This window comes from Crocodylus siamensis, chromosome 3 (genome assembly GCF_052110815.1).
Source record: "Crocodylus siamensis isolate JL-2025a chromosome 3, ASM5211081v1, whole genome shotgun sequence".
Classification (NCBI taxonomy): Eukaryota; Metazoa; Chordata; order Crocodylia; family Crocodylidae; genus Crocodylus; species Crocodylus siamensis.
This window is the reverse complement of record NC_143397.1, coordinates 86,340,491-86,467,198: the sequence shown is the minus strand read 5'-3', so window position 1 is coordinate 86,467,198 and position 126,708 is coordinate 86,340,491. Positions and strand designations below refer to the sequence as shown.

Genomic DNA, 126,708 nt, shown 5'->3' with positions numbered 1-126,708 from the left:
GGCTATTGGCTGGCCTGGCTTAGCCACCCCTAGTGACTCCACTAGACCAAAGGGGAACAGCAGAGCTTCAGGGCACCCTCCAAAAGGCAGCTGATGAGCTGTATGCTCTGTTATAGGAGAATTTCTCTTCTTTCCTTCACTCACTTGCATAGATATGGGACCAGGGAAAGGAAGAAGAGATCAAGCTAGCTCCTTTCTTTGATTCACCTCCAGATTCTCCATTGTTAAATCATCATCCATATGTCAGTCTGTGACATCATATGCCATAGCGACTGACAGGTCTTCAGAGCAACAAAAAAGTCAAGCTCCATTTCTAACACATAACATCAGTATAGCAGGGCTTCATACATCAAGAATTTACATACTGAATGTGGCCGGTGGTATCAGGAAGAATTTGTCCCCTGATTTGTAGTTACTGATTATCAATTATGGATGTTAAAGAGGTTTGCAGAGAAACCTGGGATGTGGTTAGTGGGCTGTGGTGTCACAAACGGGAGAAACGGTAATTCTGAATTTCACACAGAGTGTAAGAATGTCGATCCAGGAAGAGGAGTCTGGTGTTCTGTGAAGGCAGCTGATTGCTCTGTCCAGACAATGCCTGCGCACAGTCCCTTCTGCACATGGATTGCGGAGCATGATGGGGCACAAAATTAATACTGGAACACATCCTCCACAAGCAGGGGACTTGTAAGCAGCAAGAATCATGAGAGTCATAGTGCAAACTTCTCTTTTCCATGTGCTCTCCATAAGAGAGCATCAGCTGCTACTGCACATGGCAGGGTTTTAGCATGCTGATTTAATATTTACAGAGTGCCAATAAAAATTTTATGATGACAGCTGGTGGCTCCTGTGGTAATTTAGAAACAACAACAACACAACACAGACATTAGGAAACTCCAAGAAGTGTTCTACACTGTTATGCACTGTTCAGGAGCCAAAGGAATAGAGCTGTTTCTGCTTTGCAGGCTTTCCGTTTATATTGCAAAATACTTTGATGGCCTAATTCATGCTGTATGTTGCATACTTCCAAATGAGCAGGGAACATATTTAAGTAAGGCCAATATTATTTTTAGGTATGCTAATCTAAAGAGGGACTTAGTAAGAAATGGTGTTGTGAGGTTCTAGATCTTTCTGTTTTCTCTCAGTGGCTCCATGTCAAATCCACTTATTTTTTAAGTCCAAACCTTGACGGTTTCCTAACTCTGATCCCTGAAAACTCAGTTTTGAAATGGAAAGTCAAGCAGGCTCATGCATTACCACCAAATATTACACAATGAGAACCAAGGGTGCAAATACAATAATTCTACTGGAAGATAAACTGACCTTACTGGCCATGTCTACAGGAGATGCCTACTCTGCAGTAGCTCATTACTACTGTGCAATAGTGTCACATGGAACAAACCATGATGCAACACTACTGTGCATTAGTAATAAGCTGCTGCACAGTGTCACCAGGAAGCCATGTGCGGACACTACCACGCAGTGACTGGCATAGTCATTTAGTACTTGGGTATACAAGTACTAAATGACAAGTACTAACAACTGCACAATCAGTGTCTCATGTAGACACAGCCACTATGTATTAAAAGTGGAGCAGATACATGATGCATGGGGCCTACTACATAGTCAATTACTCAAATACGAGGTGAAGTTGTTCCTTGAAAAAATGAGAAACTGACCAGGTGGAAGGTGGTGTTTGCCTACTCCCCTAGTCAGTTTTATCCCAGGGTAGCTGTTTGCTTAATGCAAACTATCTCTTCTTTCATGTAGTGGCTAGGCACAGTTATAGGACCTGTTGCAGGCAGCTAACTTGTGCCAACCCTTTGGAGTAAATTTGCCTTGGAGTATAATCTGGGGTAAATTACTCTGTACCGATTGTATTCTGTGTCCACACCTTTAGCTGCAGTTCTGCTAATATGTAAGCTTGAACAGACTAGATCTGCAGAACAAGGAAGTTTGGGAGAGTGAGCAGTAAAGTGAGCAAGCCGTTTTATGTAGAGATTTTTAGAGTAAAACAATAGTTCAACAGGCAGTTCAACGCCAGCTAAAGAAAAGGCATTAGTATAAGTGTCCGTGTGCATGCATGTGTGTGCATATTCTCACTAACTTTGGATGGCCTTTTCCTTGGCAGGGCAACCTTCTTCTGTTTGCCTAACACTCCCTCTGTTTAATGTGTTTTTCCTTTTTATTTCCCAAGTTCTCTCTTTTTTTAAACTTTTTTATCCTTGAGTCATTTTGCATGTTCGTTTTTCTCTTCATGTCAATAAATTGTTCCTGCACACCTTCAGCCATGCCTCGTCCACACAAAAAGAGACTTACATATTAGGCCCTTGTTACGGGGGTATTTTTATGCCCATTTTCACACTTGTATCCAGAAGCTATTCAGCCAGTGTTGTTCAGTAAATCAGATCCTTTTCACTGCTGCCTACTCTCCAGGAAATGCATAGGTTGCTCTTTTTGGTATAGATCTAGTCTACTGTTATTGAGACCTGTTACATTCACTCATCTGAACTCTCCCAAATGCCAAGTAGGAATACTGTCAGCCTATAGTGGGTTAACCGTGAGCACTATAAAAATCCCAAATAATATGACAGATGAACCTCAATAAATCAAGATGAATGGTCATCTATATCCTTCAATTAAGTTTGGGTGAAAGCTTAAAATCTCTCTGAATTCTGTCACCATTATCTCTCAGATATTCTTTTTGGCACGTACATGGCAACAATCATGATAAAGTATTAGGAGGTGTTTTAGTAATGTTAAGGAGGAAATTGCTGTAGAAGAGATGAACATTTCATTCCTCTTCAGGCTGCCCATTTTACCCATTATTATGTGGGAAGAAAGCCGGAGGGCAAAAGTCAGACCAATTTAGAATCATGCCACTCAAACAGATGGGATGATTCTAGATAGCCAAAAGATCATGTATATGCATCAGCGAAGGGTGCCCAAGGCATGATTCCCAGCTGGGAATCTGAAACTGCTGTCCTTTATCAAGCTGCCTGTGGCAATTAGCCATTGCTAATCCCCAAACAACTTTTAAAAATAAAAATTGTTCCCACAGATATACAATAGAATTCTTTGAGCCTGGTGAATCAAACATGCTGGCCTAGAACTGAGAGTGGGGCACTTGCTGCACCTTCAGAGCTACCATCTCACTGTTAAATTACCAAAGGGGACATTACCAGGAGAGAGATGGACATGGCTTACTGTCCGGTGGACGTGTACAAATTTTCAGCATTATCACTGAATATTGGGCCAAAAGAAGCTTCAGTTTAGGATTTTAATTAGGATGTATTAAGCACAGGGGATTAAGCAGTAGAATCCGAAAGAAAGATGTCTCCCTAGTTTTTCTGCTTCTCTCGTTGCCTCCCATTTCTGTGAATAAGGCTCATTTCAAAGTGATCACAGAGGTGACAATATAGAGCTGGCTCACTCATATATTCCCAATGTGCATGAAACATTGATTTTATTGTTTACGTAACATTATTTTACTCCTGTTTGCAGTCCAGGACTGATACAGCTGTGGAAGAACAAGCTCCATTCTAGCTCCGTTCTATTCCACCTCAGCACCAGGAAATTGTCAGCTCAGTCTGTATTACCACACTATTCTTATTATGAACAGGTCTAGATACCTTCTGGACTTCTGCATCAGCTTCAAACCACTGACTTCAGTTAAGCTGGCAGTCTCTGATTGTAAGCTTCTGAGGGAAGGATGCATTTACTACCTGTTTGTAATAAGACCTGTGCATATACTGATTATGTTACACTAGTAACAACCACTCACAATAATCACAAGCTTGTTTTCCAGATCAATTGTGCAGCTGTAGTAGTTGAAGAATTCATCTTTTGGTCTGTAAACTGAACAAACAATGTGGAAACTAGGGAGAGGATGTGGGTAGAAACAACAATTCACCAGTGTGTGAACTAAGGTTGAAATAGATGGTAGCACTTCTAGAGTAAGCTGTCTCACACAAAAGCACACAACATCCTAGCTCCTAGCTCACTGTGCAATATCTTTTGTGTTGAAAGGCCAAAGCTGGTAATTATTCAGCTGTTTGTTCAGATTTTTTTTTCACCTTAAGCCCTGATTTTATCTGCCTATAACCTCTGTAAAGTCTCTATCACTGACAGATGGAGGTGTACAGCTTAAGAACTAAATAACTCAATTAACGATTGTCTGTGGACAAACTAGTTTTTCTTCTTTAAGGAGAAACAGGGTAATTGTAGGCAGGGGCATCCAGGAAAGAGGACATTTCCTGACAGCATGTAGGTGGCGTATACCAATTTAGCATGCTTTGTTGAGTCCCGTGTAGGAGTGGTGATGTCTCCTGTGATTTAAAAAAAAATCGCACTGCATTTGGTGTTTTCCTTAAGCCCCTAGCTCCTGGCAGTTACCAGTAATTCCATCAGATTTAATTAAGAAGCTTTTAGCTCTTGCAAGGGCCCATAAAACCTTGACATGTCCACAGGACTCTGCTAGAACAGGTCTGGGGCCAATGAAAGTTTTTAAAAAAGCACCCAAGGCATGTTATTTGCAAAATCTGTCTCAGGATGTTTTGAGAGAGGGGGGAACTTGACTACTTAGGTTGGCAAGGTTGTGACTAGCAGTGCCGTTAGCAGCATGGGAGATTTGGAGATTGTCATAGGCAGGAGGAATCTGTGGGCATTCACTAGTGCACTTCTATCCCACTTTGATTCCTGCTCCAGCTGAAGTTTAAAACCAACTGCCTGGCGGCAGCACTTCTAATCACACAGTGCTGAGGAAGCCAATTGACTTTGTGGCTCATTATCGTCTACCTGACCTCTTCTAAACCCTCTGTTCCACAGGTGTTAACAATCTTCTCTCCTTTTTAATGGTCTTGATGTTCCACAAGTCAAGCTAGCCTTTGTTCTGCCATTCTGCTGCTTCTGGTAACGAAGCTCCTATTTCAGAGTCCTGCAGATGGTTTGTCACTCATTCCACTGAAGTTCTATTTGCTTTTCGCTTCAATCTTAAACTAATACAGCCCCAGGCCCCAAGAGTACTAGCAAAGCTGCTAGCTTAGTTTTAACGGGAGAAAAATGTGTGTCATGTTGCAGGTGATGATGGCGCCTGACCCCCTGCGCCCTTGCTTTTCAAAGGGTCAAAGGTTCTCCACCTTTTTGGACTTGAGCGGTATGCTACACGTTTCCCTACGATGCTACAGCGCTGTATAGTGTGCTATGGTAATGTAGAGCTACACCTGATTGGCAGCTACATCGCCACAGTGGCATACTCCCATTTTAATATGCTGCTATGGCTATGTAGCTGCCACATATAACCATACGCTATGTGCATGGCACAGTACAGGCCACTACTGCATAGTATTTTAGTACTTCCAAAAGGAAATACTAAAGCATGGCACCATATGGTCATGCCTAAATGCACCTGAGGTGCCCAAATGAGACTGAAGGTCCCTCCAAACCAGCCAGTACTCCACTTCAGCTAATTTTTTGACTGCGGAAAAAACACGGAGCCATACAGCTGGAGCAGGCAACACAGGGCGCCCGTGGCGGGCAGCGGGGCTTTAGTGCGATGGGGAGCGCTAGTGGAAATCCCTGACTTTCTGCTGTAAAGGGCATGGAGGGGCGCACCTAACAGCACCGTCTTGAAAGACGCTTGGTGCAGCCCAGCTAAGTGACACCCTCCCAGGGGCTAACCCAAATGCTCCCCGCAAGTGGCCCGCAGCACGTCACCGCCCCGCGCCCCACCCCGCTGGCGGGCGGGGGAGGCCGGAACGCGCCTGGCGTGCGCCCCCCCACGCAGGCGCAGCAGCACTGCGGAAGCGGAAGGCGGCCCCCTTTGGCTGCGGCACGTCAGACGAGCTAGAGCGCGCGCGGCTCTGGAGGGGGTTCGCGCCGCCCAACGGTCAGTCCGGGACGGGGCGAGCGGAGGGAAGGGGGAGGCGGAGCGAGGGGTGGGGAGGCGTGATTCCAACCTCCCCCCGGGCTGCGTGGTGGTTCCGTCCTGCGCGAGGCTGGAATCGGCGCAGCCTTTGCTGGGGGAGGGGGGCATCCTGCAGTGCCCCCCCCCCCCCGCAGGACGGGACCGCGCGGGGCGGGGCGGGGCGGGGCTAGGCTCACTGGCCCCGCCCTGGGCCAGGGCAGAGGGGATGTTGGTACCAGGGGCGTGAAGCAGGCTGCCCCCTGCGGGGGCGGAGACCTGCGCCTGCTCCGCGGTGGGTCCCGCAGCGCGTCTCCGGGTTCAGCTGCGAGCGGACCCGCTTGGGTACAGTGCGGCCTCGTCGCCCCTCTCGCCTGTTTGCTCAGCCCACGGGTCTGTCCTGGTCTGTCCGGGGCCTGATCCAGCCCCCGGGGCACAGCTTGGCCCTGGCCTGGCCTGGCCTGGCAGCGTGGGGGAGGGGGTGTGGCCCAGCTCCAATCCGGCCCCCTGAGGTTTGGGAATTTGGCAGTGGGGGAGGGGCGCCATTGATAATTGCCTCTTCTCCCTCGCCAGCAAGTTTCCCAAGACAGGGGCAGCCCTGGAGGTGGGGGCGCGGTGGCGTTGTGGATTCATGTGGCCCATGGACCAGGAGTTGCCCACCGCTGTTGAGAATGTAGCCTCTTGGAAACAGCACATTTTTCTCTGAGCGTGTGTAGCGTGGGACTGAATAGCACACTGGCTTCATGCGAGCTGGGAAGCACTGCTGTAAACTGGTGCGGAAGAACAGGATGGTTTTTATTGTTATAATTGTGTATTTGCTTTAAATCTTTCCCTGCACTTTGTAAAGCATTGGTCCCCTTGTGTGGCAACACACTCCTATTCAAACTCACACACTGAAGCACACTCAAACTCGTACTTAATTTGGCCCCTTGACCTCCATGCTATTGACATCAGTGAGGACTGTTCACACTGTGAAGATGAAGCTTGACAGGATCTCAGGCAGTGTCAAACTGGTGACATATTGGTGCGCCAGCCATACTTGTGTAGTTTGCCAATAGCCTGGGAAGTTACCTCTTCGAAGGGGGATCAGGAAGCTTTTGCACTAGGGATCATGTCTGACTTCCTTCAGGATATTTCATAGGAATTCAGTTATTCACTTGTAAAGTCAAGTGTTTATTTTTTAATAAGTCCACATCAATATTTCTGATTTACAATCTGTAAAGAGCTTCTTTTTTTTTTTAAGCAACTTTCTTCTTGCCTGCTTGGGGCATCCAGTAATCCTGTAATCCAGTGTTCATCACACCACAATTCATCATGTTGACTATAATTATAAAGGACAGATACTAGATTTATGGCATCATTAGTTGAAGTGGGCAGGACAGGGTGGGTTGGAATGATTTTCTCCATGTGCGTGTAAACCTTAGTCATGCAGCCTGCTAAAGAGAGGAACGTTTCTGACAGAGGTAAAAGGCATTAAGTCAGCTCTTCCTGGCAGGTTTGCAGTGGTGCAGTGGTTGCAGCTAATGATTTCCTCAGTAAAAATTCCAACTGCTTCCTTTCAAACTTTTTGTGTTCAGGGTGGTTATTTGGAGAAATGTTACTGATTCTTTTGCAAAAATGCAAAAAAAATTAGAATGTAATATAAAACATCTAATACCAATTTTAGGAAGGTGTACATTTTGTCCAGTTGAGTGCTTCTTTGCAGCTTACTGATTTAGAAAGTCAGCTTCCAACTTTTTGTGGTCATTTTGCTTGAAACTAATTTCTGATGTTTTCTGTAGGGACCATTGTGATGATCCACATATATCTGCACATCATCCATATACATTTTCCTCAAACTACATGTAAAATGAGTTTTTAATTGCAAGATGTGTATGTTTTCCTTGGTCTGGGTTTTTTTTGCATTCATGGATCATCATTGGTGTATTAAAAAAAGCTGTTTTTCTGTTCAGATTAATTCTCTTAATGATACACAAGCTGAAAACAATCCTGCTTGCTCCCTTGTCTTGGTTATGCAGTATTGCTAACAGGAATAAGAGGGGGAAAATATAGAATTACTTTATCATTAAAATTAGCATGTTATTGAATAAGTGTCTTAAAATTCAAATTGACACAAATATGTAAGTATAGCACCCTTTTTGTGAAGCAACTAATTTGTGTAAGTGCCTTTATAAGGAAATTGTGCAAAAATAAGTCCCTTTAACTAGAAAGGATGCTATGCTTTTTAGTTTTGTTACATTGTAATAACTATAATTTCCTGTTTGTCTTCACCAACATTTGCAAATTGAACACCGCTGGCCTCAGTGATATCATCGACCATCTAGCCTGGTGGGCCAGATGAGTGGCATGGGGCCAGTCTGTGAGTTGTATCATGTGGGAAGTTTTGGTTCTTGGGCCAGATCCAGCATTGGGGTCAGCATGCTGGGTCTGCCTGCAGAGCGACCAGGTGCATGCTTGGTCCATGCATGCTTGCTTGGTGTGCTAGATCGTATTATCTGTCTTGTATGGCTCCCAGTTGGTCCACTAATTTAACAGCCAAGGAATGGTATCAGTATTAATTGCCACAGCTTCCAGTTTCAAATTTGGCCTGCAGGTTGAGCACCACTGATTTAGATGATTTATGTCCAGTGTAACAAAGTACATGAATTGCTCTTTCACACACACACACACACACACACACACACACACACACACACACACACACACACACACACACACACACACTACAGTTACAAAGCACTACACCTTAAATGAAATAATTTAAACAAATATTGATTTCTGATGTCTTAAGTAACTATTACTGCTGAAGGAAAAAGTCTGGATATTATTGTAAATAGCTTCATGAATACTTCTGGTCAATGTGAAGTTGTGGTTAAAAACTCAAAAAGTTAGGGTATGTGAAAAATAGGGTAGATAAAACACTGGCTGTTTTAGGGTCATGGTAACGTTCTTATTGCATCTGCTTCTGTGTCTTAGCTCAGAAAATATATAGCAAACAAAAAGGGTTTAAAGGGAGGTGGAGAATATTTGACACTTGAAGAGAGTTTCATATGAAATAAAGCTGAAAACATAGGAATGAATTTTGTTTAGCTACAGATCAATACAAAGGAATCTGGGTCAGACTGAATTTTATTAGTTGATGTTTAGGATTGTGAATCCAAAAAGATGACAAAGCCAGTAAGTAGGGAAATGCAAATCCCCCAAATGAGGGACTAACATTAGAGGGATAGGGGTGAGGAGGGGAACACAACTAGGTTACATAAAATACAATGTTAGCCAACTAAGCCTGGGGGTCAGTGGAGGAGGGGGTTTGTGATACTGAGACAAAAATGTGATAGATGCACATAAACCCGTACAATGGTCGCAATGGTGGAGGAAGTAGGTTGACAAAAGTTTCTCAGTCCATATAGAGTCTTATCGTGGGGGTCCTCTGGGTGGAGTGGGGTGGTCCATTGCTGAAGATTCCTCTTGAAGCGGAGTCCATCAGGTGCAGTGGGGGGTTCAGGTGGTCCACTCTGGCTTCGGTCCGGCGGTGGTCAGTCTGGTGGGTAAGAGTACTGGCAGCGGCCCGTGATGTGCTCCATGTAGATGTCACGGGACCAGCGGATTGTGTTGGACACCATGAGGCAGTGTAGTGGCGGGAGACATGGCAGGCATGCAGGACGCTCTCATTGCTGGAGTCCCAGGCTCCGAGCGTTCCCATGATGAATGTGTTGATCATCGTGTTGTAGCCACGGCCCGTCAGGCTGTCGGCAGGTGGGGCGTACTTCTCCAGCTTGTGAGCCCGAGCGTTGGTGAAGGTTTGGCACTGGTTCTCAAAGGGAATGGTCACATCCGCGATCACAGTATTCTTGGCCTCTTCATTCATGATTGTGATGTCAGGGTGCATCTGGCTCTCACAGCCTGGGACGGTGCAGTTCATGGAGATTTCCCCCACCGTGGCTGGGATGGCCCTCACCATGCAGTCCCGGACAGCATTGTGGCAGAGCTGCCAGGCTCTGGCATGCGGCCTGCAGCTGCACACTGCGTGGGGGAGGGTCTCTGTCACATAGCTGCACTGTCGGCACTTCTTGTCCCGGTGGCTGAAGCTGTTGGCTCTGTTCAGAGGCAGGCAGTTGAGGAGGGCGTGGTGGGGAAGTGCCAGTCCGTGAAGTGCCCGCTAGGCATGAAGTGGTTGCTGAGGTCTCACTTCTAGGTGATGTTGAAGACCTTGCCCTGGCTGGGTTTGGCCCTCAGGTCTCCAGCGTACTTGTTTCAGACGGCGTCCTCCAGGAACCTCTCCAGGAAGGTCCTGAGCCTTCAGTAGGCTGGGAAGCGATAATAATGTATGAAGCAAAGAAGGAAAATCAAGCTCATATTGGAAAAAAAAAATAAAAGAGCAAATGAAAGCATTACATATTGTCTTTCAATTTTGGGAAATACTTTTTACACAGTTCCTAACTAAATGTGGTGTTTGCTGCCCCCAAATATCATTTTCTCCAAAAAACTCAGCAGGCTTTTATTAATTCTGGATAAATGACAGTTATACTTTTACCCTACATAACATAAAAAGTGTTGGCATGCATATGGTTTCACATACACATGTATATTGCAGAGCATAATTAAATTGTGACTGGATTTAGAGCATTGATAGAGGGTTTGAAAGAAATTTTCCATGATGGGAATTCATGCTGTTTTCTCCAAAGTATCTCTGACTTGTCGTGCACTGTACTAGATGGGCCACTTAGGCACAGCTTTTCCATCTCTGTTATCTTTCTGTATCTTGTTTGTTGGGCTGCATCCATTCTGGGGATACTCTCCTTAGTGACAGAGCCTCTGTTGTTCTCTTATGGTGTGAATGAAAACTTAAATGGGTTCCCTAAGGATCAGTGATTTTTTTTTTTTTTTTTTTTTTGCAGTCTTACTCGTATGTGCACAAAAGCTGGTAACTAGTATGTTATCATCTCTGCACATGAGCTCGGAAGACAGTTTCTCTGCAAAGAAGAGGAGGAAACAAATAAGTAGCAAGGAGTATGACTAAAAGGAAGGCAGTAAAAAAGGTCTATGCAACTATCCCCCTGTCCTCCCCCTTTCTATACCAGAAGTAAAAAAAAAGGAGAGTAAAATTAATCAAGAATTCTTGGCTGTTCTTGATTTAGACATGGGCTGTCCAACTGGTTGCCTGGTGCCAGTGAGAGGTTGGCATGCAGTCCTTGGGCTCCTACCCAGCTGCTTCTCCCCTTATTGCTCTGGCTGCTTTGTGGGTGCATCTCTAGATTCCCCAGCCCTCCCTCACTTTCACTTCCTGTTCTTGCTCCAGGGGACAGGGCAGCATAGCCCACAGCACCTGGAGACCCCACACAGCAGTGCAGCAAGAAAGCTGAGGTCGGGCTGTGTGCTTACATGACACAGGGTAGTGAGGTGGAGCAGGACACCACCCATGCATGCGGTACAGTGGCCACCCATGTGTGGTGCAGTGAGAAGGATGTGGCCTGGGGGTCCAGGACTCTCACTAGTGTGAACTTGCTGGTGCAGTCCTTGTGGCTGCTGGCCACTAAGAATTTGGATGTCCCTGATTTATACAGTAACAGGAGTGCATTGATTTTTTGCCTTTTAAAGGTAAAAATCTCATCATAGCTTTGTGTTTTCTTTAAATTGGAAATACTTCAAATGAAGTTGATAAACATGAAGTATGAGCTTTAAAGTAATATGAAAGAGAGGGAGGTCACTTATAGGAATGCTCATTGTATGGATCCTCATAGAAAAAGATGCAGAGATGGAGAGGGAGGAGGGAAGAACATAGGGGAGAAATTTGGGAGATGTGAAGTAAGCAAGAGTGGGAGTAATGAGAATGCAATGGGAGGAGGAAGAGAACAAGATCTGTGCATTGCCTTGATAGTGAGAAGCCAGAGCTTGAATTGATGTCTTAACAGTGAATATATTTGATTAGGAAAGTGATGGGAAAAGAAAGCCAGTTGGGGCCACTGAATTGAGGAAGGAAGGGAAGGGAAGTTGGGAATTAGAGGAACAGAAAAGACAATGATAGGAGTTGAAGTGAGGTGACTTCAGCTTGGCCAAGATTCTAGGGTTTGTCTACAATAAGCAAATTCAGTTCAATTAATATTTAATAGCTGAGATGGTGGCAACCGTGGGAGTGCTAATGTAATGATTGGATGTGCTTTTTCTACCCTTAATCTGCCAGTGTTGCACAGAATATTTCTATGGTAGCTAGCATTGATGAGGGAGAATTCTTGGTGTGAATTTTGCTGGTGTAAGTGCAGTTTTACAGTGAGATAGGAGTGAAGAGTGTTGTCTTTGGAAATGCTATAGAACCGAGAGGATGTTACAGAAACTGGGCTGACAAAAGACCAAAAAGAATCATGTCATATCAGTAGTGCAAGCTTGGATGTATTAACACTAATGATAGAACAAGAAAGTGGGAGCATTCAGCTGGAAAGTAAGTTTGGGTATTGCAACCCCAGAGTTGCAGGAAAAGATATGACTGCTCCCCCCACATTATCTTTATGGGATCAAAGAAAATAAGGTATTTTATAACATGGGCTTGACAGATTTATTGCCCTCTTCTCCCTCAGTGACAGGAGAAATAAATCTTCTACCTACAAGTGAAGAGCTGTGGGACAGGGAGAGTCTTATCCTCTCTTTAGTATAGCTAGTGTTCCATGTTTCGGTTTTTATTTTAAAAAAAATAATCCGAAAATTTTTCAGGGTTTATTTTCCAAACACAAAACCCATGTTGAAATTGGGATTAAAAAAAGAGATAATTGGTTTAAATTGGGGAAAATAATAGTATGTTCCTATGGCAGTGAGGGAGGGAGGAAGCGAGTAAGGTTGGGACTAGGGAAGGGGCAGGAGGAGGGGCACAGTGCAGACTGTCTGCTGCTCCTGGGGCTGCAGCAAGGAGCAAAGCGGAGGGAACTGTCAATGTGGGCGTGTTGGCGGGGGGCGCAGCTCTTGCTGGGGTGGGGGGGAATGCTGCAGGTTGTGGGGCTGCGCTGGGCTATTCCTTGGGGGGCATGTCCCTGGATCTGCACACAGGACAAGATCAGGCTGCTGTTGCAGGCTGGGGCTGGTGGTGGCACCGAGCTCTTCCCAGTGCTTGGGGCAGGTGGCAGCCTGCTTTCATCTGGTATGCAGATCCAGAGGCATGCGCTTCCCATTATAGCTCCCTCCACAGCTGGCATTGGTTGTTCCCAGGACCACTGCAGCAGGTGCTGGGGTGAGTGGGAATAAGCGGAGCCCTGGGGGGCATGGGGTACGGTGCAGCTTGTTCCCGCTCACGCTAGCCCCTGCTGCAGCAGCACCAGGAAGGTCTTATGCCAGCTGTCTGCAGCTGTGCAGTGCTGCACCCCGAACCTCCTGGGGCTTTGCTTGTCCACACTCACTCCAATACCTGCTGCAGTGGCCCTGGGAACAGCTGACATCACCTGCCTGCACCACAGCTCAGCACATCCAGGGGCTGGGGGGAGTGGTGCACGGCCCGCAGGCTAGTATGGAGTGGTCGGGTGCAATGCCAGCCGCAGGGTGCAGAGCTGGGCCCTCCCACCTGCCTCCCCAGCAGGGCTCACAACTCCCAGTGTCTGGGGCAGGGCCGCAGCTGGAGCTGCCTAGGTGCAGCTGGGACCCGTCTGCCCCAGGAGCAATTCTTGTGGTCCCTCCCACCCTGCCCGAGGTCAGAGCTGGGAGCCCTGTACCCCCAAGCAACAGCTCCAACCTCCTCCCCCAGCCCCTGTGCGGCCACTGCTCCCCTTTCTGCAGTCAGGCACCTGCTGGCAGTTTGGCTCAGGCCCTTAAAGTTGCAGGCACCTACAGTGCCCTGCCACAGGGGGCTGTGGGTCAGGAGTGAGGGGCAGTGAAATAGTTGTGCACCAGCATAGCATGGATGCTCAGAACCACAAAGCAGTGGGGAGGAGCATGGAACAGCTGCAGCTGGACCCACATCCTGGTAAATGAAGGGAGCAGGGGGAGCTCTGATTTTCCATGATAAGCCCAAAATCAAACACCAAAATGTATAGGTGTTTAGAATGTGTTTTATTATAGTGACTGAGGCACTAGTAGGTTTCCAAATCACTTTATACTTGTAAATGTATCAATAAACATTCAGCTGATACATACATACATATATATAGTGGTGTTTTATTTCAGTAATGGAAAAATGTGGATTTGGGGAGTTGTAAATAGAGAATTTGGGGAGGGGGAGGGGTTCTTTTGTAAATCAGAGAATTTGCTATTTTTAAACACAGAAAACCAGGATCCCTGGTAATTATTGACTTGTTCTATGTATAATAATTTTGACTTGCTGCACTTAGCATGGCAAGTGGAAGATGTTATGAAATTGTAGTTCCTTTCTCTTTCAGCTTTAATGGTTATGAAAGAGTAAATGTGTGAATAATGTAGAGTACTGCAGATTTCTAGAGAAGTGTGCAGAGATCCAGATTTTAAGGATTGGGTAAAATTTGTCTGAAGAAATAGGGTGGGTTGAATAGGCAAAAACAAAGGAAAAGAAAAAGAAACTAAATGTGCATATCTCAGGTCTGTGTATGAGCTCTGTGTGTGTGACTGAGAAGGTTTTCAGTTTTAATAAAGTTTCCAAAATTATGTATGTGAAATGATTAACAATTATACTACTGAATATATAGGAAATCTTTTATCAATATTAAGTAACACTTAGATAACCATAATGATGATTTTATATTAACATTTTCACTTTTTTTTCTCTTTAAGGTTGTCTTTTTGTCTCTCTGTGAGACCGATTGTCTTCAATTTATATGCAATGGGGCTGCAGATTCACTTTGTGGTTGACCCTCAGGGTTGGTGCTGCATGGGCATTATTATCTTTGTCTGGCTTTACAACACAGTCTTCATTCCCAAAGTCATCCTCTTTCCTCACTATGAAGAGGGACATATTTCAGCTGTGGCAATTTTGTGTAAGTCATTTTTATTCAATTTCTCTTTTCCACCTAGTAAAAACTGGACCTCTGGACAATAATATCTTTTCTAACTTTTGTAGTATCAAATCAGGAAGCATGAGAGCAGTCTACCAAAAATGTTGTTGAAGCAGGCTCTCAAAAATAAGAAAGAACTTCCATTCTTAAGTCAAATTATGCAATTTTAGCACGGTTTTCTTGTAGAACCTGCTTTGGCATAGTTCTCTTCCCACTGTGGATGAGACAATACAACTGTATTTGTAAATTGTTTATTTTCTTGTTACTTAAGATTCTGGACCTGTCTGCATTTTAGGTAGAATCATGCAAAATGAAGCTGAGTTCTGACGTGTCACTTGGTACGGTTCAGTATCTCTGTATAACTATGTCTTCTTCTAGTGCAGCCATATGTGAATCATGTCATCTGTCTTTGCTTCCTAACCTGTAAATGATTAGCTGCTCCCAAACAATAACAAATAAATATCTATTCATCATCTGTTCCTTGATAAGACTGTATCAGATGGAGTATCATAAAGAAGCTGGTGCTGGGGCAAAGGATTATAGGTGTGTTTGGAATATAAGTTCGTTGCAGAGTTCACTCAGGTTGTCTATACTTGGGTTATTTCTTTTAGGACAGACTATCTCACTGCACTACTAGATTAGTGGTTGGCACTAAGACTTCTGAGAATACAATCCTATGGCTCTTTTTTGCTGCAGGGAAATGAGTCAGCATATTAATTATTTCCGAGCTGTGTGTGAGAGAACTTGTCAGTCTTTGTTTGGCATCTGGGGAAGAACTATGGGAAAACATTGAATGGCTAGTAGCAATTAAGTAGCCTTAGTCTGTGTTTGTATTCCTAATCTAAGAATTCAGCTGCTGACATATGGTCCTTACTTGGCTCTTGAAGGCCAGCATTTTGAGTTAAGAGCATCAGTACCTTCAAGTTAAAGATGTTTTATATGTTGATGTGCCTCAAGTTAGGGCAGCACTCAAGATAGTTTTTCAGTGAAGATGAGACTTTTGGGATGCCTTGTCCTACAGAACGTTGAGAGGTGGGACAACTAGCTTGCTGGCCAGCTTCTGAGTTACAAAGATGATGTAGGTGTACAAAGGGGAGCTTTGAAATTGCAGTAGCTACCCAGCGATATGGTCCTAAAGCAAGCATTTTCTATAACTGTTGTTCTTTTTAGGGCAGAGGTTGTTGCCATCTTGTTATCCTGTGCAGCACGGACTATATGGATAGAGTTAAATAAAAAGGCTAAAATTTCCAACTTGAAATTTGGGTACCTAAACACTGATTTCAGCGGGAAGCATCTGTACCTATGAAAATTAAGCTGCATTGTATCTGACTCCAACCACCCAGGGTCAATACATTTTGCTTTTTGAATGAATTTAATAAGCCTGGTTCCACCCAATGTTTGTTTCCATACCTAACATAGTCAATGTGTAGCTCACAATATGCAAATGTTGTTGGTTTGTCAAACAGTCAAATTTTAGCACACTTTTCTTGTAGAACCTGCCTTGGCATAGTACTCTTCCCACTGTGGATGAGACAACCCAACTGTATTTGTAATTGGTTTGTCTGTCCTATTTCCTAGTTATTTGTGTGTGAGCATATAGTAACCAGAGTATGGAAATACATAATAGCCTGTTATGCGCTATTAAAAGCTGAATTGCACCTTTTCTTTAGACATGTGAACACAGGTTCATGTTTTAGCATTTTTAAATTCAAATGAAGAACACCCTGACAGTAAGTTTGGAAGTTACATAAGATCTTAGAATTACTTTTGTTCAGCTGCTTATTGTTAACCAGGGAGCATTACTGTTGATTTCTCTGAAGCAGAGAATGCTGTTATAAGTTTTGCTTTTATACCATATTAAAAATTACTAGCATTCTTAAATTTTACATTAAATCAGAGCTGTCTGACGTCCAGGGTCAATGGTCCCTGCTGGTGCAACATTTGCTAATGTGGCCTGAGGGGCATGTGGGCACTGGCCACTTAGAAATTGGACAGCCCTGCATTAAATGAGTCTTGGGACTAAACCCAAGCATAAAGGAGAACAAGCCTGTTGAAAACATTTGAACCAATATGCTGAATACATAATTTAAAGATGTAAAAAGATAGCTTGGCCTTAGTCAACATATAACACAAAATATTTGTAAGAAAATTGGTTGAAAGTATTGTAATATTCACAGTGCAGCAATGGGGAGTAAGTAGTTTGGCAATTGGTGTTTGACGGTAACGTAATAATAGGTGGGAAAGCAGGGCATGAGCCCCAGGCACCCTCCTGTCCGTGCCCCCCCAAACATACTCTTGCATCCTGCGGCTTCCCTACAGTGGCTCTGTGGCTCTGGCAGCAGGGAGAGCAGAGAAGCAATGGTGGTGGTGCCCCATGCAGATGCAGTAGACACAGGTTTGCTGCAGCAGGGGAAGATGTCACCTGCTTTTTCCTGTTAAAATTGGTGTTTAAATGGATGCTCAGCATATATGTTGATGGCCAAAATTTGCTAGCACAAAGGTGATATTTCGATGTCAATTAAATGCCATGTGGTGAGATTTGGGGTGAGGGGGGGAGTTAGTTAGGTTTATTTCATTAATAACCTGTGAAATTAGATACAAAGCTACCTGGGAAATGAGAACCCTCTATTCTCTCCATTCAGTGAGACGTGGATCTTCTAGAAACAATTGTGCATGATTATGTAATTAAAAACTAGATCATAATCTATATGCACAATGGGCCTGAATTAAGGTTGCAGTGACCACCTCAATTTTGGCATTTTTTACCTTTCAGTGCTTGATTTTAATAATATTTCTCTGTGTGTGTGTGTATACAGTTTGAATAAACAGGATAGGATCCTGTTTTTCTTTTGTTAAATAAATTAAAAGTTTAATTCTGATTTACTTTTCAGTATGCTAATTATTTTGTCAGTTTTCATTTTTTTTCATTAATTGCATGCTTTCTTGCCTTATTCTTATAAAGTGATCATTTGCTTTGCTTGAACCGATTAATGTATGACACACTAATGCATATCTTTAGCTTGAGTCATTCTGAATGATTTTGGATTTATTTTTCAGGCTACTACTTATGCTCACTGTTTTGTATAGTTTCATTATTGAGATCTTCGGTAGCTGATCCAGGAAAACTACCGGAAAACCCAAAGATACCACTAACAGGTATGAAAGATGTTTTTAAATAGCATGGAACTGGCTGCTTTTGTTGTACTTTCATCTGTATCATATTTTCAGTGTTATAACTTCCAACTACGAAGGAGTTCAGATTACTTTAAATTTGTTTAAAAAATCCACAGTGCTCTTGGGGGTGATGGAAGGCATCAACATCTTTCATTAGTTGAAATGATGATAAAATTTAAACAAAAAAAATGACCAGAAATGCTAGGTATTTTTTTTAAAGTCACTGTTTCTAATCTGTATAATGTTTACTATAATTCCTTACGTCAGGGTGTCAAAGAATTGGTTGCAAGCTGAAGATGGCCAACAGATTTGTCTGTGGGTCTCAGATTGGCCCAGTGTGGCATGTGTTTGGGGCACAGGCTAGGTTGGCTCTGCCTGTTAGGTTGGCCCAGACTGGGCCCACACATGGGTCCATTCTGGCACAGGCACAACCTGCAGGGCTGTCACATGCTGTATGCAGCATCTTGGGCCAGTCCAGGGGACACACTGGCTCCAGCACATGGGAATGGTCTGGGTGGGGACCATCCTAGCATCCCTTATCTGGCCTATGGGGGTCTTACGTACGTACAAACATTCTTTTATCAAACTTGCATAACAAATCATGTTGAATTGCTAGAGCTTCGGCCAGGTAGTTTTCCCAAGTAGGTAGTATTTGTGTTATAGTCAAACCATTTACTCAAGGGAAATATGGGCATCTGTACTTTCAGACCAGGCCTATAACCGTGTAATGGTGGTACCAGATAGGAGAAAAGACATTTTACTACATGTCTGGTGATCTTATTCAAACTATTGTAGTGCCACAAGACCAGGGTGACAGTCCCACAACATAGAAAAGAGAGGTAGGCATCTGATGGAAGCTGGTTATCCTTAACTGGTTCTTAAGATGCTAATAGCAATTGAAGTCAGTGAATCTAAGGTTGAAGCTTTTGTGATAAAGACATGCAAGGCCGTAGAATGTGTGCTTCAAAGACAGTATGCCCAATCATTCAGAAAAATCAGGCAACTTATCAGCTTTTTAAACAACCCATATGTTTGTTCTTTATTATTTCTGTTCTTTATGTTACTATGCAAACTGCATAGTTCTTTAGAAGAAAGAAGTATGTTTGGTCAGACAGGCCTTGGTGGATCACCATAGGACAGCAGTTCCCAAACTCTGACGGCTTGTGCACCACCAATTTAAAACGATACAACCTTAAGTACCATCAGCACATTTTTGTCGTATAAAGTAATAATAATAAATCTGTTAATGCGTACCACTGACAGGTTGTCTGAGTATCACTGGTGGTACCTGTACTACAGATCGGGAACTGCTGCCATAGGATATTCCTGAATGGTTACATCAGTGGGTTTGGAACAATGCATGATGCAAGGGTTTTTTTTTAAAAAAAAAATTCTTTTTTTTCTGATGCCAATGTGCAACTCTTCCTCTCAGTAAAGCTGACATTAACAGTGCCTTTTCCTTTATTTTCTCTTTTCCTGTATATTATTTGTGTGTATCGTGGTAGCCCACGAGACCCCAGACATTAACAATCTGGGAAAGGGATAAGGAGGCAGAGGAAGATTTACCTGCAGTAAATACAGAATATCAATTATGTATGGAGCTGTTACAAATGAAGCTGCTAACAAAAGGGGCTGCACAGATCTACAGCGATTTTGAACCAACTTCAGAGACTTCCTCAGCCTGACGAAGGATTTTTTAAACCTGAAAGTTTGCTAAAAAATTTTTTCCAACTATTTAAGTTGGTCAAACAAAAGATACCAGATTTACCCAAAGAACCTTGTCTGCCTATCTTGTTTAAAAGGTTCAACTTTCTAAGAGTAGGCCTCTTGCAGAGTTAGCATATCACCTGGGGTCTCTTCTAGAATGTGCTAGCAAATGTTTGCGGAGATACTACCTTAGGCTAAACGTAGATATTGAATTTCTCCAAAATAGGCAAAGCCCTTTATTCTGGGACCCGACAAATTTATAAGCCCATTGTCCCACTTTAAGTACCCATGAAGAACTGAGGTACATTTTTCCCCTGGGGCAATCTGTGCTGGTTCTAGTTAATTGGCATTCAAGCTTCCTGTGTAAATGGCTGTCTTGCACCTACTTCAGTGGGGGACCAAAGGCTGAAGGAATCCAAAGTAATATCTCTGCTTTTATCCTTAGTGTTCTGTTCCTAGCTACTGGGGCTCCTCAAGTACCACAGAGTACTGGACTTGCAGGTTGTCTGTAGTGTCCTATTTTATTTGCTCTAAGACACGGGTGTAAAATATCTGGCCTGTGGAGCTGCTCATGGGTCTTGGAGTGGACCCACATGCTACATTCAGTGTGTGTTGGATTGATGTCATGCTGCAAGTGTAGTGTGTGGTCAGTCCAGGGCACTTGTTGCATGTGGTACCTGCACTGGGTGTCACAGGCTGGCTAGGTGCCATGAGTGTATCAGCTGTGAGGCTGCTGGGTTTGGGATCGAGGAGGCGAGTTGGGAGTGAAGTAAAGTCAAATTTACTTATAGCTTAGCATACAGCAGTTAACAGAAAGGTTAATGCGACAAACAGAAAGTACAGTAATAAAGAGCTAATAATGAATGATAACGACAGATAGACAGAATGACAAAGAGTTCCCACATGGGGTTGGCAACTTATCAGCAGTCCCTCTGTGCCAGGTGTGTACCAAGTTGTTCCAGCAAAGTCAGACATCCCCAGTCAACGCTGTCTGAGGGGTCACGGGGAAGGTCCCTTGGTCAGGATCTGGTCCTCACTCACACTGTGATGGTCCTTCTGTCCCATCTTTCTAACTGGTCACTTGACCTGCAGTTCCTTTATGCCTTATCTTATGCTAATCTGTTGGCTTTAGAGCCACTCACAATCTTGCCCTATAGCTGTTACCCTATGGGATCAAAAGGTGTTAGAAATGATCATGAAGGGTTACCGCCCGAACTCAGGTTCACCCAATAAGCAAATTACAGCACATTATTTTGAGGTTTGAAATTAGCATTACTCTTCTCTTAGTTTCTTATTCATGGATTCCTTGGAATGTGCTAATTATATTAGTGGGTCAGCTCTTGTTATGGCTTGACCTTTAAAAAAAACCTGTTAGATCAGCTAATCTTGTAGCTCTGCTTATTTTGGGGGCTCAGCGGTCCCATGATCAGCGCAGACAGATTCAACACTTTGGTTAAATTGTGACAGACAAATTCTACTTGCAGGTTGCAAACTTACAAGCTTTTCATTAGCTAATTTTAACTGCATAGACAATTGCCAAATGCCTCCAAGAGCATATATTTATTGCTCATGATAGTAACCCCTCTGGTTCTGGCTACCACAACTGGGTCCAGCATGCAGGGCCATTCTGCAGGTCCAGTCCAGTCTGCGCACCTATCCCATGCCATTTACTAGGTCCCCAAGGTCTGATGAGTTTAATACTCCTGCACAAAATCTGCCTTTCTTCTGGCATTGGGCTTTAGATTTGTAATTGCCTCGTCTAGCTACCTAAACAGACAAGACGTGGGCTCCTGACTGAGGCTAACACCAAGCAGTTCCTTCAGTGAGAGCATAGTTCAGTTATTTTTAGCTTAGGCCAGGGGCGGGCAATAATTTGGGCAGAGAGCCGCTTACTGAGTTTTGGCAAGCCATCGAGGGCTGCATGACAGGCAGCCCAGGGCAGATAAATATTAATTTTCTAAATTTTTTAGGGGCCCCTTGGGCTGGATAGAATGGCCTGGCAGGCCACATCGGCCCCCAGGCCGCATATTGCCCACCTCTGGCTTAGGCATTATAGTGGGACATTTTAGACAAGTTCATCAACAGAGATGGGAAAATTCCAGCCAGTTAAATTATAGAAAAAGTATTTTACTATATCCACAATAGTGTCCATTTCCTTCTGCCAGATTTTTGTATAAGTATTGCACCCACCGACATTCCAGACCAATTTAGAACAATACAACCTTAAGTACCACCAGCACATTTTTGTCATATAAATTAATTATAATAAATCCACTGTCTACCACAGACAGGTTGTCTGCATACCACTGGTGGGAACCTCTGCTCTACCTGTGACCAGTTCTGTTTGATCATTTGTTTGTTCTCTAGATCAGTGGTCTCCAAACTTTTTTGATCGTGCACCCTTATCAGTAAGAAATTTTTGAGCATGCACCCCCAATATATGTATATTTATTTATTTATAAATTATATACATGTAGTTTCATAGTTTCATAGTAGCTAGAGTCGGAAGGGACCTAGGTAGATCATCTAGTCCGACCCCCTGCCTTGGCAGGAAAGAGCACCGGGGTCAGATGACCCCGGCAAGGTGCTCATGCAAGGTGCTCATCTAACTAGCGTACTGTACGTGACATGTGACCATCTGACATAGGGACCAAGTGAGGGCGCCATTGTCAATCCGTATATTAAATATTAGTAAAGCTTAATTTCTTTCTTATGTTTTTAGATAAAAAATAAATATTTGCATGCACCCCACTTTGGAGACCACTACTCTAGATACTCACTGTCCTGGGTGTCTTGTTTTGAAGAGAAAAGCATGGGTGTTTGTCTGCTTACCAACCAGTAAGCAAGAGTTAGGCCATCTAGAATACAAGGAGACATGGAAGTTGATTTTAATTTCCTCTTGCTTTGACCTTTGGATATGTGGGTGAAATTTTGCTTGTGGTGTGTTTCCAAATACAAATGTTGTCTTCTGTGCCCCTAATAACTATGCCTTTCACTCCAGTCCAAGAAAATATGGTGATATTTCAGATTTAAAAACTTGAAAATAATCTTAAGTGCTGATGCACTTAAACAACTTATTTCAGCTTCTACACAGAGCAGCAGTATTTTTGACTTACTACCCAGGAGTCGCACGTTTTGTCTTATTGTTATATTATAAATGGAACAGTTTATAGTGCAGGAGAAGAAGGGCTTCATTCATTTCCATGCAAAAAAAGCACTGCAGATTTCTCCCCATTGTTTGTCTCTTGCTGATAGGTTTTCTTCCCTTCCTTGGTGAACTTATTAGGTTAGGGGATGGGTCAGTCCCCCAGGCTTCATTAATTTTATTGCCTCTTTGGAAGAGGGTGCAATTAGGGTCAATTGTGATAATGCTTTTGTGACTTGTCCTATTTTGTGGTCTCAGTTCTTATTTAGGTATTACTTCAGATCTGTGCTATTTTGTGGGTTGATGTGGTGAGATACGTTTTTGCATAGTATAAATTGTATTTGAAAACTAGCTTTGGGTATTTGAGCCTCTTGTTAATGGTAGCTATCTTATTAAAGAGTGACACCTTTGTGACACTGGTTTTATGGGAACAGATTGTAAATCAGTTTCCATCTGGCATTATTACTAGTTTAATGATCTCAGATATTTGGTCTTCTGTATTGCCAGTGTGCAAATGTCATTTTTCAGCAAGATGGGAAGGATGGGGGCTGCCAGCAGGAGGCTCAGAAGTGCCAATTTTAATTTAAATTTTTTTCCATACATAGTGAAAATTACTTTCCTATATAAACTTTCAGAAAATTCCCTGATTAAAACTGCAAAGCTTTTTTTGGTTTATAAAGCATATTTGACTTCCTTGAATTAAAAAAAAAAATAAGGAAAACATTATGGCATTTAATTATATTTCAAGATCTGACAATCAGTGCTTTTTGGTCTTCTTCTATAGCATACATCTTTACTTAAACTAAGACAAAAGGAAGAAGAAGTAAAGTATATTTTACATGGCTAGCAGCATCATGGTGTCAGTAATATGATCTTGGCCAAGTCACTGTGGCTGTGGGTTTCACAAGTGTCTGCTGATTTTGAGTACTGGACTAGTGGCAAATAACATCTGGTTTTTGGAGATGTTGAGCATTGAAAGACCACAGTGACTTCAGCTAGAATTGTAGGTGTTAATATCTCTAAAAATCCCCCCCCCAGGTGTCTCAGGCTGGGAACCCAAATTTAGTATATGCCTTTGAAACATGAGCCTTATCTTCTATGTCTTTCTGTTGTTTTGTCTAGAAAATTCCTAATTTGTGGCATGTTACAGTAGATGTTTAAAGTTTACTGTGCCTCAGATGACAGACAGGTCAGAAATGTTTGCTTTGTCTTTTGTTTAACTAGTCAGTTTTGTGTCATAGGAGATTTTCTTGGTGATTCATTTAAAGAATATCCAAGTGGAAGTAAAATGAGACTAATTGCAGAAACAGAAATGCTTACTTCCTAGTTTTTCCCTCATTCTGAGCCAGAGGTTTCATGCTGTCTTAGTGACTGTGAAGGGAAGTAGGATGAGTTATTTATTAAGATCTTTTATTGTGCTAACTGTATGGCTGAAAGAGATGTTGGATGTCTAATAAGAGATATCATTAAAATACATTTACTTCTTGCATATTTTGTGGTCCAATCCTACTACAAAGAGAGTAGGATAAAAAATAGGACCAGAAATAAGCCCAAAGTAGTAGGATGGGTAACAAAATTATACTAACCCTGTTATACCAGAGATAAAATATGGTAAGAGATGCTTGCTTGTTGATTTCCTAGTGCCATCCTCACTGGTACTAATAGCAGGAAAAATATTTTTTCCACAGAAAATCAAGTATATAAAGATATTATAAAAATAATAAAATGTGCCCAGAAGCTTACAAAGAACAAGTTTTTCAGCTGTTCAGTTGGTCTAATAAAAGAGATCACAGTTACTTAAATAACCTTGTTTGCATTTTAGCAACTGTTCATTTAACCTGTTTTTATTTTCCTTTCTAGAACGAGAATTTTGGGAGTTATGTAACAAATGCAATATGATGAGACCAAAACGTTCACATCACTGTAGTAGATGTGGACACTGTGTTCGGAGAATGGATCACCACTGTCCATGGTAAGGCCTCAGGATTTCTTCATACTATCTGAGGATGCTGAAATTCTTATTTGTTGACTTCAATTTACAATTTTTTTTTATTAGGCTATCTTATCTTCAGACCTCTTATTGCAGCAGTCTTATTCTCTCAGTAACATTTCCTCATAAAAGTGCTTTAGAATAAAGTTGTGTAGGTAGCCAGCTCTGAGATGTACCTATGCCTGTAAAGAAAAATACTGATAAATAAGAAGAAATTACTAAGTAAAATTGATGCTTACTCTGTTTCTCTGGTCATTGTATGCTGATACTGTATACATATGGAATGCTTATAGATTTTGTCTACAAATGTTAGAAAATGCCACAGGAAAAAATAGTTGAGCTCTATTTTCATTAAAAAGTTAAGGTTTTACTATCTAAACACTTAATTGTAGCAATAATTTGTTGTCAAATAAACTAGAACAAAGAAGTCTGTTTTAGCATTTTCCTTTTGTTGTGGTTCCTCTTTAAAATGCAAAAAGTCTGTGAATTGTCATATCTAGCCACATGTTATAAATAAATTAAGTTGTCTTGTCTTTGTTACTTGTGTGGAAACCCTCATCATTTTAAAAGCCTAGATATTGCAGTTGACACATATATAAAAGGGAGGGACTTGTTTTTTTTTATTTTCTGACCTTTATAATAAAGAGTAAAAAATTTTTAAAAGAAAAAAAAAAGCAGCTAGTTAAAAGCGACCAGTTAAAAGCTTAGAATCCCACATAGAGCTAGGTATGAAAACAAAAGACTGAAGAACATTTTAATAAAAATTACCATGAAGAAAACATTTGCACTTCCCCCTGTTCTCACATGTTCATGATCATACTTTGAGAGACAGAGGAACTGGAAGATCAAGGCTTCACACTCACTCACTCCACTCACTCGCTCACTATGGCTTTGTGTGTGCGCGTGTATGTATATACATATGTATGTTATACATAATAGCCTTTCTTTCTCTGCAGGATTAACAACTGTGTTGGGGAGGACAATCATTGGCTGTTTCTGCAGTTGTGTTTCTACACTCAGCTTCTTAGCTCCTATACATTGATACTTGATTTCTGCCACTACTATTACTTTCTGCCATTGAAAAAAACTAACTGGGTAAGAAACTTATTGTTAAACAGTAGGGTAAATATTCCATACTGTTATTCTAATGTAACATAGTTTGAATCCTAGTGATTAAAATCTTACGTATCTGTCTTTCTGTCTATCTGTCTATCTATAGACCTACTCAATTTGTGATTTTGCAGAAACTGTGAAATCAGGCAGTGTCCATGAAATCCACAAAATAGTAATTTTTTTAAAAAAGCTTACTTGTAGTCACCTAGGGAAGGAGAGCAGCCAAGAAAACATGTCCATCTGTTGTCGTCATTCCACCCTCCTCCTCCTCCTCCCCCCCCCAACCACCCTGGTGCTGATTGATTCACAGGGCTGCCCATCACATGCCCCACCGAACAATCAGCAATGAAGGGCAGGGTTGCACAATGGACAGCTGTTTTGGCCAATCAGTGGTGAAGGGCGGGGCCACACAATGAACAATCCTTAGCGAATCAGCAGTGAGGGGTGGAACCACCAGGCCTCAGCCAACCAGAGGTGTTTGTGGGGGGGAGAAAGCCCATGAAAATGGTGCCCAGCCTCACAATCAGTCCGCAAAGTTGACCTCCTGCCTCCTTGATTTTGGTAGGTCCCCATATATAATCTTGATTATAGATTTTAAATGGAATTTAATATAAACTTGTATTAAAAAGTGAGTAAATAGAACTCTGGCAAGTGAGGGAATACCTGTTACATAAAGGAACACGATTTCTCTTTGATGGACGCAAGTCTTAACTTCTAATGGAATTGCTGTAAAGCAAACACGAACAAAAACAATTACATTTCTTTTAAAAGTGATTTGCAAATACTTGGGAGTTGGGAGAAAGGAGTGGAAATCTAACACTTCCAGGGTTCATTGAAATGTTTCTCCTGTCCTCACTGTCTGGGACAGTCAGCACATAAGATAATTTACCTTTTCCATTCAGACCCCATCACAAAAGGTGATTATTGTCATGTAGCCATTACAATTGGAGAAAAATGTCCCTTTTATTAAACAATATTTTATATATATTATTTAATAAATAGAACTGTTTAATAGGCAACTAGTGTGGGGGGGTTATTAAGGTGAGGAATTGCAATTTGATCCAAGCTGAGATCTTGCTGCCTGGTGCAATGGGTTTCAACAGTGAATTGGAACCTGTGTAACTGGATTTCAGGTTCTGGAGTAGAAGCATAAGGAATGCTCCATGATATTTATACTAAGTACTATTTATATTAAGTGGAATATTTTGCTATAATTTAATTTGCTGCATCTTTTCAAAGTGTCTGAGAGACCTAACACCATCTCTTGAGAGAGATTCCATAGGGCCTTGTTTATAAAACAACGTATACAAGGCTCTCCCCAAAACCTGGAATTAATTTTGAACTTGTGCCAATAAGTGACAGATAAACACACAGTAAACAGGATAATCTAGAAAACTGATTTAAAGATTCTTGACTGTTGAATATGAATTAAGTTACCTCCTTAAAAGTGTGTGTTGGATGTCCCAAATGAAGAGAGCAGTGGTGTTTTAGCAATCAGTAATGTGTACTTAATTTTTGTGTTTTTTTTCAAGTCCTGGAGTGCTGCATCCTTTTTGCTCCATCTTGATGTGACATCCTAGCAAATCCTCTGTTGTTGATATCACACCCACCTTTCAGGAGTGCTGGAGACTGGCACTTGATAATGGGGTAAGGTAAGTCCCGTTTTTTCCCCCCTTTATTGATCATTTGTAAAGTTTATTATTTTATTTTATATCTAAAAAGGTATAAAATAAGAATATTAAACTTTCTGAAAATTTCTAGTACTGGAAAAGAATGGGACTTACTCTTATAAGCATCTGGTTTTGCTCCCATATTAAGCTACAGTGGGTGTGATGTCCCCAGTGAAGTATATGCAAGAGACCCACCTTTGAACATGCAAGAAGGGGTAAAGGATGCAAGTTTAACTTATGAAGGTATTGAAGTGCTCTTCTCAGTTCATGTGGGACATTTCAGTACCTGCTGCTAAAGCTTCTTTCTAGATTCTGCAGATCACTTTTAAAATACTCTGTATTATTTATAATACAATTATACTCTATTATTTTAATAATATACAATATTATATTATAATCCACTTGTATTCTCTCAATGGTTTTTTAATCTTTTTAAAGATTACAAATATTTTAATCTTTTTAATTTAACTTTTAAAGTTAAATTAATCAAACTGGACTTTTTGGTAATTACCATGAATCTACATATTTATTCCCGGTTCAAATGCCCTATAAAGTCTTCGTATTTTCATGGAATTTAACTGTATACCTCCTGACCCATATTTTCTTATTCCTACAATAATACAAATGAGCAAATTATGCAAAATGGCAGATGCTTTAAGGATGCTGTCATAATTACTGGCTTTGTATTCAGTTTATCTATAAAATGAGTTAAATGCTTGCCTCTATCTAACATGACCTATAGGGCCTGATTCTCAGCTGATATAAACTGCCAGTGTGACTCTGAAGCAGAAGTGTGATAATTCTGATCATTTACACCCACCCCTGTAAAGTACTAAAGTTCTTTGGACTCCTAGGATGAAATGTTACTCATAAGTAAAGCTGTCCGTAGGTATAGTACATTGTAGTTTTAAAAATGTTCCCTTGATCAAAAGGTAATTAGATGCATCTGCCATCTGTTTTCTTTAACAAAGGCAAATGCAATAGTAGTTGGTAAACTAACCTGCTGTTCTCATTAAAGGTATGACCGTTCGAGGTTTGCTTTTGCAAGCTTTAGACATGAAGAATTCTTATTGATTTAAGCAGTGATGTTTGTGCATTAGACTTCAGGACTGACCTACATAATACTTACCATATGAATATATTTTTTTAGGATAAAAATTTTGAACTGTGCAGGCAGGCATTTTTCTACCAATGTGTATTCTGATGGTTGTTTTAATGGCTTTGAAAATTTTCTCTATATTTAAAAAAGTGCTTTGGATGCTTCAAATAAAATATTTTCTTAAGTCTTAGGGTGTCAGCTTTGATTTTTACAGGGAAAAACAACATTGAAATATTTGAGGTGGAAAAAGGCTGAAAATAATATAATTGTTGTCCAGCCCGAGACCCGATGTTGTTGGACTACCTTTTAAATATGATGTGTGTCAAAATAAAAGAGTTTTTAAACTCTGCCATCCTAAGAATTATATTATGTGCACATGGTTCCTCAGTGTGTTAGCTAAGTTAATTTCTGGTCCCTTTTCTATTAATTTCTAGTCCCTTTCCTTCTCCTCCCCATTGCAGAAATGGAGAAGTGTTTGTCTTTAATATGTATGTATCTGCTTAGGACAGGGGTGTCAAACTTATCCAGACCAATTGGCTGGACGATTGGTGTGGGGCCAGTTCGAGGCCCAGATTGGACCCACGGACCCCCTCCGTAGCCCCGAGCATACCAGATCCAGTGGCTGCTCTAGCCAGTTTAGGACCCATGCATGCTGTGTGCAGCGTGGATCCTGGAGCCAGACTGCGTGCCACATAAGGTGCCGTCCAGCCAGTGTGGCAGCCATGCTGCGTAAGCCAGCTGCCTCAGCCAGACTGTGGCTAGCCTGGCAGCTTGTTTGACTGCTGCATGCATCACCTGCTCCAGTACACATGCTGCATGTGGTGCTTACGAACACTGCATGCAGCACAAATCCCAGACCAGTTGGGGGAAATGCTGCTTGCAGCATGCATCCCAGAGTGGGAACTGTGTTGGGTAAAGTCCAGCCAGGGCAGCCACGACGTGCAGCATGGCTGCTGCTCTGGCTGAATTGTGCCACATGCAGCACATGGTCCAGCTGCTCCAGAATTCACATTGCATGCGGTGTGGGTCTCAGTCCAGCTGGAGCAGCCACCAGAGTATGCAGCAGTAGTAGGGGGAATGGGAGAGGATCCTCATGTCTGATCTGGCCCCCCAGGTCTTATGTTTGACATCCCTGGTTTAGAAGATGGTGGTGATTAGAAGCATCTCTCTGCTGTGTACAGACCTAACATACAACAATTAAAAACCCTGTTTGACATGATTTTGTAGATTGCACCTCATTTTAATATGTGGATGCATAAGTTGAGTGCAAAACCATGTAAAAGCATATTAGTGCCCTTTACATGCCTATTGCATAAGAGTACAAATTCATGTAACTGTATACTATGAAGCATTTTCCAATTTTTTGTCTATTAACCTATGAGTAGTATTGGTTATCTTCATGTTGGTTAATGGTTAAAATCACTTGAGTACATAGCAGCTTTCAAACCTTACTCTATTTTGTAATGTAATTGTGTTCTGTTTGCATATTGACTTGAGAAAGCTGTAGAGGAGAATCAATTGTCAAAGGGCTGCTATTTGAAACCTTGAAAACTGGAGCCTGTCAGGGTTGCTAATAGCACACAACTAACAACGATTGAGGTTGGTTATTCTGTACTTAATGCACATTGTTACATTAAGTTCAGGTCAGCGTATAGCCTTTTTTTAGTCCTAGAAGTGTGCACTTGCATGGAGTACATTGTATACCTGCTTAAAAAGGGACAGCAGGCATAGCCTGCTACTAATTGTTTCAGATTTACTTTAATAAAACTAGTGTTGAGCTGCTGCCTTTTTTCAGTTTTTCAACTGCAGGATTGGGGGTTGAGATTAAAGGACAGAAAATTAAATATAATTTGTTTGGGATTTCAGCCAGCATTTTGGCTTGGAAGATGACATCAGAGTCCCATTTGGCTGATTTGATAGTGTTGCTAAGGATTTGATGTCACAGAATTGTGTGCTACAAAATCATTTGTCCAGCCCTTTTGGCACCAAAACTACAGGAACAACAAGAGGATTTGGTCATAATTAGTTAGGAATTTAGGCAAACCTCCTGCAAAATTCATTTAATCTTCTCACACAAATTAAGCTTGAAATGCCACAGCATTTCAGGGACTCCAGTGCATTTGACCATCCATGCAAGTGCTATTCTTTATGGAAATGCTGGCATTAATCAGGAGCTTGCATATTCTTAATCGGCAGTGGCTGTGTTTACCATGAAACCCAAAAACTGGGTAAATTAAAAAAAAATGGCCATCTGGAATTAGGTTTTCTTTTTGCTCATTAAGAATACTTGTGAAAGTTTTGGCCTCATGCCTTCATCTTTGTTTTATTTTTATTCGTTAGTATACACAGTGTAGAAGCTATGAGATCAGAATAGAATTTAAATTATTTCAAATACTGGTATAAAACCACCAGTTTAGATTATGCCAATTAATCTTTTGTTAATTAATACAAAGATATGTTCACTGTGCATACCATAGTATTTCTTCCCTCTTATGTGTATTTTTATTTAAATTTTCATCTGTCCAGCGCATGACCTTCCTTTGTCTTTTAGAAGTTAAGAAAACAAAACAGACTACGTTTATGTTTCTTAAGATAGGCAGTAGTCTGAAAGAAAGGAAGTGACATACTTGCATGGAAATATGAAATATGGCAGTTTCAAATTTGTCACCACCTTAGACAGTGTTTGATTACATAGTCAGTCTGTTTTGGTGTGCATTTAGTCTGTCATTTTAGCGTTGTCTAAATCAGTGGTCTCCAAAGTGGGAAGAAAATAGTAGAACTTCTATTTATATAGGTAGGGGTGTGTGATCAAAAAAGGTTGGAGACCACTGGTCTAAATGATGGATTGCAGTCATTGCTTCTGTTTGTCCAGTAGGAGGAGTACTATTACTACTAGAACTGAAGAACTACTGGATTTAGCAATGAAAATCGTGTTGACTTGCAAACAGGATGCTGGCAGGAAATGTCCTATAATTCAAGTAAGGTGGTGATTGAATTTCTTACCTAGCTCTGTTTGATTTTTTTTCTGAAAGTTACCAGTCTTGGGAGTTTCTTAGTTTCTATACAGTATATCATTCAAACTTACAGCTCCAAGGTCTTTGGGAAAATTTGCAACCTCAAATATAGCTTGTACAGAAGATTAAAAACCATCTTCCTCATTCTTGGTTTATATTTTATAGCTATTCCATAAAAACCCTTGCATTGACACTAGGAAAAAATGTACTTTTAGTGTTAAATCCTATTCCATTTGAGGAACTGGTTTAAAGAACACCAGTCAAAAAAGTTTTGGACTAGTATATGTTGTATCTCAAGTAGGCAGGCTGCTGGTAAACCCTCTTACGCATAGATAAATCCTCTAGTAAAGTCTTTCAAACATTAATTTTGCTAAAGGAAAAGGTTTGTATCTTAAAAGGCCCTGCCTTTACTACTTTTTGTCTCTTTTCTCCTTTGTCTCTTGTAGTGTTTAGTGGTTCTAAAGAGGATTATTTTAGTGGCGTAGTAGAATCTGTCTAACATCTCAGTATACAGTATATATTTTGGGAACAGTGAAAGACATCATTCCACATAATACCTTCCTTTTTACAGTGAGCAGGAAAAGTTTTAGTGAATTGCATGTATTGAACTAGAGCACAGTTTTTGGTAAAATGTAGTTGCTTGGGTTTTGTTTTCTGGTATGCAACTTAAGTTAGCATTCACTTTGCAGCAGGGGGGCACTGGACTAGGAGTCAGAAGATAGAAGTTTCATTTCTAGGTCTGGTCGACTGTTGACCTGCTGAGTGGCTTCAGACAAATTACTCTTTTGTGTCTCAGTTTCCCTGTCTGTAAAATGGAGATAGTGATACAGAACTCTTGTAAAGTGCTCTGAGATCTACTGATGAAAACGCACTGTAAGAGCTTGTTGATTTTTTTTTATCTAACCACTTAAGCCTTAGTTTTCCTTATGAACAAAAAGGATATTAAATTACTTCCCAGCAGGTAAAGCATGGTGGGAGAAGGGTGGTGAAACAGTTTATAAATCATGGTGAGATCAGGCTGTATAAGACTGAAAAACAGGAGGTATATATCATGACTAAATCTCCCAAAGTTTTTTTTGGGGGGGGGGGGGGTTGTTTTTTTTAAAAATTCCTAGTCTTTTTGATATGGTAGGTTTTCTACTTCTGCTAATTCTTCAATATTACTTATGCATGGTTATTTTGGAAAAAAGAGGTATTAATCTGCAGCCAAATGTTTAATGAAAGTATTTTTTAGTGTCATCATAGAAATCTACAGGGTGTAAGACTATGCCATATAATTGAATGTGCACTATATGTTCCACCAAGCAAGATGACCTTTTGCAGGACAATTTCGCTCTACTTGCCACTTCTGATCTCTCTCCTACTACTTCACAGCCTAAGCAAGAGAAGGAAAATGAGTCAGCTGAACATCAGGTTCTGCCCCTGCTCTGCGCAGCCAGAACTCTAGAATTGGCCTGTCCGACTTCCAAGCTCCCAAGACGACATGTTTGAGGGGATACTCTGCATGTTCCCTGTCCTCCTCCCCACAACTGCTGGACTATACACTCCTCTCCACATTGCTGCATTATGCTGCAGCACACATAATCTTGGGCAAACCCCTCTCCCCTACCCCCTTCAGTTCACAGCCCATACTCATCCTCAGTTCTCTGTGCTGAGCCACAGTATCTCATCCCCTGGGCCAATGGCAGGAAGCAGTAGCTAGATAATGGAGGGGGAGGCCAGAGACTTTGGCTCCTGGAGCAATGGAAGGGTGCAGCAGCCAGGAGAGAGCTCAACTTAATGTCTCATGGTCTGCATGCAGCCTGCAGATCTCCAATTAGACAGCACTGCTTAGACAATTTTTTTTCTTCATTCTACTTTTCAAAAAATAAGGCACATTTATATTCTGGGGCTTGTTGTATGTGAGAAAATATGATGACTCCATGTATGGAATTCTTCCCCAGAGTAAGAGTGACTTACTCCTATTTACTGTAATCTTTTGAAACAAGTACTGCACATTGTGGCCTTTCTTAGGTCTAGCAAACATTTTGTAAGATCTGTTTAGATTAAAGTAAGTGGGAACAAAACACTTGGAGCAAGTGTGTCCTTAAATGGAATTATTCATAGATTTCATAGACATTAGGGCTGGAAGGGACCTCAGAAGATCATTGAGTCCAGCCCCCTGCCCGAAGGGCAGGAAGTCAGCTGGGGTCATAGGATCCCAGCAAGATAAGCATCCAATTTACTCTTGAAGGTGTTCAATGTAGGTGCTTGAACCACCTCCAATGGCAGGCTGTTCCAGACCTTGAGGGCTCAGACAGCAAAGAAATTCTTCCTTATGTCCAGCCTGAAACGGTCTTGCAGTAGTTTATAACCGTTCAACCTTGTTATCCCTTGGCGTGCTCTGGTGAACAAATGTTCCCCCAGATACTGATGGTCACCCCTGATAAACTTATAGGTGGCCATCAGATCACCCCTGAGCCTGTGCTTTCCCAGGTTAAAGAGCTTCATAGCTCTCAGCCTGTTGTTGTAAGGTCTGTTTTCCTGACCTCTGATCATGCGCGTGGATCTTCTCTGGACTCTCTCGAGCTTCTCCACATGCTTTTTGAATTATGGGGCCCAAAACTGGACACAGTACTCCAGCTGCGGCCTCACCAAGGCCGAGTACAAAGGGAGAATGATGTCCCGGGATTTGCTCGAGAAGCATCTATGGATGCAAGCCAGCATTTTGCTTGCTTTATTAGCCGCAGCATCGCATTGCAGGCTCATGTTCATCTTGTGGTCAATGATGACCCCCAAGTCTGTTTCTTCCGTAGTGCTAGCCAGTGTAGCACTGCCGAGCCTATAAGGATGCTGCAGGTTTTTCTTCCCACGGTGGAGAACCTTGCATTTTTCGGTGTTAAACACCATCAGGTTCTCATCTGCCCATTTGCTGAGCCTGTCCAGGTCAGCCTGGATCACCCTCCTGTCTTTTGGCGTGGATGCTTTGCCCCAAATTTTAGTGTCATCAGCGAACTTGGCCAGTCCGCTTCTGACTCCAGTGTCCACATCATTAATGAAGATGTTGAACAGGATGGGTCCCAGGACAGAGCCTTGAGGGACCCCACTGGTCACAGGGCACCATGATGAGTGACTTCCATCAATTACTACCCTTTGGGTCCGACCACGGAGCCAATTTCCCAGCCAGCGGATTGTGGTGGAGCCAAAGCCACAATTGACAGTTTTGCCAAGAGGTGATCATGGGATACCAGATTGAAGTCTTTTTTGAAGTCAAGATATATGGCACCTTATTCAGGGTAAGATACTGTGTTGTACATTTTCCCTTAATCTGAGTGCTTTTTTTCAAGCGTAGACAAGCCTCATGTTCCGTTCTAGTTGGAGAGATTTTTTAATCTTACTATATCTCTGATTTTGTTCTGTATTTTGTCCAATCCTCTTCTATGTAGGGCATCCTATCAGAGGCAAAATCTATTATCTGAGTGTCTTTAGAACTAAAAATGAATGAGAAAATAAGCATTTGAGATGTCCTCTTAATCTCTTGTTCAGGGGGAAAAAGTCAGTGTGCATATTTTACTTTTGGTTGGCATATTATTAATTTTTTGTATGCCTTATATATTGACAGGAAAGCAAAGCTGTAGAGATGAGCATTATGTTTTGGCGATAAATTGTTGAGGTTTGATTTTTTTTTTTGTCATAAGTAGCCTCAGAATGAATCCCACAGTCCTTAGCCAGCACCTGAAAAGGCCTTGTTTTTCCCACAGGTTGCAGAATGTCCATTGTTCCTAAATCTGAAGTAGTTGAGGGTAATCAAGTTTGAAAAGCCCTGAATGAATTTTTGGGCAAGTGGCAATAATTTTATTAAGACTTTGGAATAAAAAGTGGTGGGTTTTTTTTCCTTTTTAAAGTCAGCCTGTCCTGGCAATAATGTCAAGAGAGACCACAGCTGCTCCTTGCTGTTGCCAGCTTTCCTTCTTTTGTTGTTCAAGCCATTGCCTCTCTTAGGTCTACAAAGCATGTATGTTTTCAAGGCAACCACGTGGTCTTGTATGAGTCCAACCTTCAAATCCAGCTCTTTCTATTGAAATTGGGTGGATGCCCACTTTGCAGAAAAGAAATATCACGGTAGCTCCTGGAGGTTGGGGAACATAAAGAATCCCTTCTAATGCTTACCAATTTTTATCTTGGTTAAGGTGAATCCAAGCCATGCTGTCAGAACTAACCATTGTCTGGTAGGGGTTTACAGGAGGTCTATCTAACGGTGGCAGCCCTTGAACAGTTAACGTGAAGCCCCTGGCTCTCACCTTGTTCCCACTGCACCTTCCTCTGGCTACAGCAGCAGCTAGGGGCTTGGTGCTCCCTCTCCTTCCCCTGGCTTCTGCTGCCTGATACAGCCCCAAAGGATGGAGGGGGCATGGCAGTGCAGTACAGCCTGAAGTGCCAGGTGAGCTGGTAGCCTAGAGTAGTGTTTCTCAACCCGTGGGTTATGACCCAAAAGTGGGTCGTGAGAATATTTGAAAGGGTTGTGAACTTTAAATTTAAAAAAATGGATCAACAAACTTTAAAAATGGATTCTCCTTTAAGGAGAAAAATGTGGGAAACCGTGGCTTTTCCCTTGCAGGCTGGCAGAGTTCCCCTCGTGCCTCACACACATACCCTGCTGCCCCACACACTGGGGGCCTGGGATCTGGGAGTGTGCTGTCCTGTCCAGATGGTAGGATAACTTCAAGGTACTGAAGTTACTGTAGGTGTGAATAATAGAATTATTTCCACTGTATGTTTTTACCAATTAGTTCCATGAAATCTTACTATTTCTTTAAATAGGTGCTGGTAAATATCAATGAGGATGGAAGAGACAGATAACTCTCTGGTACTCCACAGGGTGAGAGGACAGTAGTGCATTTATCAATGCTACCATGTCGAGGAGGAGGAAGATTCAGGTTCTTCTCGTAGATCTCTGCCACCATCCAGACATCTTGGCCTGTAATACAGCCTTGGCATAGAAATGTGTTATATTTCAAGCAAATTTTTATGTTGCTAGTGCTCAAGTTTTCTTTTTTTGTCAAGGCATCAAAAATACAGACGTCTGCATGGGTAATGACAGGTAGAAACGGCTTTTTGGGAGTTGTGACAGTGTTAGCTTGTGTGTAGTTACGACTTGCAAGCTGAGTTATTGTTAAGTTGTTTTACTTCAGCATGTTTTGGAATTTTATGAATTATGTAAGCCTTTGAGGTTAAGTTGTGCTGGCATAGCACTTATGATACATAGAAGCTGAGAGACTCCAGACCACTATTTGAATGACATGAGGATCTGTCCAAAATATTTTGCAGTAAATTGACTAATTTTGTTGAGACGCAACTTTCAGATGGTGACTTGATGTTGGCTAGTAAATATTGTTATTTCACAGTTACCACAAAGGAATAATAAACTATAAACTGGAGAAGTTTGCATGTTAAAGTTCTAACTACAATATTACTACCTTAAACTGTTTAAGCTGAATTTTCAAATAAAGGTTTTCTTTTTTCCCCTTATGCAGTTAACTTTCTGTTTCAAGTTGGGGCAAAGAACGTAAACTCTTGCAATTCTGACTGTAACAGTAGAACCAAAAGATTCCCTGGTGGATCTTGTGCGTGCATGCACATGTGTACACATTCATACACTTACACAGTTTTGCACAAGAACATTTGTCTGCCTATGTTGATCCCTTTTGTCAAGGTCAAGGCCCCAATCAGTTTCCAGTCAGTCCTATCTTCAAGATAGTTTGTCTCTCCTGTATGTACAACATCTAGCACAATGCTTATGATTTGGGTTCCTTACAGATGAGATGTGGCTGGTGAGAGAATAATAGTATTAAACCCATCTCCTTTTGCCTCTCATTAAGTAAAAAAAACCTGAGGGGACAGATGCCTTTCTTCTTTTCAGTAACATAATAGAAAGACCAGCAGAAAAGGTGTGTTCTTGTCTCATATTAGGTAACAAATGGGAACTAACTACAAGTATGAAAGATGAGGCAATTTGTAATTTTAACACATTAAAGTTGGGGGGGCTAACATGAAAACTGCAAGTTGGTTGTCTTTGTTTGGATTTTACCTTGTGCTAGTTGCCACATGTCACATAAGACCTTATTTTTTTCCTACCCAAGACAAGACCCAAGAGAGCTACTGTTCCTGTTGAGAGTATAGAAGAGCCCTGAGTACATAATGTTCTCATGGATTGCCTTCAGCCCTTTGAAGCAGAATAAGGATAGAAGTGAGTGCAGGCTTACTGCAAGACCCAAATGAGTTAGCCCAGGGAAAGTCAAGCTGTGCCTGTTTAAAAAAAAAAAAAAATGAAAAAAAAGTAGCCACATGACACAACTTTCAGAGGTGATATAACTGTATTTTGACATGGTTAAATTCACCCCTGCATATATCAGTACAATTTGTTAAATGCTTTTAGATGTCCTAGTTTAGCTTTTGTTTGTATGGAGTCCTTCCCATTTTAGCCACAAACCCCTCTTATGCTGCTTTGTCCCCCCTCATGCAGGCTGTTCTGTCTTCTATTCTGACCTCTACTGCTATAGGATCACAGGGAGTGGATGTCAAGTCCCGTTTTAAATTTGGGTGGGTGGCTGGCCATCTGCCTTTTATACTCATATGCTTCATTGGTCAGAATGATGGAGTCTGCCTGTGCTGTCCTCCCCTCTATGACCATGATGTCGTCAAAGATGCCTGCTGCTTTGCAAGGTGGGCAGAAAGAGTTTCTGGCATCTATAAATGAGGCGCAGCACTTGGCTGTTGCCTGTCCAGTCAGTATCTCCCAGCCAGTACCACCTGACCCTAACAGAGGATCACTCAGTGTTTATACAGCATCTGCGCAAGAATACTTTGTATTCAGGACAGCAGTATGTAAGCAGCAGGAGCCACAACCACAGCTACTCTCAGAATGACAGAACAGCACTATCTGGGAGCCAACTTCCTTTGATCTTTCTAACCCTAGCTGTGGCGTGAGGTCCCACAAGTCACCAAGGGACTCCAGCTGCACATACAGAAATGTGGATTCTCTTTTCCTTGTCTCTGTGCCCAGCCCAGAACCAAGGTCAAAGGGCCCTTTGACACAGTAGTGAATTTTCCTATGTTTGTGCATTTTGTCCTCTCTAGTATGTATTTGACCTCTGTTGATTTGCATTCATTTAAACTCTATCCATTTGGTTTTGCTCTTATTTTCTAATCAAATATTTGTTTGCACTTTGGAAATGTGTAGGTCTGGGTATATAATATGCTAAAGAAAAAAGGGATGATGGGATCCCATATAACACACTTACTTTCATTGACCCCTGGAACAAAAAGAATGTAAGTGGTTTGCTTGAATAGCTACCACCAAAGAGCCCCAGGTGCGTACAGACACATTCATGAACTTTCTTCAAAATAGGCACTGGGTGCCTCCTAAAGAAATGGACCCTGGCAATTGTAATTTTCAAATTGGCTGTTTGCTGCTTGAACTACTGTGTCAATCTGTACTGTGATAACCTCTGTTGTCTTATACATTGCTGTCATGGATATTGTACAGGAAGCAGCAAATGATTAAAAGCTTGGGCAAGTACAGCTTGGTTGTCTACAGCCTAGCACTGGGCACACACCACCTAGTCCTCAGCCCACTTAAAAATACATTCAGCTATTACCCTGCAGTTACTCAGTTGTTAATTTAGTAGTTACCCTCTGGTATCCAAGGGCCCTCTGTAGGGCTTCATGATGCAGGAGGAGCAGGTAGACATAGAAAGTGATGTGAACACAGTTGGTTGCTCTCTGCTGGCAAGCCTCCCTTTTGCCTTTCAAAACCTCCTCATTGCTTTCCTTAAAATGTTACTGTTGTACACTGTTAATCGCCATGTTGCATTAATATGGGTGAATCTTTCATGATGCTTCATCTAGCTCAGGTGTTCAAAGCAATTGATAACCTCATAAGGGTAGCAAGCCTTATGGAAGAAGGGATCGTGCTTTATTGGTGTGTGTTTTTTTTTTTTAATGGTGATGCATACTTTGTGTGATAGAATGAACAGCAAATTTATCTGCACCAAACTGGTTTGCAGTTAGGGAGACTGGTCATAATTGAGGGATTCCCATCTTTTCTAGATGACTATTGCCATACATTCTTCCATAGAGGAGGGATCTTTCTCTGCATTTACAGCTACTTCTACTTACGTTTCCAGGAATGTAATCTTCTTTATCCTGAAGTTCTCCTATCCCTCCTGATCATTTCATGTGTGCTGCACAGTCCCTTTTTCACCTGCCCATACTTGTTTCCTGCATCTAGAACAGTCAGTCCATGGACTGGAGGTGAAATCAGAGCAGGCTACCATATTTACGTGCATGCCACGTGCTCCTTTTTTCCAAAAACATCTCCCCAATACTGGGGTGTATGTCTTAATCAGGGAAGTTGATTTTTGTGCCAAGCATACAAGCACCCCATTTTGTGCCAGACAGCAGCAGTGCCATTTATGTTCAGGTAGCTGAGGTAGTCAGTTGACTTAATAGTTCATTGTTCATAGTCCACAGATGTTAAGAACCATCTCTCCTTTTTTTTAGTAGTTTTGATATTCCGCTAATGAAGCTAATTTTCCTTTTACAATTTTTGTTGCTCTTCTCCTATTTTACAGCCCAATAAACGGTTTTCAGGTCTCTTCAAAATCGTAGTCCTACCCATTAAGACTAGTCTTCAGCTGCAACTAGGTTTACAGCATTTGTCCGACTCTGTCCCTGTCTCTGCTCTGTCCAGCCATAACTCTGGAAAAATCTTTGTTTCTTCATTCTAGCTTCCTGAAAACAAGGTGAATGTCTTACTTGGTGGCATGTGGTATGTGAGGAAGTATGGTAATCTTCTGGGTTGTAGCAATCTTAAGTACAGGTTGCACTGGTCTTTGTTGTGTAAGAGAATCATCTATCTCAACATTTTGATGCCATTCCTCTTGCAACAGAACTTGGGTCAGGACTTGCTGTTGAATATGTACTTGGTGGCAAGAAGCCAAATACTGTATAGTGATCTGGCGGATGGTCAGCATGTTCGAGATTAAGGGTACCAAGGTAGGGAGCATCTCTGTTGCCACCCTTGGGTTTTGAAAATGACATTGGTTTTTTTTTTCCAAGAAAGGAAGAAAATCTTACAAGGTGAATCTTGGGTTTTAATTTTTGTTGTTGACACGTAAGTTGAACTTGGATACTTTCAGATACACTCTCTCTTCTTTTTTTTTTTTAAATGTCCCACTGTGCACTACCATAGATATCCTGCATTGCAATAACAAGGAAGGGTACAGCACTCTTTGTTCTTAACACAACTTGTGACAAGCTTACCTCCTATTCACAACAAGTGAGCAAAAAATCAGCATTTGGCAATACATTTTGAAATTGAAGTTTAGCTTCAGAATGGATTGATCACTATTTAAATTGGCAAGCAAAAAATCACAATTTAGAAGATCATTCTTTGTATTTTTATGTTTGATATTTCCTATAGAAATAAAGAGTATCATTGGTTAGTACAACTATCAAACCATGTTCCTTTTACAAGTAAATACAGCATTCACGCTAAATTTGGTGCTATGTTGCTATTTAAGAAATTATATTATTAATTTATTCAGATGATTTTTTTTATATATATTATTCTGGTAGAGAATAGGGAGTAATACAGTTCTTATTTATTAGATTATTTCTTTAAAAAAACTTTTGGTTTGGGCTAAGTTCTGTTGGGATAGAAATTGCTTTAATTGTCCGATTTAAAAAAGAATGCACCTAGGATTAAAAAAAAAAGTAAATCAAAATACATTTCACATTTTAAATTGTCATTACATCAACAAAATCTGTAGTTAGTGAATTGCACTGATTTGTTCTGTTCATTAATTTTCTGTTCAGAATTTTAAAACAAGAAGATATCAACTTCTTGGTTCATTTTTATCCATAGTTTAGAAGAGGAAAATAAAGTTTTATCCTTGAACTAATCATTGAACTGAAGTAGCTGTGTTAACTGAAATGAAGAAGATATTTTCTGCACCTGTACAAGCAGCTACTATTATCAAAAACTAGTTTAACATTTCATTAAACTATGATTCTAGTTGCTTAGCCATTGACTCCCAGCAATTTAGAGTTTAAATTTTCTTCAAAACTTCGGCAGTATGACTTAAATAATATTTTTCATTTAGTTTAAATGATAAATAGATCATAGTATGTTTAGGCTACCCCAGTGCTGCTCAAACTTTTGGTCCCATGGGCCAATGAGTGGAACAGGTCCTGTCCCTCTTGTGCTGGGATTGGGCCTTGGGGCCTGTTGCTGCCCCCATCTGGTCCTGTACTTTGGGATCGGATACCAGATCCAGCGCGCAGAACCCAGGGCTCCCCATGGGTTCAGAGATTTGCCAGCAACAGAGCAGTGCCACCACTCTCCTGCTGCCAAATTTCCAGACCCGTGGGGAGTCCCTTGAGCTGGATGATGTGGCACTGTGGACTGGAGGTTGAGCATATTTGGGTTTACGCCATAGATTATAATAATTCCCACTTTAATTTTCAATCAATATTCTTATATTAAAATCAGAACAAAAATATTTACATTGGATTTATTTTTTTAATTAGCTCATATTGTTTATTATTGTGTACCCAATGCCCCTCACTTCTGAAAAAACACAGATATTTAGATCTAAAGCAGGGGCGTGTAAAATATAGCCCGTGGGCTGGATCCAACCTGCCAGGATACTCTATCCAGCCTGTGGGGCACCTACAAAGGTTAGAAAATTAGTATTTATCTCCTCCAGGCTCCTTGTCAAAGATGACAGGAGCCAGGGGAGTAGTAGGACCTTGGGGAAGCTGGCAGAAGTGAGGAGAAAGGCCAGCCTGGCCCAACTCTGCCCCCTACCCCCACCCAGGAAGTGTCTGCCTGCGGCAGCTTTCCCTACACACAGCTGTTCCAGCACCATATGGCCCCTGGCTGCAACCCTGGACTGTGAGAGCAGGGGCATGCCGGTACCCCGGGCTGGGGTTGGGTTTTGGCGGGGGGGAGGGGTGTGCCCATGCAATGAATGAGAGGGGGGAGAGAGAGAGAGAGAGAGAGCAATGAGGCAAGCACACACAGAGTGGCCCTCCTCCCGAAATAACTGCCTGCCCTGATCTAAAGCCACAACACAGAAGTTCCTAAGATTTAGTTCAGGCCACAATAGATTGTTGCACTAGAGTTCACTTTTGTGGCCTGATGGTACTGTTCTTCTAAAATTTACTTAAATTTTTTGATAATTACAGTTTCAGTCTGAATAGGAAACTTTAGATCATGTATATGCATTTGTGATGCACAGCTTTGAGAATACCTAATAAACTGTACGTGTCATATACTGCCAGGTTAAGTTGTTATATGTCAGTTTATGTAAAGATTTAGGTAGTCTAAGATTAGGCCAGAGTGGATGCTAGGCAGTATTTTAATTAACTGAACAATTGTTTTACTTCCAGTTTATAGCAGTGCTGTTTTTAAGTGTCACGCTGTAATTTTATATTTTTAAAAGGAGATTATGTTAAAAAACTGTAATGCACTGTGGCTAAGAGGCAAGATCTAGAAGCCTTATAATGGACAGCATTTTATCTGGTGTATTTGCAAGAACCCATTGTGTGTAGCGTAACCTGTGGCCTGCTTTGACCTTAGATCAGGGTTAAGCTAGCTTAGTTTATGGTACTCCCAAACTTTAAATACTGGATTGAGTTCTTTGGCAATGTAGCCCACCTTTTAAAGTGACTTCATGTATAGAATATGTTTAGTTTATAATACCCTCAAGTTTTTAGTTTTTTAAGCATCCGTTTAGTACAACCACGCATAGAAGTACAAAATACTGCTTTTATCATGCATGTAATGGATCAGTTTCTACTGTTCCTGTTTGTTTCAGGGTTCTTCGCTTACTTTTTGAAAAGTAAACAGTTTTGTCTCTCTTCCCCTTTTATTCATAGGATTTCTTTGTATTCAGGCATGAACTTGCCCTGATAAGAATATCTACCTTCATGGGCCTCGTCATTTTAGGTGGAATAAGCGGGCTCTTTTACACTCAACTAATGGGAATTTTCACTGTAAGTATGTGAGTCTTTGACTTTCAGATATTTTTCCATATACTGTACTCAAGTATATATTTCTTTTTTCTATTAACATACTGCCTGGGTAGCTTACTGAATTACTTGGATTATCTGTCTCCCTAGTATAAAATATGAGGGTATGGCTAAAGGAAGTGCTCTGTACCCATAACGCTTTTAAAGTTATGTTTAGTCTAGCAATGCTCTGTACCAGAGGAACATGGAGTGAAACATTTTGGAAGTAACCTTCGTATAGGAGATTTTTTTTCCCCTAATGTCAGTGAATATTTTTACTGGTCCTGGAATATGAAGGATTACTACTTATTGTATTTACTGACATATGAGATGACCCCCCCAGTCATTAGATTCTATATATGGAAAATTTTCCAGGGGGTGTCAGGTGGTCCCCTTGCCCTTTGCTCTGCCCACTTCACCCTGCAGCCTTCCTGCCCTCCCCCCCCCCCGCCACCTGCATCTTCCCCACCCTCAGCTTCTCCCAGTCTCTGCCACTCCCCGCACTCCCCTCCAGTCTCTGCCTCCTCCCCCAAACTACCCGTCTCTGCCTCTTTTCCCCTACGCTCCCCCAGTCTCTGCTTCTTCTCCCCACCCCACCAGCAGTCACTCTCCAGTTTCTGCCTCTTCTACCTGCTCCACCCCCTGTCCCATCATCAGATACTGTTTGGGCTGTTGCATCCCAGAGCATAGCACATGGAAGCTCAGCCCTTGTCTGGCCATGCAGTAGTGTTGGCACTGCTGATTGGCCAGGCAGAGGAAGGAGTTCCTGGGTGCTCTGTGCCTGGGAGAGACCAATCCCAAGCCAGAGCTGAGCTGCACCTGACAGGGGAAGAAGGGCGGGGGTAGAAGCTGCAGAGGAGAAGCAGAGTGAGGGCAGGAGGCTGCTGTGGGGCTGATTCTGGCCCCAACCTGGGCTCAGAGCCAGAGTCAGACCTGCAGCAGCCACCTGCTCCTGCCTCTGCTTCACATGCAAATATAAGATGAGGGAGCTTGTATTCGAGTAAATGCAGTAATTTCTTTTCTTTTAATAAAACTTTTGATCCACAGTGAGATACCAGCTATGTAAATGCCTTTTACTCTTTTGAATTTTACTATATTCTTTACTTCAGTTACACTGTACGGCAGTTAAGAAAATATAAAAATTAGCCCATAGGACTTAAGTGTTTAATGAAAGTATTTATTCTAATTGTTTCATCAGTTACTAAACTTGCAGAGGCTCAGTAATGTTAATCTCAAAGTAAATATGTTTAAAGGTTCAGAAAAACATTTAAAACCCCCTATAAGGGAACTCTTTGAAATGAAAGGGAATGAACATTGAATTGTATACTTCATAAGCACCTAAGTTTTATTGCTGTGACATAGTACATCTTATTTTAGAAATGAATGGTTGTAGATGGACTTTAAAATTTACTTTGGGAGCTCTTTTAGTTTTCTAAAGTATTCCAATATTTAGATTATGTGCATGTTAATTAAGCTACATATTAAACTTACTGCACAGTTTTGTCTGTAGAACATTTATTACTGGAACAAGATGAGAAGATGGAAAGAATTCAAAGTGCCATTCACATCCCAGAATGAGTGGCAGGGGCTGTACTTAGATTTTGGATCATGGGTGGGGTTTCCTAATACTAAATTTGTTGTGTACTCAAAAGATCTGTGTCCAAATGATATAATTACTTAATGTGTCATAACTGGTAGGGTATTGTGTAGTTTGTGATCCTGTTTGAAATGGAGGCACATTTCACCTTAATGTTATTGCATGCAAGTGGTTGTGCCACTGTGTCTATGCTGCATATTATTTTGTCCCTTCTCCAGCTGTCCTCCAACACTGGTTCGTTCCCTGTCTGGACTGGCTAGTCTTGTTTTTGTGTGTGCCCTCTACTGATCGGGGGTTGTGCTGACCTGACACCTGTCACTTTCCGCTTAACTACCAGCATGCAACCGTGTTTGATATACTTGTGTTCGTGCACTCCTAGAATCAGTATAGCTGACATTTATTTTAGGTCTGTTCAGTACTTTGTAATGTGTCCAGATGGAAATGTGGAGAGGTCCTCGATCTTCCTCTGGGGAGAAGTAAAAGTTCAGGAAGTCTAGACATTACAGCCTGGACATATTTGAAGCTGTCACTAAAGGGATGGAGAAGCAGGTTCACAATTAGGAAGCCAAGCTGTGCCACATTAAAGCAAAGGATATGAAATTTTCATACAAGAAATCAGAGGAGAGAAACTGGACCTCCAACAGTGCTCAAGCCACCTGTCCATTTTATGAGGAGCTGGACAGGATTTTGGCATGGGTTGGAAGTGTTGACTTGCATTTTGTCTCAGCTGCTGCTTATGCACATGAAGGAGGTGAGAATTCTGTGACTGATGGTGACTTTATGAGTGACAATATATATGAAAGCTGTGAGCTCTTTGACTTGCAAGATGCCAACTAAGACCTCTTAGATGCAGAAATGGACACTGTGAACTCCATCTTGCAACCAGCAAGATTTCTACCCCTGTAAACACCCACTTGCCTTCAGCAGCACTGCAGAGATTGTAAACATCTCTTCTGCCATTTTTCTTTGTTGTAGACAGCACTTAGCAGCCTTTTCAGATGCAGGCTAGAATTACCCAGCACAGGACAGAGTTGTATGAGCATTGATCTAATCATCCCTGCTTCTCTCTCTACCATGGCGCAGGGAAAGTGTCCACCACTGCTGCTTTCCCTGCCATTGTATAAAGGAAGCCCCATGTCCCTAGGTTGAATCCAGTGGCTCCAGCCCACAAGCTATAGGTTGCCAATCCTTGTTGTATTATATCCTGTAATATATAGCTGGCATTGTTTCAAGCTTGATACCAGCAAGTTGTGCAGGAATGAGTTGGTAGCCTTTCTAACTTCTATCCTACTTGTTTGAGTTGTATCTCCCCTTACACATGCTTAGAATGGTGACTGCTGTAATTGATGAGAATTTACTGTCCAAATTTCAGCTGGTAGCCTGCTTTCCCAGTGTTGCCTAGTTTTCAAGTGAAGTCCATACCAGATTTTATGGTATGGTATAATACTCTATTTATGAAGAGCAGAATGTGCCATAACAGTATGTATTAGGACTGTGCAAAATTTCGGCAGCCATTTTTTTTCAGCAATGTTTTGGCAATTTCAGCACCCAAAACACCAAATCTGAAACAAAAAGGAAGGCTCCGAAACAAAACCTGAAAGGTTTCGGAATGTTTTGGAGGCGGGCTTGCAGGGAAACAGAAATTCAGATAGGGTGTGCGTAAGGACTACTTTGACATTGACATCTGTAGCCGGCCAATGTCTGCGATCTGTCCCTGAGATCCCTTCCAATCCCAGTGCTCTGGGGGACAGACAGAGAAACAACATAATAAGGCTCTGTGTGAAGCCTTTCTCTGTCTTCTGTGAGCTCTCTGTCCGGAAGCAGCAGCATGTGAAAGGTACTGGCTGGCTGCAGTTGCTGGCTTCCTAGTAGTCTGTCTCTTGCTAGTCTCTCTTCTTGGAAAGGATTGTATACACCTTTCCAGTATATTACAGAAAGAAGATACGTTGCACATAGAAGATATATTACACACACACACATGCACGCACACATTTTCCAGCACAGCAAACATTATGAAGTGTGCTGGAAAGGCAAGTGCCAGGTCTTGTGGTAGGGGGGCTAGAAGGGGTAGGGGGAGAGCTGCAAGTCCCAGCCCCCCCCCACTGCCAAACTTAGATGCGCCCTCTGCCCTAGCAGCCATGAGGCTTCTGCTGCTAGTGGCAGCAAGGAGGTGGGAGCAGTGTCTGTACCTGCCCCACCTCCACTAACACCGGCAATAATAATAACCCCCAGCATCACCAGTATGACAGTCTCCTCCACCCCAATTTCAGTTCTTAGCCTGAGCCTTCCAGTGCCAGAGGAGGAGTTAGAACTGGAACTAGGAATGCTCAGGGCCATAGCCAGAAAAGTTTTGGGGAAAGAAGGGACATCGAAGTTTCTGCTTCACACCCCTCAAAAGTTCCCCTAGAGCCAGGTCTCCTTCTCTGGAAGGGACTACAGAGGAGGTTGTGGGGGTACATGGCTCATCTTCCCCTGTTGTTGTGCCTCTGCCTGCTGAGGAGGGGGGTAAGGCAGGACCTGCACCCCAGAATCAAGGGGGTAGTGTAGTGTGAGATCCTCTTGAGGTGGCAGATGATCCCAGGTATGCTGTCTGCCTGCACTACCAATTCAAGACCAGCTGGGGCAAAGATGAGAAACGCTTCAGCACCATGGGGATGCTGATGCATATTAGGAGGCACCACCCCTTTGCCCTTGCTCCTCCTCAGCTTGGCACCAGTGAGAGCATAACCAAAGGGAAGCCCCCCTCTCTCTCCAAAGCCTCCGTCCCCCAGAAGCCGAGGCAGGCCACCCTGGACCAGTGGGGGAAAGACAGGGACAAAAGGGCACATTCCCAAGGCAAGTGAGGTCACCCAGAGTATTGGGGAGATGCTTGCTCTAACTGGCCAGCCCTTCTCCTTAGTAAAGTGGCCAGAGTTCAGGCTGCTTATGGTGCTTGTGGCCGCATCATACCATGTGCCTGCATGCACCACCTTCAACAGGACAGTGGTGCCCTCCCTGTATAAGGCATGCAGGGAATACTTGAGGGAGGAGCTGCTCAAGGCAGGTCTGCAGGTGGCCGTATACTTTACCTTGGACATCTGGAGCAGCCGGGATGAAGATCATGCCTACCTCTCCCTCGCAGACACTAGTGCCATCAGTCAGGCTGTCGGTGGACTCTCCTTCAAGCGGAGGTGATGCATGAGTTCCATATGGCAGTGGAGATCATGGGAGCCATGAACTTCATGGCGCAGGGGTGGATCGTTGGGTAGGGCAAGCTCATCCGTGGGTTCATGGTCAGCAGCAATGGGGACAGTATGGTCAAGGCAGTATGTGATGCCAACTTTGTTGGCATCCACTGTGGCACACGAGTTCCACCTTGTAGTCAAGGATGTCTTGTGAGATGGCACTGTCACAACCTGCCAACTCATTTCAGAATGCAGGAAGGTGGCGGGCTGTTTCCCCAAGACAAAGCGAAAGGTGTTTGTTGTAGGAGACTCCATACTGCGGGGCACTGAGGGGGCAATCTGCCGCCCCGACCCCTTAGCCCGGGAAGTCTGCTGCTTCCCGGGGGCCCGCATCCGAGACATTGCGGAGAGGATCCCGCAGCTCCTCCGGCCCACAGACCACTACCCCATGCTCCTTATTCACGTGGGCACCAATGACACAGCTTGGAGCACCCCCAGCGAGGTCATGAGGCGCTACAGGGAGTTGGGAGCGGGGCTTAGGGGTCTGGGAGCTCAGGTGGTGTTTTCGTCAATCCTCCCAGTCTCGGGCTATGGGCTGAGGAGGGAGAGGAGGATCCATGCAGTGAACCAAAGACTGTGGCGCTGGTGTCATCGGGAAGGCTTTGGCTTCCATGACCACAGCCCAGTCTGGCGAGAGAGGCAGCGAGCTGCTGGGAAGAGATGGCCTCCACCTCTCTCCCCTGGGGAGGAGGCTCTCCTCAGCCAGGCTGGCTGACCTGCTCCACCAGGCTTTAAACTAAGCCTGCTGGGGGATGGGGGGACTACTGCCACTGCTGGCCCACTGAGCGACCCTTGCAAAGCCAGCAGACCAAGGCACTTAAGGGAGCCCACCCCTGCCTCAGCCCTGGCACAATCTGTGGGCAAGGCAAGAGCCCCCAAGGGCACACGTGCCTGCCTGTACACTAATGCCAGGAGCCTGGGCAACAAGCAGGACGAGCTCGTCCTCCTGCTCAGTGCAAAGAAATACGATGTCATTGGGATAACAGAGACCTGGTGGGACTCTACCCATGACTGGACCACGGGTATAGAGGGCTATACCCTGTACAGGAGGGATCGTGTTGACAAAAGGGGCGGGGGTGTAGCTCTCTATGTGAAGGAAAGCTACATGTCCCTGCAAGCTAATGTTGGCAACCGGCATGGACAGCTAGAGACCCTCTGGGTAAAAATTTGTGGGGAATACGGCACAGGGGACACAACGGTGGGAGTCTACTACAGACCTCCCACTCAAAGTCCTGAGCTTGACCAGGAGTTTGCCTGGGAACTGACTGAGGCTGCTTGCTCCAGGACCTTGGTTGTCATGGGTGACTTCAATTACCCGGACATCTCGTGGGAAGATCACTCAGCAAAATCCGAGCGGTCGCAAAGCTTTCTCTTGTGCATGGATGACCTCTACCTGACTCAAGAAGTCTATGGGCCAACAAGAGGCAAAGCGCTGCTCGACCTGGTACTGGCTACGGGGGACGACCTAATCGGCGACCTAGTGATCGATGGGAAGCTGGGTGACAGCGACCATGAGCTGATCACCTTCACCATCCGCCGTAAAGCTGGCAAGTCAGTCAGCAACACAGAAGTCCTTGACTTCAGAAAAGCCGACTTTGACAAGCTCAAGAGGCTAGTCAGTCAGGCCCTCAGGGACCATGACCCCAGGGTGATGGGAGTTCAAGAAGAGTGGTTGCTCCTCAAGGAAGCGATCCTCAATGCACAAGCTAAATCTATTCCAACATGGAGGAAAGGCAGCAAGAAGGCACAGCAGCCCCCCTGGCTCTCCATGGACCTAGCGGACCTCCTGTGGCTTAAAAGGAAAGCCTACAAAGGATGGAGGATGGGATTCACCTCCAAGGAGGATTACTCCGCGCTGGTCCGGTCCTGCAGGGACCAAACCAGGAAAGCCAAGGCTGCAACTGAACTCCAACTAGCTTCAGGCATCAAGGACAACAAAAAGTCCTTTTTCAGATATGTGGGGAGCTGGAGGAAAAGCAAGGGCAACGTTGGACCCCTGCTAAACCAGATGGGGCAACTGGCAACTGACGCCCAGGAAAAAGCCAACCTATTAAATAGGTACTTTGTGTCAGTCTTTCATCAGTCCCATGGGATGCCCATGCCTGCTATGGGACAGGGAAATCTGGGTGAGAGGGATCCCCTACCCTCCATCAATGCTGACCTCGTGAAGGAACACCTTGAGAAGCTGGATACCTTCAAGTCAGCTGGCCCTGACAGTCTGCACCCCAGGGTACTCAAGGAGCTGGTGAGCGTCATAGCCCAGCGCCTGGCACGGACCTTTGAAAACTCCTGGCGCTCTGGTGTAGTGCCCGAAGACTGGAAGAAGGCCAATGTGGTGCCGATCTTCAAGAAAGGGAGGAGAGTGGATCCGGCTAACTACAGGCCCATTAGCCTGACTTCTATCCTGGGGAAGATCTTAGAAAAGTTTATTAAGGAGGCCATCCTTGATGGACTGGCCCAGGCTAACATTCTAAGGGATAGCCAGCACGGGTTTGTTGCGGGTAGGTCTTGTTTGACCAATCTCGTTTCCTTCTATGACCAGGTGACATATCATCTGGAAAAGGGAGAAGAGATTGATGTCATATATCTTGACTTCAAAAAAGCTTTTGATCTGGTATCCCATGATCACCTCTTGGCCAAACTGCCCAGTTGTGGCCTTGGCTCCACCACGATCTGCTGGCTGGGAAATTGGCTCCGTGGTCGGACCCAGAGGGTTGTGATTGATGGCAGTCACTCATCGTGGTGCCCTGTGACAAGTGGGGTCCCTCAAGGCTCTGTCCTGGGACCCATACTGTTCAACATCTTCATTAATGATGTGGACATTGAAGTCAGGAGTTGACTGGCCAAGTTCACCGATGACACCAAACTTTGGGGCAAAGCATCCACGCCAGAAGATAGGCGGGTGATCCAGGCTGACCTGGACAAGCTCAGCAAACGGGCAGACGAGAACCTCATGGTGTTTAACATTGAAAAATGCAAGGTTCTCCACCTTGGGAGGAAAAACCTGCAGCACCCTTATAGGCTCGGCAGTGCTACGTTGGTTAGCACTTCAGAAGAAAGAGACTTGGGGGTCATCATTGCCCACAAGATGAACATGAGCCTGCAATGCGATGCTGCGGCTAATAAAGCGACGAAAACGCTGGCCTGCAGCCATAGATGCTTCTCGAGCAAATCCCGGGACGTCGTTCTCCCCTTGTACTCGGCCTTGGTGAGGCCGCAGCTGGAGTACTGCATCCAGTTTTGGGCTGCACAATTCAAAAAGGATGTGGAGAAGCTTGAGAGAGTCCAGAGGAGAGCCACACGCATGATCAGAGGTCAGGAAAACAGATCTTACAACGACAGGCTGAGAGCCATGGGACTCTTTAGCCTGGAAAAGCGTAGGGTCAGGGGTGATCTGATGGCCACCTAGAAGTTTATCAAGGGTGACCACCAGGATGTGGGGTAACATTTGTTCATCAGAGCGCCCCAAGGGATGAAGAGGTCAAACGGTCACAAACTCCTGCAAGACCGTTTCAGGCTGGACATAAGGAAGAATTTCTTTACTGTCCGAGCCCCCAAGGTCTGGAACAGTCTGCCAGCGGAGGTGGTTCAAGCACCTACATTGATCACCTTCAAGAGTAAATTGGATGCTTATCTTGCTGGGATCCTATGACCCCAGCTGACTTCCTGCCCGGGGCTGGACTCGATGATCTCCTGAGGTCCCTTCCAGCCCTAATGTCTATGAAATCTATGAAATTTCCAAGGGGGGCAAGATGCTGTGGGACAAACAGGAAGAGATGAGCGTTCCACAGCACAAAATCATGCAGAATGTGGAGACTTGGTGGAACTTGACATACATGATGCTTGAAAGCCAGGTCGAGCAACAGAAGGCCATCCATGAGATGGCCTTGGTTGGGAAGGTTGGGATCAGCAACCCACTTAACAGAGCTGATTAGAATACCACCTCCCAGATCTTGGTGGTCCTCAAGCCGTTCAGCGAAGCTACCAAGAGCCTCACTGCTGGTGATGCCCCCCTTAGCCAGCTGATCCCCATAGTGAGGGAGCTTCAAAACCCAATGGAGGAGTTCCAGGGGTTTAGTGTTCTTGACTGCGGTGAAGCGACTGAAGGAGGGCATCAAGAAACGGTTGTATCCATTGTGGTCCAGTATGGTCCACGTGCTGGCAGCTATGTGCGAGCTGAGGATGAAGGGGAACATGTGTGCCAGCAAAACCCTGCATCACTGGATGGAGGTGCTAGTGAACAGAATCAGGGAGGCAGAAGGGCAGAGGTGGGGGGGATGTAGAAGAGAGGGAACCACCGTCCCATGCCAGCACTCCTTCCACCAGCCATCTCCTCCACCACAGGCACTGCCAGTGTGGGCCAAGGGCATGGCTTCCATGTTGGGATCCAGGGGCACCAGACACTAGCATCGGGCAAGTAGTGTCAAGGCCTTGGTGGCTACCTATCTTACTGTGGAGCCATTGCTCTGTGACCCGTTGGCCTACTGGGCAAGCTGCAGCCACATGTGACAGGATCTTGCTACAGTTGCCCAGGCAAGATCCTGCCCAGGCAACACCTGTGCTGTCCACCGTCCAGTGTTCCAAGTGAGAGGGTGTTCAGCATTGCTGGGGATGTTGTAACAACCTACCACACCTCCTTGGATCCTGGATTGGTGGAGCAGCTGGTGTTCCTGAAGGTGAAACTCCTGCTGCTGTGGTTCCCCAAGCCCCACGTGCAGATGGAGTGAGTGTCACCCTCCTCACTCCGTCTGCACCTATTTCTGTTTTTAATTTTTTTAAAAAAACATTTAATGCCCCACTCTCAGAGCTGGAAGCACTGTATCATGAGCCAACAGGGGAAGAATGTCTCCCTGTTGAGCTCCCATGCCAGGATGAACTTGGAGGTATGGGCCAGGGCTATCGGGAAGGAAGAGGCCCCAGGTCCTGGGCATGACCTAAAACTGCATCCTGCCAGGGGTGGGAGGTCTGGTGGGACTGCTGGTGTCAGGCCCCAAGAAATATCAGGACTGCAAGCCTCCCTGGTGAAATGTGTGTAGGAGGCACCTTATAACTTCCAGCCACCACACATACGCACAGTCCTGTCTAGGGAATGTCCAGACCTGTAAGATATTTGAGAGGCCTGAGGTTTGCTGGTTGCCTGTAGTGGAGGTACAGAGCTGAGGAACAGATGTCACTCCTAGACATCAGGGGCCTAAATGCTTAGCTTGATAGCTTAGTTTAAAACCCTTCGTCAAGCTGAGGAAGCATCTGCCATTGGTGTTTGTGCTCTTCCTGGATGGGAGGAATAATAAAGAAGCCAGAGACTGGTATGCAATGCAGGCAAGAAAGCCAGTCAGTGAAAATGTAAATTGAGGTGTCGGGGTGATGGACAGGCTGGGAGGGGAAGTGGGATTTAGCAGGTAAAAGTGGAGAGGTACCTGGGGAATCAGATGTCGGGTAAATTCCCTTTGAGGATCAGGCCTGAGCAGTTGGAGACAGAGTAGCTTTCTTGTGAGAAATGTGCCCTCACAGGTAGTTGGATATTCTTGTATATAATAGATTTCCTGTGTGCCTTCATTCTGGTGCACAGTTGTTGCGTGGTGTCTCATACATGTTTTCCATCAGAGCATTTGGTGCACTGGATGAGATATATGACGTTTCTGGTGGTGTCATGGTATGGTCTGGATCCATTCAGTGTGCTTTGAGCTGTAGGAAGTTTGCTTCTGGTGATGAGGATAGCAAGGTTCAGTGCTTGTTTGAATTCACAAATCACTTTTCACAGACGAGCCTATGAACTTCACTTCATCAACCTCCTCGATACAAAAACTTATGGACTCTAAGATTTAGTCTAGATTTATGACGCACTATAACCTGCCTGGCATCTGACTCCCCAGATACCTCTGCAGTTTTACCTGCTGCATCACCCTTTCTCCCCCAACCTCCTCCCAGTCTGTCTCTCACCTTCTGACATCTCAATTTACATTTTCTTTGACTGGCTTTCTTGCTTGCATTGCATGCCAACCTCTGGCTTCTTTACTTTTCCTTCTATCCAGGAAGAGCACACACCAACTGCAGATGCTTCCTCAGCCTGATGAACGGTTTTTAAACCCAAAAGTTTGCTAAGATATATTTCTCCAACTATTCAGTTGGTCTAATAAAAGATATCAGAGGTACTCTTGACTGGTTCGTGCTCGGGCCAGGACCCAAAGTGGGATCAAAGGTTCAGGGGCCCACCGTGAGGAATGCCCAGAGCAAGAGGCTCAGGATTCCAACTGGCCTGAAGGCAGGGCCAGGGCTTAAGGGGGAGCCAAAGGTCCCAGAGAGAGGACCATAGCTGAAGGGGGTGAAGGATGCAATCTGCAAGGCATGGGCCACAGTGGAGGGAAGGTACAGAGCTGCGGAATGGATGTCACCCCAAGACACCTAAATGGGCAGCCTCCCGCCTGGGAAACATCTGGATCAGTTTTCCATCAAGGCATGGCAGGAAAAGTGGGGTGGGTATTTGGCTCAGAAACAGGTGTGTGGATGGAGATCTAACTGGAACCAATTACAGGCTACCATGCCTGCTGGTTTCATCCCGCTCTGCCCACACACACACACACACGTTTTGCTTTGAACAGTTTGTGGTGCAGCTTCACAGAAACCCCTGCACCTATCTCCTTGAAACCTGGCAGGGTTCATGGCCTCAGAAGGGGCTACTATCCCTGCAATTTTCATTTGAATCAGGCAAGAAATGACAAAGTTATAGGCATTTTAGTGATTCCCCATTTTAGCCTATGAAAGAGTGTCAAAACTCTGAAACAGATTCAACCAAATTGAAACGGAACAGTGATCCGAAACACTGAAACGAGTAACTCTCTCTCTGAAATGGCTGAATCTGAAATGAAACTAGCCGTTTTGCACAGCTCTAGTATATATAGTGTGTTGCTCACACAAAAGGCTATTTCACTGTTAGGTTTTTTCATTATTACCAAATTATGATAAAGATAAAACTCCAGAGGGGAACTCACCTGGATTGGAGATGCATGGAACCAACATGAGACCACTCCGAGCTGAGAGCAGTGGGCGCGGAGCCATGGCAAGAGGAAACGCCACAGTGGAAGGAAAAAAATACATCAAAGAAGCAGCTGAGTCAGGAGGAGCTGGGGTCAGCATGGTCGCGCTCTGTTGTCACTTGCTGGCGCCAATTTGTTGGCCAGCCCACATAACCGGGAATAAAAATCCCAATGAGCAGGAAGCCCGGGAGACCCGAAGTGAATTCCCCTGTGGGCACTCAGCATCCCAGGGCAGAGTAGTGCCCCACAGAGGGCAAATGGTGGCAGCCCCAAGAGGGGGTTTTGAGAGAGAGTATAAGCCCAGAAGGGGGCAGCATTACTTGCCAGAAGGAGATCCATGGATTCTGGACGTCTTCCAGGTAGGCTGGGCTGTCACGGAGTCTGCAGAGAGAAAGAGAGACAGCTGTCCACGCCACAGTGACAACAAGACAAAAGAATTGAGACTGACACCAGGAGATGAGGCAACTTGAGGACAGACAGAAGCTAAGTCAGTCCCACTGAGGCAAGTGCCGAATGAGGCGAACTGATGTCCATACATGGCTTACCAGTTCAAATACCTGAGACGTGTACCAAGACCATGACCAAACCCAAAAGACGCAATATGACATCATTGGTTGACACTGTGTGGGTGTAGGGGAGGCGGAGCCCCAAAACAGGAAGATCAGTCGAAGGAGCAGACCAGGTGGGACAGAACATATGTCTTCCTCCCAACTGAACATTTATTTCAGCAAAGTCATGGCAGAAGAGAACTACTGAGGACCCTCAATCATTGACTATCCCTCCCACAGACAACGGCCACATCCAATAGACTGGCACACACCAGGTGCTTTGGTGAACGGCACAGTTGTTTTCACAAATATAGTGCGTTTTTCTCATTAACAAACTCAGCAAGTTTTTTGTTTGTTGCGAGGTAATTGTGTACTTAAACAATAATTAAGTTTTTTTTAGAAAACACAAACTTCGTGGTATAATCGTAGCCCCGCACCAACACTGGAGAACCCTCAGCATGCCAACCCAAATGTGCATTTGCTGCCACACCATTCCAGTCCTCAGGAGTCCTGAGTGATTACCACAAGGGAAGCCTGAAGCAACAAATGACTATAGGATTTTCTTGCACAAAGGAATAAGGCATGCCCACACACAAAGCCGAGTGCATAATTTGGAGGATATTCTGGTCATTCAGAAGCAGTGATGTTACTGAAGTAAAACTGGGCTGTTCTATGAATATGTCTATTGCATTCCATCTATTACACAACAGTTACTGGGTAGCATCTCACATAAACTCCCCTCCCAATATAGCCTAAGCAAATGTGATACAGAATTGGCTTACTAAAAAAACAAAAGATGCAATTAAGATTTAGTATTTGTTTTAGCAACTTAAAAGTAAAACTTAAAGGGAAGTGGCAGCTTGCAAGAAGCAATCCTTAAAAGACAGGAAATTCATAGTAGATTCAATTTTAGAACAAGCCCAAATGCTTGAAAATCTGGGAATTCACAGTTAAGGTGAATGTGTTGCATATGTTACGTGAATTGTGCCCCCAAAATAAAATCCTAAGAATGCTTACTTTAGTGATTTGCAAACCTATTTACCTGACAGCATATGCTACAGTGATAAATCAAGTAGCTTAGAAGTGTGTGCAAGGTGGAATGGTGAAAATGTAGAATCGTAGAAATTAAGGGCTGGTAGAGACCTTGAAAGATAATCAAGTCCAACCCCCCTGCTCTGGGCAGGAATACTGCTGAGATCAAATAATTCCAGCAAGGTGTCTGTTCAGTGTCCTCTTGAAGACTTCCAAGGTTAGGGACTTCACCACCTCCTTGGGAATCAAAGGCCTTTGGAGAGCAGGATAGCAGAGCACACAGCACACTTGAGTTTTTTCATGCCTTCCTTATATTTGCAGGTAATAAAGGGAGTGTGCAACATCAGCCACTTTCTTCTGCTTTTCTTTGAAAGTGCAATTATGCTAAGGTTAGCTCTGCATCTCTCAATAAACTAGTTTAAATAGACTCATAGCATTAATCTTAGGTTCATATCAGCTAAACTTTCATCCTCTGTACAAATTGTGATGAGGTGACTCCAGCAAACTAAGATTAAGATATTCTTTCCGTATTTTAGAAGGGATGCTAAAAAGAGGTTTATAAAGGAAAATAAGTTGCTGACTTAACTAGCCCTAATCTTCTCTGTAATCTAAACTACTACTTCACTATAATACAGTCTGTTTAAAGAGAAACCTGGGTCAAATTTTATTTTATAATTCTTCTAGAAATCAAGCCAGTAGACTACGTTCCATATTATTGAGAAGGGATAACGCGTGCACTAAAATGGTTAATGTTAACTTTACGTATATAAGATTTAATACACAGATTTAAAAGCCTCACAAGATTCACAATTTATTTCAATAATTTTAATTTAGAATGCACTCAATTTACAAGCCAGTTGTTACTGCCAATTCAGCAAAATCAACATGGGATTTGAAAGTGTAGCTAAGTTTTTTCTTTCTTGTTCAGAATCTTCAGTAATAAAGTATTAGGGCCTCAAATTATGCCTCTGGAACTTCGTTGTCTTCACATTATGCCCAAGGTGATTCAGTGCAAATGTATTTTCTTTAATGGGTTTTGCACAGGTGTAAGTGATTGGAATTTAATAAACAGTACCGTTAATGAGGTACAGAGTGGAATATAATTCACAGCTCTGCAAGACTAACACGAGTAAAACAACTGTTTTTTACCCCCAAAGTGAAAGAGAAAAATGTGAATATATACTACAAGCAGATATGTTGAGTGAGCATAAATTACTTTTATAAATAGTGTTGTACTTCAGTTTGGATTCAGCCCAGCAATGTTTTTACTGCTTTTTCAATCAAATCTAGTTAAGGTTTTACCATATCTTATAAAGCAGATATTGTTATGAAGTTTGCATGAAAATTTTTAAAGCTTGAAAAATTTTGGCCGGCTCTACTTATAATTTTTTTTCAGATGATTATGACCAGTGGCTTGAAGTTGTAGCAAACTAGGTTTAGATTGAATATGAAGAAAAATGTCTTCACTATAGGAACAACAACTTCTTTACTGTGAGAACAACAAAAGCTTCTTCACTGTTAGGAGTAAACTGCCTAGGGAAGTTGTGGACTCTTCATCACTGGAATTGTTCAGAAAAAGGCTGGACAGCCAAGTGGTTGGGGATGATATAGACGTAGCCATGCCTGTGCTTTACTTTGGATATTGCCCTTGCTTCTGAGGGTTCCTGGTTGCCCTTTCTGCTACGTGTCAAGGTGCTTTTAAGCCTTCCTCAGAGGCATTAGATGTTGGCTACACTGGTATGTGCCAGTGCTCTTCCTGGGACTTAAAGCCACAGGTTCCTGACTAGAGGGTCTTGCCCCTCTGCTCAAGGTCATCAGATTGATTGCCATAGTTGGGGTGCAGACTGTGTGGGGGGGTTGTTTTCCTTTGTAGTGGGGTGCATGGCCTTCTACCTGGGATCTCTTGAACATATAAATCTTTTATAGAAGCAGGATGTGGGCTACTGTGTGGTCCCCTTGCTTTACCTGTGGTAGGTTAGGGTGTTAGGTTTTGTGTTGTGGCAGGATTGACTGTAGTTTTTCAAGAGATTAGATTATGGATTTGTATAGGATGGTCTGGATACGGGATGGTTTTGCCTCAGGCAGGAGATTGGACTAGATGACCTCTGGAGGTCCCTTCCAGTCCTACTCTTCTGTGATTCAGTGCTTCTGTGAGTTTTCAGATGCACCCTAGTTTATTTTTTGAGAGTCTAGAGAGAGCTGAATGGAGTCAAATATACTGCTGTGTTTTTTCCCTCTGCATGTTCTCTCCCTCAGAATTTGGGAGTCATCCAGGAAGTGGTTCAGCTGCTAGTACAGTGGTACCTCAGGTTTGTTGGAGCGGAGCTCTATTTCCCCTCTGTTGGGTGTTCTTGGAGCATGTCAGGATCTGTGTTAGTGAGCTAGCAGGAGACAGTATGAAGTAGTTATGCTAGCTTTATGCCACCTGGTTCTTCCCTTATGCAGGGGAATTCCCACCCAGAACCAAAAGGACTAGTTTAGAAAGGGGAAGTTTGCTGTTTACATTTAGTAGATCTGATGATTCAAGCTTCTTGGGTAATAGACCATACCTCTTTGCTGGGGTAACAAAGTTGAGGCTTGGTGAAAATGCTTTAATTGTTGACTTAGCTACTCAGACATCCTGCCACTAAGTCAGATTGCCACTGTTAGTTTTCCTGGTCTGTCACTTTTGATTGTCTTTAAACTATACATTCTTTCAGTTCACCTGGTCTTCTTTACTGAGGAACTGCAATAGTGTTCACCATGAAGACAGTTGAGTTTTCTTGACCTTTATGCAGATGTGCATTGTCCTAATAGGATTTGATTGGCACTGGTCATTCTGTCTTTATGAAACTTTCAACAGATTTTATGTATTTCTTTTGTAGGATTTAATTTGTTGCTTTTTGCATGCTTTCAACATTTCTCGAAATAAACTTAGAATAGCAGTGTGCCGGGGTAGTTATTCCTAGTATGACAATGATAGATGGAAACCTAAATTTTTATCCCAGTTCTTTCATTGACTTGGTGTTTGGTCTTGAACAGTGTTGGGAGACATGCCATTCTCAAATAGGAGAACTGTAATGCCATACAGGAAGAATTGATACCTTGAGGAATGAGATTAAATTTAGTAATAAAGCTGTTAAGTCACATGCTTAGGAGCTAACAAAAATAATTTAATCTATAAACCAGAGACTTTTCAGTATGGAAGTGGTAGAAGACAAGAACCTAGGTCAATTAGCCATAGATTATCTGAGTCACCAATGTGATGTGGATAACAAAAAGAGAGAAATGTTATGCTAGATTGTATCAGGTAAGGGGCTTCAAGTACAACTAGGGATTTGTTGATGCCATTGTTCAAGGCAGTAGTGCAGCCTTTTCTAGATGTAATTTGACTTATGTTCAAGAAAAATGAATTTGGATTTGAAAAGTGGCAGACAAGGACTGTGAGGACCATTGGGGACATTAGAAGCTGTGTTGTTTTAGCTGAGCAAACTGTAGGCCAATTGCTCTTCATAAATGCACCCAGGGAGACAGAAGAATCACTTAAGCTAAAGACCAGTATTACACAAAGGGCTTCTACAGACATGCAGGGAGCCTGCTCTAACACGCTAGAAATCCAGTGCGTTGGAGCAGACTCAATTAATTGAAATGGAAATTGATGCACTCTGGTAGCCTTCCGCATCACATTTATCAGCATCTGCATTTGTTCCCGTGCTGAAAAATGGCAGGGGGGTGCTTGAAATACAACATAATCAATGAGCTTTCATCCAAAGTGCCTCACTGTCATTTTCTTTAATGCGGGGACACTGATAAAAGTGACACACAGGTGCTTTTAATTAGTGCACCTCGTTGATTAAAGTACCCAGTGCCATGTCCCAAGCCATGTGTAAAAATGTCGCAACTGACTAGGAATTAAAATGTTTCTAATTGTAAGAGGGATAAGATTCTGGAAGAATTTTCTTATTTTCAAATTTTCTTAATTTGCTCCAGGGGCAGTGGGTGCAAAGGGGAGGTGACTGGAGCATTCTGCAACAAGGAAGTCCCTCTCAGGTTTGCAGGGTAGTAACATAGAAGGTAAATATAACTTCATAGATCTAAACAAAAGAATGGCTTTTGCTACCCATCTTTTTCAAATTACTCCTGTCAGTCTCTTCTGAAATCAGCACTCAAGGTCTCCCTCAAAAACAAATCATAACTGAGTCCCTGATTTGTATTATGTAATTAACATAAAGACTTGATTTCCTCCACTGGCTTTCTGCTGATCCAACCCATGTTTCAGTACTCATGTCTGACCTACAAAAGTAAACTTGATCTCTTGTAATTAGAAATGAGGCTGTATCCTTAAATTCCTGTGCAGATCAGTGTTTTTAATAACTTTGCCTGACAAACTGGTGAAGTTTGAGAGGTAAAATAGAAAATACCGAAGAAGGATTTATCTCAGCTTCACTGCCCACCCTGCATGCATGCTTCAGATGTTTACTCAGTGAGAATAGCAGTGTAATTTTTAGTGGCATTATCTTGTCACATCAATCATGTCCTATTGGGACAGTACTGTTCTACCAAATAGCTATGTCTCAAATAACCATCAATGACCATAAAAACAAAATAGCAGCCTCAAACAGTCATAAGGCAGGGGAAAACGTCTTCTAGATGATAATATATTGAATCATTCTCATGCTTTAAATAGTGCTTTATAATTTCAGTGCACCAGCAACAAATAGGTCACTTTCATATAAGTGTTAAATGATCCACAAAAAAATGCATTGCCTTGCATATTACTCTTCCTTAAATGAGTTAAATACGTTTGTCTGAAATGACTAAGTTTGTAAAGCTAGAGATAAAGTTTGCACATAAATACAAGTAAACTATGGGTACAATTCAGTTAGTCAATTCAGTAAATTGGAACCTTAATAACTGAGTAGAAGCTATATCAAAGATATTGGCAAATATAGTAAATTTCTTGTTTTGTGGAAAAATGGGCTTCAAGGGAGAATTCTAAATGGTCTACTGTCTTGTTATATGGGTATTTCCTGCACACACCTAAATGTTGTTTAAAAATACGGTAGAATGTTTCAACTTCTATAATAATTGTTTTTATTTAGAGAGAAATATAAAACTCTATAAATATTTGCAAAAGAATTCCCATTTAATTTTTCGGAACAGCTCTGTATGAATTTGCCCCTCATTCAGCTGCTTAAGCATTAAAGACCTGTTACGTTTTATTTATTCTGTAAAGGATCTATTACCTATATATCTGAAATGTGATTAGTAGTCTGTTACATTTGTTAAATGATAATTTTCCTTTTTTAATGCTTTGAGGCATCAGTTGTATAGGGACATTTGGGCATAAATACACCTTAATACAAATAATGAGTAAAAGGGGGTAATATTTAGATTGTGCATTCGTTTTTTTATTTTAATGTTATATAGGATTTTTTTTCCAGGCAACCATAATGATTTTTTAAATTGCAACAATGGTGATGAGTAAGGTGCTAACTTTTTGTGTATGTGAAGTTTATTGCTACCAAGCTTTGCGATTGGTCCTTATTTTATTGTACATTGCTAGCCCACTGAGTCATTTCTGTCTTCTGGTATAAATATAATTTATTTATATAGATATACACAAAGGCAAAAAACATCTTCCCATGGATGGTGGAAGGTAACAAGATAATCACTTCAGCAGTGATCCTCTGATGTCATTGTGGGAGTCCAGTAAAAGCAGATTATCTGTGACCCAGATAAAATAATTAGAAATTACTTGGACACTTACAAATAACGGTTCTACTAATCTCATTTTCAAAGTTAAAAAAAGGTCTGTCTCTCAACATAATGTTACCAGATGTTTCAGCTGAGCCGTATCCTTTGTAGAGACTAATCTGAACCCTAATTTTGAAGGATTACCTTACTTGTTGTTTTATTTAAAATACAAAACAGGATGTGTTATAATTTTTCCATATGTTGTTAGAAATTATTTTTGGCAATATTTTTTTTTTTTTTTTGTGGCTATTTTCCACTGCAGTCCAGAAGTCACCTGCCTTTCTGGTGTCGTGTGTGTGTGTGTGTGTGTGTGTGTGTGTGTGTGTGCGCCTGCCTACATATGATCTATAACAGTTCACCTAAAAATAGCTTAGTAGTGGCTGTAGAACCAAAGTAAATGGTAAATAGCTATCATAAATATGTGTCTGTGTATTACACATAACATACCTATTATATATGTATACACTTGTGTATGTATATACACACATACTCCACACCCCTACATCTATAGGTATAATATGTGTTTGTGTGTGTATGTATATATATGTATGTGTAGGGGCCGTTTAATTTGGTTCTACAGTCACTACTAAGCTATTTTGGGATGAACCTTTACATATTTTGTTAATACTGTATGATAAACACTTTGCAGAGTGCAGATGCTTAGTTTCTTACTTTGAGTGACAGAGATTTTTCCTTTGATTAATGCTACCTGGGTTTCCTGTTTAATTGTTTAGATGGTGTGTAGTCATATGCCAGTATAATTCAACATCAAAACCAGAGGACTATGGCAGAAATATATTTTTTCCTGCTTTTACTGTAGGGATGGCTGAAACAGGAAACAGTTTAGCAATTGGTGTTGAGCAGCCTGATCCATTGTACAGTGTGATACCTTGACCAGCCATCTAACTTGTCCTGTATAGGCATTTTAATATGACCATGTGCATGAATTACTAGATTGTGTTCTGGTGCAGTATTTCTCTATTTAATGTTCTTAGCAGTGAGTATTTTCAAGTAACTTTTCAAACAAAACTCGGTTTTTATATTGCATTGGAATATTAATTCCTGTTGTCCAAGGAAATGAAAGGAAAATTCATTAATCCAAATTAATGTAATATCCTTGTCCGTGTTGAGCCCTTTAAAAACTTACTGAGCTTGCATTTAGAAGGGTAATGTTTTATTTTACAGTATATTATACTAAAAATTCAAACTGAAAAATTAAATATGCCAATTAAATTTTGTCTATATTTTTAAAGAAACAGAACAGCTAAAATGTGAGGGAGTTTGCTGTTTTGTTAATGTCATGGAAAAGTTATGTCAAAATGGTCCACCCTTTCCAGTTGGGGTCTGTTAAAAATGTACATAAAACATATTCTTAGGTTAGTATCAATTCATGAATGATACATCTCTGACTAAAATGGTTTCTGTCTTGACAAGTATCTCCCTATAATTAAAAAGATTTGTAATCACATATTTAATTAGATAATCTATTCAATACTGTTTTGATTACTTAACTAATGAGGGCTATACCTGTTTGGTTTTTTTCAAACGTACTAGAAATGTAGTCAAAGGATTATTAATTCTCATAATTAAGTGTAGCAAAGGACCAATAAGAACAAGAGTGGAAAATCAGTGGTCTGAGACAATTGTTGCCTGCACCTGGATATCAGATACAAATAAAAATATGGACAGTATATGTGCATGTAATTTGTGTATCCAGATTCACTCCAGATCATAATTGAAAATAGAAAATTATTAAGAAATATAATTAAGGTTTACTCTGCCTGTCTTTCTCTATCATTCTTACACTCTCCCTTTTCCGTCTCTGCTCCCTGCTATCCAAATGTATTAAAATTATCATTAGACAACTGCATAAAGCTCTAAAAATTAAATAGTTAGAGGTACTGGGCCTTGAAGGGAGTTGCTAGTTTACATATGAGCTCTCTTTTTAAGTGACTCTTCTCTAATCCTTGTTGATTTCTTTAACGAATATGAAATATGTGGAATATGTTTAGCATCATACTGATTTTAGAAGTTTATATGGAAAAAATGAATAATGCCACTATTTTCCCTCAGTAATGCTGCATATTAAAATATAATTAATACATATAGCAAGTTTTGCACATTGGGTATCTCTAAATTGTGTAAAAAGGTACTTATTCTCTGTATGGGAATAAACAGAGGAAATAGAATACTTCTTCTTTGGGCATTGCTCTCGGAAGTCTTGTGTCTGAGATTATTAGATTTTTTCCCCTCCAAATTGACAAATAAAAAAAATTGAAATGCTAAAATACTTAGCCAAATGACTGAAGCAAAATGTGTCATCTTAAAGGGCTGAGGATTTTTGGAATGCTGTTTCACTGTCAAATACATCAGGCCATATAAAAAGCAGCTTTTCTGTGAGTATATAGTCAGATTTTTTTGCTAAACTTTGTTTTCTAAGTGGTGCTTGTACTGAAGAGATGCTGGTGAGGAGTAAGGGGAATGATGCATATCTAATATGTCATTTGTTTATGCATTTATCTGCCGTAAAATAGTATAGATTTGGAAATTGAGTACACCGTAGATCTTGATCTTCTCGCAGTACTTTCTGGTATTTATTGTGAATTCCTAATTTTTTGTCAGATGCTTTGCTTTTATAATCACACTTGCTTGGTATCTAACAAATTGGCCAGGTGATGGAAAAAACTGCCAAAATCAGTTTTCAATAAAGGCATGGAGGCCTGGAAGAAAGTGGAATTATTTCTCCAGAGCTAGAATAATGTAGCTTATATTCCATTTTGCGCGCACACAAAGAAATCTTCAGTCAAAGTCAGAAAAACAATTAAACTGAGCCCAGGTTAGTTTTATAGTTTGTAAGCATAGCCTCAAAGTTATTGGAATAATCACGTTTAGCCATTTGGAATTCTGTATTTAAAAATAATATAATAAAGTTGGCCAAGGTAAAATTAAAATCAGATATGTAACCTGCATGCTATATGGCCAGCTTTGCTTTCTGGGCAGACGACATTATAAAATGTTAAAAAAAGGAAAGAAAAAAAAAGCATTCTTTACCATGAAATGTTTGTTACTGATACTCCACAAGGGCTTACCCTATCATTTCTGCTTGACTCCTAAAAGGGTGGTAGGCAGATAAAAGAAATGAAAGTCTCTGGTCTCCTGCACTCTGAGATGAAAGCTATGGCTGCAAGTTCAGAAAGGCCTGTAAGGTTTCTCCCGCTTTCTCCTTAATTGCAGTCTCCCCCTTTATTACAATGTATTGAGGTGTTGGATACGCTGTACTGTGCAGATATGGCATTAGAGTTTTATAATTCCAGTATGAAGTAGAGCTCTCTCTTGATTAAGCATCATTTTAACCAGCCACAGGAAAGTAATTGAACCAGAGGTTTCTGCTCGCTGCTTTGGAGTTAGTTCTGTGAATTACAAATTACTGTTTGTTTGTCCACTGGAAGACTCAGAGCCAAGGCAAAAATATTCCTTAAATACGTCTGTCTCATTATAAATTAGTTCATGGTGATTCTATACTATAGCACAATGTTTTAACCCATGCATCAGATCTTTTGTAATGCTTTTTGTTAAACAGGCTGTTATATTACTGTGTAGTGTCCTTAACAGGTATTCACCCAGGTGGGTTAATTTTACAAGTTCTGCCCAAGTTAGTCTGCAGGATTCATTCAGCTCTCATTAATAGCTTTCTGTCTCTCATAACAGTCTAAAGTCATTGAAGCACCTCATTTTCTTTGGAGAGAGTGGGAAGCTGCTGTTGTAGATTTATTGTCAAAGTAATACAACGCTCAGCACGTCTCCACCAGAGGCTGAATGCATCACCTCTACTGTCCCCCTCATTTGTGCTAAAATTATAACTGTTTGTGTCTTATCTATTTTCTTGAACTTCCTTTGCCTTTCACACTAATGTAATTTTGGATTATTCTTTGTTTGGAGATCAGATTGACTGTTTCTGAATATATAGGGGTACACCAATGGGAGAATAAATTGTACTTCCAAGAGGGACAAATGTTTTTTGTAGTACCGAGGTTAGCTTTTTGAGTCCATAAAATGCTCATTAGTAACGTTTTCCTCTGTGCATTTATAACTCATTTGTCTTGAACGTTACTATAACTATGCTGATGCACAACCTCTAATCCTTTCATATTATTGGTAACCTAATAACAGCTATAAACTTTACAAAGAAATTTACTAGCAGAGTTATTTGGAAATTACCACAAAAACTGATGATTTTCAGGGTTCTATTTGCTTTAGTACCTCACCTTGACCTTTGGTGGAAACAACTAAGGCTCTGTGGCTGGATAAAATAAAGTTAATGTTGAACAAAACCATGTTTGTTAAATGTGTAATAACAGTATGAGCACATTCTGACTTTCTCAGTAGTTGTTAGTGAGCATCTTTGGCATTCGGTGGATATTAGTTGTTTTGCTCATTCTGTCTCTAAAGTAACTTGAGATCAGTGGGATACATGAGCTTCGCTTGTTTAGAACTCTTTACTATAAGCTCAGTTACCTCTGTATGGCCCTGCATTGTAGTGCATGAACATATCTTTACCCAAACTTCTAAATAGAGATTTAAAAGTCAAACTTTGCCCTTGTTTGACTGTATTGGCAGAATAAAATTCAACTTACTGTTTTCTTTTGTTTCATTTCAAGAGCTGTTGGAGCGTGTTATTATTAATATTGTTGTTGCTGTTATTAATTATAATAATGCTATAAAAAGCAATGGAAGCCAAAATTCTGTTTAGACACAAGGAAGAAATGATCACTGTCTGATAAATAAATCCAAAATGGTTCTTTTCCTAAATACATTCTGTGGTTCCTTAATGTGAGATCGTGCAGCCTGAGCTTTTTGGTAAGTGATAAAATAAATTAAAAATCACTAGTTCAGTAAGGTTCTAGATTTTTTTCTCTGTCCTGGTGAAAAATTTAAATGCATCGAGATCTTTTCTAGCCTGTTCTTTCCCTACTCTCTACAAAACAAAACAAAAGAAAAAACAAACAAACCAGACTCAGTTGCTTCAAATCAAATCCACAATATCTTCATTTGTTCTTTTTCTTTTCAGCTGTATGTGTTCCAGTTGAGATGCATAGCCTGTAGCCATGTCATCACCAGCCAGTGGGGTCAGACTGGGTCAGCAGTTGTACAGTAGACTAGCGGGGAAAGCTTAGACACTGCAGAATGTGGTATTGGTGGTAATTCAGCGGATGGCACTCTTTCCTCTGACATGATAACTGAACCAATATTATGGTGTAGCCTAGAGATGATTTAAGATGAGAGCTACAGAAACCTCTTTTGTTGTTATGGTTATAGTTCTCTTGGCCTGTGGTAAAGCAAAGAAGTTACCTGACCCAACCGGTCACACTGTAACTTTGGAAACTTACGTTCTGCCTACTGATATTGCCCCCTATTCTTTACCTTATATATAGGAGTCTTTCCTTTCTGCGCTTAAAGTGAACATGCAGTGTAGTTTCACATTGTTATGCAGCTGGTATCAGTTGTTATGCAGTTTACCTATCAGCCCCCAAAAGATGGGTAAAATAATTGTTCTGTAACAGAATCCACAAACTTTATGAACTATCTAGCTGTTTTCTTGGTAAAAGCTACTTAGTATAAGCAAGATCACTATGATATATGCAGTTAAATAAGGTATCCTTCATCCAGTGATGATCTCCTCTGCTTGCTTGAGTCGTAGTACTGAAATAATGCTGTCCTATTCATTTCCACAGCAACAGATTGTTAAGCCCCAAGTATGTTTCTGACTTCACTGCAGTGTCAAGCAGAATAAAAACTAGGATGAAATAAGAAACAGTTTATTTTCTCTCTTTCTCCCTCTCCCAGTCTTTCCGGCCCCCTGTCTATCTCTTCCTCCTCCCCCCCAGTAATCAATTGCAAAAGAATTACAGAAAATCAGGGTAAAAATGCATTGCCTTCAATTCATGCTAGTATGCAAGTTTAGCAACTTAGGACTTACTGTGGTGCACTGGCTTTCTTCCCCAATAGTACTGAATTTTGTACTTTGGAAACTCATACTTCTTCCAGTACTCAGCAGTGGGTCCAAATGTCCTGGGATATTATTAAAAGGGGTTAAAGTCTTTCACCCTTAAGTCCATTGGTTCAAATTTGGATGATGTCAGCTCTGAGTAGGAAAACCATCTTTGTTTCAGGTGCCTGAGGAGCAAGGTTTGTTTTTTTTAAAAACCTTTTCCTTTCACCAGTCTGATTTCTGAGTTTCTTGGTGCTGTGAAGTTTCACTTTCATAGAGGAAAGTAAATTGGTTCCCTTTCAAGTGAAATAACTTTTAAATTGGCCCAGTTGCTTGGCAGCAAAACTGAGGGGGGTGGGAAGGAAGGTAGCAGCAGAAGGAACTAGATATCTTAAGTTCAGTTGCCAGTACTTCTCAAGCAGATAAACTTCAAAGAGACTCTCCTTCTCTCCCATTCCCCCCAGCCTCACTCTCAGCTTTTCAGAGGTGTCTGAATTGCTTTACATTTTAAGTCTTTAAAAAGTCTCTCATGAACAAGAGGCTAAGATTTCTTAGGGTAATATCTTTTATTGGACAAACTGCTTTGTTGGGTAGAGTTAGATGAAGTTTTGAATGCAAAGCAATCCTGATCCACTCAGACCCAATGAAGTGAAATCATCCTCCTGACTACTTAAACTCATCTACCTGTTATTAGAAATAATGTCAGATCTGACGAATAAGCTTGCCTCTATTCCAGCTATGCAGTTATAAAAGATATTATCATAAAAAATCCTTGCCTCTCACACAATTCCTGGGCCATCATGGCTACATCACTTTAACACTTCCATATTAACAAGGTATTCACTGCTCCCAATTCAGTTGCTGTAGAGCTAAACAGTATCAGGTAGACTTCCTAATGTTAGGGAGAAGAATGACCACCTGTTTTGACTGTACTTCCAACTTAAATTGTTAGTGTTTTTAATGTGGAAGACATTTTTCAACCTTTTCCATCGTAACTATTTTAACTCATTCTCTTAAGAAATAGTTTTTTGTGTGAGATTCAAAGTACCTGCAAAGCACCACCTGGGAATCAGTGCTGTGATGGGGACAGACAGCTCAGCCAGTCTGTGGATTTAGTCAAAAAGTCCAGTGGCATCAGTCAATCAGAATGTGACTTAGGGCAATCAGTGTTCAAAATCACAAGTATTTGACTTGCACATGTGTTAAAATACTTAGGTGTAGACTATACAAAGCAATACAGTATTAAAACACATACAAAATGCTATCTGTGTAACCTGGTGCCTAGCAAGTTAATAGTTTTAAACAAAGGCTCAAAGTTTCAATGAATGTAACTTGATTATTTGTGGAGAAAGGGAAAACTGTCGGTCTCAACCACTATAGTTCCATCCTTGCTAAAAATTGTTTTAACGCCTACTAGATTTTTAAAAGGCTTATTTCCATATAGACGAGTTTAAGTTGTCAGGAGGGTGACTTCGCTATAATGAGTGACATGATTTATAATAGAAACTAACAAATTGATCATCAAAAATGATGGGGGGTGGGGGTGCGCCGCCATCCACCACCCTGCACTGCTGCTGCCTCCTGGGTGGGGGTGGAAGTTTGTACATGGCACTGCTGCTGCCACCCACCACCCTGTGCTGCCACCTCTCTGCATCCAGCCGCACATCACCCCCAGCCCCCTGCTCCACATCGACCCTGTGCCACAGCCCCCCCTTGCATGGACCCCCCTGCATGGGATTGTGGGTGGCCACCGCCATCCACTGCCCCTCATTGCCACCACCCCCCTCACCCCTGCTCCGCATCCAGTCCCACACCACCCCTCCCCCTCCTCCCTGCTCTTCATCCGGCCCTGTGCTACCCACGTCCCCTCCCCCCGCTCCATGTCTGCCTGGCCTGCTCCCCTGGAGCCATGCCCCACCTGTCATTCTTGACACAGCACTGGCTGGAGCCATGCCCCAGAAAAGTGTTACAGACAGACAGACAAGATGGACTAAGCCCTGTGTGTGTGTGTGTGTGTGTGTGTGTATAGGACGTATATAGGAGCAGCACTTCAGTAGTGGTACTTTTGTTTATTTAATGGCTTTTATTTTGAAAGATCTCAAAGTGCAATTAAAATGCAAGCAACTAAAGGTTTCTTAGTAACTTGACAAGGAATTAAGGCAGGGATGGAAAAAATCGTTGCTCAAGCAAATGGAATTTTTGCAGGTGGAATTAGAACGTGCTCCCAGCAGCCTTTGGGTAGGAGACTTTGCTGTCTCAGCTGGAACAAAATTGGCTCCTGGCTTCTTTTAAAGTCTTCCTTTTGTTTGGGTTATGGAGGCTTCCAAACATGAGAGGAAGGGGAAGGTTTATCTGCGGGCATCAGTGGTGTGGATAATGTTCATATACTGTTCCTGCAGTGACCTCTGTGACTACCTAGCAGCAGTTCCCATCAGTTTGTGCCATGTACTTTTTATCTTCTTTTTTTAACACCTGGAAAGGAATTTTACCCAACTCGGGTAATTTAGAATAGGTTCATTTGCACCGTCCTCACAGTAGTAGTTCAGGGAACTAGCTGAGTAGATCAGAAAGTTCAATGTAAATTTTTGCTCTTTATATTGTGGTAGATATCCAGTGCAGGTACTCGTTCAGTAGAGAGAGGTAGTTAGCTGTTGTAGCCTGAAGTCGGGCAGAAGGCAGAGCAGAGTAGACCAACAGGTATTCATTCAGTAAGGGATTTGGATACTCTGATAGATTAGAATTGGAAATGGGCTCAAGGGAAGTTCCCTAAGAGAGCTGAGAAAAGTGGCTCCTAATACCTCATACAGCAGAAAGACCACCTCCTGTTTACCAATCCCCCTCAAAAAGGAGGGTGGTAGAAAGAAGTGGGAACAGTCAAGGACTGCACCATATGATTTGTTGCTGGCTAGTGTTCCCAGATGAATTAATAAAGTTGTATCCTAATTAAACCACATCCCTTCTGTCTTGTCTTTCTTCCTGCGTGGCTGAAGCAATAGACAGGCCCTCGGTTTCATCCAAAAGCCAGTATATTTAGTTTGACAGATGCATTCTGTACATGCCTAAATTAATCATTAACCAGAGGGGCATATCGAACTGCCTTGAAAACAGAGACTAAAGTATGAAAAATATCTTTTTTTAAATAGTTATTGTTATGTTTTGGTGATCCAAATTATTTTGGGACAATGAATCATGTTTATCCATTTAACAGCACTGTGCTGTTTAAAATCCAAGTATAGTTAACTTACAGTATTTTTACATTTTGAAGTAAATGTTGAAATTGTGAAGACATAAAAATGCTGTTGTTGATCATGTTTTAAAGTTGTTTGGAAATGTTCCAAGCTAAAATGATTAAATATTTTGTCATTTGAGGCAAATATTTAGAAAGTTAAGTGTGAATTAATTTTACCATAGGGGTTTGTCTTCACTGCAAAATAATTAAGACTTTTTTAATTCTAAAAATATCACCTTTAGTTACAGCAGTTACCTATAGAAGTTACTCAAAATCTTAATATACTCTTGGTGGCGCTGTTCACATTACTATATGTGTGAAAGTAGGTAATTAAAAGCTCCTTAATAGCATCTGCTTTTTAGAAGCATTTCTAGTCCTAATTTGTGGTGGAAATTAATTTAGTCTCTGGTATTCTTTTCTGTCAGACATTTTTGACATTTGCTATAGAGGTACCTTTTTAAAAGGGTGGCAAATGTGTGCTTTTCACAATAGCTTTCTTTGTACACATTATTTTAAAATGTCCTGTGTATAAATAGTGTTATTTTGGTTAGTTTTAGCTGTCATGTATGCCATCATAAAAAGCTGCACAATACAGTTGCAGTGCACATTTGGAAGAGAGAATTTAGCAGGCTGAGTAAACCTTTTCTGCAGGTAATTTTACAGTGGTTTAATATTAGTATGGGGTACAGTTCTATGCAGTCCTACTAGATTGTTTTCAAAATAGTGTACTTTATGGGCTCAATTCCTTCTTGATTTACTTTTCAGAGGTAAAATTATTGTTATTTAGGCATGTTAGGAAATCTTTTCTAACAGTGTTTTCTTTTCCACAACAGGACACTACAAGTATAGAAAAAATGTCAAACTGTTGTGAAGAAATGTAAGTGCAATAAAATTCACTGACTTATTTTCTAAATAATCAAAAGACAAACAATCTAAAACAGTGTGTGAAAGGAAACTGAAGATACTAGTATGAGTTTTTGCATGTCCTCTGTAGCAGTCAGTCAGTAGGGTTTTTTTATGCTTGTTTTTAGACAAAATATCCCAAGATTATTCTTGTTTTCTGTCTGCCTAAAGCAAGCAAAACTATATTTTGTTTCAAAAGCGCAGATCAAAAGATACTTGCTACTGTGTTGTTGACACACATTTCATTGATCCTGAGGTCCTCCTCTGCTTCAAAAGTTGCCTTCAGTTGATTGACGACACTGTTTTTGCTATCTAAAGTTAAGTCTCAGCTGCATGCCATAATGAAAGAAAAGCTGTATTTGTGATGCTGGGACACAATTCATCAGAGTCCAGTAATGGATCCCCAGCCAACCCGTATTGTTCTAACTGACTGAAGTGCACCATGGGAGTGCTGTCTTTCACTAATAATGCTGTCTTCTGTAGATCGAGGCCCCGAAAGCCATGGCAGCAGACCTTCTCAGAAGTTTTTGGCACTCGCTGGAAGATCCTGTGGTTTATTCCTTTCAGGCAGAGGCAACCACTGCGAGTTCCCTACCACTTTGCCAATCACGTCTAAACAGATGGATGGTGGGCACAGATGGGTCCTCCATGCTGGAAGTGCGTTACAGGTTTTATGATAATAGAACTATGACAGTCTTCAAGTCAATTAAAATCCACCCACCAATCTTAGACATCATAATGTGCCCCAGGCTTTATTTTAATAGTGGTCTTGATTCTGCTGTGGGATTAATACAAGTTCTTTGCTTAAGTTTATGGAATATTTACTTTCAAATTAGCTTTCCTACGGGATTTCTTTATTCTTTGAGGCTAATAACAAAAGCATAAATGACTGCAATACAGTCTTATTTAATTTTGTTTTGATACAGAATATTTCGATTCTTTTTTCCTTTTTGGATAAGAAACAAAAGTTTACAATATGAATAGAATCTAAACTAAAGGTCTTATTTTGCATTTAGCTTTTTAATGTTTCTTTTAACAATAGATCTGTCAATGTGAAGGTTCTTTTTTCTGCCAATTGATTTTTAAAATTCCCTAATGACTTCTTTTATTTATGATGTATGATATTAATCATGCAGCACTACATTGCAAGAAGGTGAAATTCTAAACATAATCAGACTTCTTCCTAGATATTTTCCAGAAGTTTTTTTATATGAAGGTAGACTTTGCACCTTATGATTTATCATCATTATTCTTGTTTCAGTGAAAGCTATTGAACACCTTAGGATAATATTCGATTTTTCTCCTTTTTCAAAGATTTCCTCATAATTTGCAATAATTTCACATCTTTTCTGGATGGTGCAAATATTAGAATGGATAATTTAACAGAATGTAGGATTGAGTAGTTGATGTGGTATACAAAATAAAAATATACAGAGCAGTATGTAGTTACTAAAATTCTATTTTACATTTTATCACTACTGGAATTAGAATTACATTTCAGGTGCTTATATATAAATGGGTAGTGTGTATAAATATACTTTTAAGTATTACATGTAAGAACTTATTTTACAGACAAGCACTACATAACCATGTACAGTGAGGTAGATGAACTGTTCTAATTGGGTACTGTGTTGGGGCATGAGATCATTTTGCTCTTGTTCTTGAATACAGGGGGGTCTTCTTTACAGGAGTGGTTAACTAGAGAAGGTATCCTTCAGATCACATCAAATGGTAAATTAATTTTTGTGGCTTGTGGTTTTGTTACATACTTGTTTCTAGAGAGTCATCGGGTATTTGTTCATCTTGAATGTTTTGTGAATTTTCATGAAGAGAAATTTCATCTCTGAAGTTTCTCGTTATTCATTTACAAAGTTTTTTGTCTAGTCTAAGAGAAGAGGTGTAGCATGTGTCCTAGATGACCCTCATGACAAATAATCAGACCAAACAAGACATACTGAAAAGTATTTATCTGAATTACTGGCAAATGCATTAAAAGAGAATTCAAGTCAATTTATGAATGATTCACTTGCTAAAGGAGGCAAGGTTTGTAATCTTTTAATAATAATGAATATCTTGAATAGCTTTTTAAAGTTCTAAATGTAATCTAGCTATCTGTGGTCCACCTGCCTTTTTTGGCTGAAAGATTAAAATAATCTCTTGGCAGTCATACAAGTCTCATTTTTAAATTGATTTGAATTTTGAAGGGCTGTTAAAAATAATATTTGAAACCAAACTGTATGCGTTTTATTTTCTATGTTTTTCTTTTTTAAAGGTGTGCAGTGCTTCCTTTCCTGGGATTTTTAGAATTGTGTTAAACTATTCCTTTCATATACTCACTACGTATTAAGCTGTAGTCCTTTGGCTGATATTTAAGCCAATTTTTAGGATTATTAAAAAACGATAAAAATGCTGATGTGGCATTTGAAGTTTACACATGTTCAGAATATAGAATAACTGCTACATCCTCTTTAAGGAAAGGGAAGTTGCCTACTGTATCCTTAGTGAAAACTCTGGGGAAAAATTTGCAGTCATTCTTATTCTGTTGTGTAAATATTTAAACAAATTTAGCAAAGAACAGCTCTATATACATATAGTATGTATATATAAATTATATGTTAGGCTGTCCTGCTAATAAAATACCATAGTTTGCAGGTCATAAAACACTGAAGCCTTTCATTAAAGGACAGGATCAAGGCGTTTAAATTACCTTGATTTATGCATTATGGGACATATAATTATTCTTTCTTACATATTTCTTTCGGTTAGTTAGTCTTGAGGGGACCCAAAACTGCAGTATGTAATTGGATGGAATATAGGAACCTGTGTTGTAACCAATCTAGTCCAATATTGTAAACTGCATATACACATACATTGAAATGATGAGAACAATAAATCTTACCATCTTTACAAGGAGAAAAATTAGCAGTTAGCCTAAACCTAAGAATGCGTCTGTTTCAATATTAAAGTAAAAAGTAAGAAATAACCTATCAACTAATCCTACAGTGACCTACCTAAGCTTTAGAATAAATGTATGGTGAATGTAGCGTGTGTGTGTATATTTAGGTACATATCTATAATTTATAGTTTCCAACTTGGTTGATTAGTAGGTGTTACTGACTTAAGCCTCTTAGCCAATCAGGCTAAAGGTAAGGCTTACATATGGTCTTGTCACACATTCACTTGCAACAGTTGCAAATCATTGGGATGTTACTGAGTCTATTAAAGTTAATGCATGTTAGGTGTTAACCCCTTCCTGAAAAGGAACAACTTTGTTACATTCAGTGGTGTCACAGACTCTTTGAATGTGTCTGCTTCCATTTTAACTGCATTTATAAGTGTTAAATTGGATATGTGACGCTACCTATATGCTCAAGTCTTGGAGAGTATCATTCTCTCCCATTCCCAAAGTGCTGTCTTTTGGCCATGTCCTGCAATAACATGGGCTCTCCACTTGGGGAAGAGATGCTGTTCTGCTGCTCTGGCTTATAGATTGCTGAACCCTCATTCTCACACAGTAGTTATTTGTAGCAATAAGTGGTGGGAAATAGAAAAAACTACATTAAAAGAAAGAGTCTGTTTAAAAGAATCTGTTCTTGTGAAACTGGCATACATCCAGTTTAAAAAAAAAAAAAAGAGAACCTCCCCCAATATGAAGTACAGATTTCTAGCAAATCCTTTGAGTACATCCATAATTTGTATTTTTGTATTTCTATGCCAAGCAAGGTTAAAACAGTTTACTTAACCCAGTTCCAATTTTTCTTTCAAAAGCTTTTCTTTCAAAATAATGCGTTGTAAATAAAAAAATAAAACCGTCAGAATTAGAGATACTTGCCTGAGGAAAAACAAGCTGTAGCTGAAGTACCAGATTTAAAATACTGTGTTTTATGAGAGACTCTCAGGCCTTGACTGACTGCTTTGTGAGAATGATAATATCACAGTCTGTTGCTTCTAATGATTTTTGGAGTCCAATTTGAGACATTTTAATTTTCAGGAAATACTGAATATCAACCCTCTTCAGTGTATATAAAGTTGGGGGCCCAAAAACACTTAAAATTTGGATCAAGCCCATAATAACTCATTCACTAACACAGTGAGCTTGCAATCAGGATTCCCCAGAGCTGTTTTGTTCCATGGATAAGAGATTGGTTAGGTTTAAGCATTGATGTTAGTTTTATCCCTACATCTTAGACATTTTGTAGCTTCTACTTTTCAGAGCATTTCTCTAACCATCTAACCATTTTGGGGGTTTTGTTTGTTTTGTTTAGTTGTTTTAAAGTCCACATATAACTAACTTTATTAATGTCTATTCACTGCTTTTATCTTTGATATACATTCAACCCTGAACAAATTTGTAGGTGATATCAAAACTGGCTAGGTAACACATACAAAGGGAGCAAAACCACTTTTAAAAGTAACCTAGAGAGATTAAAGCAGTACTGGATGCTAGCTGTTGCTTTTTTCCTTGCTGTCTTCCCCCCTACATCTTTTTTTCTTTGAGACTGATCAGTTCTGAAGACTAATTGATTTTGCTAAGCTTTGTTTCACAATGTTTGTGAATGCACACAATCCTGAAGGATCTCATGTTAGTAATAACTATATGCGTCTTTATTCACTTCTGTAGATATTAGCTATAAGAAAATAGTATTTGCTGTATTATACAAATGGAAATACAAGCTTTGGGGAGAGCATTTTGGAAACAGTCTGTTTCCTTTTCAGCTGCAGGACTTTGTGTCAAAGTGTTGTCATCAGAAGGGTTGGTAGCAAACTGGACAGAAATAGTTAAGTAGAGAAGGTATCCTTCAGATCAGATCAAATGGTAAACTAATTTTTGTGGCTTGTGGTTTTGTTACATACTTTTTTCTAGAGAGTCATCAGGTATTTGTGCATCTTGAATGTTTTGTGAATTTTCACAAATAGAAATTTCATCTCTGAAGTTTCTTGTTATTCATTTACAAGGTTTTTTGTCCAGTCTAAGAGAAGAAGTAGCATGTGTCCTATATGACCCTCATTACAGTAAGCTGTGGGATGATAATATACTTTGGAAGGATTTCAGATTTTGGTAAAACATCTCATCTATCACTATGGAACCTTTAAAATAAAAGCAAGATCGTTTGGGGGTTTTTTTCCTTGCTCATTGCCTGTGAGTAAATCTTCTACGTTAGCCATTTGAGTGAGTGAGCTATACCTTAATGACTTCCTTTTCAGTATTGTTAAACTCAGTTCTGGTTGGCAGAGAAGTTGACGTATTGTCACATTTGCTCTCAGGTAGGACTCAGTAATAATGTAAGGCAGGCTAGTAAATTAACCTGGATGGACAGATAGGACTTGGACTAAATACTGCTTTGTATCTAGGTTCTCATAAATAGAAAATGGGGAGGGAAAGCAAGGCAAATGGGTCCAAAAGAATACACCGTTTCAACTTTATCAAATTGAGTGAGATAATAAGAATAGCACTATAGTTTGAACATTTGAAAAGCTCATTCTTTGATGCCTCATTTTATTAATGTAATAAGTTAGTTATACTTGTCATCATTAATGAGCAAACATTTATAGTAGTTTGTATCATAGAAATCCACTGGATATATATGTAAGAAACCTTGAATAACATTAGAAGTAGTAATATGGGATCTGAGGAGCACTAAGACAGAATTTGCTTTGCTAAAACAGTGTTTTATTGTAATGAAACACAAGTTGCTTAAATTACTTAACTGTAAACCTGAAAAAAAATACTTTATGTAATTTTTTTTAAGGTTTCTTCATAGTAAGATGCCAGACTTTCTGGCAGCAGTATCACTTGTAGCTGGTTGTTGCTGCTTTATAGATTATATATGAGTTAGGTTGATTATGATTCTTATCTTTTTTTCTTTTCACCTCAGACATAATTTTATGGCTACCCACAAATAAGATTAAACCGTAATAGGTATACCTCAAGATAAAACTGAACATTTTTAGTTCAAACTGACGCCTTAGATTAATTTTTCTAAATGAAAATAACATCCTACTCTTAGAAGAATGATATACCGGTTTAACACATGGTGGAGACTTGATCTTCATGTACACATGGCATATCCCACTGGTGATGGTACTACTTAAATTGTATTGTATGTACATTTTAAACTATTCCAAATTAACACCTAAGTGTACTTCTGGGATTATCCAATACTGAAAGATAAGACTTGCTTAAAATAGTATGAACAGTAATTAATGCCACTTTGCATCTCTCACCAATCCATCCTATTGCTAGTTATCTGCAAGGGAATAATTGACTAATAAGTTGTTTCATAGTGGCTTATAACATAACATGTTCCCGCTCCATGTAGATTCCTGCCAATGAGCAAATAAGCCTATTGATTTAATGTTCTCAGGACAAAGGTGTATTGTTCTATTTTGTCCTTCAAACCAGGTAGTACCAGCTTCTCTTCTTCTTCTACCACCAGTCTGTCAGGCCCTATGCTACATTTTGTAGTGAAAGGTTTGCTGCCATTCCCAAGACAACTTGACACTAAGACAACTTGACCAAACTGCAGCATCCTGTAGGCTCTCTTGAAATGGGGTAATTAGATGGGGTAAAGACTTAACACAGGCCAGATGTCTCAAGGGTTATCCAGAGAAGGATGGCTTGATTAGAACTCACTTTTCCTTCTAAATCCAGATTGATGTCATTCTTATGGGCCAGGCCCCTTCCTCTGAATAGGAGGGCTGCTCATTCTGCATATTTTGAGGATGCTGCTGAATTCTAATAGGTCTCTACTCCGTGTCCCTCCTATATCTCCATTCTGGTGCCATGATTACTTTTGCAGAGATTCACTCCACTCTCCTGTTTTTCAGCCTACTGCTTCATATTCTGTATATGCCCTGCAGGTGGCAACAAAGCACAGGCCAGCCCAGTGATATCTAGTGGACATTGAAAGAGAATTTGAAGGGCCTTGGAAGCCAAAGGGCATAGATCCTTGTGCCTTAGTTTAGTCCTAGTATCAGTTTTGGATTGCTGAATAAGTTCAGCTAATTGATTTTTCTTACTGGGTACCTGTCTGTCAATCTAAACATTTTATTTAAGAAGGCAGTTGGAACTAGAACAATTCCCACATTTAATTTTTCAGAGATTTCTCAGCCAAAGGTGAAAGCAGTGGAAATTGCAGGCATTCAGTATCCGTGAATATCATGACACTGTTACTTTGTAGTCTTACACTGCCTCTATCTATTTTAGTCACTGTGACATTCAAAACAATATTTCAGTAAGGAATCTAAGTGTACAGTGTAAAGAATGAGTAGGGTGTGAAATGAAGTATCTTTGCAGGACGTGCTTACATGTCTTCATGTGAGGGACTAACACATGATTTGATATTAAAGGATTGGAGTTATATGGGCACACCAAGTTATATTATACTTAAGTTTATCCAAAACAAAATCATTCCTTTTTTATTTTTGATAATATTCTGGAACAGGAATTTTGCTAGTGTACACAGGTCTGTCTCAGTCCTGCTCCCTCTCACCTTCATTGCTCATTCAGAGTCTCCCTAGCACTGACCAGCAATATTGAGAAGGTGTAACCGCAGACATGTTCACTTCTTACTGGCAAGAATAAAAGTCTCAGTGGTGTGATGACTTGGAAATGTGTGCAGTAGATACAAGAGACTTTCTTTTTTTAAGCTTAATTTCTCCAGTTCCATTTCTTTTAATAATTTGTGCCGGTGATGATAAATACACAGTTCTAGGTCTTGTGATTCAAAGCAAGGGGTTAACTGCTTAAAATCTTGACATTTTTAATCAATTGTTGTGCTTGTGTAAGCAAACATGAAGAAAATGTCTCACTTCTTTGTGGGTTCTGAACAAATACTGTTTCTCATGGCATAATAAACAGAGATTTGCTGTATATTAAGCATTATTTTCTGTATGTATATAATATTTGTATTACTTTTAATTGGTAAGTGCCTGAAGCTAGTACTTCCTGACTTTATGCAGAATCCTGGTGACTACTGCAGAAGCATTTAGTGACAGGAAATCCTGACCATTGTGTTAAGAATTTACTTTTGTTTGGTTCAGCTGGAAGAATTGTGTTCTTCCATACACATACTTTATACATTTTAGACAGATCAGTTTTTGGTAACAGATCTTAGTCCGTTTTCAGCCTTTACTGATGTAGTTGGTTTCTAATTGCTCATTATGGGTGACTTTGTAATGATACCAGGTAGAGTGTGAGGCTTTTGCAGTTATATTGGATTACTGTAACGTCATCCAGTTAATTTACAGGATAATTTAATAAATAGAATTTTTTAGAGTAAGGTAGGGTAGTACTGATGTCAGTCACTTAGGCGTCTTCCTTTTCTTTTTCAGTAGCATAGTGTTGTAGATTTCTCTCATTTGTGTTATGCTTGATACACACTTGTCACCAGTTCTGCTCATCACAAGATGCATTTTAGTTTTGGGAATGGATTGGGACGGAGGCAGAAGAAGAACTGGCTCCTAAAGGGCTGTAATTTTGTAAAACGCATGCAAATGTTCTTTGCAGAATATTAAGATACTTAAAAAAAAAAAAAAAAATCCACTCCTTGGAAGAAATGGCAATTTGTATAGTTTTAACCAGTGGTACTGGGTTACTGTTTCCTTGGTCACTGTTTCTTTCCTTTCCCCCCTATTAAACAGAGCTTGATCTTTTTAGAAGTGAAAATGCAAGTTACGCTTGCTGCTAAATTGCACAATGCATTAAGAAGCATTTACTTCAATTACTACAAATTAACAAATGCCTATTCAGAAAGGCACTAGGCAGACAATCATGGCAAAACATGTTTAAACTTGTTCAGGGTCAAACCACTAGAAGTAATCTGTATCCCTATTGAATATAGATGTAATATTAGGCTTTGAAACTATTATGAAAACATAATGGTGAAACTACTTCAGTCTGCACAAACTATAAATTATTTTGATAACCTAATTAAATTATTTGAAAATAAATATACTTATCAGAAGAGAGTATTACAGTTCTGTTCAAAGAGGTTTGAAAACAGAATGAAGTGTAACAGATGCCTGATTTGTTTGTTGTTTATATCAAAATCTATTGTCATTGTAACCACTATACAGTAAATCAGGCACTTTATTTCTCTCATTTTTTGTGTGCATGTTGTTCAGGTTGAAGATAGTTAAGAGTGCAGAAAACATGCCAGGAGTTGTTGCCTACCTTCATAAAGAAAAAGTAGGCATTTCTCTTGCATTTATGGATTACGGTTAACTCTGAGCTGAACCAGTCTATATGGCAGGACCTCCAGATCTTTGGGAGGATGGAGGCGATTGATGGAAGAAATGGTCCATTTTTATTGACTGCTGTTGGACAGGAGTTGGAGAACTGCTTTCAAAGTACAGAGCCCAATTCTGTCTTGCTGTGGTATGCCTTAATCCCATGTTGCATATTTTAAAAAGCATCATTCTCCAAACTCCTAATAAGTACAATGCAGCTGAGCATTTTAGACACTTAGGGGTTGATCCGGCCAAAATGTGAGCACGTGCCTGCCTTTAAGCACTGAGCAGTCTCACTGAAGTTGGTCGGTAAGATTACGCAAGTACCTTGCTGAACCAGGATCTGGTACTTAAAATCTACTTGGCTGCATCCAGTGCAACCTGATTAACTTCAGTTGAGTTGCACAGTTGTCTAACTGTAAGCATGATTTGGATCTAAAGTATACCGAGTTGCTCAACTTAGGCAAAAGAGCTGAGGCAAACTTTATAATATGTATTAGGGCTGTGCGAAACAGCACTGTTTCATTTCAACTTCTGTTTTGCTGTTTCGGAGGGACAGTGTTTTGTTTCATCATTTTGTTTTGTTTTGTTTTGCAGCATGGTTCCGTTCAGTTTCGTTGAAGCTGTTTCAACATTTCATCCATAAGCTATAATGGCGAATCATGAAAATGCCGATAACTTTGTCATTTCTTGCCTAATTCAGATGAACATTGCAGGGATGGTAGCCCTATCGGAAGGCATGAAGCTTGCCAAGTTTCAGAGAGAGAGGTGTAGGGGTTCCTGGAAAACTGCACCTCAAGCTGTTGACAAGCAAAATGTGTGTCACTTGCTGGTAGTGACATCCTCCTGTCATCCTGCATGCAGATCTGGGGGCCCTCATGCCTGGGAGGCTTGTGGGGCTGTGTCAAACTCCTCCTGGGGGTTTGGGCCCCCAGATCTGTGCTCAGGATGAGAGGAGGCTGCTGCTGCCACCTACGATTGGTGCTGGGCATAGCCCGTACCCAGCACTGGGAAGACTGCTGCAGCCACTGGCCACAGAGCTCAAGCCTGGTGACGGGAGATGGGGGAGAGCCACTGGCCAGGACTGTGCTTTGACCGTTCCACCACTGGCTCTCCCCCACCTCCTGTCACAAAGCTGCACTCCGAGCAGCTCTGCCAGCCCCATGGAGCTCAGCCCCACAGCCCTCCTGGGGGTGCGGGCCCCAGATCTGCACGTAGGATGACAGGAGGCTGCCACTGCTGCCTGGGGCCAATGGCCACAGCAGTCTTCCCAGTGCTGGGAACAGGCTGTGCCGGGTGCCAGTCCCAGGTGGCAGCGACAGCCTCCTGTTGTCCAGCACATGGATTTGGGGGCCTGCATCCTTGGGAGGGCTCCCAGGGGGCGCATCCCCCGGATCTGTGCAAGGGATGACAGCAGGCTGCCGCTGCTGGCTGGGACTGATGTTGAAGCCATGTAAGCCTGGTTTCGCAACTCAAAATGTTTCAAAACTTTTGAAACGATTCGAGTGCCCTCATTTTGTTTCAAAGTTGTCTCAAAGGCTTCTGTTTCATTTTGATTTCAGTGTTTCGAGCTCGAAGCATGTCGAAACAGCTTCAAGATAAAACACTCAGTGAAATTTCGCACAGCCCTAATGTGTATGTATTCATTGAGAAATCAATATTTCTGTGACTACCTAAATTGATTTTTCCAGCTCTGTAATATTACAGATCACATACGCTTGTCTCCTTAACAGTTTTCAACCTAAGTGCCATAATAAAATGTATTCTGTAGCAAAATATATCAGTTTTGTAAGTAGGCATTCTGACTTTTGTAGTATACTTAGAATCTGAGCGTGTGGTGCTGTTATGCTGCTTTGTTCTCTGTTGTAACTTGACTGTTTCCAAATGATGCTGTAATACTGTTTACACTAGGCATGTCGAGAGTGCTAGTTTAATACAGGAAGTGTATAAATGATGAATGGATGATGTATGAGGTGAGTGGGTAAAACGTACCAAAACAGGGGAAGTTGTTCTGGTATTTTTTTTTTATTAAAATAAAAAAGTAAAAAGTGTGTCTACTGTATAAATGATGCTTTTTATTTATTTTGGTGATTTTTTTATTCATGTAATATTTCTGTTTTTCTTTCCAGATGATTTAAGTTAAAATGTGGATTTTTTAAACTTCTTTTGAGATGTATTATGTACCGTATTTTTAGAAATCTTATTTTTAAATAAAAATTTAAAAAATTAAGTTTTTGTTTTCTTTTTGCATCATTTCAAATTCCATTTAAATCAGTACAAATAGTTTGCTGATATTTTCTCTCTCTCACACAGATTTGCACCATATTTGTTTGTCTCATAATCCTGAAAATATGAATTTTGATATGATTTTGATGGGTATGTTGAAGGCCGTGTTTTTACTAGGAGTCCTTTACTTGTATAGGAACACTGTTATACTATATTGGCAAAATGTTCTAGTGTAGACAGAGATGTGCCATGCCTGTGAAACAAGCTAAACTAGTGAAAATTAGAGGTGCACCGATGCATTAGTCTGATATCGGATTGGCACCGATATAAAGAAAATTGTCTGTATCGGAAATTGGCCTGATGTGCCCAATAATTTGTCTGATAAACACATGTGCGTGTGCGCAGCCACAGCACAGCACATAAGTGGCGAGGAGCGCAGCCGGCAGCATGAAGAATAGGCATGTGTGAAGCGGGAAGTATTTGATTTTGATTCAAATTCAGCCCGATTCAGGGGACAGTGATTCAGTTCTAATTTGGAGAATCAGCAATTCGGCCATAGGCACAGCTTTATATTTTTTCTTCACATACCTTGAGGTACCAGGAATGACTCATGAACGCTGAGATGTTGGGGCAGATGGAGCATCCCACAGGAGTGTGGGGGACCCATCCCACTGCACTCTCCAGCTAAGCGATTGGCACGGTGGGACTCTGGGTGCCCCTCCAGGCCCAGGAGACACCAGTCACCGAGCCAGGGGGCGGGGGAGTCCCCCACACGCTCCACAGAAGACCCAGAAGTGGACTGGAAGTATTTCTGGTCCACTTCCAGGTCTGCTGCCAAGCACACGGGGGAAGGAACCCCCCACGCTCCCATGGGACACTCCATCTGCCCACCATCTCAGCATTCACGAACCACGCCTGGTATCTTGAGGTATGTAGAAAAAACATATAAAGCTGTCTGTGTGACCAAATCATTGAATCTCTCCAAACTGAATTGGAGACTTTCGATTCGATTCGGAGATTAAGGAGTCTCCTGATTCAATTCAGATTTGGAGATTTGTCCGGTGAATCTCTTCTGAATGGAATCAGCAACCGAAGCGTCGCACAACCCGAGTGGAAAACTGCCTGCAGTTGGTAAGTCTGTGGTGGAAGGGGGGGTAGGGGGCAGGTCAAGGCTCCCTACAGTGAGGGAGGGAGTGAGGCTGCAAGGTGCTGCCCAGCTAAGGTGGGGAGGGGTGTGGGACAGAGCCACAAGCACCTCATCCAATGGATGGGGAGGGCCACCTGTGTCCCACGGATCTGTGTGGCTCAGGGCAGGCTGCAGCTGCAGGCTGAAGCCAGGGCTGGGGTGGGACAAAGCTGCGGCTCAGGGGATGTGGGGGTGGCTCCTGCTACTGTGTTGCAGCTCGTCCAATGCTCATCTGGTGGTTCCTGCCACTGCTCCCACCACTCATCCAGGAGGGCATGGAGGGGAGGGAGCATGTGCATGGGGCAGGCTGGGTCCAGGGCTACGCTGGGCTCTTCCTAGCTGGACAGAACTGGGGACATGCCCCCTTCTCTGCCCCACCCCATGCCCTCCCAAACAAGTGGCAGGAGCAGGGCCAGGAGCTGCCAGCAAGCACTGGACAAGCCATGCTCAGTGGCGGGAGCTGCCCTCTCTCCATTCTCAGACCACCCAGATGAGCCGCAGCTTCACCAGGCCCCAGATGCAGCCCGCCACGCAGATCTGGGGCAGCTGCCCCTCTCCCCTCCCCCCCCTCATCCTAGAAGAACTGCTTGTGGCTCTATCCCATGCTCCTCCCCACCCTGGCTGGGTACTGCCTGCCCCAGCCTCCCTCCCTCACTGCAGGGGACTTGATTTGCCACCCTCACACCTCTTCTCTCCTCCAGCACCTTGCACCACACCAGACTTACCAGCTGGGTGCAGGTCTTCAAGGAGAAGAGCTGTGTACTGGATATCGGATTGGTATAGGCCAATATACTTCCTTAAACATCGGCTGTCGGTATCGGCTCCAAAAATATCTATTGGTGCACCGCTAGTAAAAATGCAGTTTTGTAGAATAACTGTCTACCTCAGGTCTTAAGCTAGAATAGTTAAACCAATTATGGCTCATTGTTCCAAGTTCTTGGAAGGGAGTCCTGTGCTTAGACTGTTGTTTTTCCTTTACTGCCAAAATGGTCCTGATTTAACCAGAACTATCATCGAATTCCATACACAGAGCAGTTGCAGATTCTGGTCTGTCATGAATTAGATATTAGGTTTGAAAGTGGGCAGATCCAAAAAACTCCATAAAGTCAAAGAGTCCATAAATAGTAGACTTACCATGTTCAGTATGGTATTTGAAAAGAATCTTGGCTCTGTTCAACTTCAGCACAAGATCATGAAGGCAGCTCACTTCTATGTTGTACAAAAGAATGCTGCCATGACTGTGCCCTTCCAGTTGATGTAAATGACAACGGTGGTTCCCATTTCTTGGTAAAAGGTGGCAAGAGGGTACTGGTACCTACAAAATGATTTGAGGAAGCAGCTAAATTAATTGTGGTTGGAAAACACAACAGTAAAATTCAGAGGTACTTCAGTAATCCACTAGCTACAGAACCAGAAGTATAGCCATATAAGCTTTTCAGGCAATTCAGGGCAGTTCATAGCACTACCTTAACATGGCTACATGGCTTCTGGTTTCACATCTAGTTTGGGTATTTCTGTAGGATGTGGCCTTATACCATGTTAGACCCTTTGCACACCAGTTAGCAAGTTCACAGATAGCTCAGCATTGCCTCTGTACATGTAGACCTACCTTCAGAGCTTCAACACAAGCTAGATGGAGCAGTGGGCCCTGAAATGTGATGGGGAAAATCAGTCAACCACCTGGGATTATTCCAGCCAAATAATTAGCCAAAGAGGAGGGGCAATAGTCCTCCATACAGGGAAACGTTTAAAGTATCTGCATTTTGGCACTTTATGAATAAAAGCTTAAAAATGCGTAATTGATTATGGTTTCCTGGGATAGGACTTGCTTGTTCGATTTCAAACTAAAAACCTGGTTCTTAGAATAATAGTAATAAAAATCACTTTCATACTGATCCTTCCACAAGAGCAAAGAATTCAACTTGTAAAATGCTGCAATCTGCGTAAATTCCAGAGAAAACCATTCCTACTCACCACCAATAATTCCAGGTTTTTCTGTCCTGAGTTTTTTTTATTGGGCTTCTCTTTCCCACATAATAATTTCAAACCTGGTTGATTTCTGCCACTGCATTTATTTATATAACATTTTTCAAATTAGAAATGCCCGATCCATGTTCATGCCTCCTTTTTGATGTGTGGAAACTGAAATCTAGTCCCACTTGCTTATAAAAATAAGACTAATGTGTATATTGCAATATTTTGAATGTTTAATGCTGCCCAAAAGATTTCTTCATTAGTCTATGACCAGAATGAAATAAAGTGTCCAATAGTACTTTGAGTCTGTAAATTAATTTTGAGAGTCTGCCAGGTAGTCCAGATGAACAAATGCATGCAAACACTGCTGTAGGCTGACCAATTACCCATATAAGCAGCAATTATATTAGTGTGCAAGGGCAATTGGACCCTGTGGACATTCAGCTGAGTAAACAGGCTTGAGGAAGGATGAAGGATGTGTTAGTTTGAACAAAATACAGCTAAACTAATAAAAAAAAAACAAAAACCCAGACCATAACTTGTATCAGTAACAGCACATTCTTTGTATGTCCTCTAGTTTCACAATATTTTTCTCGTTAGACTTTTCCTATCAAAAACATTTCCTTTGCTGAAGGATTGTTTTGAGATCAGACTTACTGCAATAGACTTTGTAGGAAGTAAACCAAATTCTGTGTTTCAACTGCATAGGATTGTATATTAAAATTGACAGGTGCTACTAAGAGAATAATTTTTTCAAGCCCCAGTTACAATTTTTCCCCAAATACAATGTTCAAGAGGATCTTGTTGTTTAAGGTATGCTTCGTGACCTTAGTTTTTAATAACCTGAAGCTAGCACTTGTCTGTATCCTTGGCCAAAATCACTTCCACAGTGCACTGGGTTTCAGTTGAATGCTATCTTTCCCATTGCTTCCAAGTGGCATAGGTGTATGGTCTGTGCAGCAATTTGAAGTTTATATAGATGTAATATATGATTTTCCTTATTGCTAACCGTAACAGGTATTGAACTGGAGTATGATCCAATGGGCAGATTGCTAGCCAGGAGACTGGTTACAAACTTCGGAGGTGTTTAAATTCCCTAGAGACCTCTAAAAGTTCCCTAGTTGCCTAGTGTTCTGTTTCTGCACATGCATTCCAGGTGTCTAATTCCTGACTAAGTTCAGCTGGGACTCGGGAACCAGGTGCTCTTCTGGTGTCAAGACCTCTCCCCTTCTCCCCCTTGAGGGGTTCTGGCCTGGAAGTTCTCTGAGCATGCCTAACATACTGACAAAATAAGACTACCTGCAAACTGCAATGGATTCTTTTAAAATCCCCCTGGAGAAGGAGGAGCTGGTGGGTGGCGTCCACCATTATGGAATAGCCTAGCAGAATAGTTTCCAAAGTGGGATGCTTAGATTCAAACTCACCTTTCCCATAAGAGTGCTCAAACCTCCACACTAGAGCCTAGGGCATGCATGCTATCCTTTCAATAGAAACTGTGTAGACCATAATATAAGATGCATCCAACCAGAGGGAGGAGCATACACAAGAGGGGATCAGGACTGTAGCTTAGTGGTTAGGAAGCTCACCTGGGAGTACAGAATCCTGGATTCTGGTCTCTACTTCCAATGCAGTTTTTATATTTTATCCAGTAATTGTTGAATGTAAATTGGAAATAGTTTAAAAGAAAAGAGTCCTGGAAGTGAGGACTAGAACACAGGGCTGACTTCCCAGCAACAGTCAGGTTCTTTTTGTGCCCTCCCCCTGGCCATTCAAATCTTTCTTTTCTACAGACTGGCACTGCTTTAGTAGTAGGAGGTAGAACGTCACTTGGATTGTCAATGGAACTTGCTAATATTAGTTTATTTGAGATAGATATTCAGATGTGCTCCTTGTTGGCCTAATTGTTCTCCCATTGAAGTTAAAGATCAAAAACTTCAAAAGCCCATCTTTGTTCTGTAAAAATAAATGATGTGACACTGTTAGGTTTTATGCAGAGCTAACTCCTAGAAATATCTTGCTACTGTTACTGTCCCCTTGTGTTTTGTCAAGCTGGATTTCATCTTTATTATGCTAGACACTGCATAAAATAAGTGCCACTGGGCTTCTAGCCTAGATTACAACAAAGTCCAGCAAGTCCTTATGGCAGATAAAGGTGGTGCAAGAAGGAAGATGACAGAAATGACAGATCAGAACTATGTGGCTCTTCAGACTAAGTACAATGAACAGGCTATGAGTAAAAACCAAAAACTCCACAAATCTGGAATAATAGTGATAACCCCAATCTCACTACCAATTTGTTGAAAAAACACCTGAGTATTGATCATTTCTGTAAATCAGTCTTTTGCATTGGCACGAAAATAGTAACCTAACTTGGGCACCTTTTAACTCTGAGATCACAAATTTCATTTATATAGGAGTCTAAAAATCTGAAACGTACTTCCTGAGGAGACAAGCAAACACTCCGGAGAACGTGGTTCTACTTTATAGTTATTTAATATCCTGTTTGAAACCTCTTTAAACATTTTAAAAATGCTGCATTCTGGACCCATCTATCTTGTAAGAAGTGAGAAACGGAGCTGGAAGTGGTTGGTGGGACAAGTATGCGGCTGCAGTTTCATTTTATCGTGCAAACAGTGGCAGCCCTTGTCCTCCAGACTCTTCATTCATACCAGTCTGTCTTCTACTTTTAGGGTTGACAGAAGTCCAATTAACTGTGTGCTTACATTTATTCATTGTTTTATCATGTTGTACCATTTAAAAGCAAAAGCTTGCTGAAGCTTCAAAAATGCCTGTCAATTAAATGCTTCACATATACTAAATAATTTTTCAGTCAGCGATTGGTGTATTTTTCTTTTAGTTAATATTTTTATTTATGTTGTCTCTCACACAACACAATTAGAGAAATTATAGCAATCATTTTTTAAAAAGTGTGTAATATTTTTTTATGGCTGTATTGATTGCAAAAGAAAGGGAAAAAGTGACTGTAGAGTAGATAAATGTTGCTTTGAAGGAAAAGGCAGGGCTTTTATCCTCAAAACATAGAAACAATGGGAGCCTTATACACCTCATTCCCCTGGCAACCCTACTGCTAAAACAAAGTAAAAAGGGGGATGTCTTTGTGCAAGAGAAAATAAAGAACAATTCATAACTGTAGTGAGTGGGACATTTGCTCTAATGTCTGATCCGGGCCTGGCTGAAAGGTATTCACATTCCACTAAAGGAAAGTCATCCTGTTAGAAAGGAAGACCTCAGGGAGGGTAAGGTTTGTATTGATGTGCAGTAACCTATGACATTGCAGAAAACTAAGCATATCACTTGAAAGCTGTAAGCAGCTGTGTCCTTAGCAGGTACTTAACTAAGAGTAAAAGAGGTACTGCGAGAATATAGAGGACAGAAGCTAGCTTTTGTGAATAAATATGAAGTCTTATTTTTATATATGCACAAAAGAGCCTCCAACTAGGGTCTGCTTCACAAGTGAGCTTTGCAACTTTGATTTCTCAAGGCTAAAATGAAGGCAACTCTGTTTATTGGCTGTTCTGTGCTTTTTTATGCTGCTGACAGTCTCTCCATAGAATATTTTGGCTGTAACACTTTCTGACCCACATGTCATTTTCTGTCCTGCTGGCTCATATACAGAGAAGTCCACAGGGTGTTAACTTTGTTTTCAGGGCAACATTTGGAGGCAGAAGAGATTGAAACTAAAGCAAAATTTGAAACACAACTTGTAGCCAGGGGCAATTACAAATTTCTCTACTATTGTTTATTTTTACATTCATCTAGTGCTTCATGCTCAAGCTCTGTTTTGTTTCAGTTGGTGAGTCAACAAGGCTGCGTCCAGACGAGCGTGGCTGCGTGGTACGTGGTGCCACAGACACGTCTGTGGTGCCACATACTGCACATTCAGTTGTTCTCTGCACTGCAAGCAAGCAGTGCAGAGGATTGTTTTGGGTTTTTTTTACCCCTGGATATCTAGGGGTCAAAAAAAACCCGTGGCGAACAAAAAGGAGAGCAGCGCACACATGGGCAGCATGGACTGCTCAAAAGCAGAGCTGGGCTGCCCAGAGCCATGCTGCAGCTGCCGGCCAGGCTCTGTGTGGCAGAATCGCTGCTTTTGCGGCCCTGGGAAGCCCCCAAGACCCCAGGTAAGGCTGCTGGGGCCGGCCCAGTGCTGGTCCCAACATCTACTGCCACCAGGGGTAACTTGCACCAGAGCACATGTGGTACAGGCATTCCCCAGGGACAAGTAGCGGTGACACCATGTGTGGATGCAGCCCAAGAGTGCAGAGTGTCTAAGCAGTCTTGGAGGCAGTAACAGTAATTAAGCAAAAGGGTAACATGCCCAGGAAAGGTTCTTGGAAACCTTTATCTGTCTGTTCCCTCAGGACAGTATCTTCCTTGCTTGTGTTTCATCGGAGCAGATGCACAGAATCATGGATTTTAAGTCCAGGAAGGACCACTAGATTATCTAGCCTGAGTTCCTGTATAATACCGGCCATAACATTTCAACCAATTATTCTTGCATTGATCCCATACCTTGGATTTCACAGCAGCTTGTCTTTTAGAAAGTTCTTTGGTTTTGATGTGATGACATAGAGAGAGATTCCATCATTTCCCAGTAGTTAATCACCTTCCCTGTAAACCTGTGTCTTATTTCCAACTTGTATTTGTCAGGTTTTCTTCCAGTCATTGGTTTCTGTAATATTTATCTCTGCTAATTAAAAGAATTCCTTGGTTTCAATATTTTTCTCCAGCTGTAGGTACTTCTGCAATGGGCACAAGTCACCTGTCAGAGGACTTTTTGGCAATCTAAATAGATTTTGCTCCTTCAGCTTCACTACAGGACATTTTTCTCCAGACCTTGAAACATTTGGCTCTTCTCTGCATCTGCTTCAGATTTTTAACATCTTATTAAAAATGAGGACACCAGCATTGGACACAGCATGCCAGCACTGGCCTCAATAATGCCCTAGACTAGAAAGAGGTAAAACTCTAGTTTCTACTCTCTCTTCTCCTGTTTATACATCCAAGTATCATAGTAGTCCCCCCTTTACTCACCCTACTGTTCCACTGGGACCTCATGTTTAGTTGCTTGCCTATGATTACCCTAACCTAAACTCTTTTCAGAGTCACTGATCTCCAGGAGAGCACCCCTTTCTGTATGTATAAACTAGGTGCATCTTCATGCATAACTAACTCATAGAAATAAACTCCGGGGCAGATGGTGCTGGAATTTATTTCTCCTGGGTGCTGTGTTGACATGTGTGTCTGGGACTGCAGCATGTTGAGGCTGGCAGGGAACCCAGGGGATCAGTCTGCCAGGGCTGCTCTGCCCCAGCTCAGTATGTTGCAAAAGGGCTCTAGCTAGGGCACAAGGGTGCTACAGCATGGGGCCAGATGACCAATTCTTCAGCCATTTAATGTGTGCTTTATTGGTATTGCATAATGCTAATATTGAATGAGGATTAAAACACTGAAGAAAATAACAAAATAGCATATTTTTGGTGGGCAGCTAGTTAGGATTAAGCTTATGGCCTCTGGAGGTTTTCAAGAATAGGTTGGATAAGCATCAGTCAGGGATGATCTAGGACAGGGCTGTCCAACTTCTAGCCCCCAGGGGCCACATGCACTTCTAGTGCAGCCAACACAGCCATACAGGTGCTTCATCTACCCACCACTGCACCACCTGGGCATCCTCTCCCCATTGCTGCACCATTTGGACACAGTTCCTGCCCCCACCAAGTGCAGCCTCAGACTCACCTGTTGCTGTCCACACTGCTGCCTCTGCAGCAAAAGCAGGAAGTGGCAGCCCAGGGAAGGAGAGAGGAGCCCAGAGACTCCAGCTGTTGTTGCACCCAGCTTGTGGTAGCTGAGTGAGAGTCTTGGGGCTGCACATTAACCCGTCACAGCCTGCATGTGGCCAGCCAGTTGGACAGTCCTGATTGGGGAGTACCTATGTCTAAAGTGCTCCTTAAAGAGCGACAATTAGAAGCCCGGGAGCTGCCCCTCTTCCCCATGTATCTCTGCAGCCCAGAGCAGGTGGATATTGGAGAAGACTATGCTGAGCAGCAGAAGAACGAAGCAGAGGTCCACAACTGGTGTAACTATAAAAGGGGATTAAAAGAGCTGGGATGAGTTTAGGGAGGGGATACAGAAAGAAGAGTTCTGGTTGTCCAGTAGGAGGGTATGATGTGTGGAATTATGCATTGCAGAGCAGAACAGAGGATATTTGTTTTTTCCCATGGTTCTGGGCTTTGCTAGTTGCCACATAGGAATTTTTGTCTTTCTGTTCCTACAGGTGTCACAGGGTTTGTTTTTTTTTAGCTTCTTTAGAGGTATGCATGCTGGCTGCAGCCAAGGCTGAGGATTTTGACTGGGGTGTGCCAGTGCTTCTGCTGGGACTAAAACAAAGAAGTTCCTGGTAAAAGGGTCTGGTCCCTCTGCTCAACACCATATCAATGACTATATTTGGGATCAGGAAAGAATTTTACCCCATGGTCAGCTTGCTACAGACTGTTGCAGGGGGTTTCCTTCCACTGTGGTGGTAGGTAGGAGCACCTTGAGTGTATTTTTACACGGCTTACAGCAGCAGGACACTGGCTGTTGTCCCCTTGCTCTAACTGTGGCAGGTTAAGGTGCTATGTATTATAGTTGTGAGACAGGGTTGATTGCATCATTTTAATAGTTTAGACAAGGACTCGTAGGGATAGCTTGGACCAAAATGACCTGCCTCAAGTGGGGGGTTGGACTAGATGACTTCCTGGAGGTCTGATCCAGTATATTTTCTATGATTTTGTGATTCTATGAAAGTTGGAATTTTAGAGTTTTACAAAATGATGGCTTTAGACCTTATTAAATTTTTACCATATTTGCTCACATACAACATATCCTAGGATAAGATAGGTACCTTGTTTTTGAAAGGCAGAATGAAGGAAAAAAGCTCTTTCCTTGAAAATACTGGTAAGTAGCAGTAAGTAACTGAGCAGCAGCAGCTAGAGAGCTCAGCATGCTCATTGTTCTGGTGTCCCTGTGAATACTTGAAACCTTACTTTCACTTTGTTCCCCCCAACCCTCCTGCAGAGGCTTAAATGGCACAGTAACTGCTATTAACATGTGTCCTCACTTATAACATACACTCTAATTTCCAGCAGCTTATTTTTGGGAAAGGTATGTGTTGTGTGTGAGAAAGTATGGTATTTTCAGGGGCAGGCAGTTATAGTCTGCTTTGTCGGATTTAACCTTAAAAACCCCTCTGCATAGCATTTTTATCCTGACCCTCAATGTCTTATTACCTATTGCACTTAGAGAAGCAGATTTTTCCACTGATGCTACTTTTGCACATTCTTAGGTACTATCACTTGGACAAAAAGCAGCAGCAAGTGGGGTGAAAGAGAATTGTCCCAACAGTTCAAAGTCTGTTTTCTGCTCTCTCTGTTCTTCTCTAAGAATCAGAGAGAAGTTCCCAGATGGAGCAGGTTCCTACAGGCTTTATCAGGTAGGGAATGAATGAAAAAGTTACTTAGAGCAGAGTGGTAGGTAGAGTTGAAGGGAACTGGAGGCAGGAGGGGAGAGAGCTTATCCCTGAGCTTCCCCCTTTGCAGGCTAGGAGACTTCTCAATCTCTCCTTCCTTGTCCTTTCTAGCTCCCTAGGACCTTTCCCCATCACTACAGCAAAGAAGCAACAGCCAATACTTCTGGACTTACTCTTCCTGCTCTTAAGGGCTAGGGACAGACATTCAAAAAGCCTAAACCTGAATTAATTCAATCTTTGCAGGTAAGTCTAACCTGGCTAGGCTGAACTGGTTTGTAACTGCACAGACATCCCCTCTGGACTGAAAATATGCAGGCGCCTGCCTGCAGTGGCTCAGACTAGAAGCCAGGGGGCATTAGAGCAGACCTCCCTTCCACAAAACTGCATATCACATGCTGACTACGGTCTGTGCTGTGGGAGAGGGGAGGAGGGAATCCCTGCTTAAGCAGGGAATCAAGGGGGGGGGAGGGAAAAGGCAGACAGATGCCACTGTACCTGCAGTGTCTGCTAGAGCTCCAGCCAGGGAGCAGAGGGTCAGGGCAAGCCCTGCTGTGGAGCAGAGAACCCAGCTCAGGGCTGCAAAGCATCTGGGATGCTGGGGGACTCTGGTTTAAATTAAACCAGGAAGGGGTCTGGGACAGACATTGCATAAACCAGTTTGAGTCATATCAGTTAGATCTGATAATACATTTATCTCCAACCAGTTTCAGCCATTTTCAAACTGGTTTATATGCACTGAACATCTGTTCTGTTACAGGTTTAAACCAGTTTCTGATCACTTAAACTGGTTTATGTGTAAAGTCTGTCCCTAGCCAAGAGGGGCAGGCCATAAGGAGGAGCCCAGTGTTCCCCCAGCATCACCAAGGACTTCTTGAACAAGGAGCTGTGGATCCCTGGTGAGAGGTATGGTTATAATTTAATTATGGGTCTAGCTTAAGTTGGTACCAGGGAGAGGGATGGGGCAATGTTGGTCTAACTTCATTTGAATGAAGGGAGCCTGGATAGGAAGCTGAAACCATTCCTGAAACCATTTTACCTTGTTGGCTAACAAAGAAGCCAAGGTAGAAGGCCTCTTCACAAGTTATCACGCAAGCTGGATAGACTCCTGTCCTCTTTTGTAAGACTGCACAATTGGCCTATTTTATGCTAACAGGTTAGGAACAGCCTTAAAAACAGGATCTATCATTAAAAGACATAATTAATGCAATATAACAGATGAAACATGTATAGTCCATATGCTTGGCCATTTGTCACACTTGGCAAAGGCAGGTTTGAACATTTAAGAGAGATGCAAATGACACAAAGCTATATAGCAAAGTAGATTCCAGTGTAGAGCACTGCAGTTACTGTACAGGACCATGAATTGGCTGAAACATGTAGAATCCTTAGGGAGCTGGTTGAGCTGGATCAAATTAACGCAATACCTCTTCTAGGCATGCACTGGGCTCAGTGTGGGAGCAGCCAAGTTTAAAGTAAAATGTCATTTTGGCGGGGGGTGGGGTAGGGGTTAGATCTGTAAGCAGCCTTAATGAATAGTTTTAAACTTCCTAAAACTTTTTTAGGTCAATACATTGGAACAGGAATTTGTTTTTTAGAGAGTAGTGAGTGCTGTTCTTCTCTATTTGTTATATTCTACACTGTCCTCTCTAAATTACCAACTGAAGAACTGCATTTTTCACTCCTCCCTCTATTTTTCTTAAGTTTTTAAATTTTAGATTTTCACAAATCTGGCCAGGTACCAGAGGACTGGAAAAGGGCCAATGTGGTCCCTATTTATAAGAAGGGAAGAAAAGACGACCCTGGCAATTATAGGTCAGTCAGTCTTACCTTGGTCCTTAGAAAGACCTTTGAGAAAATTATCAAGGGGCACATCTCTAAGGGCCCAGCAAGGGAGGTAATGATCAAGGGTAACCAACATGGGCTGGTCCTGCCTGACTAACCTGGTTTCTTTTTATGATCAGGTCACAAAGTCCCTGAACAAGGGTGCCAGGGGGAATGTCATCTTCCTGGACTTCAAGAAGGCCTTTGACACGGTTCCCACCACATTCTCTTAAAAAACTTGGTGACGGTGGCATTGATACCTACACAGTCAGATAGGTGGCAAATTGGCTAGATGGTCGCATTCAGAGAGTGGTGGTGGACAGATTGTTTTCCTCCTGGAGGGATGTGGGTAGTGGAGTCCCTCAGAGCTCAGTCCTGGGGCCTGTTCAACATCTTTATCAGCGATCTGGATGTCTGTGTGGAATGCACACTGTCCAAATTCCCTGATGACACCTCAAGTTGTGGGGTTAGGAAGGCATGCTGGAGGGGAGGGACAGAATCCAGCTAGATCTTGACAGGTTGAAGTGGGAGATGAGAATAGGATGGAATTCAACACAGACAAGTGCAAGGTGCTGCATCTAGGGAGAAGGAACCATCCACACCCATAGGCTGGGGAACACCCTTCTTGTCAACATGGTGGCAGAAAGGGATCTTGGAGTCATTGTTGACTCCAGGATGAACATGAGCCACCAATGCGAGGAAGCAGTCAGTAAGGCTAACCGCACCTTGTTGTACATCTACAGATGTGTCACAAGCAGGTCCAGGGAGGTTATCCTTCCCCTCTGTGTGGCATTGGTCAGACCACAGTTGGACTACTGCTTCCAGTTCTGGGTGCCACACTTCAAGAGGCATGTGGCTAGCGTTGAGAGGGTCCAGAGGAGGGCCACTCGCATGGTCAAGGGGAAGCAGGCCAGGCCCTACAAAGAGAGGCTAAAGGGCCTGAACCTGTTCAGCCTCCACAAGGGAAGGCTGAGAGTGGATCTGGTGTCCGTTTACAAACTCACCAGGGGGGACCAGCAGAAACTGGGGGAGGCTCTATTCCCCTGGGCACCACCCGGGGTTACTAGGAATAACGACCACAAATTGTTAGAGAGAAGGCTCAGGCTGGACATCAGGAGACATTACTTTACAGTTAGGGCTGCCAGGGTCTGGAATGGGCTCCCAAGTGAGGTGGTGCTCTCTCCTACCTTGGGGGTGTTCAAGAGGAGGCTGGACAGATATTTGGCTGGGGTGATATGATCCCGGCACCCATTCCTGCCCGGGGCAGGGGGTCGGACCTGATGGGTTGTTTAGGTCCCTTTGACCCTAAGTACTATGATACTATGATATAAACAAATCATTGAATTAGACTCTTACTTCTGGAGGCCCAATTTTGTGTCTGTCATGTGAGTGCATAGGTAACTGGTGGTATGTTTGCAAATGTGGAGTAGGACTGGCAGATTTTACTGTTTCAGATTGGGATCAGTGGCATACCATTGTGGCGGGGCAGGAGAGGGCCATGGCCCTCAGGCGCCATTGTGGAAGGAGACACCAGCCAGGCCAAGAGGCCACAGCACCTCCCATGTTTGGTGTGTGGCCCACCCACCTGCCTGCCCGCCCAGTTGGTTGTATGTTTCTTTACCTGTTATGGCCAGAAATTCTGACCGCCACCCCTCCCCTGGCATCCAGTGTGCCGTGATGTCCATTTCCCTAAGGAAGTGTCATGGGGCGGGAGAGGGAGATCTGCACCCTGCTCGAATCATCCTCGAGGGGGGGTGCATATGTAAGCATTCATCCCCGGGCTCTGGAGATCCACAGTACACCACTGATTGGGATTGTGGTATCTTGGTAGAACAGACAGTCTGTAATTCAAGTCCCCTAGACAGGGGTCAGTGATAGTATTTTGACAGAGAATTATTCTGAGTTTTGGGATTCAGCCATTGCCACTGATTAAGTCTGTGCTACAGAGCATCATCTTTAGTAATTCTGGGAGCTACCTGAAGTCACAAACTCTGTGCAGCAGAAATGAAGAAAACGGCCACAAACAGATTGTAACTCAAAGTAAAGTTGATTGATAAAAGGAGGTTTGAGCAGCAGTTACGCCATTTTTAGTAGTCAGCAGGTACGTCTACACGTTTATGAATGCACTTTAAGTAATGCACATTAAATCTAGAACCTCCATTGTGAGGTACTAGAAAATGTGCATTATCCTATTTTAATGTGCATTAGCTAAAGAGCACATTTTTTCTGATGCTTTAATGTGCATTATAATAAGTGAATGCATATTAAAGTACATGTGTAGATGCATCCAGTGTTTATGAGCAGCTATTAAGAGTTTCTTGTTTTAGGAAGACTCTAGAATACATAAGGGGTGAGCCAGTCCAGGGGTATGCTTAACCCTGTGTTACCACATTTTATAAATGAACAGAGGACTTAAAGAGCAAAGGGAACTCAAATTTTCTAAGACCATCTTCACAGGACAGAGAAGAATGCTAAGTTGTACAAGTGGGTGGAACAGGATGCCATTCAATAAGGATAAATGCAGAGTGCTTCACCTGGGGAGAAATAACCAACGTGAGTATGGGTTAGGAGATGTCATGGCCAACACGACGGGTGAAAGGGACCTTGGGGTTATGGTTAATCACAGAATGAACATAAGCCACCAGTGTAATGTTGTAGTCAGCAGAGCTAATAGCATACTGGGATGCATTAGCCAATGCATCGCAAGCATATCTAGGAAGTGATACTTCCTCTCTACTCGCTTTTGGTGAGACCCCAGCCGGAGTACTGTGTCCAGTTCTGGGTGCTGCACTTCAAAAAAAGAATCTTGAAAGGGTCTAGAGAAGAGCCACAAAAATGATTAAGGGAGTGGAGGACAAACCTGATGAGGAAAGACTAAGGGATCTGGAACTGTTCAGCCTGGGGAAGAGAAAATTGATGGTGATCTTGGTGGCCATCTATAAGTATGTAAGGGATGAACACTGAGAGCTGGGAGAAAAACTGTTCACTAGGGTGCCTCAGGGGAGGAGAAGGAGCAATGGCCATAAACAGGATGGTTTCAGGTTGGATGTAAGAAAGAACTTTCTTATGGTAAGGCTGACCAGAATCTGGAATAGACTTCTCAAGGAGGTGGTGCAATCCTCTACCTTGGAAGTCTTCAAGAGGAGACTGGACAGACACCTTGCTGGGATCATTTGATCTCAGTAGTATTCCTGCCCAAAGCAGGAAGGTTGGACTTTATGATGTTTCAAGGTCCCTTCCATCCCTTAATTTATATTATTTCTATGAAAATCCTTGCGTTCAAGAAAAAAAGTTGGGTCCCCCATAAAATAAATGTAATAGCAGGGATCTGTGGTCCTTGTGTTTTTTTGCTGACTGTCTTCTGAGGACTTGTATAGAGGTGTCTTATGAAGTCTTATGCAACCACCACATTCATGTTGTTGAACAACTTGAAAGAACTGAAGAGTGAGGTCTTGCCATTTTGATGTTAAAACTATAAGCATAACAATTCTACAGTGGTTTATTTTTATTTCTCCTTTAGAAAAAACCAAACAGAAGAAACAAACTTTTTTCTTTTGCAGTTCATCATCACATCTGTACTTTCTTGAACCACTGTCTCTGATATTTATTTTTAAAATGTTACAACTTAATTGATTTTTTACTGATTGCTGCAGAAGTTCCTTACAAACGATGGTATTGTTTGTTTTCTAGCATGAGTGCTTTTAATGTGCAAAGGAAGAAATATCAGTTTCTCTATAACATATTGCATCATTCATCTGGCAGCTGGCAAGAGCTTTAGAAAGACAGTGTTTGAGGATGGCAGGGGAAAAATAAGAATTTTTTTGTTTTCTCTACACTCATGCACCTACTAGTACATTGAATGGCTAGTTCACTAATTCACTAATCCTTAGCTCTCCCAGTCTACCCATTTATTCTCTTGCTAAGTTGCTTCAAAACACACACAGAGGGTAAACATTTGGAAAAATGAGGGATGCATTGTTTTCAAATGGGAAGTCAGTCCATTAGCTCTGCAGTATTTCAGAGGTAAGAAATGTCCTTACAGCCCTGCAGTATCACACAACCAATATTCTCTTGTCCAGAAGTGCGTGCCATTGGGGAAAATTAATGACATCATGCCGTCCTAAACCCAGAATGTCTCTCTTTCTAAGATCCTGAGGGAAGGAAGGAAGGAGAACAGCAGAATAAGGACACCTGACTTCAAAAAAGCAGACTTTAACAAATTCCAGGAGCTGATGGGCAGAATGCATTGGGAGACAAGTCTAAGGGGAAAAGGAGTCCAGGAGACCTGGTTGTACTTTAAAGAACAAATATCCTTCAGATATTTGAAGACTATTAACAAATCTACTCTCAGTCTTCTCTTCTCTAAATAAACCCAGTTCTTTCAGACTTTCTTCATAAGTCGTACTTCCCAGGACTCTAATCATTTCTGTCATTCTGCTGGACTGTAATTCATCCACATCTTTCCTGAAGTGAGGGTTCCAAAACTGGTGCCAAATAGAGCAAGAGAATCATTGTACTTGATTTGCAAGTAACACTCCTGTTAATGCAGCTCAGTATGCTTTTGGCTTTTTTTGCAACAAGAGCACATTCCTGGCTCATATTCATCTGTAAACCCCAGGTCCTTTTCTTCAGTTCTGGAGCCCAGACAGTCTATCCCCAGTCTATATTTGTGCATACAGTATTTCTGTGCCAAGTTCAAGACTGCATTTCTTGTTGAATTTCATCCTATTGATTTTGAACCATTTCTCCAGTATATCAAGGCTGTTCTGGATGTCATCTGTACCCTCTCAAGTGTCTGCAACTCTACCCAGATTGGTGTCATCCACACATTTGCTACTTGTGCACTTAATCTCATCCTCCAAATCTTTAATGAAGATATTAAACAATATCAGCCCAAGAAAGACCCTTGGGGAACCCCATTCAGTACCTTCTCCCAAGTAGACATTGAGCCATTGATGACCACTCATTGAGTAAAATAATCCAGTCAGTTGTCTGTCTAGCTACCTAACACTACTTTTGTCTAGTCTGCAATTTCTTAGTTTACTGATGAGAATGTCATGGGAGATTAGAGAGTTTGTGCAGTTTCTATCCTTGTAAGTTTTTAAGAGCAGGATAGACAAATACTTGGTAAGATAGTTTAAAGGGGCATGATCCTCCCTTGATCAGAAGATTGGACTAAATTAACTTCTTAGGTCCCTTCCAGTCTTATTTTTCTATAATTCTATGAGATTTGTGACAGCACTTTTGGTGCTTGTCACTTTAAGGGTCAGAGAAAACATCAGGGCAGCTGGCAGGTGCATACCAGGGTAATGAGGTGGTCACATGACTGCAGGATAGCCCTGGGATTGGAGGAGAGGACTGAGAGAGCAGCCTCCATTTTAGATCCATCCTCTCAGGACTGAGTCAGCAGCCCCTCAGGGCTGACAGCCAGAGCAACACCACCCGGGTGAGCAGCTCCTCACAATATTTTGGAGGTAAGGGCAGGAGCTATGGGGATGGCAGGAGGCCCCTGGTCCTGGGTATAACTGAAAAATACACCCTGCTGGGGAAGGATGGCCTGGTGGGACTGCCCGTGGCTGGGTAGTTCCTCAGAAATGCCAAGCCAGTTGCCTCCCCAGTGAAAAGCATGTATGGGTTCCTTATAACCCCAGCCCCCACAACTTAGTGGCAAGTAGAGCAGACAGTGGGGCCAGGCATGCCTGGGGAGAGGCACCTAAGCCTGTGGGGTATAGGACCCTGAAGGTAGTAGGGCCCGGCACGCCTAAGGAGAGGTACCTGAGCCCAGGAGTATAAGACCCTGAGGCCCCAGCAGAGGCCCCCAGTGAGGGGACGGAGGAAGAGAACAGGCTACATAGAGTAGGGCCATGAGAGAGGCCTGAAGGTTATGAACATGAGAGTGTAGAGTAGGGTTGCAAGGGGCAACCTGAAGGGCTACAGTAAAGTAGCCTAGTGAGTGGGCCCCAGTAAGGGAATAAATGTTTGCCCTAGGGAGCAAAGGAGAAGGTAGGCCAGAAGCAGAGCTGGGCCTCAGTAAGAGGGCATGCAGTGTGTATCTAAGGATACCTGGCGCAAGCAGAGTCCAAAGGCCAATGGCGGCCAGTAAGGGGCCGGGGAGTTATAGTGGGTAGCTTAATACACAGTGTGGCAGCATAATAATGGCAAGCTCCAGGAGGAATAAGAGTCCCGAGTGAGATCCTGGTGCACTGGTCAGTGTGAGGCACTGTGCAGTACAGATGCCATCTGGGAGGCATGGAACACAGTATAGGGAAGTTTGGAGCCATGCGTAACACCCTAGACATGTACAACACACAAAATGGGTAGCCTCCCATATTGAACATCAACTATATTATAACTAGTCATGGCAGGTGATAGGACAGACTGCCCTAGACAGAGGGGTGGGCTGGTATGGTGACTGGCCATGAGTGGGCTCCCTTTGTCACTGATGTTTGGTTAAATAGTCACAAATCAATGCGATGTATTTTAATAAAGATTTTTGCTTGGTAATATATATGGGAATTAAAACTGCAACCTGTGTTTATAAGATTTTATCTTGGAAAACAATGACTTTGAGAAGGCATTGCCTCAGTTGGAGTTTGTACTGCAATGCTTTGGCTAAGAGTATACAGTCTTTGAGTATTTAATACTCTATATCGGGGTGTCAAAGATGGCTTGTGGATGGATCTGATGCATGGAGTCTCTTGAGCTGTCCCCCAGCATTGCCTCTGGGTCTCATAGTTGACTAGTGTATGCAGGACTGGCCCCATGCACAGGATCCAGGATGCGGTGCTCATTTCAGGTGGTCCAGGATGCATACCACACACACCTCATGCTCCAGCCAGTCTGTCATGGTGCCACACATGGTGCTCACCCCCATGAGTCCAGGATTACATTACCTGCTATGCCCATTCCAGCTGGTCCAGGATAAGTGCAATATGGGTCCCAGAGAGTAGGTGCCATGGGTGCTGGATCTGGCATGCCAGGTAGGGTCTGTGGGCCTGCTTTGGCCTGTGGATCAGCCATCCACCACTCATCTAGTACCACTCAAGTAGGCAAATTCAGCACATTGGTAAAACCACTTCTAGTTTACCAAGAAGGAGGTGGAAATACTAGAGGGAGTTTCAAGACAAAGTTGAGTGGTGACTTGATGCCTGGGTAATTACGCATATAGAAGATGTGATCCAGCAGAAGGCCTTTCTGACTTGCTGACAAAGGCTTAACAAAATCCAGTTGCTTTAAGTTTGAGAAATTCCACATTGAAATAAAATGCAATTTCCTAGCAGTGAGGGTGATTAAATGTTGGAATGGCAAGTGACTGGCTAGTGGGAGATCATATTAGAAGCTGGCACAATAAGATTGTTCTGTAAAACTACAGAGTGAAGGGCAAGAGGGGCTTCTCTGTATCACAGTGATAGTTTAATCAATTAACCCCATTTGCCCTGGGGCCAGGCCCTCCGGGGCTTCCAGTCTGTCCACTGGAGAAAAAAGACCTAAATGCTCTGACTTAAACCAAGACTTTCAGAGCTTCTAAGCTCTCTAGTTGAGAACTCAATGATTCCCCTTACTCCCTGGATAGCTTCTTCTCACTGATACCCACAGAAAGTCAACAGAGTCTTCAGAAGCTGGGGCAGCTTGAAGCTTCATTCAGCCAAAAAACCAAACACAATTAGGATTTTCCAAAGGATCTTGTTTTCTTTTTCAGGTTTTCCATTCTGAAGAAAAAAGGTTATCAGTTCTAATTTCTTTCTGATTTAGATCATAACCTTTTAAATAATATCAGAATTCCCTATAAAATGGGAACTCCAAGTTTTGAACATCCATTGTTAAGATACAGTTGAAGAATTAGAACTGAGTTAAAAACTGTAAAAGCAATGGACATGTAGAATCTTACACAACATTTTCAAATTTGTGGTAACTGTTTCAATACTTTGTAAAGCGCTTTGGAGTTACTCTTCTTAAAGATTAGGATGTATTGGTTAGTTTTGTTTGGTCAAATAAAATAGATGAGTTCAGTTCCTTTGTTACTCAGCCGTGGCAGTAGCAGCCATTTTGACTTTTTTCCAGTGGAGACCTGCATTTCCCATTTTGCACACAATGCATTTTGTACTCTGTATCTGAACCAGTAAAGTGGAAAGGAACAAAACACCTAATCTGTTAGTATAGGCCAGTGGTTCTCAACCATTTTAGACTTTTGGCACTCCTTGGAAAACCCCAGCTCTAAAAGCAACATTTAGGTAGAGGTGTGATGGGATCTGATGCACAATCCACACAATTGTGCCTCCTGCCATGATATATGTGCATGGCAGGAGATGTGATTGTGGCATCCAGCCCCAGATCCAATTATGCCTTATTGCCAGTGCAGGGAGAGACTGGGATCCCAGGCTCCCCCCACCACCAGCAAGTAGCACGCTCCTCAGGTCTTGCAGCCTGTCAGCTGTGAGACTCATAGCTGTGAGATCATGTGGCTAGGAGCCTCATCAGCTAATAGGGCTCCCAGCCACAGGGGAACACCTGGCCACGCATTCAATTAATGGCATTATAAGAATGAGCCAAAAAGTTATTACACATTTTTTGTGGAATAACTTTGTGGCTTATTCCTTGTTTTATCATTCCATTAACTGATTAAATGTATGGCTGCATCACAACGTAAGACATGATCAACGAGTTAAACAAGTCTTAAGATTCAAGTGTAAATGGGGGTCTCAGCTGTCACTTGTTCTTTCACTATGGAAAAATAACAGAGTAATCCTTGTGTTGTAAAGATCTGAGAAAGACCACAACAGGACAGAACATTTTTACACTCTGGATTCCTATTTGATATCTCTGGGTTTATCTTGAGAATCATGTGCAGATATTTTCATACCTAATGTTGAGCATCACCCTTAAAAGGGTCTCACCTGCCCCTGCTTCAGAATCACTTGTATAGGCAATGAGAAGTAGCCCTGTGCTGATTCTTAGTGAGGTGGCTGGAGAAGGTTTCCATGAAGAGCTTGTGGGAGGACTTGTCACAAGGCTTCCTGAAACTTTCAGGAGATGGAGGGTTCCATCCACTAAGCTTAAACGTAGTGGAAATACAGCTATGAATCCAAGCTCTTCAGAGCTTATATGATATGTGAATGGCCACATCCCACATTTTCACTGCTTTTACGGAAATAGTATTTTGTAAGGAAAATGGTTTGGTTTTTGCCCTGTTACAATGACCTCTGTTGCTGAGTAGGAGTAATCTGAGGAGGAGGAAGAGGGCTGGAATGCAGCACAGTAGCTGCACCAGAGAAAAGGCCCTTCTGTTTCACTTGGCAAGATATTAAAGAAAAAAAACTTAAAGAATTGTACTCTTGTCTTTGAAATGCTTAAAGCAAAATGCCACAAAACAGCACTGGTTATTTTCTCTCCTTCCCTATCACAAGGGGGAAAACAGGCTCATTCTGAAAATCATGCTGATCATGAATGAGTACCTCAGCCCAGCAGGTTATGGAATCCCACTTGAGTAATCCTTGGACTGTCACATCCTCTTAATTTGTAAGCAACATGCTGCTACTTTAAAAGATAATTGTAAGCCACTACTATAAATTGTCTAGGCATTGTGTAGCTGCAAACAAAATGCAGGTGTTCTTTTTCCTACTTGTATGGTAATGTTAGAGTGATGTTGTAGCTGTGATGGTCCAGAACTCATGTGTAGGGACCTACTTAATCACAGTGCAATGAAGGGTTTTTCATGACTTAGTCATGGCATGCAGAGCCAATTTTGCAGGTATTTCATAGCATCTGTGCCTCTTGGCACTTACTGGCAGAGAGGCCCCACCCATTGGAGCTGATTGGCAGAGAGGCGCCCTGCGGGGGAGAAGGGGCAAGGGGGAACCACCATCTTGATTGCTGGCTGCCCTTTGTTTCACTCCACTCCTCAGCACTGCTTAGTAGAGAGGCCCTGACAGGAGGAGCAGAGGTGAGGGGACAGCAGCCATCTTGCCTGCTATGTTTTGTGTCGCCCCACCAGCTGACAGCAAGGACTGCTGGCTCCCACTGAGAGCCAGCACTTTATTTATTGATTCTGTTGTTGATTTTGCAGATTTCACAGACAATCCCAGATTTCATGAAACAATTATATCTGCAAAACCACAAATTAAATAGGTCTCTACTTATACAAGAGGCAAGGATTTCTTAGCATGGTATCCTTTATTGGAACAACTGTATAGTTGGGACAGAGTTATACAAGCTTTCGAATGAAAGACATTCTTGCAAATTCCAAATCAGAGTAATGACCTGATGAATAATGCCTTGAATTCAAAAGCTTGTCTAACACTATCTCAATTATGCAGTAGATCCAATAAAAGATATCACCCTAAGAAATCTTCGTCTCACCATTTTTTTCCGCTACCATTCACAGGGATGTTTGAACTTCTTTATTATGACTTGTAGACCTCTTACAACCAACAATGACCTATGCCATTTAAAAAATGTACAAGCAAATTACTCCTGTGTGGAAGTTGATGGCTTTCCATTTCCTCACCCCTTTTACTGGTGCCACTCAGAAGTGGTTTTTCTTACAAAGAATTTATATTTATAAGGCTACTTGCAGCCAAAGACTATGCTCATCTAGAAGAACTATCAAAAACATGAATGTCCAGTTAGATATTGGGATTGTGCTGCAATATGGGTTGTGTGTTAATATGTTTATGTGTAGGTAAGGGATACCAAAAAACTTGGCAACAAGTATTGGCATGGGTTTGAGATGGCTGTGTTAATCAGCATGAGTTACACCTTTTGTCCCAGAACAGTACCTATACAATTATTTTACCAACTGTTTAATACAGTCTGTGTCACAATTTATAGAAACATTTACTTTGGTATATTTTAACATTTTTTTATCCATACTATTTTTCAACTCCCTCTGTCTGCAGTTACTGTTAGTCTGATTGCACAAGCCCTATAGGAAAAAGAACGAAAGCTCTAAAACAGTGTAAAATACTGTAAAAAAAATGTGATTCTAAGATTTTAGGGTTACATTAAGCAAATGAAGGGCTTTGTTCTGAGTGGCTGGGAATCTCCCCAGTCCACTGGTATAGAGCTCTTGTTCCTCTCCAGTAGGCTACAAGATATTGTTAAATCTCTTACTGTCTGAGAGCCAAATCAATGCCTCAGAACAGTCTAATTTGTGAACAACTCTGGGAGGCAAAATGCCAAACTTTGGGGAAAATTAGGAAAAAATTATCAAACTATTACCATTCTAAAACTTGCTTTATTATATCTAAAAGAAATTAAAAAGCAATAGATTCACACATCTCCTGCCCATTGATATATATGCTAAAAGCTAGATAGACTGCTACTATGACGCAAACAAACTATCTTTTAACTCGGGTATCTCTGTACTACACTGTAATCACAGTGATTGGAATATAGACATAACCAATGTTTGGGGTTCTGTAATTCCATAATATTACCTTAAATTGTTCTCCTGGGAAACATGATTCTATCATAGAAATGCACCAGACAGTGGGTGTATGTACACAAGATGCTTTACTGCTCAGTAGAGCTAATACTCCGCAGTAAGCATCCATGGCTACACATGAGGACACTTACTGTGCTGTAATTGACTCTAATCACAAGTAAATTTGCTACCTGCAAATGCAAGCAGCAGATTTACTCATGATTAGTAACAGTGCAGTAGCACATGTATGGACCCCTGACTGGGAGCAAATGTTCTCTGTTCAGCTGGGTAGCAGGGGTTGGGAGATTACTCCCTGCTCCTGGGAGCTGCCTGCTGCCAGGGTGTAGGGACAATGCCCCCCCTGCCCCGGTAACAGAGAGTTCCCAGCCCCAACATCATGATTGCAGGGCCAGGACAAGGACAGCCTTATTTCCCAGCCTGAGTCCCACAGTCATGGGACCTGGGCTGGGAGATCCTTATCTCCCAGCTCTGGTTCCACAGTCTGGCACTGGGAGATCCTTATCTGGAGTCTCTTATCTAGGTTAAGGATCTCTCAGCCTAAGCCCTATGATTATGGAGCTAGGCAGGGAACAGGCTTTCCAGCCCAGGCCCTGTGACTACAAAATGGGGACTGGAAACTGTCCTGGAAAGGGGCAGCTCCCAGCCCTGTGCCCCAGTTCAGTGATTGAGGTGCAGGGCTTAGAAAGAGCTGCAGGGGTGGGGTAGGTCCAAGAGGCAAGCCCCTGGCTGCCTCACTGGTGGATTGGAGCAGAGGTCTGGGACCTGCCTCTCCCCTGCAGCTCTTCCCAAGTCCCCTACCCCTGATTGGGGAGCTGGGGCCAGGAGCTCCCAGCTGCCGGGGCAGGGGGACATTGTCCCCACCCAGGCTCCTTTGATGGAGCCCACGCCAGCAGCAGGTCGCCCCCTGGGGGCAGGGAGCAATGTCTGATGGCTGATGCAGGCCCAGGAGGCATGGGAGCCAATTGCTGCCATGAGCAGCAGATTTGCTCCCGAGACCCTACATGTGTAGACACCTGCCCAGGTCAGTTTATTTTAAAGTAACTTTACAGGAGTAATGTTCTAGAGTAATTTCTCTAGAGTAAACTGATCCTGCATGATTTGCATATGTAGACATGCCCAGTAAGTACAGAAAAATGGCTGTAGTGGTGATAGATAACCTAATACACCTAGTATTACATATATACTTCACTCCAGGCCAGAGGTTTCCACAACATGGGTTGCCCACCACAGGGAAGTGACTTTCCGGGGTATATGGGTAGACACTGTTCTTCAGAGATTCAATTTTATTTAAAGAATAAAAACATAAAAACCCCAGTCTTTCATTGCTGTTTTGCATTTTGGCAACCATTAAATATCTGCCTGAGTTTTCAGAAAGCCTGTAATAATGTCTCTGATGTATAAACTACCCTATTCATTTCAAAGCATGCAAACGCCATTGATGATGTTTTAAATGTCAGCACTGTTAACTATTTTATCATATAAGAAAGAGGAGAAAGTATATTCAAAGGTCTACACAGGTCTTTCCCAAAATTGTAAGGGTAGAGGTACAAAAGAGAAAACTAGGAAAACACAGCACATAATAAGGTCTGCATTTGGTTTCATTTTCCTGAAATAGCACTCAGCTTTTGAAACTTAAAAAAATGCTCTAGGAGATGGATCAGAACACTTCCAGTGCCAAGATGCTTCTGGTTCAGCATAGGGACAAAGAATGTTGGTGGCAACTGTGATGTTAGAGAGGATGTACTTAAAGATTAATTTGTTCACTTTTACTCTCTCTGTCAGTTTATGTGCCTTCTACTGTTAAAAATAGTTAATCTCTGCCTACTGAGAAACTTCATCTTCATTTAAGCACTCCGTCTACTTTCCAAAACATTTCCCAATACACCCAAGCGACTTATCTCTCAGAACATCGTCTTTATTTCAAGCTATGCAAAATCAACAGACTTGTGAATTTGAATAGAGAGTTGATAAAGCTTTTATGAAAGATGCTTTTTGGACTTTGCCTTCAGGTTTATCACTCAGTTTGACAGGAACTTTCTTTCTTTTAGAAAAGTCTTCTAAAAACAAGGGAAAAAAGCTTCTTACTTTGTACAGATTAGTAATCCAGATTTAAATCTATGGGCATCAGAGAGTTTTCTCATTACATTACAGTTACTGTACTCCAAAATGGAGTTCAAATACAAGTGACAGGCCTTATGTCAGTGTTAGAAGTTTTTCTGTGAGCTACCTCTTTCAAACATTCAGCTATAATGATTAAAACATAATTCTGTAGATAAATATTTCAGCTAAATGAAGACTACTGAGCTAATATGGACCATGTAAGGGCATGCATAGACATGCATTTATGGTTTTAAAAGAATTGAAATAACATAAAAAAGGCAGAACTGAATAGACTAATATTTGGGATAAAGTGAACATACATCTCAGGAAGTGACATTTAGTCAAAACATTTCTCTCGAATTGCATTGTTTTAAAGTAATGATTCTCAGAAGTTTTGTTCAGAGCAAGGAAAAAGTGGTGGAGGGGGGATGTTTCCTAGTGTCTTGCTTCAGTTTAATCTTTAATACATCTTTTAAGCAGAAGAATATGTGAAATTATATTCTTCCCCTTTTCTCTGCAGCACTATCACTTTCTTACAAAAAAACAAGGACTAAATAATACAATGCTAGCTTAGAGCTGGAAATGGGCAAGCTATGATGTCTGACATAATTGCCATGAAGAAAAAAAATTAAAGTAGATCAGTATCATTGCATCTTGGAGTAAAATAATGAGTCTATTCTTTTACTATAAATGCTCAGTCATCCTTGTTAGGTCTAGTAAAGATTTTGGCAGCTATATCAAAAATTGACCTTTTCATTATAGTTATAAAAGGTTTATAAATAAAGAGTTCCATACCTTATTACAGTGACAGGTGAGTAGAAAACCACTGCTGTGTAATCTGAGGACTGTTTAATTATCAGATCAAATAATAGATGGCAAATTGATGGCAAAAAATGCTTGAAAACTGTTTGTGAAGAGGAATGTAGCTGCTACTTTGGAAATCCTGTAGCTCCCTGGAAGTCTGTGCAGACTCTATTCATCGTATTAAATGACAGATAGACAGCCTCACTAGAAGCTAATGGTCGTTTGGGAACTAGTGTTTGAATCACTAGATAAGGTATAGTTTGTGTGACTATTAGTTATTAAGAGCCAAAAGGATAAAACTGTTCATTTAATGTACCTAAGACACTTAAAAGTACAAGTTTAAATCCTTCCAGACCTGATTCAGTGTCTTATTCCTCTGAAACTGGTAGATCCAAGCTCCATGGAATTTACCATGTGAGAGGTTCCTAGAAAAGCTGTGCTCCAATGATTATTACAATGCACCCAGCCAATTTTTGTGAGGGTAATAATTTGCCCATGTACATTTGGTTAAAATGTACTCCTCTTTTCATTTTTGGAGAGTGTGTTGCTCTTGATCTAGAACAAATATGACATCTAACTAATGCATTGGAGTTTCATCTGCCTGCGGAACAAGAAAACAAAGATCATGTGTTTCTAACTTCTGTGTCACCAAGCTACTTACAGGATTTGCGTGCATGATTCTTCCTGAATGAGACATGTAGACTGGGTCAGTTGTACTATATTTAAAAACAAAGGATGTGCCACAGCAGATCAGATCATTTGATGGACTACCTGTGGCAGCAAGAAATACTTGATGATTTTTGTTGAAAAATGGTTCTGACAAGTGACAATACAAATGGCATAATCTTACTCAACATGTCTGATCAATGTGTATCAAAATTTATGTTGTCTTGTTTTACAGAGAAAGGATACTGAAAGACCTGGAAAATGAAATTACAAGTTCAGTAGCAGGGTTTTTTAATAAATTTGGTTTATCAAATCAGGGTTGGTTCTGTGTGAACAGAGGATATCAAACATAGTATTTATAGTTTGAAAAAGTGAAAAATTATCTGGGTAAATGAGAACTCATGACGCTGACCTCATTAAAATACCAGACTTTGAATACATTTTGAAGTAAAGATTCATTAAAAATATACAGGTAAATGGAAAATGAACTAAAAGGCAATATAGATTTACTAAAGCTACCAGTGTGTCAGACTAACCTGGTATCTTTTTTTGGTTTCTTGTCTTTGAAAAAATAGCTGACACTTTAAAGGGAAATGTGGTAGGTCTAATCTATCTGGACTTGATAAAATATTTGAGGCAGTGCCATGTGGAACATTATTAGTTGAGATGGAGAAGATGATGACTAGTCAAAGAATTGTGAGGTGGGTTAGGAACTGGTTGAAGTGGAGAAAATAATGAGTTGTGCTGGAAAGGAAACTATCACGAGCTTGATAATTGTATGAATAGGATTATAGGATGTGATTCCCTAAAATTGCAAGCTGCTGGACTTGGGGACACAAGGCCTTCCAGGCCTATTTTCCTGTTTCTAAAAGCTGTTTCTTCTGCCTGTCCTACAAGGCCAATACAGCTAAGAGGAAACTGGATTCTCAACTTTTTAGTGCAGCAGCAAAACAAAACTGCTAAATTTCCATCAGTTAGGTCTCTGTAATCAACATCATGTCCTTGAAGGCAATTAATTTGCATAGGAATCACTGCTGAGTGCCTAATTTGGTCTGCAGAATCCTTGTTATTGGTGATACCCAATAAGGTAAGAAAGTAACTTAACTCTTTCTTTTATTCTAGCCACTACAAAGCAAGATTGTGGGCCTGGTTCTTAATAGTCCTCAAGCTTGCATAGTTATGTACACCAGTGCAAAGTGAGTGTAAGCTATAATCTGTCTGCCTTGCTGTTATTTTAAATAGTCAGACAAAACTGCAAAAGTGCAACGCTATGGAGAATTAGGCCCCAGGTTTAAGATGCGCTGTGAGTCAAGTCCTCATTTGACATACGGTTACAAAAGTTTAGTGTATTTGTTTAATCCTATCAGGATGTCCATCGCTTCAAAGGGAAACTGAAAAGAATTCATCCCTTCTTCTGAAGAGTTTTTAGAACAAGCAACATAATGACTTTCATTTTTTACCAGGGCTCTCAGTGCTGGATCTCAAGGGGATACAATTCAGATTTATATGACTCCTGCCACTGTTGATGGGAATGAAACATGATCTAAGAATGAGATGTATGGACTGTTATCCTGTAATAAACACTAACTGCCATATCCCTAATGGAAACTAGGCAGTTATTCCATCTTGCAAGGACAGAATAAGATACGCAAATCTTAAATATCAAACATTTTTTTCTGGGACGGTGAATAGTGCAAATACCACCTAACTCTCTGGATTTTCTCTAGCAGTATTTACAAGAACGAGTAAGAAATTCACAAATTACCTTCTATAATTTTAACAGCTTTTAACCTATTTTTTTTAATTTGTGCATTTTTATTCTGTATATATTACTTTCCTGTAAATGATGCACAGTAAACACTGGCACTGCCAAAGCTCCAGGAAAAGGCTGCCCTATATTGTTTGATGACACTCTTCCACAACACAGGTAGGTTACTGCTCATGTCCTAGAATCTCATGGCTGAGGTGTGTTGCTTGAAAGCTCTGTGGTAGTATCTGAACATTTTGGTTATTTAGCTTGTTTTTTAAATTCAATCAATATAGTCAGTCTCAAGTTTATGATTTCAATTTATTTGTAATGTTATAACGTGATCTCTCCCATTTGGCTGTTTTACTAATTTGTATTGGTTTTTTTCTCTGGTAGTAGGTTGTGGCCATGTCTGTGCTTTTTTTATCCATGCCATCAAGCTTTAAGAGAATGTGATGTGTTCTTAGGAAATAGAGTTACATGATTCTGAGGAATAAAAATTTAATCTTTTTTGCTATCAATTAGGTCTTTATTAAATTAAATAATAATTCATACATGATTTTTCTTATTAAGTTTTCACATCTCTTCCTTTTCTGGTATAGTCGGCTTTGCATCTGGTCTTCAAGAAGATCTGTTAGAAGGGTAAGAAGCTGTTTTCACTTAGAAGTTCCTTCACAGTTCTTCCTGTCATTAAGCCTAGAGATCTGTCAGACACTTGTGATGACAGCAAAGAGAAGGAGTGGTAGGCAACTGTTGCTTCTTCTGTATCATGGTGTATACATGAGAGGTCACCTTCAGTGCAGATTCCTAGGTAGGAGTATGAAGGAGTGTAGGCTGCCCAGACTTCCCATCCTCCCTTTAGATCTTTGAAACAGAATCCAAAGGCCAGACTGAGTCTGGATGTTTGGTGCCTTGATGACTGTAAAAGTACACTAAAAGATAACTTCCTTGTCAGCCTTCCTTATCACTTAGCTGTGCAGCAGTATCTGCCTTGTCATTAGTATTTTCTATTGAAGACTTCCAGAGGTTTCAAGATTGGCTTGCCAAAACAACCAGTGCATTGGGTATGGAACACCACAGTAGTGGAAAAATTGCACCAGTGATTTGATATAGTGACTCCCTAGCAATGAGGAAGAGTGCTGATCCCCAAACATCAAGGTCTTCATAGAATGAGGTAGAGGCTTAAGAATAATACCACACTCTGACATAACTTAAGGCTAATATGCCTCAAGTAAGTGCCATACCACTCTAGAAGGATTTTAATTTTTTCCAGTGTACCACAATTACTTTTCTGTTGTCACCAGCTGGCAAGATGGAAAGCCTAAGTTAACCTCATGGGCTTTTTTCTGCCTATGATAAAGGAACAAAAATTTAGACCTTCTGAGGGGGGAATCATCATCCTCAGTAACAACTCAGGTAGACTGGTGGGTTGCCAGGCTCCCTTAGCTCAGTGTACTTTGCAGAGGACGAGGAAATCTCCAATGCACTAGGTAGTTTTAGTCAGTGTGGTACTTCAGAGGAGGGCTGCCACCCCAGCACCTGGTCCCTCTCTGTGGTCCAGCCCACCTGCTGGCTTTATCCTAGCCCCACCTCATCTCCAGTCTCTTTCCTGCCATGACTTTGATGTTATTTTGCTTGTTGTTGGAGGAGGTGGTCTCTGGAGTTGGCAGTAACCTCTCTAGTCATCTTGACTGCCTGGCCAGGCCAGTGTCCCCACCTGGGGCCTATACTCTCCCTCAAGTACTTCACCCTTAAGGTAGTGCTCCCGCAGGCTTCTGAACACCTGTTGGGGCCTCAGCTGTTGCAGCCTTGGCCCCCACTTTTCTCTGGCCACATGCTCAGCCTTGCTCCACTGTTTAAGATCTCATCTCCCAGGTATAGGCCTTACCTTTGAAGTAAAAATCAAGGTTCATTTCTTTGGAGGCTCAATGAATATTAATGATCCTTCAGGCACACATTGTTGGTGATACAAAAGGGTATATATTTGCAAATAGGGTCAGAGAGAGAGACAAAAGATCAAACGCTCTGCCCGCGGAGAACACCCATCTTTTATCCCCTCTCTCCTGAACACGTGTAGAGAAGCAGGAACTCTTACAACTCATTTCCGGTTCATACAAACATGCATGTGAATACGTCACATCATACATCGCATGTGTATTATAATTAACTACTTAAGTATGCGGGGCGGATAGGCTTACTATGTATTAGCTTATTGCGCGTGCCCAGAAAGCACCTGAGGTTATGAAGGGTTTAAATTCAAGGTCAAAATCGTAATTATTTTTATCTAGTCTAAGAAATGTGGGAGCCATGAAAGGAAGTGTGATTTAGTGTAACAAAGAGATAGTAAATTTGCAGAACAAAGAGAGAGTGATACCTTAGTACAAAGAGCCCTTGGTAGTTTTCCCTTCAATTTCCAACCCCGCTTCTCTCACCAAGGAGACAAGGAGAGCTAAGCAGCTGTGTTTTTTTTTTTTAAATCTGCTATTGATAATGCATTTTTAATAATATTTCTAACAATATCCCCCCTCAAGATGCTTTCTGATCTTTACTTCATTTGGGCATATCAAGATAATTACGAGGAATTTTTCTGAGGACCATGACTTTTGCTACAGTCTGTGCTTTTAGAGGGACTGCTGCGACCTGCATTCCTTCTACTGTGGTGGTTATCAATCTAGTAAGACAAGGAATAAGGCAAGGGATAAAAATCAAACCAGTTAGAGCACACAAAAGCACAAACCCTACTTTTTTCCACCAGGGTCCTCCAAATAATTGAAACCACCAGTCCTTATTCCATGTGGTTTCCCACGTTTGTATTGGTACATGGGCTATTTTCCTAATCTCTTTGGCAATCTCTAAGACCGCTTTTCCGTTGTCATCTATTTGGAGGCAACAATTAGAAAGGTTGAGCTTTCCGCAGACTCCGCCATCCTCTGCAAGTAAATAGTCTAAGGCCATCCGATTTTGGTATATGGCTGCTCTCATCTGAGAACTCTGTTGGGCCAATAACTCGAGAGCAGTGGCGGTCTGGTTAGTAATTACTTCCAAGACTGCCTGCAACCGGATGATTCTATTCAGCATATATATTGGTGTCCGGTATCCCCAACTCCCATCATTAGCCCATGTAGCTGGTCCATAATACTCAATAATCCTCTGAGGAGGCCACTCATCCTCCTTCCACTTTTGGGAGCTACCCTGTGTCAAACTTACATCAATACTTCTCTTGCGCCTTTTCCAATCATCATACAAAGAGACTCCTAGCTTATTTCCAACCTCAGACGGTAACAAAAAGAAAGCTGGTACAATTACTCCCATATAGCAAGTTCCTGTCCACCCCTGTGGTAGTATTGTATAGGCCCGTCGTCCACAAATCCAATAGTATCCTCTTAAGGCCCTATTTTCTCTATTGGTGGCATTTGGAGGGGCCCAACCATAGGGCATCTCGGGAAACCCCAAGCCTCCTTCTGGACCCAAAGGACCAGCAACTGCGTGGCCTCCTTTCATGGAACATTCCCATAGTCCATCCTGGTTCTTGTCTGTACAATCTGTCCGATCATCACTTCGATTTGTGGCACTCCAATACGTATTAAACCACACAATTGTTCCATTAGGATGCTGCCACACTAGCCGATTATACCCTGGGCTATTGGGATAATAAAGCCGTTCTAATCTTGTAAGGTTCATCCACCTTACTTTTAAAGTCCATATGCAACGGCTGTGTCCCAACCTTTTTCCTGTACCATTATTACTGATGCAATACTCTCCTAACGCCACTTGGGAAAGTTCCCAACTGTGGTTCTCATCCCATTTTTGACTAGTACTTTTAACATCTGCCTTACTACTTACTAGCCATTTCGGGGCCAAAGGAAAAGCCCTCCAAGGCCACTGACCTCCGGCCTCCCGAAGCCCCCCACAGGCCCAGCAGTTGGTAAGATTAAAAGTACCTGCAATTCTTTCCATCATGTCAACATACAAATTTGTCCCTGGGGAAACAATTGGGGAAAGCCGGGGCATAGGCCAGCGGCTAAGGCTACACAATCCTGCTTCTTTCATTATGCAGATAACAACAAGGCACATTAAGATTCCCACCATATTTTCCCTTTTACTTTCTTGACTAATTTTCTGAGCTCTGATTAAGCCGTCTCAGGCGCACTTGGAGATCACCCGTAGGTTCACAGCTCCACTTGCTGGCTTCTTGTTCCGAAGACGACTCAGCTTCTGGAGTGAGTTCGTCTTGGGAGTTGTTGTCCTCTGACGCTTGTGGATGTCGTTTCACACGGGTATGGTGTATCCAACGGTCATGGCCAGCAATCTTTACAGCGGTGTGGGTTGTTAGAAGTACCTGGAAAGGGCCACTCCACCTCTCAGTCAGAGGTTCCTTTTTCCACCGCTGCACCAAGACCCAGTCTCCCGGGCAGAAGTCATGTACCGGAACGTCTAAAGGCAGGCGCTGAAAGGAGGCTGCATACCTGTGAAGAGAAAACAAGACAGACTGCAAAGCAATAACGTACATATGAAACTCACTATTACCTAATTCAAAAGTTACATTCTCTCGCATCCCAGGAGGTAAGACTCGAGGGGGCTTGCCAAACATAATTTCATATGGGGTCAATTTGAGGCCCCGTCGGGGAGTGTTTCGAATGCAAGTAAGAGCGAGCGGCAATGCTTGAGGCCGCTTAAGACGTGTTTCAATACAGATTTTGGTGAGCAAAGTCTTTAAAGTCCTATTCATGCATTCCACTTGTCCTGAACTCTGTGGTCTCCATGGTGTGTGTAATTTCCAAGTAACCTTGAGAGTTTGCGCAACTTCTTGAACCACCTTTCCCACGAAGTGTTGTCCTTGATCTGACTCAATGGACTCAGGCAGGGAATACCGTGGAATGATCTCCTGCAACAAATACTTCACTACTGTAGCCGCAGTGGCAGTCCTGGTGGGCCAGGCCTCGACCCAACCAGAGAGCTGGTCTACCATGACAAGTAAAAACCCGTGATGTCCGGACCGTGGGAACTCGGCAAAATCAATCTGCCATGCCTGTCCAGGGTACGCTGCCCAGGGTCTACCTCCAATTGGCACAGGGGGTTTCCTTCGAGGGTTTACTTTCTGGCATGTGATGCACTTGGTAGCAATGCGCTGGGCTTCTACATATAGCCCTGGGGCTACTGCTTGGCGGATCACTAGATCACCCATGGCCAAGCCTCCCATATGGGTTCTTGCATGGAGCTGTTGCAGCACCTCCCGAAGCAATGGCCTGGGTATCATGACTTTCCCTCCTGGTACTATCCACCACCCCTGGGAGTTCTTTTCTGCACAAGCTCTCTGTGCAAATTTATCTTCTTCAGGGGAATACTGTGGGACTAAATCCTGGACGTCTGGCCATATGGCATGGGACATGGCCTGCTTGGATACCCCTTCCGCTTCTCCCCCAATAAATGCAGCTTCCTTTGCTGCTGCATCAGCCTTCGCATTTCCAAGCTTATGCTTTTCCTCAGCAGCCTTCCCATGGGCCCGCACATGAATGACTGCTACCTCTTTAGGCTGGTGGAGTGCCTCTAGTAGCTTGATAATCTGGGGGCCATTAGCAATCTTATTCCCAGAGGCCGTAATGAAACCCCTTTCTTTCCACAATAGTCCGTGTGCATGGACTGTAGAAAAAGCATAGCGAGAGTCAGTGTATATATTAACCCGCTGGTCTGTCCCCAGCTGTAATGCTCGGGTGAGCGCAGTGAGTTCTGCGGCCTGTGCCGACCATGAGCTCGGCAATGACTCCCTCCATACTACCTTATCCAAGGTTACCACTGCACATCCTGTTCGTCTTTTTCCATTGATGACAGAGCTGGAGCCGTCTACGAAGTATTCAACATCTGGGTCCTCAATTGGGTCCTCAGCAAGATCAGGTCGCACCTGCGTAGTTTGATTCAGGACCTCAAGGCAGTCATGCGTCGGTTTCCCTGGCTCTGGCAGCAAGGTTGCAGGGTTTAAGGCTGTAGTATGTTTGAAAGTAAGTCCTGGATTAGAGAGCAAAAATATCTCATACCGTGATTGTCTGGAGGGGTTAAGATATTTCCCTCCCTCAGTCCCTAGGATCTGGGGAACTCCATGAGGAGTGAGTATTTCCATATCCGCACCCATAACTATCTTCTGGGCTTCTTCAACAACCACTGCTGTGGCTGCCACAGCCCAAAGACAGGCTGGCCACCCAAGTGCAACTGGATCTAAAACCTTTGAGTAATATCCCACGGGTCTCCAGGTCGGGCCCGATGGCTGTGTCAAGCACCCCTGATGCAACCCCTCGATTCTCATGAACATACAGTCGATATGGCTTTTTACTCTTTGGGATGGCCAGGGCAGGGGGCTGGGTTAATGCTGCCTTAAGCAGATCAAAGGCATGCTGCATTTCTTTATTCCATTTCCATTTAGTAAGACTCTCCTTAGTCAGGGATTCATACAGTGGTCTAGCCTTCCCACCATAATCTGGTATCCATAGTCAACAGAACCCAGTTAGCCCTAGGAATGCCCGCAGCTCCTTGGGTGACTTGGGTGGGGTTAGACCTTGGATTGCCTGTATGCAATCTGCACTCAGGACTCTGACTCCTTTTGAGAGCTTATATCCCAAAAATGTGACTTCAGGCTGACATATCTGGGCTTTCTCTCTAGAGACTTTATATCCTTTTCCCCCCAAAGTGTTTAGGAGTGACCTGGTGGCTTTCTCGCAGAGCTGCAAGTTTGGGCTTGCAACTAGCAGGTCATCCACATACTGGAGGAAAGTCACTGCGGGGTGTGATCCCTTCCACTCCAAGTCCTTCTGAAGGGCAAGTCCGAAAATATGAGGGGCTGCTACGAATCCTTGTGGGAGAACTGTCCACATGAGTTGGGCTTTATGGAAGGTGTCTGGATCCTCCCATTCAAAAGCAAACAATTTTTGACTCTCTCGGTGAAGGGGAATAGAGAAGAAAGCATCTTTCAAATCTAGCACTGAAAATATTTCAGCTTCCCCCGGTACTTGTGTCAAAATCGTGTGAGGGTTCGGGACTACAGGATGGTCTGAAAGGACCTTCTTATTTACTGCTCGCAGGTCTTGGACCAGTCTGTATGAGACCCCATCTGCCTTCGGCACTCCAAGAATGGGGGTGTTATATGGTGAGGACCCTTCCACTAGCCATCCGTACCTCTTGTATTTCTCTATTAACGGCTTGAGTCCAGCTCTGGCCGCTCGGCTGAGTGGGTACTGCTTTACCCGAACGGGCCCCTCCCCATCCTTGAGTACAATCCTTACCGGGGAGTCGAACTTAGCTCGCGCAGGGGTTTCATCAGCCCATACCGAGGGGTCTACTCCAGTCATGTGATCTTCTGGACTTACTGCAGGGCGTCGGTCCTCCAGGAGAGCCATCTGATAGTTCGAGCTCTGCTTGACAGGTAGCTGGACCACCATCTGATCGTCTCTGAAAAAGATCTCAGCTTGCAATTTTGTGAGTAAGTCCCGCCCAAGGAGTTCAACCAGGCAACTTGGAGAATACATGAAGGAGTGCTCGAGCAAATGGTCCCCCACTTTGGTGAGGAGTGGTTTACAAACAGGGAGTCGGGTCTGTGTTCCCTCAATCCCTTCCACAAGTACATGCTGTTCACTAGTTCCTGCACAGGGGGGGTTTTCTGGAATCATTGAAAATGTAGCCCCAGTATCCACCAAGACTTCAAAGTTTTTGCCACCAACCCTAATGGTTACCATGGGATCTTCTCGGGCTCCAACCCGAAGGGTAGTGGTCTTAGATCCCTGTCCCCTTCATTCTGAATCCTCACCCTTGTCTTCTGCCCACATGAGGTGACCTCTCGGTTACCTCTCTCTCTTCTCTTTCAACTTCGGGCATTCCCTCTTCCAGTGTCCTTTCTCTTCGCAATAAGCACAAACATCTGCTCCCACTCTTTCTCCTTTCCCCTTCTGTATCCCGGCCTTTCCAGGGTTACCTCCAGTTATAGCAGCTGCTAGTGCTGCCATCTGTCGCTGAGCCTTTTTATCCTCCTTGCGCTCCTGCACTTGCTCACGATTCCCATACACCTTATATGCAATTTCCACCAGCTCTGAAATCGGTTTCCCCGCACCTCCCTCAGTTTTCTGTAACTTCTTACGGATATCAGCAGCAGATTGACCAATAAACATAAGATTTACCATACGATGGTTATCTGGGGCTTCTGGATCCAGATCCGAAAACCTGCGAAACGCCTCATACAGCCTTCCAAGGAAAGCTGAGGGATCCTCCTCTTTTCCCTGTCTCACTTCATACAACTTAGACAGATTGGTAACCCGAGGCACTGCCTTTCCCATTGGTTCCACTATAATTCCCAGATACCGTGCACTCAGCTCTCTGCCTTTGGCAGTATGGTTGTCCCACCTCGGCTCTTCTACAGGGCAGGTATCACGCAGAGTACGACCAGCAGCACCCTCTGACTCAACTCTGGCTGCCGCAATACGTTCCGCTATTCCCAACACTAATCTCCTCTCCTCCGGGGTTAGGAGGGTCTGGAGCATCATCTGGACATCAGCCCAAGTGGGTCGATGAGTCTGCCCAATAGATCGAAACAAGTCCCTCATCTTTTCAGGGTCTTCACGAAAAAAGGGGCTCTGATTCTTCCAGTTAAATAAATCTGAAGTGCTAAATGGGGTGTAGACAAAAGTTGCAGTGCCTCCTTCCCCAATAACCTCTCGCATCGGACAGTTCAGCACCGGCTGTGACTCTACAGGCTTGCGCAAATAATAACCCTTATTTCCTGATTCAGATGAGGCACTTGGCTGAGGCTCACGCTCTAACTGATTAGGTATGCTTTGGTACGTCGGTGGTGGTCTCTCTAAGGGAGGGGGCGGTGGTGCAGAAGGACTGGACCCCGAGGAGGCATCTGACTCATCTTCGCTACCCGACAGGGCAACCGGGGCGCGGGTCCGGTACTCAGCCAATTCAGAATTCCCCCCCTCATTAGACTCAGGGAGTACAGGCGCCCCCCCCCCCCCCCGAGTCTTTTTCTTAACAAGCATCACATGAGACTTTACTAAGTAATTCTTAATCCAAGGTGGCTGATTTTGAACCACCCACAACCAACAATCAATATAAGGAAACTGATTCCAATACCCATTCTGCACAACAATTTCATGGATAGCTATCACTTCTTTTAGCACAAAGGATCCTTTCGGGGTCCAGTGGACCCCAAATGTTGGCCACTTGAGTTGACAAAACTTAGTTAAATCACCTTTTTTCATTTTTACTCTGTAATCGGCCGGCCTTGCAAATTTATTAAAATGACGTAATAAGCACCTTAGAGGGGTATCCGTGTTTTCTACACGGGAGCTAACCGTACCCATTTTGCCCACAAAAGTGCACCCAAGGCACACCAAATACCAAAAAGTCCCTTACAGCAGATGATTTACCATGAGAGCTGAGCCTAGAGTTCCTCAGCGAACATGCGCACCTCCTGCTCCGGACCCAGAACCAAATTGGGCAAAGGGAATTCATATACTCACTCAGATACCCCAGAGATCTCGATCCAAATCCAAAAATGTGTACCTGGAGACTCCAAAAAAACAAAATTTGCATAGGAGCCCTTAGCGTCCTGGATGTCCCAACTCACGCCTCAAGCCCCCCCCAGGCGAGCCAAAAGGGGCTCGGTGCGCACCCCCCGGGGTGGCAGAGACAATGCGCCGATGGACCCCAGGGTCGTCCAAAGAAAGCCCCACGTTGGGCGCCAATTTTGAAGTAAAAATCAAGGTTCGTTTCTTTGGAGGCTCAATGAATATTAATGATCCTTCAGGCACACATTGTTGGTGATACAAAAGGGTATATATTTGCAAATAGGGTCAGAGAGAGAGACAAAAGATCAAACGCTCTGCCCGCGGAGAACACCCATCAGTAGGCTTTTATCCCTTCTCTCCTGAACATGTGTAGAGAAGCAGGAACTCTTACAACTCATTTCCGGTTCATACAAACATGCATGTGAATACGTCACATCATACATCGCATGTGTATTATAATTAACTACTTAAGTATGCGGGGCGGATAGGCTTACTATGTATTAGCTTATTGCGCGTGCCCAGAAAGCACCTGAGGTTATGAAGGGTTTAAATTCAAGGTCAAAATCGTAATTATTTTTATCTAGTCTAAGAAATGTGGGAGCCATGAAAGGAAGTGTGATTTAGTGTAACAAAGAGATAGTAAATTTGCAGAACAAAGAGAGAGTGATACCTTAGTACAAAGAGCCCTTGGTAGTTTTCCCTTCAATTTCCAACCCCGCTTCTCTCACCAAGGAGACAAGGAGAGCTAAGCAGCTGTGTTTTTTTTTTTTAAATCTGCTATTGATAATGCATTTTTAATAATATTTCTAACACCTTGGTGGCAGCCTCTCCCCAGGTTCCAGTCTCACCACACCAGTCTCAGTCCCTATGGCTTGGGGCCAGCTTCTGGTACATATAGCAGGGGAGTGCCACCCAGGCACCCCTGCTCATGGCCTACTCTGAGTTGACACATGTTCCTGTAGAAAATTTCAATTTTGACAGAATAGCAATTTCTAATGGAATAATATTCCTTGTAAAGACTTTATAGCAGTTATATTTTTAATGAATCCTGTATGTTTTGACTATATTTTTGAGCATGCTGGAAACACCACCTATTCCTCTGTGGTATCAAGAATAATGAGACTTTTAAATTTCACCTGTAAATAGGTATAACTAAGGGATCTCTTGAAGTGGGTAAGAGCAAGAACAACTACAGCAAGGTTAGGTGGTATTTGTAGATCAAGTATTCAAAGGGGGAGCTGCTGGGAAAGAAACTTGATTTGAATACATTTCTCTGGCTTCCTGTAAGTCCCAAAGGGTGATCCTCCAAAGGGGTACTCTGGTTATTTCTGAGCTGGGGAGACCCAGTTTTAACCTTTTTCAGTTATCAGATTTATGTGCAAATAGCCTAAAATCACCATTTTTAAGACACATTAAGGGTGCACACATGTAGACGCATGGCCTTAACGTTCCTTAAAAATGGCTAATGCTCCTCAAATTGACACATGTAGACACACGCATGGAGAGAAAATTCCTCCCAGGTATCTAATAAATACCTAAATAGACTTAGGCACATTAGTCCAGTGTTACTCCACCCTATCTGCATCCAAAAAATGCCCTTTGGGGTGGCCCCCCTTCCTCCTCTTCACTGCTTTTTTGTGACTGTGACTGTGACTTAAGGCCAATATTACAACCTACTGCAAAAGTTTCAGGGATTCAATCAGGATGAAATAGGATTGAATTTAGGCACAGTGGTCCATTTAGACACCTAAAAGGTGGGCAAGGATCTAGCTCAGATGATAGAGCCCCTTTAAGTATAGTCCCTTTGGATGACTATGCTTTACATAAATGTGAAATTATTGTCTGAGGACAAGGAAGAATGGTGACCCTGCAAGCAGCAGTGTATCATCCCAAGCTTTTGTTAATTTTATGCACTTAAAACTAGTAGTGCAAACTGACTAAAGGCAGAAAACGTGAAAGTGAAGCAGCTGTAACATTTTAATGCTTTGGGATAATGTTTTTATGATGTGACAATTTTAGGCCTTGTCAGAATGTAATTGAACTACTGCTGCTTTAAGATTCACAATTGTTTTCAAACAGTAAAATATATTAATATGATGCAGCCCCCTGGCTCTAGTGGAGCGTGCTGTGCTGAAGGTGATAAGTTTGTACCAGATGCACAAACTCCACCAGGGTCACTAGACAGTCAAAGGTGCTACATCAGCCAAAGAGCTCTGTGAACATTAAACTGCAGTAGCAGTTACTGCATTACTATCTTAGCTGAGAAAAGTGGATTAGATCTGGAAGCAGTCTTTTTAGAAGGAAAACTGGGGTTAGAGAAGCAAATGTGTCTTCTGCAGAGGATGGGTTTTAGTTGTGAAAACCTTGGATTTGTATGATTCTTGTGCAGTAGCCCAGCACCTCCTCTACTTCCATAGCCTAATGTTGCTGCCTGTTTGAGCCCCTAGTGAATATAATTAATACTCTAAGGACTTTGGCAGCTGCAGTGGCTTTTCAAGTGTAAAATTTACAGTTCAAAATGTAAGCCATGTGCAATATTGCAATGGACTCTACCAACTGAATGCATCTTCCATGTAGAGGATGATGGTCCAATGAGAATGACTCAGTTTAATTTTAATTAATGTTATTTGTTCATTTAATTGACTTTATTTAATTGTTCCTTCAAAAATGTTATTCCTTAAGTGTGGCTTTTAGCTCAAGATGGATCCTCAGCTCAGCCGAAACTATTTTAGGGTATAAAATCAACTTCAGCTCCTGAGGGCAAAAGCCTGTTTTGTTTGTATCATCTTTTAATCCAGGTTTTTCATTTGGGTGTGTTGGTTTCATGTATGTACCTTTTGTTAGGAAACTTTTTACAGCAAGGTGAAGTACTCTCAGAATTCGATGCTTTATCTTCGTTCAAGAACTCCAAGTGCTTTAAATAAGCAGGTAGAAGCTGTAGCATGTCTGTAAGAGAGGAAATCATGGGTGAAAAAATGCCTTGCTCTCTCTGCAAGCGATAGGTACAACAGACATGGTCAGAAGCTGCAGAGTAGGAGGGAGGAGGGAGTGAAACCTTTCTCCTCCCCGCATGTCTGACAGCTAGCTCATACAGAATAGAGAAGACAGTTCTTTGTCACCTTCCTTGGGAAGGGGGGTGGGTAGTGAGACAGTGAGCCTTTCCCACCCCAAAGCCCCATGTTTCTAGCATTAAAATCCTGACCACACCCCCAACCTTCATGCTGTTTTACCCTTCCAACCTTCTGATTTCTTATTAAACATTGATTGCAAAGAGTTAAACTGTTTCCATATGTCTAGTATGAGAATGGAGTTTGTGTCCGTTGGCA

The 126,708-nt window shown here is 42.2% G+C and overlaps 2 protein-coding genes across 11 annotated transcripts in view; one reads left to right on the top strand and one right to left on the bottom strand.

Annotated features, from left to right (window-relative positions):
- Positions 1-5,761: 5,761 nt before the first annotated feature.
- Positions 5,762-84,555, top strand: ZDHHC21 (zDHHC palmitoyltransferase 21). 6 transcript variants are annotated; one of them, XR_016441267.1, is made up of 10 exons: positions 5,762-5,887; positions 14,624-14,826; positions 17,902-18,000; positions 24,731-24,842; positions 25,817-25,955; positions 43,682-43,798; positions 73,036-73,079; positions 73,589-73,762; positions 82,232-82,295; positions 82,934-84,549. XR_016441267.1 is itself a non-coding variant. In XM_090038727.1 (9 exons), exons 2-8 carry the CDS (start codon positions 14,673-14,675, stop codon positions 73,719-73,721), a joined length of 798 nt encoding a protein of 265 aa, XP_089894853.1. In that variant the 5' UTR covers positions 5,762-5,887; positions 14,624-14,672; the 3' UTR covers positions 73,722-73,762; positions 82,934-84,548. The 6 variants fall into 6 exon arrangements, 4 of the variants coding, with proteins under 4 accessions (XP_089894853.1, XP_089894852.1, XP_089894850.1 ...); XR_016441266.1 differs by having other exon boundaries at positions 73,589-82,295; positions 82,934-84,555; XM_090038727.1 differs by lacking the exon at positions 82,232-82,295 and having other exon boundaries at positions 82,934-84,548.
- Positions 84,556-114,348: 29,793 nt separating this feature from the next.
- The window catches only part of LOC149868494 (endogenous retrovirus group 3 member 1 Env polyprotein-like), a 144,703-nt gene continuing 132,343 nt past the window's right edge, over positions 114,349-126,708 (bottom strand). For all 5 annotated transcript variants that reach the window (XM_090038721.1, XM_090038720.1, XM_090038723.1 and 2 more), the window contains 2 exons: positions 126,217-126,328; positions 114,349-118,297 (listed from right to left, as the gene is read on the bottom strand). In XM_090038721.1, coding sequence (XP_089894847.1) covers positions 117,943-118,297; positions 126,217-126,326 — 465 coding nt within the window. In that variant the 5' untranslated portion in view covers positions 126,327-126,328 and the 3' untranslated portion in view covers positions 114,349-117,942. The remainder of the gene's footprint in view (positions 118,298-126,216; positions 126,329-126,708) is intronic.

Excerpts from the sequence above, each read along its gene's own strand:
- ZDHHC21 (XM_090038724.1), top strand. The coding sequence starts at position 14,673 with ATGGGGCTGCAGATTCACTTTGTGGTTGACCCTCAGGGTTGGTGCTGC. Across the intron at positions 14,827-17,901 it reads TTCAGCTGTGGCAATTTTGT|GCTACTACTTATGCTCACTG; the intron begins GTAAGTCATTTT and ends TTTATTTTTCAG. Across the intron at positions 43,799-73,035 it reads AACTAATGGGAATTTTCACT|GACACTACAAGTATAGAAAA; the intron begins GTAAGTATGTGA and ends TTTCCACAACAG.